The 144,179-nt window shown below is 52.8% G+C and overlaps 4 protein-coding genes across 5 annotated transcripts; 2 read left to right on the top strand and 2 right to left on the bottom strand.

Moving 5' to 3' along the window:
- The first annotated feature begins 39,326 nt into the window (after positions 1-39,326).
- On the top strand, positions 39,327-40,256 carry LOC143774587 (olfactory receptor 5AP2-like). Its single transcript, XM_077262337.1, has one exon. The coding sequence runs from the start codon at positions 39,327-39,329 to the stop codon at positions 40,254-40,256; it is 930 nt and encodes a 309-aa protein (XP_077118452.1).
- Positions 40,257-43,285: 3,029 nt separating this feature from the next.
- On the bottom strand, positions 43,286-53,345 carry ZNHIT1 (zinc finger HIT-type containing 1). The gene is made up of 5 exons (XM_077260733.1): positions 53,255-53,345; positions 44,408-44,575; positions 44,131-44,210; positions 43,470-43,639; positions 43,286-43,392 (listed from the first exon to the last, which is right to left on the bottom strand). The coding sequence occupies exons 1-5, from the start codon at positions 53,274-53,276 to the stop codon at positions 43,371-43,373; spliced, it is 462 nt and encodes a 153-aa protein (XP_077116848.1). The 5' UTR covers positions 53,277-53,345; the 3' UTR covers positions 43,286-43,370.
- Positions 53,346-68,472: 15,127 nt separating this feature from the next.
- Positions 68,473-98,046, top strand: PLOD3 (procollagen-lysine,2-oxoglutarate 5-dioxygenase 3). Its single transcript, XM_077261571.1, has 19 exons — positions 68,473-68,997; positions 80,719-80,810; positions 80,880-81,016; positions 81,096-81,259; positions 81,337-81,449; positions 81,526-81,589; positions 82,261-82,358; positions 82,445-82,546; positions 85,326-85,457; positions 87,524-87,645; positions 87,718-87,822; positions 88,212-88,337; positions 88,431-88,572; positions 88,646-88,759; positions 90,418-90,483; positions 90,559-90,663; positions 96,818-96,964; positions 97,036-97,161; positions 97,489-98,046. The coding sequence occupies exons 1-19, from the start codon at positions 68,775-68,777 to the stop codon at positions 97,642-97,644; spliced, it is 2,334 nt and encodes a 777-aa protein (XP_077117686.1). The 5' UTR covers positions 68,473-68,774; the 3' UTR covers positions 97,645-98,046.
- A 15,489-nt stretch (positions 98,047-113,535) lies between these two features.
- LOC143774196 (ephexin-1-like) lies at positions 113,536-135,413 on the bottom strand. Of its 2 annotated transcripts, XM_077261569.1 has the most exons (16): positions 135,276-135,413; positions 128,652-129,075; positions 124,835-125,875; positions 119,367-119,403; positions 119,228-119,283; positions 118,915-119,159; positions 117,996-118,156; positions 117,252-117,404; positions 116,802-116,931; positions 116,657-116,731; positions 116,487-116,579; positions 115,188-115,342; positions 114,889-115,035; positions 114,706-114,791; positions 114,526-114,630; positions 113,536-114,445 (listed from the first exon to the last, which is right to left on the bottom strand). In XM_077261569.1, exons 2-16 carry the CDS (start codon positions 129,028-129,030, stop codon positions 114,297-114,299), a joined length of 3,012 nt encoding a protein of 1,003 aa, XP_077117684.1. In that variant the 5' UTR covers positions 129,031-129,075; positions 135,276-135,413; the 3' UTR covers positions 113,536-114,296. The 2 variants fall into 2 exon arrangements, with proteins under 2 accessions (XP_077117684.1, XP_077117685.1); XM_077261570.1 differs by lacking the exons at positions 128,652-129,075; positions 135,276-135,413 and adding an exon at positions 126,464-126,572.
- Between the last annotated feature and the right edge of the window lie 8,766 nt (positions 135,414-144,179).

Here is a 144,179-nt window from a genome sequence, read left to right as displayed (position 1 = left end):
TTGCTTTATGATGAACTGAATTCTGTGGATCAGGCAGAGAAAATTTTGCTGGCTTTGTGTCAGGGTCAGGATGAAGCGGAGGTATATTGCCAGAAGTTCAGAAAGTGGTCTGTGCTTACTCAGTGGAATGAGTGTGCCCTAGCAGCAATTTTCAGAAAGGGTCTTTCTGAAGCCCTTAAGGATGTTATGGTGGGGTTCCCCACGTCTGCTGGTCTGAATGAATCAATGTCCTTGGCCATACAGATCGATCGGCGCTTACGTGAGCGCAAAACTGTGCACCATTTGGTGGTATCCTCTGAGCAGAGGCCTGAGCCTATGCAATGTGATAGGACTTTGACCAGAGCTGAACGGCAAGAACACAGACGTCAGAATGGGCTGTGTTTTTACTGTGGTGACTCCACTCATGCTATCTCTGATTGTCCTAAGCGCAGTAAGCGGTTCGCTAGGTCCGTCACCATTGGTACTGTACAGCCTAAATTTCTTTTGTCCGTTACTCTGATTTGCTCTTTGTCATCCTATTCTGTTATGGCATTTGTGGATTCAGGCGCTGCCCTGAATTTGATGGACTTGGAGTTTGCCAGGCGCTGTGGATTTTCCTTGGAGCCTTTGCAGTATCCTATTCCTTTGAAGGGAATTGATGCTACGCCTTTGGCCAAGAATAAGCCTCAGTACTGGACCCAGTTGACCATGTGCATGGCTCCTGCGCATCAGGAGGATATTCACTTTTTGGTGTTGCATAATTTGCATGATGTGGTCGTGTTGGGTGTTGTGAACAATAGTTCTTGGTTCCCTCTTGTGGTCATTAGCGGTATGGCACTTGGAGTGTCTTTCCCCAGGTTGGCACTCACCTGCTTCGTTTGGCCTGGGTGTGCCTATATAAACTTCCTGGATACTCTGTATTGTGCCTGGATTCGTTGTTATCAGACCTTGTCTGTTTTCTCCTGTCTCCTGGTCTCCTGATTTTGCAAGATAAGCTAAGTCCTGCTTTCTTATTTTTGTGCATTTGAATTTCCCTTATTTTGTTCCAGCTTTGTTTAAAATGTGATTCCTGTTTTTGCTGGAAGCTCAAGGGGGGCTGTTATCCTCCCCCCACACCGTTAGTCGGTGCGGGGGTTCTTGGATATTCAGCGTGGATATTTTGTAGGGTTTTTTGCTGACCGTATAAGTCATCTTTCTATTTTCTGCTATTAGTCAGTGGGCCTCTCTTTGCTAAATCTAGTTCATTCTTACGTTTGTCATTTCTTCTTACCTCACCGTTATTATTTGTTGGGGGCTTGTATTTTACTTTGGGGTCCTTTCTCTTGAGGCAAGAGAGGTCTTATTTTTCCTGAAAGGGTTAGTTAGTTCTCTGGCTGGCGCGAGACGTCTAGAACCAACGTAGGTACGTTCCCCGGCTGCTGCTAGTTGTTTGTGCTAGGATCAGGTATACGGTCAGTCAAGTTACCACTTCCCTATGAGCTGGTTTTTTGTGTTTGCAGACTTAGCTGGTACTCCTGAGATCCTCTGCCATTAGGATCATAACAGTTGGGTTTGCCATGGCTGCAGGTCCATAATCCAGTATTGGATTGGAAATCAATGTCTGTGTCCAGTTGGGGTTGTCAAGGGGTACATGGGGATGTTCCATTGTTGTCAATTTCTTCCTCCACTCCTTCTGAAGTCCCTGAGTTTTTGTCGGATTACCGGGATGTATTTGATGAGCCCAAATCTAGTGCCCTACCTCCTCATAGGGATTGTGATTGTGCTATTAATTTGATTCCTGGTAGCAAATTCCCTAAGGGACGACTTTTCAATTTGTCTGTGCCAGAACACGCCGCTATGCGGAGTTATATAAAGGAGTCCTTGGAGAAAGGGTATATTCGCCCGTCGTCGTCACCATTGGGAGCAGGGTTCTTTTTTGTGGCCAAGAAGGATGGTTCTCTGAGGCCTTGTATAGATTACCGCCTTCTTAATAAAATCACGGTCAAATTTCAGTACCCTTTGCCTCTACTGTCTGATTTATTTGCTCGGATTAAGGGGGCTAGTTGGTTCACCAAGATAGATCTTCGAGGGGCGTATAATCTCGTGCGTATTAAACAGGGCGATGAATGGAAAACAGCATTTAATACGCCCGAGGGCCATTTTGAGTACCTGGTGATGCCATTCAGCCTTTCTAATGCTTCCTCTGTGTTTCAGTCCTTTATGCATGACATCTTCCGAAAGTATCTGGATAGATTCATGATCGTATATTTGGATGATATTTTGGTCTTTTCGGATGATTGGGAGTCCCATGTGAAGCAGGTCAGAATGGTGTTCCAGGTCCTTCGTGCTAATTCCTTGTTTGTGAAGGGATCTAAATGTCTCTTTGGAGTTCAGAAGGTTTCCTTTTTGGGCTTCATTTTTTCCCCTTCTACTATTGAGATGGATCCAGAAAGGGCTCTGTTGCGCTTTGTTTTGTTTTCTCTTAAAACCAGGAAGGCTCTGCTTTGGTTTTCCTGAACCCTGCCTTGGGCTATGCTGACTTTAATAAACTAGCAGGTGGTTTACTATCTAAGTGTTCCTGTGCCTACCTGAAGAAGCAGCTAATGTTGTCAACCCGTCACATGTGGTGTTTTGAGTGCAGGCAGCGTTTTAGGAACACACATAGAGGCTGAAGACAACTGCATGTCCTGGGTGAAATCCACGATTCAGAGCAAGATGTCCGGCAGAATGAAGGAGCTTGTGAAATATCTCATCCACGTACAGCAGCAACATCAGCTCGCCACCGCCAGTCTACAACAGAATTTGGCGCAACAGGAGACGAATAAGCAGTTAGCATAGCAGCTTCAACAACAGCTGCAGCAGCGACAGCAGCAAGAGGCGCTAACATGGCAAATGGAGCTCCTCGCAGAGGCAGTTCGCGTAAGGCCAGCGGTCTCCTCTCTGTCTCCAGGTGACGACCCCGGGGGATGATGTTGAAGACTTTTTGACTGTGTTCAAGCGGGGCATGACAGGCTATCACCAGAGCAGTGGGCAGAGGTTCTGGCCCCTATTTGACTGGTTAACCCCAAAAGGCATATTACACCTTAGCACTACAGGATGCCAAAGAGTATGGTAAATTAAAAACTGAAATTCTGACACGTCTGGGAGTGACAATGTCTGTTAGGGCTCAGCGAGCTCACCCCTGGGCGTATGCTGGCAACAAACCCCCATGCTCCCAAATGTTTGATGAATTGCACCTGGTTCAGAAGTGGCTGCAGCCAGAGACTTCCACTACAGCTGAAATAGCTGAGCATGTGGTGATGGACAGGTTCGTCCACTCCCTCCCCAGGCTAATACAGACCTGGGTTGTACAGGGCAACCCCCAGAATGCAGACGACTTGGTTGGCCTAGTTGAGAGATACCAGGCTGTGGAAAAATCCCTCGGGAAACCAGACCTCGCTACTTCCTCATACTGGGATACCCAAAAGGGGCGGACTCACCACAGGAGGTGGCTAGACCCACAACTGGGGGCATCCCAAACCTGGAAAGGGGTCCCCTAAGGCTGTTCAGAAGGATGTGGTTTGTTGAGAGTGTCACAATCCTGGACACATAGCTGCCCGGTGTCATATGTCCCCTGTACTCATGGACTACAGCCTAGGCTGGCGCTGCTCTTATTATGCCTATCCAGCCTGCAGTGTGGACTGTCAACCCGGTGTGGGTCCCCAGTCATGTGCCGTGTCCGCCAATAGGGTAATGGTTCTGGGACTGTTGGACTCTGGAAGTCTGGTGACCTTAGTCAGCGCTGCTTCGCCCCACCAGTTAATCCCTCGCAAGTTTGTGGTGTCCGCTGCATACACGAAGATGCCAACCCTGTAGCCCGAGTAACCATGGGAACAAACTGGTGTTAGAGACCATGAGGTTGGGGTAGTAAAAGACTTAATCCATCCGGTCATGCTGGGGCGGGATTTTGCTCTGTTTTGGAACTTGTGGCAAAAGGGCTGTACAGTATCCCGTTCAAAAGCCAGGCCCCTCTGAAGGTGACTCTGTCAAAATCAGAGGTGAAGGAGTTTCCCCTATGCGTCCTCATTGGAGAAGAGGACGAGACAGTAACAGAGGAGCCCAACTTCCTTAACTTAGAGGAGCCATGAATAGAACTTTGGAATTGCTCAACTTTGGGACCTTACACTGAAGGAGGCATTTGAAAAGGTGACTGTATGTAATGGAGTTACTCAAGAGCCGAGGGCTGACACCAGGTTCCCTCATTTTGAAGTACATGGCAAATTGTTGTATCGGTGACCAAACTGAGGGGGTGAGAGATAGTAGAGCATTTGTTAGTTCCAGGACCCTACCGGCAGAGGGTTTTAGACATGGCCCATTCGCATGTTTTGAGTGGGCATCTGGGGTTGGAGAAAAAGTGCAGGAGAGAGTGTTACAGAGGTTCTATTGGCCAGGGTGTTACCGAGAGATCCTGAATTATTGTAGGTCCTGCCCCACCTCTCAGAAAACTGCTCCTATTTCTCACTTCCGAAGCCCCTTAGTTCTCTTACCTGTGATAGAAATCCCCTTTGAGAGGATTGCTATGGACCTGGTAGGTCCCCTCTTTAAATCCGCATGTGGCCATCAGTACATCTTAGTTGTCATGGACTAGGCGACCTGGTACCCTGAAGCAGTGCCACTGAGGAACGCTTCAGCTAAGATTATGGCCCAGGAGCTTGTCCATATTTTTGCCAGGTCCAGTTTGCCCAAGGAGATTTTGACGGACCAGGGGACTCCGTTTATGAGCAAAGTGATGTGGGAGCTGTGAAGATTCCTCCAGATCGCCCATCTATGAACCTCTGTTTACCATCCACAAACCGATGGGCTGGTGGAGCGCTTCAACAAGACCTTGAAGGCCATGTTCAAGATAGTCGTTGAGAAGGATGGATGAGACTGGGACTACCTGCTCCCGTTCCTGCTCGTTCATATAAGTCCCACACTGGCTTCTCGCTGTACGGCCGACATCCACGAAGGTTACTAGACATCACCAGGGAAACCTGGGAAGCCGAGGTCACGCTGCACTGGAGTGTCATTGAGCATGCTGCCAAGCTGCAAGAAAGGATGGCACATGTAATGCCTATAGTACAGGAACATCTTCTCCAGGCACAGGAGGCCCAAGCGAGGGTATACAACCGATCAGCGAGGCTGAGGCAATTCCAACCCGGGGACCACGTGATAGTACTTATCCTTATAGTGGAGAGCAAATTCTTGGCAAAGTGGTAAGCCCCGTATGAGATCGTGGAAAAATTTGGGGATGTGAATTACAAGGTACACCAGCACGGTCGCAGGAAGCCGCACCGGGTATACCATGTGAACCTACACAAACCTTGGGGGGACCGTGAACCGCTGGAAGCTCCTTGCCTTGGGGCCCATCCCAAAGCCAAGATCGAGGAGGTCATGATTGCTGAGATGCTAACGCCAGACCAGAAGCAACAATGTCGAGAACTGCTGCAGCAGAACCGTGACCTGTTCTCAGAGTTGCAAGGGCGCACACAGGTTGTGGAACATGACATGATAACAGAGCCGCATGTAAGGGTAAACCGCAAACCCTACAGAATCCCTGAACCATGCCGGGAGATAATCTCCAAGGAGGTGAAGAGAATGCTGGACCTTGGGTGATAGAGGAATCAAGAAGTGTCTGGTCAAGTCCCATCATCCTTGTAACAACTACCGCAAGCTCAATGAGGTGTCCCGTTTTGACGTGCACCCAATGCCCCACGTGGATGAACTCATTGAGCGACCACAAGGTACATCACAACCCTCGACCTGACAAAGGGATACTGGTAGATCCCCATGTCCCAGAGCACCAAGGAGAAGACTGCTTTCTCTATACAGGATGAGTGTTTTCAGTACACCAGGCACACCATTGGACTGCAGGGGGCCCCAGCTACCTTCCAGATAGTGATGCATCGAATCTTGACTCCACATAAGAAATATGCCACAGCCTACTTGAATGACATTGTCATCTTTAGCCCTGACTGGAGTTCACACCTGTCAAAGGTGCAGGCGATCCTCAATGGATTAAGGAAAGCGAGATTTACCATAAATCCCAAGACGTGTGCCATAGGGAAGGAGGAGGCCAGGTACTTACGCTACATCGTCGGGAGAAGTAAAACAAAGCCCCAGTTGAATAAAAAAAGATGCAATCCAGGAGTGGCCGCAACTGCTCTCCAAGTGAGGGCGTTTCTTGGGATTGTGAGGTATTATCGGCGTTTTATCCCAAACTTTGCCATAATTGCCGCACCGTTATCAGATCTCCTTGTGGGCACCAAGTCGACGATAATGAAATGGACTCCTGACACAGAGATGGCATTTCAAGAACTCAAACGGGCTCTTTGCAAGCATTTGGTTCTGGTCACACCAGACTTTAGCAAAGAATTTGTGATCCAGACCGTTGCTTCAGAAGTTGGGTTGGGAGTCCTGCTGTCACAGGAAATAAATGGAGAAGAGCATCCCATCCTATACCTGAGCCGGAAACTCTTTTCTTGCAAGAAGAGTTACTCCATAGTTAAGAAGGAGTGTTTAGCTATAAAATGGGCCATAGACACCCTGAAGTACTACCTGCTAGGCCGTAGGTTTAAGTTGGTGTTCGACCATACCCCTCTGAGGTGGTTGAGAGAAAAGAAGGGTAAGAACCCCACTAGGTGGTTCTTAGTCCTTCAAGGCTTCATATTCCACGTAGAGCATAGGCCAAGGAAGTTACATGGCAAAGCGGATATTCTCTCCCAAATTCCCTGCTTAGGGTATGAAGGTGCCAAAACCCCCAACTTTGGGTGGGGGGATATTTGAAAGAGTCACTGGCACAGTGGATGAAGGGAGATACCTGTCACTGCGCATACTGCGCATACTGTGCATACAGTGATGTAGAACCAGATTGTTTTTGCCTCCAGCACGCTAAGTCCTGAGAGGGTTATTGTTAAAGTTTCAATGTGCTGGTATAATGTGAGCACCCATAGAGTGGGTGGAAGGGTGCTCACCATATCCCCTCTTGTAGTGTTGACACCGGCATGTGTACTAGCAGGACCTGCGATGAAGTCACGATCATGTGATCATCACATGGTCCTGGTTAAATAACTGGACATGAGAGACAGTCTGTGTGGTGTGTTGGGAGAGGGATCATTCCAACATGGCTCCAAGACATTACCAGGTGGAACCTGCAGAGAAAGGACTCTGTTGCACTTTGTTTTGTTTTCTCTTAAAACCAGGAAGGCTCTGCTTTTGTTTCTCCTGAACCCTGCCTTGGTCTATGCTGACTTGAATAAGCCAGCAGGTGTTTCACTATCACAGTGTTCCTATGTCTACCTGAGGAAGCAGCTAAGTGTGTCAACCCATCACAATATATATATGAATAAGTGCATCTCAATAAATTAGAATATCATCAAAAAGTTAATTTATTTCAGTTCCTCAATACAAAAAGTGAACCTCCTGAAACTCATGTTATATAGATTCATTACAAACAGAGTGATCTGTTTCACGTGTTTCTTTCTGTTAATGTTGATGATTATGGCTAACAGACAATGAAAACCCAAAAGTCATTATCTCAGTAAATTAGAATACGTTATAACACCAGCTTGAAAATGATTTTAAAATCCAAAATGTGGGCCTACTGAAATGTATGTTCAGTAATTGCACTCAATACTTAGTCGGGGCTCCTTTTGCATCAATTACTGCATCTGTGGCGAACCAGGGTCCTGGTCGTCACAGGGGCATTGCTTTGGGAGAGTGATGTTACGTTTGGAAGCGATGAAGGAGATCTTTTATCAGGTAATCACAATGCATACAACATGTTCACACTCCAGACCAGAAGGGGGAGCTCTAAACCTGTTTATGGTGAACTCCCCTAAAAAAGACATTCTGTTCTGGAGGGAAAAAGAGAGTTCAGATTGTGAGACAGAAGAGAGCAGACCGACACAGAGTGTCAGAAGGTCTGAAGGGGCCGTGTAGTCTGAAGTACTACAGCTCCTGGAAAGAGACATACAGAAAGCCGAACATTGTTCAGTGAGCGTGCAGGAGAGCGAAGCACAGGAGAGTAATGTCAGGAGAGTCCAGCTGCAAATGAACTATGTCCCTCTGAAGCTCAGATCACCAGTAGCCAGAACACCAAGGCTTTTGTGGGACTCTAAGACACATAGCAGAGACCGGCATGACAGCTGAACTGCAAGTTACCTGTCCACCACACACCTGAAGACACAGTAACACATAGAGGCCGGGGCATGATAGAGTCTGTTACGGAACCCCTCAGCATCCAGATTATGTTGTGCAGTTATATGTATGTAAAATAGTTTCCATGTGAGAGGCATGTCCCTAATGCATCAGCCCACAGGCTGCACCCCTGGGCAGAGGGGACAAGATATCCCCCTTATGACCTCTCCCACCTTTGTAATTCCCACAGTAAATATCGGCAGGCTCCGGCCCCCTGCGGCTATTGTAATGTATGTCTGGCCTGCCGCTTTTCAATAGGCCTGCCCTCTGTACCTGTGTGATATATATTCTGTGTCCTGTGAGTAAAGTGTGGTCATACTGGAAATAAGTGGAGAAGCAGTGATATTTTATATGCGCCCATGTAATCAAAGAATTCCAGCCAGCGTCCTTCATTCAGACTCCAGCTAAAGGAGAGTGGACCTCCTGAAACACGGGGTGGTACTAAAGAGGTACTCCAGCATGGAAGACCCCGTTACACTGGTGGCAAACAGCGGGATGTCATACCCCGTCTACAGGAGGAAAGGAATGAATGGAAAACAACTACCAGAAGTTAAAGAGGACTACATTAAAAGATCTGGTGGAAGCCCGAGGGTTAATCGCCAGCAACAAAACAAAAGCGGATTTGATAGCAGCCATCATGGAACACGACAGTGCCGCGCCCTCCAATGTGAACGTGGAGGAGACTGAATTCCAAAGGGAGGTAAAGAACAGACTGGCGTTCTATGGCCCAAACCCTGCAGTAGAGCTCATACGAGAGGTGATGGCTGATGTGCGTACTGATCTGAAGGAAAAGATGGCTGAGCGGACCAGGATAGAGCTAACCAAGATGGAAATGGCAGAGCGGACCAAAGTGGAGCTGGCCAAGATGGAAATGGCAGAGTGGAGAGAAAAAAGATCCAGTATAATGCCCTCCGACAGTTGGGGGAGGCAGAGGAAGACATTGATGGCTTTCTGCAGGACTTTGAGTGGCAGTGTGCCCTTCATCAAGTGAAGCCGGAGGAACGAGTTCAGATTCTGGCCAGCAAGCTGACCGGCCCGGGCAGCGGATGCCTATCGCACGGTACCTGATGAGGACTGTATGGACTATGAGCGGATCAAAGAAGTGATCTTGGCCCGGTATGCGCTGACACCAGAGGCATACCGCCAAAAGTTCCGCGGACTTATAAAACGCGTAACCGATACCCACGCTGAATGGGCCTGTAAATTACGGGGGTCACTGCTACAGTTGGTACAAGGGAGCCAAGCAACCACTAAGGAGGACGTCCTCCAGCACTTCTTGTTAGAACGATTCTTTAAATGTAACCCCCTCGAGACACAGGGATGGCTTTGGGACAGGCGGCCAACGACTCTTGAGGAGGCCGCTCGTCTGGCCGATGAACATCATGATGCCAGGAGGCCTCAGTTGTCCGGATCAAAGATGGTCGCTAGGGGTCCGCCCATGAACCTGGAGGCCTCCAAACCACCGAAGATTGTAGGGGGACCAGCTAAAAACGCGGCCTACTACAGTCCCCCTGGGGCACAATGTTACACCTGCCATCAGCTGGGCCACCTGCAAAGACAATGTCCCAACCGGACTCAGCATACCCAGTGGCCAAAGGCGGGAACAGCTACCTTCAGCCGGGCCTGTTGTGAATTTGGATTCTGGGCTCCCCCGGTGGCCGCTTGTGGAATTGGACTTGTCATCCTCTTTCCTGTTTCACCTGGTTCCATCAGTAGTGGGTGTCGCTATTTAAGCTCATTTCTCTGGTGGTTTCTTGCCGGTCAACAATGTTATCTGATGCCTCTCAGTGCTTGTTCCTGCTTCTAGACAACTACTAGTTAAGTTGGACTTTTGTCCATGTTTTGTTTTGCCTATTTGTTCCAGTTCACAGCTGAAGTTTTGTTACTGTGTCTGGAAAGCTCTCGTTGATCAGGGATTGCTACTCTGGCGTTATGAGTTAATGCCAGAGTTTAAGGTAATCTCTGGATGGTGTTTTGTTAGTGTTTTTCTGCTGACCATGAAAGTATACTATCTGTCTTCTGCTATCTAGTAAGCGGACCTCAAATTTGCTAAGACTATTTTCCTGCTGCGTTTGTAGTTTCATCTGAACTCACCGTCATTATATGTGGGGGGCTACTGTCTTCTTTGGAATATTTCTCTAGAGGTGAGCCAGGTCTTATATTTCCCTCTGCTAGCTATTTAGGTCTTAGGCCAGAGCTGGGCATCTAGCGATAAATAGGAAATGCTACCTGGCTATTTCTAGTTGCGCGGCAGGCTTAGTTCATGGTCAGTATAGTTCCATCTTCCGAGAGCTTGTCCCTCTATAGGCTTGCTATGATCTCTGCCTGCAGAGATCATGACAGTTTGACCGGCCCATAAAGTGTTAAAGACCCAGGTTGAGAAAGGAGAGTTATAAGAAGTCTGCTGGAATTTTTTTTTTTTTTTTTTTCCTCCAGTCTGCCTTGCTGCAGTCTTTTTTCTCTCTCTCCTCCTAATCTCTGTATGCTCTGTGTGCACCTGACAATAATGGATCTCCAGAGTGTAACTGCGGGTTTGAATAATCTCATCACGAAAGTACAAAATTTACAAGATTTTGTGGTACATGCTCCGGTATCTGAGCCGAGAATTCCTTTGCCGGAGTTCTTCACAGGGAATAGAGCTAGCTTCCAGAATTTCCGAAATAATTGTAAGCTTTATTTGTCCCTGAAGTCTCGTTCAGCTGGAGACCCTGCTCAGCAGGTTAGGATTGTGATTTCCTTGCTCAGGGGTGACCCTCAAGATTGGGCCTTCTCATTGCCAGCAGGGGATCCTGCGTTACGCGATGTGGATGCGTTTTTTCTGGCCTTGGGCTTGCTTTATGAGGAACCTCATTTGGAACTTCAGGCAGAAAAAACTTTGATGGCACTATCTCAGGGGCAAGACGAAGCTGAAGTTTTCTGCCAAAAATTCCGTAAATGGTCTGTGCTTACTCAGTGGAATGAGTGCGCTTTGGCGGCAACTTTCAGAGAAGGTCTCTCTGATGCCATTAAGGATGTTATGGTGGGGTTCCCTTTGCCTGCAGGTCTGAATGAGTCCATGACAATGGCTATTCAGATTGATAGGCGTCTGCGGGAGCGCAAACCGGTGCACCATCTGGCGGTGTCTATGGAAAAGACGCCAGAAAGTATGCAGTGTGATAGAATTCTGTCCAGGAGCGAGCGACAGAATTTTAGACGGAAGAATGGATTGTGTTTCTATTGTGGGGATTCTACTCATGTTATATCAGCATGCTCTAGGCGTACAAAGAAGCTTGATAAGTCTGTTTCCATTGGCACCATTCAGTCTAAGTTTATTTTGTCTGTAACCCTGATTTGCTCTTTGTCATCCATTGCCACGGACGCCTATGTTGACTCTGGCGCCGCTCTGAGTCTTATGGATTGGTCCTTTGCCAATCGTTGTGGTTTTAATTTAGAGCCTTTGGAGACTCTTATTCCTCTGAAGGGGATTGACTCCACCCCATTGGCTAATAATAAACCACAATACTGGACACAAGTAACCATGCTTATCAATCCGGATCACCAGGAGATTATTCGTTTCCTGGTGCTGTATAATTTACATGACGATTTGGTACTGGGATTGCCATGGTTGCAGTCTCACAACCCAGTCTTGGACTGGAGAGCAATGTCTGTGTTGAGCTGGGGATGTAAGGGTATTCATGGGGACGTACCTTTGGTTTCTATTTCGTCGTCCATTCCCTCTGAAGTCCCTGAGTTCCTCTCTGATTATCAAGACGTCTTTGACGAACCCAAGCTTGGGTCGTTACCTCCGCACCGTGAGTGCGATTGTGCCATAGATTTGATACCGGGTTGTAAATATCCAAAGGGTCGTTTGTTTAATTTGTCTGTGCCGGAACATGCTGCTATGCGGGAATATATAAAGGAGTCTTTGGAAAAGGGACATATTCGTCCATCTTCTTCTCCCTTGGGAGCTGGGTTTTTCTTTGTCTCAAAAAAAGACGGCTCTTTGAGACCATGTATTGATTATCGGCTTCTGAATAAGATCACTGTTAAGTATCAATACCCATTGCCATTGCTTACTGATTTGTTTGCTCGTATAGAGGGTGCTAAGTGGTTCTCTAAAATTGATCTTCGTGGGGCGTATAATTTGGTGCGGATCAGGCAGGGGGATGAGTGGAAGACCGCATTTAATACGCCCGAGGGCCACTTTGAGTATTTGGTCATGCCTTTTGGTCTTTCTAATGCCCCTTCAGTTTTTCAGTCTTTTATGCATGATATTTTCCGCGATTTTCTGGATAAATTTATGATAATATATCTGGATGATATTCTGATTTTTTCTGATGACTGGGACTCTCATGTCCAGCAGGTCAGGAGAGTTTTTCAGGTTCTGCGGTCTAATTCTTTATGTGTGAAGGGGTCTAAGTGCGTTTTTGGGGTCCAGAAAATTTCCTTTTTGGGGTATATTTTTTCTCCCTCTTCCATTGAGATGGATCCCGTCAAGGTGCAAGCTATTTGTGACTGGACTCAGCCCTCCTCTCTTAAGGGTCTTCAGAGATTTTTGGGCTTTGCCAACTTTTACCGCCGATTTATTGCTGGTTTTTCGGATGTCGTTAAACCACTGACTGATTTGACCAGACAAGGCGCTGATGTTGCTAATTGGTCCCCTCATGCTGTAGAGGCCTTTCAGGAGCTTAAGCGCCGTTTTGCCTCTGCCCCTGTGTTGCGTCAGCCTGATGTGAATCTGCCTTTTCAGGTTGAGGTTGACGCTTCGGAGATCGGAGCTGGGGCAGTGTTGTCGCAGAAAGGTTCCGACTGCTCCGTCATTAGGCCTTGTGCCTTCTTTTCTCGCAAATTTTCGCCCGCAGAGCGGAATTATGATGTTGGGAATCGGGAGCTTTTGGCCATGAAGTGGGCGTTTGAGGAGTGGCGCCATTGGCTCGAGGGGGCTAGGCATCAGGTGGTGGTATTGACTGACCACAAAAATTTGATTTATCTTGAGACTGCCAGACGCCTGAATCCTAGACAGGCGCGCTGGTCTTTATTTTTTTCTCGCTTTAATTTTGTGGTGTCATACCTACCGGGTTCTAAGAATGTTAAGGCAGATGCCCTTTCTAGGAGTTTTGACCCGGACTCTCCTGGTAATTCTGAACCCACAGGTATCCTTAGGGAGGGAGTAATTTTGTCGGCTGTTTCTCCTGATCTGCGGCGGTCCTTGCAAGAGTTTCAGGCGGATAGACCGGATCGTTGTCCGCCTGATAGACTGTTTGTTCCGGATGATTGGACCAGCAGAGTCATCTCTGAGGTACATTCTTCTGCATTGGCAGGTCATCCCGGAATTTTTGGTACCAGGGATTTGGTGGCAAGATCCTTCTGGTGGCCTTCTCTGTCACGAGATGTGCGAGTCTTTGTGCAGTCATGTGACGTTTGTGCTCGGGCCAAGTCTTGTAGTTCTCGGGCTAGCGGACTGCTGTTGCCCTTGCCTATTCCTAAGAGGCCTTGGACACACATCTCGATGGATTTTATTTCAGATCTGCCTGTTTCCCAGAAGATGTCTGTCATCTGGGTGGTCTGTGACCGTTTCTCTAAAATGGTCCATTTGGTTCCTCTGCCCAAGTTGCCTTCTTCTTCTGAGTTGGTTCCTCTGTTTTTTCAGAATGTTGTCCGATTGCACGGTATTCCTGAGAATATTGTTTCTGACAGAGGTACCCAATTTGTGTCTAGATTTTGGCGGGCATTCTGTGCTAGGATGGGCATAGATTTGTCTTTTTCATCTGCTTTTCACCCTCAGACTAATGGCCAGACCGAGCGGACTAATCAGACCCTTGAGACATATCTGAGGTGTTTTGTCTCTGCTGACCAGGATGATTGGGTTGCTTTTTTGCCATTGGCAGAGTTCGCCCTCAATAATCGGGCCAGTTCTTCCACCTTGGTGTCCCCGTTTTTCTGTAATTCGGGGTTTCACCCTCGATTTTCCTCCGGTCAGGTGGAATCCTCGGATTGTCCTGGAGTGGATGCGGTGGTGGAGAGATTGCATCACATCTGGGGGCAGGTTATGGACAATTTGAAGTTGTCCCAGGAGAAGACTCAGCGTTTTGCCAACCGTCATCGTCGTGCTGGTTCTCGGCTTTGTGTTGGAGATTTAGTGTGGTTGTCTTCTCGTTTTGTCCCTATGAGGGTCTCTTCTCCTAAGTTTAAACCTCGGTTCATCGGCCCTTATAGAATATTGGAGATTCTTAATCCTGTTTCTTTCCGTTTGGACCTCCCTGCGTCCTTTTCCATTCATAACGTTTTTCATCGGTCGTTATTGCGCAGGTATGAGGTACCTGTTGTACCTTCAGTTGAGCCTCCTGCTCCGGTGTTGGTTGAGGGTGAGTTGGAGTACGTTGTGGAGAAAATTTTGGACTCTCGTGTTTCCAGACGGAAACTCCAGTATCTGGTCAACTGGAAGGGTTACGGCCAGGAGGATAATTCTTGGGTCAATGCATCTGATGTTCATGCTTCTGATCTTGTTCGTGCCTTCCATAGGGCTCATCCTGGTCGCCCTGGTGGATCTGGTGAGGGTTCGGTGCCCCCTCCTTGAGGGGGGGGTACTGTTGTGAATTTGGATTCTGGGCTCCCCCGGTGGCCGCTTGTGGAATTGGACTTGTCATCCTCTTTCCTGTTTCACCTGGTTCCATCAGTAGTGGGTGTCGCTATTTAAGCTCATTTCTCTGGTGGTTTCTTGCCGGTCAACAATGTTATCTGATGCCTCTCAGTGCTTGTTCCTGCTTCTAGACAACTACTAGTTAAGTTGGACTTTTGTCCATGTTTTGTTTTGCCTATTTGTTCCAGTTCACAGCTGAAGTTTTGTTACTGTGTCTGGAAAGCTCTCGTTGATCAGGGATTGCTACTCTGGCGTTATGAGTTAATGCCAGAGTTTAAGGTAATCTCTGGATGGTGTTTTGTTAGTGTTTTTCTGCTGACCATGAAAGTATACTATCTGTCTTCTGCTATCTAGTAAGCGGACCTCAAATTTGCTAAGACTATTTTCCTGCTGCGTTTGTAGTTTCATCTGAACTCACCGTCATTATATGTGGGGGGCTACTGTCTTCTTTGGAATATTTCTCTAGAGGTGAGCCAGGTCTTATATTTCCCTCTGCTAGCTATTTAGGTCTTAGGCCAGAGCTGGGCATCTAGCGATAAATAGGAAATGCTACCTGGCTATTTCTAGTTGCGCGGCAGGCTTAGTTCATGGTCAGTATAGTTCCATCTTCCGAGAGCTTGTCCCTCTATAGGCTTGCTATGATCTCTGCCTGCAGAGATCATGACACGGGCCACTGTACACTGCTACCAAGGTGAAGCTGACCCGGCATTGGGGGCTACGACTAACCAGGGGGTGGAAGTGATGGAGGAAGTGCTGCAAGAAATAGACCCCATGCAGGCAACCCAGGCAGATAACCGACAACAGCATCGACAGGTCGTGTGGGTTAATGGAAAACGTATGCAGGGACTAAAGGATTCCGGGGCAACTTTGACCCTTGTGAGGCCTCATCTCGTCCGGGACCAAGAGAAGACGGACCGGACAGTGGCAGTCCGTGTGGCAGGGGGAGCCATACATCGACTGCCCACTGCCAGGATTCACCTGAACTGGGGAGTCAGGGATAGCCTTGTTGAGGTCGGCTTGATGGAGGATTTGCCTGCAGACGTCTTGCTGGGAAATGACTTGGGGCCCATGTTGTCTGCCTTCTCGGTTGCCCCTCTGGCTGAGACATATCCTGTGACCACCCAGAGACAAGCTCGAGCTGCGGAGGTGGAATCACACTCAGAGGAGGCCCAGGTAAGACATCCCAGCCCTACACGTATTCCCATAGCCAGACATATTTCTTGGGCCACCTCAGCTGAATTTAAGAGGGAGTTACTTGAGGATCCTTCATTGGAGGGATATTGTGGGAAGGCACTGGAGGGGAGAGGGGTACTGGAAGGGGAACAGTTTGTATGGAAGCAGGGACTCCTCTACCGGATCACAGAGCAGCACCACACAGGGACGAGCCCCACTATAAAACGACAGCTGGTAGTTCCCAAGAAGTATAGGCAGGAGTTACTGTGAGTCTCTCATGACATACCCTTGGCCGGGCACTTCGGCGTCAGTCACACCAAGCATTGTCTGACACAAAACTTCTTTTGGCCGGGGGTAACCTATGATGTTCGTCAGTACTGCCAGACCTGTGACAGTTGCCAGCGCATTGGCAAGAGGGGAGATCGATGCAAGGCCAAATTACACCCCCTCCCCATTGTGGAGGAACCATTTAGCCGAGTAGCATTCGATCTGATAGGGCTGTTAGCCAAACCCAGTCCGTCAGGGAAAAGGTATATATTGACAGTGGTAGATTATGCCACACGGTATCCAGAGGCGGTTGCGTTACCTAACATACTGGCAGAGACGGTGGTGGCTGCCCTGCTCCAGGTTTTCTCACGGGTTGGATTTCCCCGGGAGATTATCTCAGACCAGGGTACCCACTTTACAGCAGAGGTGACCAACCAACTGTGGAAGCTGTGCGGCGTAAAGTCCATTAGAAGCGCCCCGTACCACCCGCAAACCAATGGGTTGTGTGAACGCTTTAACGGGACGTTAAAACAACTCATTGGGACTTTTACCAGGACCTACAGGGACTGGGAGAAATTCTTGCCACACCTCCTGTTTGCCTATTGGGAGGTGCCCCAAGAATCCATGGGGTTCTCCCCGTTTGAACTGGTATATGGGAGGCGGGTAAGGGGACCCCTAGACTTAGTGCTAGAACACTGGGAAGGGGAGGGCATCATAGAAGGGGTACCTACTATTGTACCCTATATGCTGGAATTCTGGGACCGCCTACAGGAGCTGACCCAGGCTGTACGTGGGAACATGCAGGTGGCCCTGCGGCGCCAGCGCGTATGGTACGATCGGAGGGCCAGAGAACGCACCTTGGAAATAGGACAGAAGGTCCTGGTGTTAGGGCCCACTAGGCAGAACAAGTTCCAAGCTGCATGGCAGGGGCCCTACCAAGTAGTGGGGAAAATAGCCGACACCACCTATAATGTCGTTGATTGTGACGACCCCAGGGTTATCCACATGTTCCACGTGAATATGCTGAAGCACTACCGGGAGCGCCCTGAAGAGGTAGTGGACATCTGTGCACCTGAAGTAGAGGATTTAGCCGGACTTCCCTTGCCGGATGTCTTAGGGGAAAGGACTCAGTCTAAAACATGGGACCAGGTACACTGGGGTGAAGACCTAGGTCCCCGGGAGAGACAGCAGGCGGAGGCGTTGTTGAGGCAGCGACAGAGGATGTTTTCGGGGAGACCAGGTACACTCACCTGGCACAACACAAGGCTGAGACCCAGGATCAGACCCCCCTACGACAACCCCGCTTCCGCGTCCCTGAGTCTGTACGAGAAGGGATGCGACAAGAGATACAAGAGATGTTGCGTTTAGGGGTCATTGAAGAGTCAGATAGTCCCTGGGCATCCCCCGTAGTGTTAGTGCCCAAGAAGGATGGGACTACATGGTTTTGTGTAGACTATCGTAAGCTCAATGAGAAACGGTGACGGATGCGTATCCCATGCCGCGTGTGGATGAGTTGTTAGACCGGTTGGCGGGGGCAAAGTATTTGACCACCATCGATCTATGCAAAGGCTACTGGCAGATTCCCCTTAGTCCTGACGCTATTCCCAAGTAGGCATTTGTCACCCCGTTCGACTTATTCCAGTTTCGAGTTATGCCATTCGGGATGAAGAATGCCCCGGCGACCTTCCAGAGGCTGGCTGACCGACTTCTGGATGGTCTCCAGGACTATGCTTGTGCCTACCTGGATGGCATCTCCATCTACAGTGCGACATGGGAAGAGCATCTAAATCACCTAGAGACAGTATTGGACAGGATCCACAAGGCCGGAATCACCCTGAACCCAAACAAGTGTCACATGGGCAAAGCAGAGGTTCAGTATTTTGGGCATTGGGTGGGAAGTGCGAAACAGCGACCAGAACCAGCCAAGATTGAGGCCATAGCCAAATGGCCCACCCCACGCACTAAAACACAGGTCATGGAGTTTCTAGGGACAGCGGGGTATTACAGGAAATTCGTTCCCAATTACAGCAGCGTAGCCAAGCCCCTCACTGATCTGACTAGTAAGCACCAACCCCGCCAGGTAACCTGGACCCCAGAGTGTGAGGAAGCCTTCCGCCAGCTAAAGGACGCCCTCACCAATACCCCTGTAGTGGCCGCACCCGATCCAACTAAACGTTTCCTTGTTCACACAGACGCTTCTATGTTTGGATTGGGGGCAGTACTGAGCCAAGTCGGGCCGGACGGCCAAGAACACCCGGTAGCTTACCTGAGTCGGAAACTACTGCCCCGTGAAGTAAGCTATGCGGCCATCGAGAAGGAGTGCCTGGCGGTAGTATGGGCACTGAAAAAGTTGCAACCATATTTGTATGGACGACAGTTTTCCCTCCTAATGGACCATAATCCCCTAGTCTGGCTTAATCGGGTCTCCGGAGACAACGCCAGATTACTGCGGTGGAGTTTAGCCCTATAACCTCTGGACTTCACCATCCACTACAGACCAGGCAAACAACACGGTAACGCCGATGGACTAAGTCAACAAACGGAACTTGTACCAACCCCATAAACTTCGGTCATCCCCAAACCGATCCGTTAAGGATCAGACTGTGTATGCCGATCGCGTCGCTGAAAAGGGGGAGCCGTGTTACAGAACCCCTCAGCATCCAGATTATGTTGTGCAGTTATATGTATGTATAATAGTTTCCATGTGAGAAGCATGTCCCTAATGCATCAGCCCACAGACTGCACCCCTGGGCAGAGGGGAAAAGATATCCCCCTTCTGTCCTCCCCCACCTTTGTAATTCCCACAGTAAATATCGGCAGGCTCCGGCCCCCTGCGGCTATTGTAATGAATGTCTGGCCTGCTGCTTATCAATAAGCCTGCCCTCTGTACCTGTGTGATATATATTCTGTGTCCTGTGAGTAAAGTGTGGTCATACTGGAAATACGTGGAGAAGCAGTGATATTTTATATGCGCCCATATAATCAAGGAATTCCAGCCAGCGTCCTTCATTCAGACTCCAGCTAAAGCAGAGTGGACCTCTTGAAACACGGGGTGGTACTAAAGAGGTACTCCAGCACGGAAGACCCCGTTACAGAGTCCCTGTAAAAAGGCTCAAGTTACCTGTCATGCAGGTATTGTCCTATCGTATAAGGGGGACAGAGAGAAGAACTGTGAGGACATTATCTGAAGCCATAGGCAGTAAGGGACTACAACACCACCGCGCTAGAGGAAGGCTTTTAACTCCACCTGGTAAAGGGGACTCTGGATTCGCTTCCAAGCTGGCCGGACCCTGCCTGTCCTGTGATCTGGTGCCCTGGACTGTGGCTGCCTGAAGTCTTCAGTAAACCAGGTAAAGAGACTGCAAACCTGTGTCCTCGTTCTTTACTGCGCCATTCACCATCTTCCATCTACACACCGGGAGCCCTGGGGATACATTTCACCTGTGGGAAGTTATACCATCTAGTTGCCATACCATCACCCCAGAGGACCCCTTAAAGCAGCGTCGGTCCATACTGACCGAATACCACAGGTAAACTTTATTCAATTTCCAGTTTTACATGGGCGCCCAGGGCCATGGACCGGGTCGCCACCGTGACATCTCCCTGTGGACACCGGACCCAGTACCGGGTACCCCACGGCCCTGGCGGGTGGCTCAGCTTGGCGTCACGAACAGGATGGACTGACCCAGTAAATCAGGTCATGTGCGCCTAAGAGACTGTGCCTGTGATTTATTAAGAGACTGTGCATTGTGAATTGCCACCAAAACTGCTGCCTTTGCCGCGCCACGTGGAGCGTGAGGAGGAGGCATACCTTCGTGGGTGGAGCCAGCCATAAAGAGCGTGAAGAAGGAAACGAGTGCCGCACTGCAAGAGGAATGCCAGAAGTGAAGATACTGTACAGCGGAGCCAGAAGTGAGGACGCTGCAAAGTGCCGAGCGACACACCAGAGGAACCGCTACAAACTCTGGAGGAGAGACGCCGGCCCCTATAAGGTTAGCAAGGGGGAGAAGCTATGTCATACCAGGGGGAGAAATGGCGGCGGATGCAGCCGCAGCCCCTGTGATGCCCCAAGACCTCGGGGTGGACGCAGCTGCAGCCCCGGTGATACCCAAAGACCCTGTGGGGGACGCAGCCGCTGGACTCCTGGCGCCCCCCAAGTCCCGCCGCAGACGCACCTGCAGGCCCCATATTGCCACCAGGCCCCGCAGGCCCCGCAGCTTCTACCAGCAGGCCTGGCCTCGCTGCAGCTACAGTGCCCATCATACCGCTGTCCATGCCCTATATTCCTGGAGCGGCCTGGCTTCCACAATATTCCGGGGAGTCCCATACATTAAGTGACTTTAAGGAATGACTCTGCAGCCTATTTGAGGTATATCCCCTGACCGAGCATCAAAAGGTCAGCACCTTAATTGGCAATTGATAGGCGCAGCCCTAAGAGAAGTGAAATCCTGACCAAATATGGAAAAAGGAACTGTGCAGCAGATATTTGCTAAACTTAAGACCCCCTTTGACACCCGCACCGCTGCAGAAATCAAAATGAAGTTCTTTGGGTGCAAGCAGAGAGCACAGGATAGCATACAGGACTATGCCCTTAATCTCCAGGAGGCACTGCGGGCCGTCAGACAGGTTGACCCTAACAGCATGCAGGATGGAGATAAACTCTTAAAGGAACAGTTCATTGAGGGTCTCCTGTCCAGCAACCACAGGACACAGCTGCGCATCCTGGCCTAGCAAAACACTGACCTGGACTTTGTGCAATTTAAGGACAGAGCCATCCGGATGCTGCACGAACCTCAGTCCAGCCGCACAGTGCCCCATAGGCATCCAGCTCTCACGTACCACCAGGAGATGGAATCATATCATCAGGTCCCAGTTGAGGCCGATGCACAGATCCTGGATGACGACTCTTCCACAGGACTACGCCTCCAGGTCCAGGAACTGACTAAAAGCGTAGCTGCACTAGCTAAAACCGTGCAGTCCCTGCAGGAGTCACCGAAAGAAAAGATCAAGCTGGCTTCCAGACCGGAGGACGTCCCCTGGCGACAACAGAAGAGGATCCCGCCAACCAGAGGCAGAGACGAAGACCGCTATCATCAGGACGGACAACCCATCTGCCGCTGCTGCGACCAGGCAAGACACATCGCAAGGTACTGTCATTTAAATGAGCTACCCCTGGGGCAGAGGGCCAACCCCCAGGAATAGGATGACCAGGCCCACAAAACTGGCGAGCCAAGTACGTCGGAGGACGACCTGTCCACCTCATTGTGATCGATGGCATCCCGATGAACGCTTTATTGGACACCGGTTCTCAGGTGACAACTATGCCTTACATTCTATATAAATGGTACTGGGGTGACAGACATCAATCGTGGCCCAGATGATGATTTGACAATAGTAGCCAGTAACGGTCAGCCGTTGCCAAAGGTGGGATACAAAGAGGTCACCAATAAGGTGGGGCGGGTAGAATTGAAGGCCCAAGGAATGGTGATTGTTGATATTGAGTGACGTGAACATAACCCCATCATGACCATTGGTACTAATGTCATAGAAAATTGTCTTGCAGAGGTTATTGTCTTATTGCAACAGATGGCCGAAAGTGCTGGTTCCAGTGAACAACGTGTCCTGCAGAAAGAAATCAGAGCTCCGGTGCAAAGACAGCAGGTAGAACTATCTGGTGGAGAAATTGGTTGTGCCACAATGAGTGATTCAGTCCCCATCGCAATACCCCCCAGGAGTGAAATGTTAATATGGTGTCGGGCAGCAATAGGCCTCAGAGGTAAAGACTACCAGGCCCTGGTAGAACCTGTGTATACAGATAGTAGGCCCACCCTCCTGACAGCCAGAGGGGTGGTTGAAGTCCGCAAGGGGAGGGTGCCAGTACGTGTCCTTAACTGTGGAGAGGAGGTCCACCTAACCAAGTATGCCACACTTGCCAAACTGTTTACTGTTGATAATAATGTGATATAGGCAACAGAACCCTTGGTCCCGTCCAACCAGGCAGAGGACAATGGCTCTGCAGGACAAATGGAGGATTGGTGTCAGAAATTACATGTGGGCACTGACTCTACACCATCACACCAAAAACAAGAGGCTTACCGGGTGGTCCATGAGTATGAGCGAGTATTCAGCAAACACCCACTAGATTTTGGGCAGGTAAAAGGGATTCAACATCATATCCCCACGGGAGATCACCTGCCCATTAAGGAGAGATACTGGCCTGTACCCCCAGCTCATTATCAGTGTGCCAAACACATGTAAGGAGAGATGAAGGAGGCTGGAGTAATCAGAGATAGTTGTAGCCCCTGGGCAGCTCCATTAGTCCTCTTCAGGAAAAAGGACGTCACCATGAGAATGTGTGTAGATTATAGGCAGATAAACTGCATTACACAAAAGGATGCATACCCATTGCCTAGGATAGAAGAGTCATTAGCTGCTTTAAAATCAGCTGACTACTTCTCTACCTTGGATCTCCCCAGTGGGTACTGGCAGGTTCCCGTGGCAGAGGCGGATAAGGAAAAGACGGCCTTCACCACACCGATGGGTCTCTGTGAATTCAACTACATGCCGTTCGGACTGTGTAATGCCCCAGGAACGTTTCATAGAATGATGGAGTGCTGTCTCGGGCACAAGAACTTCGAGATCGTCTTGCTGTACCTGGACGATGTCATCGTCTTCTCCAAGACTTACGAGGACCACCTGAAGCACCTAGCCGAGGTGTTCGAAGCTCTGTCCAACTTTGGCTTAAAGGTAAAACCATCTAAGTGTCACCTGTTGAAACCCAAAGTGCAGTACCTGGGCCATGTAGTGAGTGCCAAAGGATTGGCACCAGACCCTGACAAGGTCACTGTGATCAGAGACTGGTCAAAGACCAGCAACCTGCATGAAGTCTGGCAGTTCCTCGGGTTGGTAGGCTACTACAGAAGGTTTATTAAAGACTTCACCAAGATAGCTGCACCTCTACAAGACCTGTTAGTGGGCCAATCTAAGAAAACCAAGGGTAGAATACCCCATTTGACTGGGACGACAGGCTGGAGAGATCCTTCACTCTATTGAAGTTGGCTCTCACAGGAGATGAAGTACTGGCTTACCCTGAATATGACCAACCATTTGTGCTGTACATGGACGCCAGCAACATGGGACTGGGAGCTGTGTTGTCCCAGGTACAGAAAGGCAAAGAAAGGGTAATCGCCTACGCCAGCAGGAAACTTCGCCTCACCGAAAGGAACCCCGAGAACTACAGTTCCTTTAAGTTGGAGTTCTTCGCTATCGTCTGGGCGGTGACAGAGAGGTTCAAGCACTACCTGGCCTCGGCAAAGTTCACCGTCTTCACTTACAACAATCCGCTGACACACCTGGAGACAGCAAAACTAGGTGCTTTGGAGCAGCGATGGATGGCCCGGTTGTCCAATTACGAGTTCACCATTAAGTACCGTGCGGGGCACAAGAATGCAAATGCTGATGCCTTGTCCAGGATGCCCAACTTGCCAGAGATGGGAGAAGATTCAGAAACACTCGAAGAAATAGAGTTGATCAGCTTTCCATCCCCCTAAGGCGACTCAGTTTTCCCATCATGTGAGGAAGAGGCACAGAAACAAGCAAGACGCCACGCTGAACCCATTGCCCCACCATAGACACAGGACAGTGACCCCGTAGTCCATCTGGTCAAAGAGCTGCTGACACAAGCCAATTCGCACCCTGGTCCAGATGCTCCACAAGAGACTCAACAGCTCTGGAAAGAGAAAGGCAAACTGTTTATGTACGATGGTAAGCTGTGTTGGAGGAGTATTGACCCGCGCTCATGAGCTGGTCTGGCAGATAGTGGTCCCAAGACAAGATGCGTCAATGGTTCCAGAATCGTATCACGATGGAGCAGGACACTTCGGATGGAAGAAGTTAGAGATCCTACTTCGTGGAAGGTTCTATTGGATTGGCATGAGAAAAGCCATCGAAAAGTGATGCCGAGAGTATGGCCCATGTAGCTTGCGCAGAAAGGACCATGACAGCCAGACGGTTCCCCTATAGCCCATAGTCACCAAACAGCCACTTGAACTAGTGGCCTTAGACCACGTGAAGCTAACTCCAAGCCGGTCAGGCTATGTCTACGCTTTGACTATTGTGGATCACTACTCCAGATTCCTGGTAGTCGTATCTGTCAAGGATCAGACAGCAAAGACGGCAGCCAGAGCCTTCCAACAGCACTTCTGTAGACCACATGGATATCCTGAGAAGGTACTTACTGATCAAGGACCAGCCTTCGAAGCGGAAGTGTTTCAAGAATTCTGCAACCTATACGGATGTAAAAAGATCAGAACCACACCGTACCACCCACAAACCAACGGAATGTGTGAAAAGATGAACCAAGTAGTGATTGACTTACTGAAGACCTTGCCTTTACATGAAATAAAGGTATGGCCAGAAAAGTTACCAGATTTAGTGGTCTTGTACAACCACATTCCAGTGAACTTCACTAACTGTACTCCAGCATACCTGATGAGAGGAAGATCCATCAAACTACCTGTTGATCTAGACATGGGAGTCCTAACCCCAGAAAATACCTCACCAGATGTAGATTGGGATACCGAGAGACAACAAAAGTACCGCCAAGTACAAGAGTTCGTCGAAAGAAGTCTATCGCAAGTGAGACAAAAACAAGAAAGAGACTATAACCAACGTGCCCCTGCAATTCCCTTGTCACCAGGGGAACAAGTGCTCGAACGTAAAAGGTGATTGCACAAACTTGACGACCAGAGGGAAGCAGAACCGTATACTATCCTACCTTCAAACTTCGACAATACAAAAGTATGCCTTATAAGTAAAGATGGAGGAGAAACTTAAACTGCAGTATCCAGAGATCACCTTAAAGTCTACCCTGACAAACTCAGAAACCAAGAAAAAGACCTAAGTACATCTCAACCAATGGAGGACGAAGAAAAGAAAATCCACACCATCTTTGGAGATTTTCCCCAATCTTGGACTCAAATACATCAGACCATAGTGGTACCTGTTTTGACTTTTCCCCAGTTGGAGATGCCAGAAGCAGAAGTAACTCAGAACCATCCTGAACCAGAAGAGACTCTACAACAGCGGGCTCAAGCACCAGCAGTGGAACCAGAAAATCCACCATCTGCTATCGGTGAAACTGCCATGACTACAGTGAGTAAAAGTAGTCCCCGAAGTCCAGTATACCAGTACTACGTAGACTCACCAGAAGTGTAGCCATAAGAGAGAGCACTACACCAGTAGTAGCGAGGACAGTAAACCCCGCAAGGTCACTAGCAACCCCTGTACTGCGTAGGTCTACCTGTAGCACCAAGGGCCAATTCCAGCTCATTACAGGGACTAAAAATGTCAATAATTACTGTTAATTGTTTGAATTGCTTTCTTATCTTTGTTACAGGTTTAAAATGGACAGTAGGGTAATGGACAGTGAATTACTCAAAAACTGTATTTGTACATAGTTGGCACCCTCAAGATGCACCCTGGTTCTACCCACATTGCCAATGTGGGTAGGGCCTTGTTTGTTTCTTCACAGACCCGAAGCAAAACCATCTGGCATGGCGAACCCTGGGTCTGGATACACCTTGTAGCCCGCCCAACCCTATGTTGGGGGTTTATGACGGGTCCCTCGCATCAGTACTTTCATTTATAAACAAGGACACCCTGGTATAAGACCAGATGTACATTTATAAACTTAGTCGGGACTCCTTTTGCATCAATTACTGCATCTGTGGCGCCCCATGGTCCTGGTCGTCACAGTGGCATTGCTTTTCTCACAGGGAGAGTGATGTTACGTTTGGAAGTGATGAAGGAGATCTTTTATCAGGTAATCACAATGCATACAACATGTTCACACTCCAGGCCAGAAGGGGGAGCTCTAAACCTGTTTAAGGTGAACTCCCCTAAAAAAGACATTCTGTTCTGGAGGGAAAAAGAAAGTTCAGATTGTGAGAGAGACAGAAGAGAGAAGACCAACACAGAGTGTCAGAAGGTCTGAAGGGGCCGTGTAGTCTGAAGTACTACAGGTCCTGGAAAGAGACATACAGAAAGCCGTACATTGTTCAGTGAGTGTGCAGGAGAGCGAAGCACAGGAGAGTAATGTCAGGAGAGTCCAGCTGCGAATGAACTATCTCCCTCTTAAGTTCAGATCACCGGTAGCCGGAACACCGAGGCTTTTTTGGGACTCTAAGACACATAACAGAGACCAGCAGGACAGCTGAATTGCAAGTTACCTGTCCACCACACACCTGAAGACAAAGTAACACATAGAGCCCGGGGTGTGATAGAGTCCTTGTAAAAAGGCTTGAGTTACCTGTCATGCAGGTATTGTCCTATCGTATAAGGGGGACAGAGAGAAGAACTGTGAACTTATCTGAAGCCATAGTCAGTAAGGGACTACAACACCACCGCGCTAGAGGAAGGTTTTTAACTCCACCTGGTAAAGGAGACTCTGGATTCGCTTCCATGCCGGCCGGACCCTGCCTGCCCTGTGATCTTGTACCCTGGACTGTGGCTGCCTGAAGCCTTCAGTAAAAGGTAAAGAGACTGCAATCCTGTGTCCTCGTTCTTTACTGCGCCATTCACCATCTTCCATCTACACTCCGGGAGCCCTTGGGATACACTTCACCTGTGGGAAGTTATACCATCTAGCTGCCATAACATCACCCCAGCGGACCCCTTACAGCAGCGTCGGTCCCCACTGACCGAATACCACAGGTGGCATCAAGAACATAAACTTTATTCAATTTCCCCTTTTACATGGACACCCAGGGCCACGGACTGGGTCGCCACCGTGACATCCCCCTGTGAACACCGGACCCGGTATCGGGTACCCCACGGCCCTGGTGGGCGACTCACATCAATGCGGTGTGGCATGAAGGCGATCAGCCTGTGGCACTAATGAGCTGTTATGGAAGCCCAGGTCGCTTTGATAGCAGTCTTCAGCTCATCTGCATTGTTGGGTCTGGTGTCTCATCTTCCTCTTGACAATACCCCATAGATTCTCTATGGGGTTAAGGTCAGGTGAGTTTGCTGCCAATCAAGCACAGTGATACTGCTGTTTGAAAACCAGGTATTGGTACTTTTGGCAGTGTGGACAGGTGCCAAGTCCTGCTGGAGAATGACATTTCCATCTCCAAAAAGCTTGTTGGCCGAGGGAAGCATGAAGTGCTCTAAAATGTCCTGGTAGACGGCTGCGCTGACTTTGGTCTTGATAAAACCCAGTGGACCTACACCAGCAGATGACATGGCTCCCAAAACCATCACTGATTGTGGACACTTCACACTAGACCTCCAGCAGCTTGGATTGTGCCCTCTCCACTCTTCCTCCAGACTCTGGGACCTTGATTTCCAAGGGGTAAGAAATTTGAAAATGAGTCTAATGTCTTATGTAATCCATCTAAGATAAGTTGGATGAATCTTTGGCTGTCACCTCTCTGGAAAACAAAGCTAATAAATCCTCAACCATTCTCTTCTCCAGAGCCAATAGATCCCAAAACAACAGGATAGATCTAGAAATCGAGATTACATTCCCCAGAGGAATATTTTTGACAAAAAGCTTGAAGAAAATGTTCTATTCAAATTACAAAATTAGGGAATTTTGAAGAAAAATCTCGGCAACAGCCTGTAGCCAAGTCAGGGTGGCTCCAATGAAGAATAGACATTAAATTCCACTATAGAGCTGGCAGATATTACAGTCAGGAAGAAAGGAACTTTTACGTAAAAGTATTTATGCAGGACCGAAATACCTTAGGACTGAGCCCTAATCTAGGTGAGATGACAATAAATAAGCCTCTTTTTAGTAGACCATTTCAAGACCCATTTAATCAATACCTCATATGAGGATGGATGGAAGACCCATTCCAACAGACGACTCACAGAGGTTCAGGGGAGAACATATATTTTTAGGACTCAGTCCAAGTATCAAATTACCACAGGTCTGAGGACGGAAGGTCTTCTTCTACCAGGCAGCATCAGGCCACCTCCACCAAGGACCGTAGACAGGTGTCAATACAAAAGCGAACAGCTGGAGTTTGGACTTCTAAGGTCAACGAATTAAGGCTTCTTAAAATACTCCTTGTATAAAATCATAGACTTAGAGTTGGAAGGGACCTCCGGGGTCATATGGTCCAAGCCCATATTCTATAAAGGAGTCACTAAACCATCTCAGACAGATGTGTATCCAACCTCTGTTTGAAGACTTCCATTGAAGGAGGACTCACCACCTCTGGTGGCCGCCTGTTCCACTCATTGATCAACCTCACTGTCAAAAAGATTGTTCTAATACCTAATCTTTATCTTTCCCCTTTCTACAAGATTATGATCTTGTTATTCTGTGTTCTTCACTCTCCTAGAGGAATATGTACAGTATATGAATAGACCACTACATCCTGCTGGAAGCCTTCAGGTTTTAGACCTGAACTATGGTAAGGACCTTCTTACCTTGTCCGAGAGATCATTAGACGATTATAAGGACTAGACAACCTTTAGTATGTCAGTTCGATTCTCCTTATGTCCTTGCAGAGAGTTTGAAAGCAAATTCTACAGTGGCGGAGTCCCCAAGAAGCTGCTGTGACTTGAGACCAAGAACCGTTTGCCATCATGATTTCTATCTGTGGTACAGGAGTAAGGGAAGAAAATCATCTCAGAAAGAGAAGAGCTGTGAATTGCAGGTGCCTCATATCAGCAGAGTTGTAGAGTGGACACTACATTAGCCAAAGTGTTAGAAACCAAAGAGGTCCCGGACAGAAAAGTTGCATATCGCAGATGCTTGGTGCTGCTGCCTCTTATCTGCACAGCCTTTCTAAGAACAACCATCTTGGCCAAAAAGATCAAAAACAAGATCATTGAGGTCACTGCTTGCTGTGGAGGTTACTTGCACCAGAACCATTAGCTGTGCCATTTCCTTCTGCTCTGTGGTCGTTAGTTGTGGTGTGCAGCGTAACGAGAGGCGCTACCAGTTGTCAGCATTGCCCTAGTGCTGACATCTTAGCAGTTATAAGGCCACAACTGCAGATGTGTGTTTAACTAAGGTATGAAGACCGAAAGGATCCACCTTCTTACAGCCTTGGAGAGCCAAGATCTGGTAATTCTATGCTGCTTAGGGTACATCATCAGAGGTGCACACACTTGGTGGCAGGTTGGAGGAACCTGTCATAAAAGGTACATGTCTAGTTTTTGGAGATCTATACTTTCTGCTCTCTCTCAGAACGTTTAATTTTACCAAAAGTTTGAAGACCTATTGCTCCCAAGAAGTGGGCACTGAAGCATCCGAGAGGTCAACATCTGAAATGGGCAGATTGGATGGACTACCATCATTTATGTATTCTTTTAAAGTCACTTATCAGAATATTCTGTGACTGGAGAGAGCGCTTGGGATCCTTGGCTAGAGGAGACTCCGTATTTCTGCAAAGATAATCGGCAAGTTTACACCGGTAACAGTTGTACAAATCCATAGCTGTCAGGTAGGGGTATAATATTATCCCTGCTGCTAATTGAGGCTGTTTTTTTTTCCTTGTGAGACACGGTCAATGAAAACTGCTGAAATCATATTAAAATAAAATTTTGATGAGAAATTTATGGCAAACAAATAGTATAAAAAGAAGCAAGAGTAACGCGCGAAGAGGCAGCGTGATCCCAGTCTATACAACTGCAGAAAAAAATAAAAGACCTACCCCTGATGCACGTGACATCCAGAAAAGTGTCCATGCCAGAGGAGACAAAGTGTCCAGCAAAAGCAAGAAGAGGAACTTTCATAGGGTTAACGACACCTTTCTGCACGTCACAGAGTAATCTAGGAAGTTCAACATAAAAAGTGAGACAAAAGCATAAAAAAGTCAACAGGTCAAGCACACCATCCGTCCACCGAGTCCACAGAGGACAGAAAAAGGTGCGGGGTCTCAGGGGCTAAGTGGGGTCTCAGAGGGCCAGGGGACACAAGCTCTTTAGGTTTCAGATGGCATCTGTCCCCATTAGGCCTCACGGGCAGAATAACCGCCATTGTTAGGACCCTAGAGGAATGCCACAGTTGCTAATGGTCTGGAACTTGGAATAGTTTGGGGGCAATCTGTGAGGTGCCCAAGAGCAGGATAGGCTCCATGCTGGATTGCTAGTCATTCTGGACGCTCGGAGTCCAGATTAGTGGAATGACAGCATATTTAATAAGCGTGCAAGTCCACGATAAACCTAACACGAAGCATCGTCTGTTTTACTATTCAGACATGATTACTGATTTAGACAGTATCACAATATGTCCACTAATGGTAAAACGTAATAAACTTTTACATGGGCGTACTTACTTTTTCATATGACTATACAAATCATGAAAAAAATAAGAAGAAAACAACAGCGTCTGGAGAATGTTCAGGGAATTTGCTTCTTTCTCATTTATATTAATTAATAACAAGTAACAAGAGACAGAAAAATAATGTCACCGGGGGCAGCAGGTCCTATAAAGGCACCGAGGACTCCTGGTAATAAAGAACACGGCTGTGACGACTTCACTCCACACAGGTAAGAATCACCGAACACCCACACAGGAGGAATCACACTGCCAGATACCCACACAGGAGGAATCACACTGCCAGACACCCACACAGGAGGAATCACACTGCCCGACACCCACACAGGAGGAATCACACTGCCCGACACCCACACAGGAGGAAAAACACTGCCCGACACACACACAGGAGGAAACACACTGCCCGACACCCACACAGGAGGAATCACACTGCCAGATACCCACACAGGAGGAATAACACTGCCCGACACCCACACAGGAGGAAACACACTGCCCGACACCCACACAGGAGGAATCACACTGCCAGATACCCACACAGGAGGAATAACACTGCCCGACACCCACACAGGAGGAAACACACTGTCCAACACCCACACAGGAGGAATCACACTGCCCGACACCCACACAGGAGGAAACACACTGCCCGACACCCACACAGGAGGAAACACACTGCCCGACACCCACACAGGAGGAATCACACTGCCCGACACCCACACAGGAGGAAACACACTGTCCAACACCCACACAGGAGGAATCACACTGCCCGACACCCACACAGGAGGAATCACACTGCCAGATACCCACACAGGAGGAATAACACTGCCCGACACCCACACAGGAGGAAACACACTGTCCAACACCCACACAGGAGGAATCACACTGCCCGACACCCACACAGGAGGAATCACACTGCCCGACACCCACACAGGAGGAATCACACTGCCCGACACCCACACAGGAGGAAAAACACTGCCCGACACCCACACAGGAGGAATCCCACTGCCAGACACCCACACAGGAGGAATCACACTGCCCGACACCCACAAAGGAGGAATCACACTGCCAGATACCCACAAAGGAGGAAACACACTGCCAGATACCCACACAGGAGGAATCACACTGCCAGACACCCACACAGGAGGAAACACACTGTCCAACACCCACAAAGGAGGAAACACACTGCCAGATACCCACAAAGGAGGAAACACACTGCCAGATACCCACACAGGAGGAATCACACTGCCAGACACCCACAAAGGAGGAAACACACTGTCCAACACCCACACAGGAGGAATCACACTGCCAGATACCCACACAGGAGGAATCACACTGCCCAACACCCACACAGGAGGAAACACACTGCCCGACACCCACACAGGAGGAATCACACTGCCAGACACCCACACAGGAGGAATCCCACTGCCAGACACCCACACAGGAGGAATCACACTGCCCGACACCCACAAAGGAGGAATCACACTGCCAGATACCCACAAAGGAGGAAACACACTGCCAGATACCCACACAGGAGGAATCACACTGCCAGACACCCACACAGGAGGAAACACACTGTCCAACACCCACAAAGGAGGAAACACACTGCCAGATACCCACAAAGGAGGAAACACACTGCCAGATACCCACACAGGAGGAATCACACTGCCAGACACCCACAAAGGAGGAAACACACTGTCCAACACCCACACAGGAGGAATCACACTGCCAGATACCCACACAGGAGGAATCACACTGCCCAACACCCACACAGGAGGAAACACACTGCCCGACACCCACACAGGAGGAAACACACTGCCCGACACCCACACAGGAGGAAAACACACTGCCCAACACCCACACAGGAGGAATCACACTGCCAGATACCCACACAGGAGGAATCACACTGCCAGACACCTACACAGGAGGAATCACACTGCCAGACACCCACACAGGAGGAATCACACTGCCAGACACCCACACAGGAGGAATCACACTGCCCGACACCCACAAAGGAGGAATCACACTGCCCGACACCCACACAGGAGGAATCACACTGCCCAACACCCACACAGGAGGAATCACACTGCCCAATACCCACAAAGGAGGAAACACACTGCCAGATACCTACACAGGAGGAAACACACTGCCAGATACCTACACAGGAGGAATCACACTGCCCGACACCCACACAGGAGGAATCACACTGCCCAATACCCACAAAGGAGGAAACACACTGCCAGATGCCCACACAGGAGGAATCACACTGCCAGACACCTACACAGGAGGAATCACACTGCCAGACACCCACACAGGAGGAATCACACTGCCCGACACCCACAAAGGAGGAATCACACTGCCCAACACCCACACAGGAGGAAAACACACTGCCCAACACCCACACAGGAGGAATCACACTGCCCAACACCCACACAGGAGGAATCACACTGCCCAACACCCACACAGGAGGAATCACACTGCCCAATACCCACAAAGGAGGAAACACACTGCCAGATACCTACACAGGAGGAATCACACTGCCCGACACCCACACAGGAGGAATCACACTGCCAGACACCTACACAGGAGGAATCACACTGCTCAACACCCACACAGGAGGAATCACACTGCCCAACACCCACACAGGAGGAATCACACTGCTCAACACCCACACAGGAGGAATCACACTGCTCAACACCCACACAGGAGGAAACACACTTCCCAACACCCACACAGGAGGAATCACACTGCCCGACACCCACACAGGAGGAATCACACTGCCCGACATCCACACAGGAGGAATCACACTGCCAGACACCCACACAGAAGGAAACACACTGCCGAACACCCACACAGGAGGAAACACACTGCCCGACACCCACACAGGAGGAATCACACTGTCCAACATCCACACAGGAGGAATCACACTACCCGACACCCACACAGGAGGAATCACACTGCCCGACACCCACACAGGAGGAATCACACTGCCCAACACCCACACAGGAGGAATCACACTACCCGACACCCACACAGGAGGAAACACACTGCCCGACACCCACACAGGAGGAATCACACTGCCCAACACCCACACAGGAGGAATCACACTGCCAGACACCCACACAGGAGGAATCACACTGCCCAGCATCCACACAGGAGGAATCACACTGCACAACACCCACAGGAGGAATCACACTGCCCAACACCCACACAGGAGGAATCACACTGCCCAACTCCCACACAGGAGGAAACACACTGCCCAACACCCACACAGGAGGAATCACACTGCCCGACACCCACACAGGAGGAATCACACTGCCCGACAACCACACAGGAGGAATCACACTGCCCAACATCCACACAGGAGGAATCACACTACCCGACACCCACACAGGAGGAATCACACTGCCAGACATCCACACAGGAGCAAACACACTGCCGAACACCCACACAGGAGGAATCACACTGCCCGACAACCACACAGGAGGAATCACACTGCCCAACATCCACACAGGAGGAAACACACTGCTGAACACCCACACAGGAGGAATCACACTGCCTGATACCAACACAGGAGGAATCACACTGCCAGACACCCACACAGGAGGAATCACACTGCCCAATACCCACACAGGAGGAATCACACTGCCCGATACCAACAGAGGAGGAATCACACTGCCAGACACCCACACAGGAGGAATCACACTACCAGACACCCACACAGGAGGAATCACACTGCCAGACACCCACACAGGAGGAATCACACTGCCCGACACCCACACAGGAGGAATCACACTACCAGACACCCACACAGGAGGAATCACACTGCCCGACACCCACACAGGAGGAATCACACTGCCAGACACCCACACAGGAGGAATCACACTGCCAGACACCCACACAGGAGGAATCACACTGCCAGACACCCACACAGGAGGAATCACACTGCCAGACACCCACACAGGAGGAATCACACTGCCAGACACCCACACAGGAGGAATCACACTGCCCAACACCCACACAGGAGGAATCACACTGCCAGACACCCACACAGGAGGAAACACACTGCCCAACACCCACACAGGAGGAAACACACTGTCCAACACCCACACAGGAGGAAACACACTGCCTGACACCCACACAGGAGGAATCACACTACCCGACACCCACACAGGAGGAATCACACTGCCAGACATCCACACAGGAGCAAACACACTGCCGAACACCCACACAGGAGGAATCACACTGCCCGACACCCACACAGGAGGAATCACACTGCCCAACATCCACACAGGAGGAAACACACTGCTGAACACCCACACAGGAGGAATCACACTGCCCGATACCAGCACAGGAGGAATCACACTGCCAGACACCCACACAGGAGGAATCACACTGCCCGATACCCACACAGGAGGAATCACACTGCCCGATACCAACAGAGGAGGAATCACACTGCCAGACACCCACACAGGAGGAATCACACTGCCGAACACCCAAACAGGAGGAAACACACTGCCCGACACCCACACAGGAGGAATCACACTGCACAACACCCACACTGGAGGAATCACACTGCCCAACACCCACACAGGAGGAATCACACTGCCAGACACCCACACAGGAGGAATCACACTGCCCAGCATCCACACAGGAGGAATCACACTGCACAACACCCACAGGAGGAATCACACTGCCCAACACCCACACAGGAGGAATCACACTGCCCAACTCCCACACAGGAGGAAACACACTGCCCAACACCCACACAGGAGGAATCACACTGCCCGACACCCACACAGGAGGAATCACACTGCCCAATACCCACACAGGAGGAATCACACTGCCGAACACCCACACAGGAGGAATCACACTGCCCAATACCCACACAGGAGGAATCACACTGCCCAGCATCCACATAGGAGGAATCACACTGCTCCTCAACCACACAGAAGGAATCACACTGCACAACACCCACACAGGAGGAATCACACTGCCCAACACCCACACAGGAGGAATCACACTGCGCAACACACACACAGGAGGAATTAGACAGTCAAACACCCATACACTAGGAATCACACTGCCTGACACCCACACAGGAGAAATCGCCCAGCCACACAGGAAGAATCACACAGCCCATCAACCACACAGTAGTAATCACATGGCCTGTCACCCACACAGGAGGAATCATACAGCTCGACACTCACACAGGACAAATCACCCAGCCTGTCACTCACACAGTATAATAATAATAATCTTTATTTATATAGCGCCAACATATTCCGCAGTGCTTCACAGTTTAACAGCTTCAAACACAAGTCATAAGTAACAATGTTAACAATACAATAATTAAAGCAACATAAGACGACCCTGCTCGTGAGAGCTCACAATCTACAAAGTATGAAACACATAGCTCGTCACCCACATAGGAGGGATCAAACAGTCGCACAGAATCACTTAGTCCAACAGCCACACAGGATAAATCACACGGTCCGTCACCGACACAGAAGAAATTCCCTAGCCAGGTAGAAAGAATCACACATCCTGAAAGCCACATAGGAGGAATCAAACAGCCCATCACCCACACAGAAATAATCATACAGCCTGTCACCTACACAGGAGGAATAACACGGCCTGTCACCCTAAGAGAAGACACTCAGAAAAATCTAACTCTTTACGGCTACGTGTAAGAGTCATACATCCCATAACCCATCAACTACACAGCTGCGTATGGTGACGGAGCCTGTGACTCTTAGCGGCATTGATGATGGGTCCTGTGTCTCTTAACGGCGTTGATGATGAGCCCTGTGACTCTTAGCGGCATTGATGACGAGCCCTGAGACTTTTAGCGGCGTTGATGTCCAGCCCTGTGACTCTTAGCGCCGTTGATAACGAGCCCGGAGACTCTTAGCGGCATTGATGATGAGCACTGTGACTCTTAGCGGTGTTGATGACGAGCTCTGTGACTCATAGCGGCGTTGATGACGAGCCCTGTGACTCTTGGCGACATTGATGATGAGCCCTGTGCCACAGCGGCGTTAATGATGAGCTCTGTGACTCTTAGCGGCATTGATGACGAGCCCTGTGACTCTTAGCGGTGTTGATGACAAACCCTGAGACTCTTAGTGGCATGGATAGCGAACCTATGACTCTTAGTTGTGTGCGTGACAGCCCTGTGACTCTTAGTGGTGTTGATGACGAACCCTGAGACTCTTAGCGGCATTGATGATGAGCCCTGAGACTCTTAGCGGCATTGATGATGAGCCCTGAGACTCTTAGCGGCATTGATGATGAGCCCTGTGACTCTTAGCGGCATTGATGACGAACCCTGTGACTCTTAGCGGCATTGATGACGAGCCCTGAGACTTTTAGCGGCATTGATGATGAGCCCTGAGACTCTTAGCGGCATTGATGATGAGCCCTGTGACTCTTAGCGGCATTGATGATGAACCCTGTGACTCTTAGCGGCATTGATGACGAGCCCTGTGACTCTTAGCGGCATTGATGACGAGCCCTGAGACTCTTAGCGGCATTGATGACCAGCCCTGTGACTCTTAGCGGCATTGATGACGAACCCTGAGACTCTTAGCGGCATTGATGATGAGCCCTGTGACTCTTAGCGGCATTGATGACGAACCCTGAGACTCTTAGCGGCATTGATGACGAACCCTGAGACTCTTAGCGGCATTGATGAGCCCTGTGACTCTTAGCGGCATTGATGATGAGCCCTGAGACTCTTAGCGGCATTGATGATGAGCCCTGTGACTCTTAGCGGCATTGATGATGAGCCCTGAGACTCTTAGCGGCATTGATGACGAGCCCTGAGACTCTTAGCGGCATTGATGATGAGCCCTGAGACTCTTAGCGGCATTGATGATGAGCCCTGAGACTCTTAGTGGCATTGATGAGCCCTGTGACTCTTAGCGGCATTGATGATGAGCCCTGAGACTCTTAGCGGCATTGATGATGAGCCCTGAGACTCTTAGCAGCATTGATGACGAACCATGAGACTCTTAGCGGCATTGATGAGCCCTGTGACTCTTAGCGGCATTGATGATGAGCCCTGAGACTCTTAGCGGCATTGATGACGAGCCCTGAGACTCTTAGCGGCATTGATGACGAGCCCTGAGACTCTTAGCGGCATTGATGATGAGCCCTGAGACTCTTAGCGGCATTGATGATGAGCCCTGAGACTCTTAGCGGCATTGATGATGAGCCCTGTGACTCTTAGCGGCATTGATGATGAGCTCTGTGACTCTTAGCGGCATTGATGATGAGCTCTGTGACTCTTAGCGGCATTGATGATGAGCCCTGTGACTCTTAGCGGCATTGATGATGAGCCCTGTGACTCTTAGCGGCATTGATGACGAACCCTGAGACTCTTAGCGGCATTGATGATGAGCCCTGAGACTCTTAGCGGCATTGATGACGAACCCTGTGACTCTTAGCGGCATTGATGATGAGCCCGGAGACTCTTAGCGGCATTGATGATGAGCCCTGAGACTCTTAGCGGCATTGATGATGAGCCCTGAGACTCTTAGCGGCATTGATGATGAGCCCTGTGACTCTTAGCGGCATTGATGACGAACCCTGAGACTCTTAGCGGCATTGATGATGAGCCCTGTGACTCTTAGCGGCATTGATGACGAACCCTGAGACTCTTAGCGGCATTGATGATGAGCCCTGAGACTCTTAGCGGCATTAATGACGAACCCTGTGACTCTTAGCGGCATTGATGATGAGCCCTGAGACTCTTAGCGGCATTGATGATGAGCCCTGAGACTCTTAGCGGCATTGATGATGAGCCCTGTGACTCTTAGCGGCGTTGATGACGAACCCTGAGACTCTTAGCGGCATTGATGATGAGCCCTGTGACTCTTAGCGGCATTGATGACGACCTGAGACTCTTAGCGGCATTGATGATGAGCCCTGAGACTCTTAGCGGCATTGATGACGAACCCTGTGACTCTTAGCGGCATTGATGATGAGCCCGGAGACTCTTAGCGGCATTGATGATGAGCCCTGAGACTCTTAGCGGCATTGATGATGAGCCCTGAGACTCTTAGCGGCATTGATGATGAGCCCTGTGACTCTTAGCGGCATTGATGACGAACCCTGAGACTCTTAGCGGCATTGATGATGAGCCCTGTGACTCTTAGCGGCATTGATGACGAACCCTGAGACTCTTAGCGGCATTGATGATGAGCCCTGAGACTCTTAGCGGCATTAATGACGAACCCTGTGACTCTTAGCGGCATTGATGATGAGCCCTGAGACTCTTAGCGGCATTGATGATGAGCCCTGAGACTCTTAGCGGCATTGATGATGAGCCCTGTGACTCTTAGCGGCGTTGATGACGAACCCTGAGACTCTTAGCGGCATTGATGATGAGCCCTGTGACTCTTAGCGGCATTGATGACGACCTGAGACTCTTAGCGGCATTGATGAGGAGCCCTGTGACTCTTAGCGGCGTTGATGATGAGCTCTGTGACTCTTAGTAGCGTTGATGACGAGCCTTGTGACTCATAGCGGCATGGATAGCGAACCTGACTCTAAGCTGTGTGGGTGACAGCCCTATTGCTATTAGCAGTGGGTGAAGGGAACTGTGACTCTTAGCGGGGTGGGTAATAGGCCCCATGACTCTTAGCTAAGAGTCACAGGGTTTTTAACCCACACCGTTAAGACTTACATGACCTGTCATCCACGCAAGGGAAGATCTTCGAGCTCATCACCCACACATAGAAAGGTCCGTCCTTCATATATTTGTTTAATGTCTTATTTTCATAATTACAGAGGACAATGGACGCCATCAACAAGACACAAGTTGCTATGTTCCTTTTTTCTGGACTGACAGACAACGAGAGGCTCGTCCCGTTCCTCTTCACGCTTTTCTTGGTGGTCTACACAGTGACCGTAGTGGGTAACATTGGCATGATGGCTCTTGTCCATATCTCCACCACACTCCATGGCCCCATGTACTTCTTCCTGTCTTATCTATCCATGGTTGACCTCTGCTACTCCTCAGTGGTGACGCCCAAGATGCTTTTCGACCTGCTTTCCTCAGTGAAGTCTATATCATTCACCGGCTGTGCCCTGCAGCTCTTCTTCTTTGCCTCCCTGGCGGTCACTGAAGCTCTCCTGCTCTCGAGTATGTCGTATGACCGGTATGTGGCCATCTGTCACCCTCTCCATTATGTGTCCATAATGACCAGAAGCAGATGTCTGGGCCTGATTCTCCTTGCCTCCTCCATTGGCTTCTTGCAGTCAACTGTGCAAACAGGCTGCATCTTCCATCTCCAATTCCACGGGCCAAACCTACTGGACCATTTCTACTGTGACATCCCTCCACTTCTCGCATTGTCGAGCTCCAGCACCCTACTATGTGACATGGTAACCGTCTTCTTCACATGTTCCTGTGGGATCGGTTCTATGGTGACTGTCTTAGTCTCATACACTCTGATTATCTCCTCCATCCTGAGGATGAAGTCAACTGAGGGCAGGAAAAAGGCCTTCAGTACATGCTCTTCCCATCTCACTTGCGTCTCCATCTTCTATGGGACGGTCTTCTCCATCTATCTTCGTCCTCCAGCCACAGGCTTCGGGAAGCGGGACAAGGTGGTCTCCGTGTTCTATTCGGTCATGATACCGATGCTGAATCCTATTATATACAGCTTAAGGAACCAAGAAGTGAAACGGGTGATCGTAGAGGTCATGCGGAAATCTACATGAGGCACCAGGGTGCGCAATGGTCCTAGAGGATTCTCCAAAAAACTAATGGAACCCAATGAGGCAGCGGGAGGCCAATGAAAAAGGGAATATACGTCCAGAACACAACCTCATGGTTTGCCAGACAGCAAGAAAATCTAACTGCAAGTAAATCAAACTTCTGTGAAATCAAACTGTCCACTTAGGAAGCGACACTGATTGACAATCAATGTCACATGCTGTTGTGCAAATGGAATAGACAACAGATGGAAATTATTGGCAATTATCAAGACCCCCTCAATAAAGGAGAGGTTCTGCAGGTGGGGACCACAGACCACATCTCAGTACCAATGCTTTCTGGCTGATGTTTTGGTCACTTTTGAATGTTGGTTGTGCTTTCACACTCGTGGTAGCATGAGACGGACTCTACAACCCACACAAGTGGCTCAGGTAGTGCAGCTCATCCAGGATGGCACATCAATGGGAGCTGTGGCAAGAAGGTTTGCTGTGTGTGTCAGCGTAGTGTCCAGACGCTGGAGGCGCTGCCAGGAGACAGACCTGTACACCAGGAGACATGGAGGGGGCCGTAGGAGGGAAACAACCCAGCAGCAGGACCACTACCTTCACCTTTGTACAAGGCGGAACAGGAGGAGCACTGCCAGAGCCCTGCAAAATGACCTCCAGCAGGCCACAAATGTGCATGTCTGCACAAATGGTTAGAAAGCGACTCCATGTGGATGGTCTGAGTGCCCGATGTCCACAGATGGGGGTTGTGCTCACAGCTCAACACCGTGCAGGACGCTTGGCATTTGCCACAGAAAATCAGGATTGGCAAATTCGCCACTGGCACCCTGTGCTCTTCACAGATGAAAACAGTTCACACTGAGCACATGTGATAGATGTGACAGAGTCTGGAGACGCTGTGGAGAGTGATCTGCTGCCTGCAACATCCTTCAGCATGACCGGTTTGGCAGTGGGTCAGTAATGGTGTGGGGTGGCATCTCTTTGGAGGGCTGCACAGCCCTCCATGTGCTCGCCAGAGGTAGCCTGACAGCCATTAGGTACCGAGATGAGATCCTCAGACCCCTTGTGAGACCATATGCTGGTGTGGTTGGCCCTGGGTTCCTCCTAATGCAGGACAATGCCAGACCTCATGTGGCTGGAGTGTGTCAGCAGTTCCTGCAAGATGAAGGCATTGAAGCTATGGACTGGCCCGCCCGTTCCCCAGACCTGAATCCGATTGAGCACATCTGGGACATCATGTCTCGCACCATCCACCAACATCACATTGCGCCACAGACTGTCCAGGAGTTGGCGGATGCTTTAGTCCAGGTCTGGGAGGAGATCCCTCAGGAGACCATCCGTCGCCTCATCAGGAGCATGCCCAGGTGTTGTAGGGAGGTCATACAGACACGTGGAGGCCACACACACTACTGAGCATCATTTCCTTGTCTTGAGGCATTTCCACTGAAGTTGGATCAGTCTGTAACTTCATTTTCCACTTTGATTTTGAGCATCATTCCAACTCCAGACCTCCGTGGGATATTAGTTGTGATTTACATTGATCATTTTTAGGTTTTATTGTTCTCAGCACATTCCACTATGTAATGAATAAAAAATTACACCTGGAATATTCCATTCAGTGAAATCTAGGAGGTGGGATTTTAGTGTTCCCCTTATTTTTCTGAGCAGTGTATATGGTATATATCTCTATGGTCGTAGAGCAGGAGCCCCGCCGCTCGCCGCACACATGGCGGTGGAGGCCGCATTACTGGCACACAGATAATTCTACCGTTACGCTGCAGTCCTCGCACAGCCGTCAGATCCGCGGCGCCGGAGAAACTTCACAAGTAACAAAGCATCGAGGTTTATTGAGAAATAAAAGCTCCAATCACAAATCAACATAGAGATATGGACAAGATACGGACGAGACACAGAGAGGGACGAGATACAGGGAGGGATGAGATACAGGGAGGGATGAGATACAGCGAGGGATGAGATACAGCGAGGGATGAGATACAGCGAGGGATGAGATACAGGGAGGGATGAGATACAGCGAGGGACGAGATACAGGGAGGGATGAGATACAGCGAGGGATGAGATACAGCGAGGGATGAGATACAGCGAGGGATGAGATACAGCGAGGGATGAGATACAGCGAGGGATGAGATACAGCGAGGGATGAGATACAGCGAGGGATGAGATACAGGGAGGGATGAGATACAGCGAGGGATGAGATACAGCGAGGGATGAGATACAGCGAGGGATGAGATACAGCGAGGGATGAGATACAGCGAGGGATGAGATACAGCGAGGGATGAGATACAGGGAGGGATGAGATACAGCGAGGGATGAGATACAGGGAGGGATGAGATACAGCGAGGGATGAGATATGGATGAGACACAGAGAGGAGAAGACGAGACACGGAGGGGGACGAGATACGGAGGGGGACGAGATACGGCGAGGGACGAGATACGGCGAGGGACGAGATACAGGGAGGGACGAGATACAGCGAGGGACGAGATACAGCGAGGGACGAGATACAGGGAAGGACGAGATACAGGGAGGGACGAGATACAGCGAGGGACGAGATACAGGGAGGGACGAGATACAGCGAGGGACGAGATACAGGGAGGGACGAGATACAGGGAGGGACGAGATACAGCGAGGGACGAGATACAGCGAGGGACGAGATACAGCGAGGGACGAGATACAGGGAGGGACGAGATACAGCGAGGGACGAGATACAGCGAGGGACGAGATACAGGGAGGGACGAGATACAGCGAGGGACGAGATACAGCGAGGGACGAGATACAGCGAGGGACGAGATACAGCGAGGGACGAGAAATCTAGGAGGTGGGATTTTAGTGTTCCCCTTATTTCTCTGAGCAGTGTATATGGTATATATCTCTATGGTGGTAGAGCAGGAGCCCCGCCGCTTGCCGCACACATGGCGGTGGAGGCCGCATTACTGGCACACAGATAATTCTACCGTTACGCTGCAGTCCTCGCACAGCCGTCAGATCCGCGGCGCCGGAGAAACTTCACAAGTAACAAAACATCGAGGTTTATTGAGAAATAAAAGCTCCAATCACAAATCAACATATTTACAGGAAAGGCTCGGCCACCGCTGCCGTCACACCGTCCACTTCAGGCACCTGCGACACAGACAAGGAAGGGTTAAAGGGGACATCAGTGGCAAGGGGGAGGAGCAAGGAGGGCGGAGCTTCCTCACCTGGTCTCCTGGTGAGTCCCCAGACACTTCACACAGCAGTAGCGCGCCCCACAGGACACACAGCAGTAGTGCGAGGGGAAGCCGCACACCGAGCAGAAGTGACGCTGCGGGAAGCCGGAGGCCGGGGAGCAGGCGGTCAGGTAGTTAGGACCCTCCGAGACACTCAGGTTCTGCAAGAGAGCAAATGTCAGCAGAGTGTGGCCCCGCCCCCTGCAGGGTGAGAGTAGAGGGCTGTGAGCCCGCCTCCATCAGGGTGATACCGTGGAGGCAGTGAGCCCGCCCCCTGCAGGGTGAGAGAAGGGGGCTGTGAGCCCTCCCACTGCAGGGTGAGAGAAGGGGGATGAGACCCTGCCCCTAGCTGGGTGAGAGTAGCGGGGGCTGTGAGCCCGTCTCCATTAGGGTGACCCAGGGGGCTGTGAGCCCACCTCCATCAGGGAGACACCAGGGGGCTGTGAGCCCGTCCCCTGCAGGGTGAGAGTAGGGGGATGAGACCCCGCCCCTAGCAGGGTGAGAGTAGAGGGCTGTGAGTCCGCCTCCATCAGGGTGACACTGGGGGCTGTGAGCCAACCTGCATCAGGGAGACACCAGGGGGCTGTGAGCCGTCCTCCATCAGGGTGACACCAGGGAGCTGTGAGCCCACCCCCAGCAGGATGACACCCACCTGCTCCTCCAGAAGCGCCTGGAAGTTCTTGCGGAATCGCAGCTTGAAGTGATCTCCGCGCGTTTTCTTCTTCTTCTTCCCTGTGAATGTAATGACGGCCGTTATTCCGCTTTTCCACCACCGGGTGGCAGCAGCGCTCTCGCTGCTTCTGAGATTACACTACAGCATCACCCATCATGTGCGGAGGATGGGAGTTCTCCTCTCATCCAGCACCGCTGCTCAGGAAGACATCCCACCCAGCCCAATGGGAGCTAGTGTCCTCTGGTATCAGCCTCACCCGTCTCGTGGTCGTCGTCGAACTGCGGCAGCCTCTTCAGCTGGGGGAGGTTGGCGTGAGGGTCGTCCTGGAAGTTGTCCTTCTCCAGCGCCTCCAGCTGCCGGGTCAGACGCCGCTGCCGCGTGGCCGAGTCCAGCACCCGCCGCTGAGAGGGGTCATTGGAGCGCACTGTGGGGATGAGATACAGCGACAGATGAGATACGGGGAGGGACGAGATACAGCGAGGGACGAGATACAGGGAGGGACGAGATACAGGGAGGGACGAGATACAGCGACAGATGAGATACGGGGAGGGACGAGATACAGCGAGGGACGAGATACAGGGAGGGATGAGATACAGGGAGGGATGAGATACAGGGAGGGATGAGATACAGCGAGGGATGAGATACGGGGAGGGATGAGATACGGGGAGGGATGAGATACGGGGAGGGACGAGATACAGCTAGGGACGAGATACAGCGAGGGACGAGATACAGCGAGGGACGAGATACAGCGAGAGATGAGATACGGGGAGGGATGAGATACAGCGAGGGACGAGATACAGCGAGGGACGAGATACAGCGAGGGACGAGATACAGCGAGGGACGAGATACAGCGAGGGACGAGATACAGGGAGGGACGAGATACAGGGAGGGACGAGATACAGCGAGGGACGAGATACAGGGAGGGACGAGATACAGCGAGGGACGAGATACAGCGAGGGACGAGATACAGCGAGGGACGAGATACAGCGAGGGACGAGATACAGCGAGGGACGAGATACGGCAAGGGACGAGATACGGCAAGGGACGAGATACAGCGAGGGATGAGATACAGCGAGAGATGAGATACAGGGAGGGACGAGATACAGCGAGGGACGAGATACAGGGAGGGACGAGATACAGCGAGGGACGAGATACAGCGAGGGATGAGATACAGCGAGAGATGAGATACGGGGAGGGATGAGATACAGCGAGGGATGAGATACAGCGAGGGATGAGATACGGGGAGGGATGAGATACGGGGAGGGATGAGATACGGGGAGGGACGAGATACAGCTAGGGACGAGATACAGCGAGGGACGAGATACAGCGAGGGACGAGATACAGCGAGAGATGAGATACGGGGAGGGATGAGATACAGCGAGGGACGAGATACAGCGAGGGACGAGATACAGCGAGGGATGAGATACAGCGAGGGACGAGATACAGCGAGGGACGAGATACAGCGAGGGACGAGATACAGCGAGGGACGAGATACAGGGAGGGACGAGATACAGGGAGGGACGAGATACAGCGAGGGACGAGATACAGGGAGGGACGAGATACAGCGAGGGATGAGATACAGCGAGGGACGAGATACAGCGAGGGACGAGATACAGCGAGGGACGAGATACGGCAAGGGACGAGATACGGCAAGGGACGAGATACAGCGAGGGATGAGATACAGCGAGAGATGAGATACGGGGAGGGATGAGATACAGCGAGGGATGAGATACAGCGAGGGACGAGATACAGCGAGGGACGAGATACGGCAAGGGACGAGATACAGCGAGGGATGAGATACAGCGAGAGATGAGATACGGGGAGGGATGAGATACAGCGAGGGTTGAGATACAGCGAGGGATGAGATACAGCGAGGGATGAGATACAGCGAGAGATGAGATACGGGGAGGGATGAGATACAGCGAGGGATGAGATACAGGGAGGGACGAGATACAGGGAGGGACGAGATACAGCGAGGGACGAGATACAGCGAGGGACGAGATACAGGGAGGGATGAGATACAGCGAGGGATGAGATACAGCGAGGGATGAGATACAGCGAGGGATGAGATACGGCAAGGGACGAGATACGGCAAGGGACGAGATACAGCGAGGGATGAGATACAGCGAGAGATGAGATACGGGGAGGGATGAGATACGGCGAGGGATGAGATACGGGGAGGGATGAGATACAGCGAGGGATGAGATACGGGGAGGGATGAGATACAGCGAGGGACGAGATACAGCGAGGGACGAGATACGGCAAGGGACGAGATACAGCGAGGGATGAGATACAGCGAGAGATGAGATACGGGGAGGGATGAGATACAGCGAGGGATGAGATACAGGGAGGGACGAGATACAGGGAGGGACGAGATACAGAGGGGGACAGGATACGGAGGGGGACAGGATACGGAGGGGGACAGGATACGGAGGGGGACAGGATACGGAGGGGGGGACGAGATACGGAGGGGGGGACGAGATACGGAGGGGGAGGACGAGATACGGAGGGGGAGGACGAGATACGGAGGGGGGGACGAGATACGGAGGGGGACAGGATACGGAGGGAGGACGAGATACGGAGGGGGGGACGAGATACGGAGGGGGGGGACGAGATACGGAGGGGGGGACGAGATACGGAGGGGGGGGACGAGATACGGAGGGGGGGACGAGATACGGAGGGGGGGACGAGATACGGAGGGGGGGGGACGAGATACGGAGGGGGGGACGAGATACGGAGGGGGGGGACGAGATACGGAGGGGGAGGACGAGATACGGAGGGGGAGGACGAGATACGGAGGGGGAGGACGAGATACGGAGGGGGAGGACGAGATACGGAGAGGGACGAGATACGGAGGGGGACAGGATACGGAGGGGGGACGAGATACGGAGGGGGGTACGAGATACGGAGGGGGGACGAGATACGGGAGGGGGGGACGAGATACGGAGGGGGGACGAGATACGGAGGGGGGGACGAGATACGGAGGGGGACGAGATACGGAGGGGGACGAGATACGGAGGGAGGACGAGATACGGAGGGGGGGACGAGATACGGAGGGGGACAGGATACGGAGGGGGGACGAGATACGGAGGGGGGGACGAGATACGGAGGGGGATGACGAGATACGGAGAGGGACGAGATACGGAGGGGGACGAGATACGGAGGGGGAGGACGAGATACGGAGGGGGACGAGATACGGAGGGGGACGAGATACGGAGGGGGACGAGATACGGAGGGGGACGAGATACGGAGGGGGACGAGATACGGAGGGGGACGAGATACGGAGGGGGAAAACGAGATACGGAGGGGGGGACGAGATACGGAGGGGGGGGCGAGATACGGAGGGGGAGGACGAGATACGGAGGGGGAGGACGAGATACGGAGGGGGAGGAGATACGGAGGGGGAGGAGATACGGAGGGGGAGGACGAGATACGGAGGGGGACGAGATACGGAGGGGGACGAGATACGGAGGGGGACGAGATACGGAGGGGGACGAGATACGGAGGGGGACGAGATACGGAGGGGGACGAGATACGGAGGGGGACGAGATACGGAGGGGGACGAGATACGGAGGGTGAGGACGAGATACGGAGGGGGAGGACGAGATACGGAGGGGGGGACGAGATACGGAGGGGGACAGGATACGGAGGGAGGACGAGATACGGAGGGGGAGGACGAGATACGGAGGGGGGGACGAGATACGGAGGGGGGGACGAGATACGGAGGGGGACAGGATACGGAGGGAGGACGAGATACGGAGGGGGGACAGGATACGGAGGGGGACAGGATACGGAGGGGGACAGGATACGGAGGGGGACAGGATACGGAGGGGGGGACAGGATACGGAGGGGGGGACAGGATACGGAGGGGGACGAGATACGGAGGGGGAGGACGAGATACGGAGGGGGGGACGAGATACGGAGGGGGAGGACGAGATAGGGAGGGGGGGACGAGATACGGAGGGGGGCACGAGATACGGAGGGGGAGGACGAGATACGGAGGGGGAGGACGAGATACGGAGAGGGACGAGATACGGAGAGGGACGAGATACGGAGAGGGACGAGATACGGAGAGGGACGAGATACGGAGAGGGACGAGATACGGAGAGGGACGAGATACGGAGAGGGACGAGATACGGAGAGGGACGAGATACGGAGAGGGACGAGATACGGAGAGGGACGAGATACGGAGAGGGACGAGATACGGAGAGGGACGAGATACGGAGAGGGACGAGATACGGAGAGGGACGAGATACGGAGAGGGACGAGATACGGAGAGGGACGAGATACGGAGGGGGAGGACGAGATACGGAGGGGGACGAGATACGGAGGGGGACGAGATACGGAGAGGGACGAGATACGGAGGGGGACGAGATACGGAGGGGGACGAGATACGGAGGGGGAGGACGAGATACGGAGGGGGAGGAGATACGGAGGGGGAGGACGAGATACGGAGGGGGGACGAGATACGGAGGGGGGACGAGATACGGAGGGGGGGACGAGATACGGAGGGGGGGACGAGATACGGAGGGGGGGGACGAGATACGGAGGGGGGGACGAGATACGGAGGGGGACGAGATACGGAGGGGGACAGGATACGGAGGGGGACAGGATACGGAGGGGGACAGGATACGGAGGAAGACAGGATACGGAGGGGGACAGGATACGGAGGGGGACAGGATACGGAGGGGGACAGGATACGGAGGGGGACAGGATACGGAGGGGGACAGGATACGGAGGGGGACAGGATACGGAGGGGGACAGGATACGGAGGGGGGGACAGGATACGGAGGGGGGGACGAGATACGGAGGGGGGATGAGATACGGAGGGGGGACGAGATACGGAGGGGGAGGACGAGATACGGAGGGGGAGGACGAGATACGGAGGGGGAGGACGAGATACGGAGGGGGGGGACGAGATACGGAGGGGGAGGACGAGATACGGAGGGGGGACGAGATACGGAGGGGGGACGAGATACGGAGGGGGACGAGATACGGAGGGGGACGAGATACGGAGGGGGACGAGATACAGAGGGGGAGGACGAGATACGGAGGGGGGGACGAGATACGGAGGGGGAGGACGAGATACGGAGGGGGACGAGATACGGAGGGGGACAGGATACACAGGGGGACAGGATACGGAGGGGGGGACAGGACACGGAGGGGGGGACGAGATACGGAGGGGGGACGAGATACGGAGGGGGACGAGATACGGAGGGGGACGAGATACGGAGGGGGGGACGAGATACGGAGGGGGAGGACGAGATACGGAGGGGGACGAGATACGGAGGGGGACGAGATACGGAGGGGGACGAGATACGGAGGGGGACGAGATACGGAGGGGGACGAGATACGGAGGGGGACGAGATACGGAGGGGGACGAGATACGGAGGGGGACGAGATACGGAGGGGGACGAGATACGGAGGGGGACGAGATACGGAGGGGGACGAGATACGGAGGGTGAGGACGAGATACGGAGGGGGAGGACGAGATACGGAGGGGGGGACGAGATACGGAGGGGGACAGGATACGGAGGGAGGACGAGATACGGAGGGGGAGGACGAGATACGGAGGGGGAGACGAGATACGGAGGGGGGGACGAGATACGGAGGGGGGGACGAGATACGGAGGGGGACAGGATACGGAGGGAGGACGAGATACGGAGGGGGACAGGATACGGAGGGGGACAGGATACGGAGGGGGACAGGATACGGAGGGGGGGACAGGATACGGAGGGGGGGACAGGATACGGAGGGGGGACAGGATACGGAGGGGGGGACAGGATACGGAGGGGGGGACAGGATACGGAGGGGGGGACAGGATACGGAGGGGGGGACAGGATACGGAGGGGGGGACAGGATACGGAGGGGGGGACGAGATACGGAGGGGGGGACGAGATACGGAGGGGGAGGACGAGATACGGAGGGGGGGACGAGATACGGAGGGGGGGACGAGATACGGAGGGGGGGACGAGATACGGAGGGGGAGGACGAGATACGGAGGGGGGGACGAGATACGGAGGGGGAGGACGAGATAGGGAGGGGGGGACGAGATACGGAGGGGGAGGACGAGATAGGGGGAGGACGAGATAGGGGGAGGACGAGATACGGAGAGGGACGAGATACGGAGAGGGACGAGATACGGAGAGGGACGAGATACGGAGAGGGACGAGATACGGAGAGGGACGAGATACGGAGAGGGACGAGATACGGAGAGGGACGAGATACGGAGGGGGAGGACGAGATACGGAGGGGGACGAGATACGGAGGGGGAGGACGAGATACGGAGGGGGACGAGATACGGAGGGGGAGGACGAGATACGGAGGGGGGGACGAGATACGGAGGGGGAGGACGAGATACGGAGGGGGGGACGAGATACGGAGGGGGAGGACGAGATACGGAGGGGGGGACGAGATACGGAGGGGGAGGACGAGATAGGGAGGGGGGGACGAGATACGGAGGGGGAGGACGAGATACGGAGGGGGACGAGATACGGAGGGGGACGAGATACGGAGAGGGACGAGATACGGAGGGGGACGAGATACGGAGGGGCTCGAGATACGGAGGGGGAGGACGAGATACGGAGGGGGAGGACGAGATACGGAGGGGGAGGACGAGATACGGAGGGGGAGGACGAGATACGGAGGGGGGGACGAGATACGGAGGGGGGGACGAGATACGGAGGGGGGGGACGAGATACGGAGGGGGGGACGAGATACGGAGGGGGACGAGATACGGAGGGGGACAGGATACGGAGGGGGACAGGATACGGAGGGGGACAGGATACGGAGGGGGACAGGATACGGAGGGGGACAGGATACGGAGGGGGACAGGATACGGAGGGGGACAGGATACGGAGGGGGACAGGATACGGAGGGGGACAGGATACGGAGGGGGGGACAGGATACGGAGGGGGGATGAGATACGGAGGGGGGACGAGATACGGAGGGGGACGAGATACGGAGGGGGAGGACGAGATACGGAGGGGGACGAGATACGGAGGGGGACGAGATACGGAGGGGGACGAGATACGGAGGGTGAGGACGAGATACGGAGGGTGAGGACGAGATACGGAGGGTGAGGACGAGATACGGAGGGTGAGGACGAGATACGGAGGGTGAGGACGAGATACGGAGGGGGGACGAGATACGGAGGGGGACGAGATACGGAGGGGGAGGACGAGATACGGAGGGGGACGAGATACGGAGGGGGACGAGATACGGAGGGGGACGAGATACGGAGGGTGAGGACGAGATACGGAGGGGGAGGACGAGATACGGAGGGGGAGGACGAGATACGGAGGGGGGGACGAGATACGGAGGGGGACGAGATACGGAGGGGGGGACGAGATACGGAGGGGGACAGGATACGGAGGGAGGACGAGATACGGAGGGGGACAGGATACGGAGGGGGACAGGATACGGAGGGGGACAGGATACGGAGGGGGGACAGGATACGGAGGGGGGACAGGATACGGAGGGGGGGACAGGATACGGAGGGGGGGACAGGATACGGAGGGGGGGACAGGATACGGAGGGGGGGACAGGATACGGAGGGGGGACAGGATACGGAGGGGGACAGGATACGGAGGGGGACAGGATACGGAGGGGGACAGGATACGGAGGGGGACAGGATACGGAGGGGGGACAGGATACGGAGGGGGACAGGATACGGAGGGGGACAGGATACGGAGGGGGACAGGATACGGAGGGGGACAGGATACGGAGGGGGGACAGGATACGGAGGGGGGGACAGGATACGGAGGGGGGGACAGGATACGGAGGGGGACAGGATACGGAGGGGGACAGGATACGGAGGGGGGGACGAGATACGGAGGGGGGATGAGATACGGAGGGGGGGACGAGATACGGAGGGGGACGAGATACGGAGGGGGACGAGATACGGAGGGGGACAGGATACGGAGGGGGACGAGATACGGAGGGGGACAGGATACGGAGGGGGACAGGATACGGAGGGGGACGAGATACGGAGGGGGACGAGATACGGAGGGGGACAGGATACGGAGGGGGACAGGATACGGAGGGGGGACGAGATACGGAGGGGGGGACGAGATACGGAGGGGGAGGACGAGATACGGAGGGGGACGAGATACGGAGGGGGACAGGATACACAGGGGGACAGGATACGGAGGGGGGGACAGGATACGGAGGGGGGACGAGATACGGAGGGGGGACGAGATACGGAGGGGGGACGAGATACGGAGGGGGGACGAGATACGGAGGGGGGACGAGATACGGAGGGGGAGGACGAGATACGGAGGGGGAGGACGAGATACGGAGGGGGGACGAGATACGGAGGGGGAGGACGAGATACGGAGGGGGGGACGAGATACGGAGGGGGAGGACGAGATACGGAGGGGGACGAGATACGGAGGGGGACGAGATACGGAGGGGGACGAGATACGGAGGGGGACGAGATACGGAGGGGGACGAGATACGGAGGGGGACGAGATACGGAGGGGGACGAGATACGGAGGGTGAGGACGAGATACGGAGGGGGACGAGATACGGAGGGTGAGGACGAGATACGGAGGGGGAGGACGAGATACGGAGGGGGAGGACGAGATACGGAGGGGGAGGACGAGATACGGAGGGGGGGACGAGATACGGAGGGGGACGAGATACGGAGGGGGGGGACGAGATACGGAGGGGGGGACGAGATACGGAGGGGGACGAGATACGGAGGGGGGGACGAGATACGGAGGGGGACAGGATACGGAGGGAGGACGAAATACGGAGGGGGAGGACGAGATACGGAGGGGGGGGACGAGATACGGAGGGGGACGAGATACGGAGGGGGGGGACGAGATACGGAGGGGGGGACGAGATACGGAGGAGGACGGGATACGTGGCTCTGCGGTCAGTATCACACATGATGGGATTAGATACACAGCTCAGCAGAACATGAGGCCCGTAGTCCGCTGTGCAGAGTATCACACATCACCTGCTTAGATACACAGAAATCACGTGACCGGACTTTGACCTCTGACCCCGGCCGCTCCCCGTAAGATACAAGCCCTGTCCCCGGTGCTGTACACGGAGCTGCAGTCAGTGCTCCCCCCGCTGCCGGCACCGGCCTCACCTGACAGTTTTTTCTCCAGCATGCCGTGTCTTCTCTTCACTCCCCAGATTCCCGGTCAAAACTGAACGGCGCATGCGCGAAGACGGTAACAATCAGAACGTAATGGTAGCTAAAGAGCATACTACGCATGCGTCACATAGAGACGAACTAAAAGCGCTGATTGTGCGCCACTTCACCACTAGAGGGCAGCAGACACCGCGCACAACACAACGTGCGGCTGATCTTCATGGTTCTGCCTCTGCCAGCGAGACCCGGAGAACCTGTGCTGGAGGCTGCCGGCTAGGAGGGATTGGTCTGGGGGCTGCTGGGGACATTGGGCTGGGGGCTGCTGGGGACATTGGGCTGGGGGCTGCTGGGGACATTGGGCTGGGGGCTGCTGGGGACATTGGGCTGCTGGGGACATTGGGCTGGGGGCTGCTGGGGACATTGGGCTGCTGGGGACATTGGGCTGGGGGCTGCTGGGGACATTGGGCTGGGGGCATTGGGTTGGAGGCTGCTGGGGACATTGGGCTGGGGGCTGCTGGGGACATTGGGCTGGGGGCTGCTGGGGACATTGGGCTGGGGGCTGCTGGGACATTGGGCTGGGGGCTGCTGGGGACATTGGGCTGGGGGCATTGGGATGGGGGAATTGGGCTGGGGGCTGCTGGGGACATTGGGCTGGGGGCTGCTGGGGACATTGGGCTGGGGGCTGCTGGGACATTGGGCTGCTGGGGACATTGGGCTGGGGGCTGCTGGGGACATTGGGCTGGGGGCATTGGGATGGGGGAATTGGGCTGGGGGCTGCTGGGGACATTGGGCTGGGGGCTGCTGGGGACATTGGGCTGGGGGCTGCTGGGGACATTGGGCTGCTGGGGACATTGGGCTGGGGGCTGCTGGGGACATTGGGCTGGGGGCTGCTGGGGACTGGGGCCCCCCATCAGTCAGGAAGAAGGGGCCAATCACAAATCCTGATACCTGACCACTCAGAAGGCAGCGTTTATATGAACAATCATATGTTGTCATCCAAAGCAACCAATCATTTTTTCTTGGAATATTTGCCTTGGAAGCCAGTCAGATCTCAGCTATAGCAACCAATTAGATTGTATGGCTTTATTTTTTCCATAATTTCCTGTATGAGAGCCGTGATGTGATTGGTCCTTACATATATAAGGAAGATGGGGAATGAGCTTCTCGGAGCGTGTGGGGTTGAAACATGTCTGTGACCCCCGACCTCAAACCCTGAGGTCACCAGTGTGGGCAATGCTCAGTCCTTGGTCCCCTCCTCTTACTGTCGGGGTTCCTCAGGGTTCAGTCCCAGGTCTCCTCTTACTGTCGGGGTTCCTTAGGGCTCAGTCCTAGGTCTCCTCTTACTGTCGGGGTTTCTCTGGATTCAGTCCTAGGTTTCCTCCTCTTATTGTTGGGGGTTCTTCAGGATTCAGTCCTTGGGTCTCTCTTCTTACTGTCAGGGTTCCTCAGGGTTCAGTCCTTGGGTCTCTCTTCTTACTGTCGGGGTTCCTCAGGGATCAGTCCTAGGTCTCCACTTACTGTCGGGGTTCCTCAGGGTTCAGTCCCAGGTCTCCTTTTACTGTCGGGGTTCCTCAGGGTTCGGTCCTAGGTCCCCTCTTACTGTCGGGGTTCCTCAGGGCTTAGTCCTAGGTCTCCTTCTCTTACTGTCAGGGTTCAGTCCTAGGTCTCCTTCTCTTACTGTCAGGGTTCAGTCCTAGGTCTCCTTCTCTTACTGTCGGGGTTCCTCAGGGTTCAGTCCCAGGTCTCCTTCTCTTACTGTCGGGGTTCCTCAGGGTTCAGTCCCAGGTCTCCTTCTCTTACTGTTGGGGTTCCTCAGGGTTCAGTCCTAGGTCTCCTCTTACTGTTGGGGTTCCTCAGGGTTCAGTCCCAGGTCTCCTCTTACTGTCGGGGTTCCTTAGGGCTCAGTCCTAGGTCTCCTCTTACTGTCGGGGTTTCTCTGGATTCAGTCCTAGGTCTCCTCCTCTTATTGTTGGGGGTTCTTCAGGATTCAATCCTTGGGTCTCTCTTCTTACTGTCGGGGTTCCTCAGGGATCAGTCCTAGGTCTCCACTTACTGTCAGGGTTCCTCAGGGTTAAGTCCTAGGTCTCCTCCTCTTACTGTCGGGGTTCCTCAGGGCTTAGTCCTAGGTCTCCTCTTACTGTCGGGGTTCCTCAGGGTTCAGTCCTAGGTCTCCTCCTCTTACTGTTGGGGTTCCTCAGGGTTCAGTCCCAGGTCTCCTTTTACTGTCGGGGTTCCTCAGGGTTCGGTCCTAGGTCCCCTCTTACTGTCGGGGTTCCTCAGGGCTTAGTCCTAGGTCTCCTTCTCTTACTGTCAGGGTTCAGTCCTAGGTCTCCTTCTCTTACTGTCGGGGTTCCTCAGGGTTCAGTCCCAGGTCTCCTTCTCTTACTGTCGGGGTTCCTCAGGGTTCAGTCCCAGGTCTCCTTCTCTTACTGTTGGGGTTCCTCAGGGTTCAGTCCTAGGTCTCCTCTTACTGTTGGGGTTCCTCAGGGTTCAGTCCTAGGTCTCCTCTTACTGTTGGGGTTCCTCAGGGTTCAGTCCCAGTTCTCCTCCTCTTACTGTTGGGGTTCCTCAGGGTTCAGTCCCAGGTCTCCTCTTACTGTTGGGGTTCCTCAGGGTTCAGTCCTAGGTCTCCTCTTACTGTTAGGGTTCCTCAGGGTTCAGTCCTAGGTCTCCTCTTACTGTTGGGGTTCCTCAGGGTTCAGTCCCAGGTCTCCTCCTCTTACTGTTGGGGTTCCTCAGGGTTCAGTCCCAGGTCTCCTTCTCTTACTGTTGGGGTTCCCCAGGGTTCAGTCCCAGGTCTCCTTCTCTTACTGTTGGGGTTCCCCAGGGTTCAGTCCCAGGCCTCCTTCTCTTACTGTTGGGGTTCCTCAGGGTTCAGTCCCAGGTCTCCTTCTCTTACTGTTGGGGTCCCTCAGGGTTCAGTCCCAGGTCTCCTCCTCTTACTGTCGGGGTTCCTCAGGGTTCAGTCCCAGGTCTCCTCCTCTTACTGTTGGGGTTCCTCAGGGTTCAGTCCCAGGTCTCCTCCTCTTACTGTCGGGGTTCCTCAGGGTTCAGTCCCAGGTCTCCTCCTCTTACTGTCGGGGTTCCTCAGGGTTCAGTCCCAGGTCTCCTCCTCTTACTGTCGGGGTTCCTCAGGGTTCAGTCCCAGGTCTCCTCCTCTTTCTGTCGGGGTTCCTCAGGGTTCAGTCCCAGGTCTCCTTCTCTTACTGTCGGGGTTTCTCTGGGTTCAGTCCCAGGTCTCCTCTTACTGTTGGGGTTCCTCAGGGTTCAGTCCCAGGTCTCCTCCTCTTACTGTTGGGGTTCCTCAGGGTTCAGTCCCAGGTCTCCTCTTACTGTCGGGGTTCCTCAGGGTTCAGTCCCAGGTCTCCTCTTACTGTTGGGGGTTCCTCAGGGTTCAGTTCTAGGTCTCCTCCTCTTACTGTTGGGGTTCCTCAGGGTTCAGTTCTAGGTCTCCTCCTTACTGTTGGGGTTCCTCAGGGTTCAGTCCCAGGTCTCCTCTTACTGTCGGGGTTCCTCAGGGTTCAGTCCCAGGTCTCCTTCTCTTACTGTTGGGGTTCCCCAGGGTTCAGTCCCAGGTCTCCTCTTACTGTCGGGGTTCCTCAGGGTTCAGTCCCAGGTCTCCTCTTACTGTTGGGGTTCCTCAGGGTTCAGTTCTAGGTCTCCTCCTCTTACTGTTGGGGTTCCTCAGGGTTCAGTTCTAGGTCTCCTCCTTACTGTTGGGGTTCCTCAGGGTTCAGTCCCAGGTCTCCTTCTCTTACTGTCGGGGTTTCTCTGGGTTCAGTCCTAGGTCTCCTCCTCTTACTGTCGGGGGATTCAGTCCTTGGGCCTCTCTTCTTACTCAACCACTAGTGGGGCCCTTATACAGTTTGGGGGTCCTCATACTGTGTAAGTCACTATATCTGTACTTTCCTATACTGTATGCTCTGCAGCACTATATGGTCACTACATGGTGGTAATATCGGTGTTGGTCTTCTTGTAGAGATGTATTTTCAGTAGCTGCGCGGTCATCTGCGGAGGCGCCATTATACCCACGATCAGTTGTAATCACAGTTACCTGGTTAGTAGAGCACTCGGATGTTCGGCTCCTTCCCTGAGCCAGACCCCTCCACGCCTCTGCTCCCCCGACATTGCCATCTCCATGTGTGGCTCTTCAATATCTGGGGGCTTGTGCAGACAATACAGAGTAACACACGTGGGGAGCAACTGCCATATGTTTGAAAAAAATATGCAAATCTTTATTTAAACAAATGTCACATACAAATTAAAAATTTCATGGGAACATAAACTACAAAACAGATCTGCCAACCCCCCAAGGAAGAAGCTAACAAAACGCGCGTCGGGGCGCTACTCTGCAAAACCAGGTCATGCATTCTTTATTCTATTAGAACTTTCCATCTTCATTTCTTACTAACCTAAACTATTGGCACTACCCTAGGCACTATTTACTTTAGCATCGTATATGCCTTTGTGCCTTATTTTCAGTGAAGAGTGGATAGCTCTATACATTGAACTCTATGGGCACGGACTGTGAGGCTAAAGCACTTTTTATCGACGTACCCATGACATATGTTTTCTTGACGTTGGTTGTCCTTAGTGATCTTTCCTAGAGCTAATGTGCGCTATTTTGTCCATTTGGGCTGATATATAATTGATGTTATATAACATTTTTGGACCTTTTGTGATTGCTGTCAGGTTGGATAAATTACAGGGCATTGCTTTCATTAAAATCTGCCCTTTAAGGAGATAAACTGAATATTAAGGTTTACTTACCCCTGGTTGGGCAGATCCGTTTTGTATGTTGTGTTCCCATGAAATTTTTAATTTGTATGTGACATTTTGTTTAAATATTTGCATAATTTATCCTCTCCCATCATTCCCTCTCTGCGTCTGAGCTCTGTGACGAGCAGTGGGGAGGGTCAAAAGACGCTGAGGAGACCGGAGCAGACAGGGAGAGGCAGGTACTTATTTTTCATGTATGGAGGACTATATGGTGCCCGTAATACTGTATGGAGGACTATATGGTGCCCATAATACTGTATGGAGGACTATATGGGGCGCATTATACTGTATGGAGGACTATATGGTGCCCATAATACTGTATGGAGGACTATATGGGGCCCATTATACTGTATGGAGGACTATATGTGGCCCATAATACTGTATGGAGGACTATATGGTGCCCATAATACTGTATGGAGGACTATATGGTGCCCATAATACTGTATGGAGGACTATATGGGGCCCATTATACTGTATGGAGGACTATATGTGGCCCATAATACTGTATGGAGGACTATATGGTGCCCATAATACTGTATGGAGGACTATATGGTGCCCATAATACTGTATGGAGGACTATATGGGGCCCATTATACTGTATGCAGGACTATATGGGGCCCATTATACTGTATGGAGGACTATATGTGGCCCATAATACTGTATAGAGGACTATATGGTGCCCATAATACTGTATGGAGGACTATATGGTGCCCATAATACTGTATGGAGTACTATATGGGGCCCATAATACCGTTTGGAGGAATATGTGGGGCCCATAATACTGTATGGAGGACTATATGGGGCCCCGTATACTGTATGGAGGACTATATGGCGCCCATAATACTGTATGGAGGACTATATGGGGCCCATAATACCGTTTGGAGGAATATGTGGGGCCCATAATACTGTATGGAGGACTATATGGGGCCCCGTATACTGTATGGAGGACTATATGGTGCCCATAATACTGTATGGAGGACTATGTGGTGCCCATAATACTGTATGGAGGACTATATGGGGCCCATAATACCGTTTGGAGGAATATGTGGGGCCCATAATACTGTATGGAGGACTATATGGGGCCCCGTATACTGTATGGAGAGCTATGTGGGGCCCAAAATACTTTATGGAGGACTATGTGGTGCCCATAATACTGTTTGGAGGACTATATGGGGCCCAAAATACCGTTTGGAGGACTATGTGGTGCCCATAATACCGTTTGGAGGACTATATGGGGCCCATAATACTGTATGGAGGACTATATGGGGCCCCGTATACTGTATGGAGAGCTATGTGGGGCCCAAAATACTGTATGGAGGACTATGTGGTGCCCATAATACCGTTTGGAGGACTATATGGGGCCCATAATACTGTATAGAGGACTATATGGGGCCCCGTATACTGTATGGAGAGCTATGTGGGGCCCAAAATACTGTATGGAGGACTATGTGGTGCCCATAATACTGTTTGGAGGACTATATGGGGCCCATAATACTGTTTGGAGGACTATGTGGGGCCCAAAATACTGTATGGAAGACTATATGGGGCCCATAATACTGTATGGAGGACTATATGGTGCCCATAATACTGTATGGAGGACTATATGGTGCCCATAATACTGTATGGAGGAGTATATGGGGCGTATAATACAGAAACAAGCAACAATGAATGTTACTGAGTGAAAATTGCAAACTGCCATTGTAGTACCCAGTACGTTGTAGAACCCATACATTGTAGTTTCCATTACATTATAGTGCCCAGTACATTATAGTGCCCAGTACATTATAGTGCCCATATATTATAGTGCCCAGTACATTATAGTGCCCAGTACGTTATAGTGCCCAGTACATTGTAGTTTCCAGTACATTATAGTGCCCAGTACATTGTAGTACCCGGTACGTTATAGTGCCCAGTACATTATAGTGCCCAGTACATTATAGTGCCCAGTACATTGTAGTACCCGGTACGTTGTAGAACCCATACGTTGTAGTGCCCAGTACGCTATAGTGCCCAGTACATTGTAGTTTCCATTACATTATAGTGCCCAGTACGTTGTAGTACCCGGTACGCTATAGTGCCCAGTACATTATAGTGCCCAGTACGTTGTAGTGCCCAGTACGTTGTAGTGCCCATATATTATAGTGCCTAGAACATTGTAGTGCCCAGCTCATTCTTCTGAAAACACAAACCCGTAAATTAGGCGTGCTCTCATCGCTTCAAAAATGCCATACCAGTGGGCGCTATATGTGGTTTAGGCACACTGGGGCTCAGAAGGGCGGGGGGCATTTGGATTTGGGAGCGCAGAATTTGCTGAATTTCTTTTGGCGGGTGAGGAGCCATTTTGCTTTTCCCGAGCCTTTGTGCTACCAGTAACGTTGATGCCCCCTATATTTCCATTACCAGAGGACAGACCTGAGTGAGGACTTGCTTATTTTGTGGACTGAGTGGAAGCTTTTATTGGGAACATTTTACATAACGTTTGGGATCACATTTATCCTGCGCTCTACGCTGAGCACTAACATTGGCGTTTCCTTCCAAATCTCTGAGTGATGTGATAGATGAAACCCCCGAGGGATCCATTCACTATATATTCTCTGGACTCCGTCTGGCCTCTGTTCACTTTCCTCCTTATTTCCTCTCTGGGTCATTATGTCTGATTAGTGATCGCTGGTGTCAGTAACGCTCCAGCGCTGCGGGGCACGAGACCTGTGTGAGTAGGAGTGAGCAGGATCCATGTGCTGCACCGCGCTGTCAGCCACATAAAGGGGCTGTGATATCACTATAGTCTCCCCCTTATATACAGCCAGCTCCGCTGAGGAGCCCCCACTACAGGGTGATGAGACGCGTAAACAAGGACGGTCTTAGAGGGACAGGTCACACTTGGGCACGGTCCTGGGCAGGACGTGAGACATGGCACCGTGCAGGACGGGAGAAGCGGCACCATGCAGAACGGGAGACTTTATGACACTGTAGTGAGCGTGCTCAGTGACTTATGACGCTGTAGTGAGCGTGCTCAGTGACTTATGACGCTGTAGTGAGCGTGCTCAGTGACTTATGACGCTGTAGTGAGCGTGCTCAGTGACTTATGACGCTGTAGTGAGCGTGCTCAGTGACTTATGACGCTGTAGTGAATGTGCTCAGTGACTTATGACGCTGTAGTGAGCATGCTCAGTGACTTATGACGCTGTAGTGAGCGTGCTCAGTGACTTATGACGCTGTAGTGAGCGTGCTCAGTGACTTATGACGCTGTAGTGAATGTGCTCAGTGACTTATGACGCTGTAGTGAGCATGCTCAGTGACTTATGACGCTGTAGTGAGCGTGCTCAGTGACTTATGACGCTGTAGTGAGCGTGCTCAGTGACTTATGACGCTGTAGTGAGCATGCTCAGTGACTTATGACGCTGTAGTGAGCATGCTCAGTGACTTATGACGCTGTAGTGAGCATGCTCAGTGACTTATGACGCTGTAGTGAGCATGCTCAGTGACTTATGACGCTGTAGTGAGCATGCTCATTGACTTATGAAGCTGCAGTGAGAGTGCTCAGTGACGTGTGACGCTGTAGTGAGCGTGCTCAGTGACTTATGACGCTGTAGTGAGCGTGCTCAGTGACTTATGACGCTGTAGTGAGCGTGCTCAGTGACTTATGACGCTGTAGTGAGCGTGCTCAGTGACTTATGACGCTGTAGTGAGCGTGCTCAGTGACTTATGACGCTGTAGTGAGCGTGCTCAGTGACTTATGACGCTGTAGTGAGCGTGCTCAGTGACTTATGACGCTGTAGTGAGCATGCTCATTGACTTATGACGCTGTAGTAAGCGTGCTCAGTGACTTATGACGCTGTAGTGAGCATGCTCATTGACTTATGACGCTGTAGTAAGCGTGCTCAGTGACTTATGACGCTGTAGTGAGCGTGCTCAGTGACTTATGACGCTGTAGTGAGCGTGCTCAGTGACTTATGACACCTATTGAGCATGCTCAGTGACTTATGACGCTGCAGTGAGCGTGCTCAGTGACTTATGACGCTGTAGTGAGCGTGCTCAGTGACTTATGACGCTGTAGTGAGCGTGCTCAGTGACTCATGACGCTGTAGTGAGCGTGCTCAGTGACTTATGACGCTGCAGTGAGCGTGCTCAGTGACGTGTGACGCTGTGGTGAGCGTGCTCAGTGACGCTGTAGTGAGCGTGTTCAGGGACTTATGACGCTGTAGTGAGCGTGCTCAGTGACTTATGATGCTGTAGTGAGCATGCTCAGTGACTTAAAACACTGTAGTAAGCATGCTCAGTGACTTATGATGCTGTAGTGAGCATGCTCAGTGACTTATGACGCTGTAGTAAGCATGCTCGGTGACTTATGATGCTGTAGTAAGCGTGCTCAGTGACTTATGACGTAGTAGTGAGCGTGCTCAGTGACTTATGACGTAGTAGTGAGCGTGCTCAGTGACTTATGACGCTGTAGTGAGCGTGCTCAGTGACTTATGACCCTGTAGTGAGCGTGCTCAGTGACTTATGACGTAGTAGTGAGCGTGCTCAGTGACTTGTGACGCTGTAGTGAGCATGCTCATTGACTTATGACGCTGTAGTGAGCGTGCTCAGTGACTTATGACGCTGTAGTGAGCGTGGTCAGTGACTTATGACGCTGTAGTGAGCATGCTCATTGACTTATGACGCTGTAGTGAGCATGCTCAGTGACTTATGACGCTGTAGTGAGTGTGCTCAGTGACTTATGATGCTGTAGTGAGCGTGCTCAGTGACTTATGACGCTGTAGTGAGCGTGCTCAGTGACTTATGACGCTGTAGTGAGCGTGCTCAGTGACTTATGACGCTGTAGTGAGCGTGCTCAGTGACTTATGACGCTGTAGTGAGCGTGCTCAGTGACTTATGACGCTGTAGTGAGCGTGCTCAGTGACTTATGACGCTGTAGTGAGCGTGCTCAGTGACTTACGACGCTGTTGTGAGCATGCTCAGTGACTTATGACGCTGTAGTAAGCATGCTCGGTGACTTATGATGCTGTAGTGAGCGTGCTCAGTGACTTATGACGCTGTAGTGAGCGTGCTCTGTGACTTAAAACACTGTAGTAAGCATGCTCAGTGACTTATGACGCTGTAGTAAGCATGCTCAGTGACTTATGACGCTGTAGTAAGAGTGCTCAGTGACTTATGACGCTGTAGTGAGCGTGCTCAGTGACTTAAAACACTGTAGTAAGCATGCTCAGTGACTTATGACGCTGTAGTAAGCATGCTCAGTGACTTATGACGCTGTAGTGAGTGTGCTCAGTGACTTATGATGCTGTAGTGAGCATGCTCAGTGACTTATGACGCTGTAGTGAGCGTGCTCAGTGACTTATGATGCCGTAGTGAGCGTGCTCAGTGACTTATGAAGCTGTAGTAAGCGTGCTCAGTGACTTATAATGCTGTAGTGAGCGTGCTCTGTGACTTATGATGCTGTAGTAAGCATGCTCAGTGACTTATGACGCTGTAGTGAGCGTGCTCAGTGACTTATGACGCTGTAGTGAGCATGCTCAGTGACTTATGACGCTGCAGTGAGCATGCTCAGTGAAGGGTGAAGCTGTAGGGAGCATGCTCAGTGACGGATGACGCTGTGGTGAGCGTGCTTGGTGACGTGTGACGCTGTAGTGAGTGTGCTCTGTGACATGTGACGCTGTAGTGAGCGTGCTCGTTGACGGATGACGCTGTTGTGAGCGTGCTCTGTGACGGATAACGCTGTGGGGAGCATGCTCAGTGACGGATGACGCTGTGGTGAGCGTGCTCGGTGACCTATGACGCTGTAGTGAGCGTGCTCAGTGACTTATGACGCTGTAGTGAGCGTGCTCAGTGATGGGTGATGCTGTAGGGAGCATGCTCAGTGACGGATGACGCTGTGGTGAGCGTGCTTGGTGACGTGTGACGCTATAGTGAGCGTGCTCGGTGATGGATAACGCTGTGGGGAGCATGCTCAGAGACGTGTGACGATGTGGTGCGCATGCTCGGTGACTTATGACGCTGTAGTGAGCATGCTCAATGACGGATGACACCGTGGTGAGCGTGCTCGGTGACTTATGACGCTGTAGTAAGCATGCTCAGTGACTTATGTCGCTGCAGTGAGCATGCTCAGTGATTTATGACGCTGTAGTAAGCATGCTCAGTGACTTATGACGCTGTAGTGAGCATGCTCAGTGACTTATGACGCTGTAGTGAGCGTGCTCAGTAACTTATGACGCTGTAGTGAGCGTGCTCAGTGACTTATGACGCTGTAGTGAGCGTGCTCAGTGACTTATGACGCTGTAGTAAGCATGCTCAGTGATGGGTGATGCTGTAGTGAGCATGCTCAGTGACTTATGACGCTGTAGTGAGCGTGCTCAGTGATGGGTGATGCTGTAGGGAGCATACTCAGTGACGGATGACGCTGTGGTGAGCGTGCTTGGTGACGTGTGACGCTGTAGTGAGCGTGCTCTGTGACATGTGATGCTGTAGTGCGCGTGCTTAGTGACGGATAACGCTGTGGGGAGCATGCTCAGAGACGTGTGACGATGTGGTGCGCACGCTCGGTGACTTATGAGGCTGTAGTGAGCGTGCTCAGTGACGGTTGACGCTGTGGTGAGCATGATTGATGACGGATGACACCGTGGTGAGCGTGCTCGGTGACTTATGATGCTGTAGTGAGCGTGCTCGGTGACTTATGACGCTGTAGTGAGCGTGCTCAGTGACTTATGATGCCGTAGTGAGCGTGCTCAGTGACTTATGACGCCGTAGTGAGCGTGCTCAGTAACTTATGACGCTGTATTAAGCGTGCTCAGTGACTTATGACACTGTAGTGAATGTGCTCAGTGACATGACGCTGTAGTGAGCATGCTCAGTGACTTATGACGCTGTAGTGAGCGTGCTCAGTGACTTATGACGCTGTAGTGAGCGTGCTCAGTGACTTATGACTCTGTAATGAGCGTGCTCAGTGACTTATTACGCTGTAGTAAGCATGCTCAGTGACTTATGACGCTGCAGTGAGCGTGCTCAGTGACTTATGATGCTGCAGTGAATGTGCTCGGTGACTTATGAGGCTGTAGTGAGCGTGCTCAGTGATGGGTGATGCTGTAGGGAGCATGCTCAGTGACTTATGACGCTGTAGTGAGCGTGCTCAGTGACTTATGACGCTGTAGTGAGCGTGCTCAGTGACTTATGACGCTGTAGTGAGGGTGCTCAGTGACTTATGACGCTGTAGTGAGCATGCTCAGTGACTTATGACACTGTAGTGAGCGTGCTCAGTGACATGACGCTGTAGTGAGCGTGCTCAGTGATGGGTGATGCTGTAGGGAGCATGCTCAGTGACTTATGACGCTGTAGTAAGCGTGCTCAGTGACTTATGACGCTGTAGTGAACGTGCTCAGTGATGGGTGATGCTGTAGGGAGCATGCTGAGTGACTTATGACGCTGCAGTGAGCGTGCTCACTGATTTATGACGCTGTAGTGAGCATGCTCAGTGACTTATGAAGCTGTAGTAAGCATGCTCAGTGACTTATGACGCTGCAGTGAGCGTGCTCAGTGACTTATGACGCTGCAGTGAGCGTGCTCAGTGACTTATGACGCTGTAGTGAGCGTGCTCAGTGACTTATGAAGCTGTAGTAAGCATGCTCAGGGACTTATGATGCTGTAGTGAGCGTGCTCAGTGACATGATGCTGTAGTAAGCATGCTCAGTGACTTATGACGCTGCAGTGAGCATGCTCAGTGAAGGGTGATGCTGTAGGGAGCATGCTCAGTGACGGATGACGCTGTGGTGAGCGTGCTTGGTGATGTGTGACGCTGTAGTGAGCGTGCTCTGTGACATGTGACGCTGTTGTGAGCGTGCTCGGTGACGGATAACGCTGTGGGGAGCATGCTCAGTGACGGATGACGCTGTGGTGAGCGTGCTTGGTGACTTATGATGCTGTAGTGAGCATGCTCAGTGACTTATGACGCTGTAGTGAGCATGCTCAGTGACTTATGACGCTGTAGTGAGCGTGCTCAGTGACTTATGACGCTGTAGTGAGCGTGCTCAGTGACTTATGACGCTGTAGTGAGCGTGCTCAGTGATGGGTGATGCTGTAGGGAGCATGCTCAGTGATGTGTGACGCTGTAGTGAGCGTGCTCGGTGACGGATAACGCTGTGGGGAGCATGCTCAGAGACGTGTGATGTGGTGCGCATGCTCAGTGACGGTTGACGCTGTGGTGAGCATGCTCAATGACGGATGACACCGTGGTGAGCGTGCTCGGTGACTTATGACGCTGTAGTGAGCGTGCTCAGTGACTTATGACGCTGTAGTGAGCGTGCTCAGTGACTTATGACGCTGTAGTGAGCGTGCTCAGTGGGTGATGCTGTAGGGAGCATGCTCAGTGACAGATGAAGCTGTGGTGAGCGTGCTTGGTGACGTGTGACGCTGTAGTGAGCGTGCTCTGTGACATGTGACGCTGTAGTGCACGTGCTTAGTGACGGATAACGCTGTGGGGAGCATGCTCAGAGACGTGTGACGATGTGGTGCGCAACTGCGCATACTCGGTGACTTATGAGGCTGTAGTGAGCGTGCTCAGTGACGGTTGACGCTGTGGTGAGCATGATCGATGACGGATGACACCGTGGTGAGCGTGCCCGGTGACTTATGATGCTGTAGTGAGCGTGCTCAGTGACTTATGATGCCGTAGTGAGCGTTGTCAGTGACTTATGACGCTGTAGTGAGCGTGCTCAGTGACTTATGACGCCGTAGTGAGCGTGCTCAGTAACTTATGACGCTGTATTAAGCGTGCTCAGTGACTTATGACGCTGTAGTGAGCGTGCTCAGTGATTTACGATGCTGCAGTGAACGTGCTCGGTGACTTATGACGCTGTAGTGAGCGTGCTCAGTGACGGGTGATGCTGTAGTGAGAGTGCTCAGTGACTTATGACACTGTAGTGAGCGTGCTCAGTGACTTATGACGCTGTAGTGAGCGTGCTCAGTGACTTATGACGCTGTAGTAAGCATGCTCAGTGACTTATGACACTGTAGTGAGCGTGCTCAGTGACTTATGACGCTGTAGTAAGCATGCTCAGTGACTTATGACGCTGTAATAAGCATGCTCAGTGACTTTTGACGCTGTAGTGAGCATGCTCAGTGACTTATGACGCTGTAGTAAGCATGCTCAGTGACTTATGACACTGTAGTGAGCGTGCTCAGTGACTTATGACGCTGTAGTGAGCGTGCTCAGTGACTAATGACCCTGTAGTGAGCATGCTCAGTGACTTATGACGCTGTAGTGAGCGTGCTCAGTGATGGGCGATGCTGTAGGGAGCATGCTCAGTGACTTATGACGCTGCAGTGAGCGTGCTCAGTGACTTATGACGCTGTAGTGAGCATGCTCAGTGACTTATGAAGCTGTAGTAAGCATGCTCAGTGACTTATGACGCTGTAGTGAGCGTGCTCAGTGACTTATGACGCTGTAGTAAGCGTGCTCAGTGACTTATGACGCTGTAGTGAGCGTGCTCAGGGACTTATGAAGCTGTAGTAAGCGTGCTCAGTGACTTATGAAGCTGTAGTAAGCGTGCTCAGTGACTTATGAAGCTGTAGTGAGCGTGCTCAGGGACTTATGAAGCTGTAGTAAGCATGCTCAGTGACTTATGAAGCTGTAGTAAGCATGCTCAGTGACTTATGAAGCTGTAGTGAGCATGCTCAGTGACTTATGAAGCTGTAGTAAGCATGCTCAGTGACTTATGAAGCTGTAGTGAGCATGCTCAGTGACTTATGACGCTGCAGTGAGCGTGCTCAGTGACTTATGACTCTGTAGTGAGCGTGCTCAGTGACTTATGACGCTGTAGTGAGCGTGCTCGGTGACGTGTGACGCTGTAGTGAGCGTGCTCGGTGACGTGTGACGCTGTGGTGAGTGTGCTCGGTGACGTGTGACGCTGTGGTGAGCGTGCTCAGTGATGCTGTAGTGAGCAGTGATAGGCTATGTGCACACGATGCGGATGCAGAAACGCTGCAGACCCGCACTGTGATGTATAGTACAATGTTAGTGAATGGGGGGAAAAAAAAAAAAAAGCTGTGCAGATGGTGCGGAAATATCAGTGCGGAATTGCTGCGGATTTCAAAGAAGTGCATGTCACTTCTTTTGTGCGGATCTGCAGCGTTTCTGCACCCTTCCATGTTAAAAATCCGCAGTGGCTAAATCCGCAGAAAATTCCGCACGAAAACTGCAGTAAATCCGCGGCTGTGAGTTCTGCCAGGAGATGCGGATATGTGTGCACACAGCCTTACACACTAGCGCCCCCTCAGTACAGGTGACGCACTGCACTGTGCGCAGGGTCCTCGTGGAGACAAGCCTCTTCCGCAGGACGGTCACACCTCTGCTTGCTGTCAGTGACTATGAGACGTTCTGCGCATGTGTGTTAGTCTCTGCTGTTCACTTCACACAAGGAGGACTATAAGTCCCAGAATTCATCGGGAAATGTGACGTCTTCTGGGACGGGTGGGCACAGGTTTTCCCCGCATCCCTCCCTCCCTCCCGGTGTACGGGGGCCGCACAGGGTCACACAGGCGGCGGCAGTGACGTGGCACAGACCCCACACTGGACCCGCAGCGAGGACCCTCCGAACACTGAGCAGCCGCAGCTCCTCCCGCTGATTGGACGCCTGCCAGGCCGGCCCTACCGCATTGGCTGAATGTGACAAGCGCCGCGTCTTCATTGGCTACTCAAAGTTTCCTCCGCTGGTTATAAAACCTAAGGAATTCTCTTAGCGCTATGATTGGCTGCCAAAAACTGGGCGCGACTTCTCATTGGATAGAAGGACCTTCTATGGGCGGAGCTGGAGCGCCGGTCTCTCCTACTGCTGGAGGCCGTGAGCTAGAGGAAGAGTCCGGCCCGAGATCGATGGATCGTGCGGTGCTGCGAGCGCTGCTGCTGGTGGCCCTCTGCGGAGCGGCCGGGGCCGCCGAGAGCCGGAACAGAGAGGCCGTGAGGCCTGGTGAGTAGTCAGGGGAGGGGGAAACCGGGGAGAGGGGGAAAGGTAACGGGCTCCGGCTATAGAGACCGGGGAAAGGTAATGGGCTCCGGCTATAGAGACCGGGGAGAGGGGAAAGGTAACGGGCTCCGGCTATAGAGACCGGGGAGAGGGGGAAGGTAATGGGCTCCGGCTATAGAGACCGGGGAGAGGGGAAAGGTAACGGGCTCCGGCTATAGAGACCGGGGAGAGGGGGAAGGTAACGGGCTCCGACTATAGAGACCGGGGAGAGGGGGAAAGGTAACGGGCTCCGGCTATAGAGACCGGGGAGAGGGGAAAGGTAACGGGCTCCGACTATAGAGACCGGGGAAAGGTAACGGGCTCCGGCTATAGAGACCGGGGAAAGGTAACGGGATCCGGCTATAGATACCGGGGAGAGGGGGAAAGGTAACGGGCTCCTGCTATAGAGACCGGGGAGAGGGGGAAGGTAACGGGCTCCGGCTATAGAGACCGGGGAGAGGGGGAAGGTAACGGGCTCCGACTATAGAGACCGGGGAGAGGGGGAAAGGTAACGGGCTCCGGCTATAGAGACCGGGGAGAGGGGAAAGGTAACGGGCTCCGACTATAGAGACCGGGGAAAGGTAACGGGCTCCGGCTATAGAGACCGGGGAAAGGTAACGGGATCCGGCTATAGATACCGGGGAGAGGGGGAAAGGTAACGGGCTCCTGCTATAGAGACCGGGGAGAGGGGGAAGGTAACGGGCTCCGACTATAGAGACCGGGGAGAGGGGAAAGGTAACGGGCTCCGACTATAGAGACCGGGGAGAGGGGAAAGGTAACGGGCTCCGACTATAGAGACCGGGGAAAGGTAATGGGCTCCGGCTATAGAGACCGGGGAGAGGGGGAAGGTAACGGGCTCCGGCTATAGAGACCGGGGAAAGGTAATGGGCTCCAGCTATAGAGAGAGGGGAAAGGTAACAGGCTCCGGCTATAGAGACCGGGGAAAGGTAACGGGCTCCGGCTATAGAGACCGGGGAGAGGGGAAAGGTAACGGGCTCCGACTATAGAGACCGGGGAGAGGGGAAAGGTAACAGGCTCCGGCTATAGAGACCGGGGAAAGGTAATGGGCTCCGGCTATAGAGACCGGGGAGAGGGGAAAGGTAACGGGCTCCGGCTATAGAGACCGGGGAAAGGTAACGGGCTCCGGCTGTAGAGACCGGGGACAGGGGGAAAGGTAACGGGCTCCGGCTATAGAGACCGGGGAGAGGGGGAAAGGTAACGGGCTCCGGCTATAGAGACCGGGGAAAGGTAATGGGCTCCGGCTATAGAGACCGGGGAGAGGGGAAAGGTAACGGGCTCCGGCTATAGAGACCGGGGAAAGGTAATGGGCTCCGGCTATAGAGACCGGGGAGAGGGGAAAGGTAACGGGCTCCGGCTATAGAGACCGGGAAGATGGGGAAAGGTAACGGGCTCCGGCTGTAGAGACCGGGGAGAGGGGGAAGGTAATGGGCTCCGGCTGTAGAGACCGGGGAGAGGGGAAAGGTAACGGGCTCCGACTATAGAGACCGGGGAAAGGTAACGGGCTCCGGCTACAGAGACCGGGGAAAGGTAACGGGCTCCGGCTGTAGATACCGGGGAGAGGGGAAAGGTAACGGGCTCCGACTATAGAGACCGGGGAGAGGGGAAAGGTAACGGGCTCCGACTATAGAGACCGGGGAAAGGTAACGGGCTCCGGCTATAGAGACCGGGGAAAGGTAACTGGATCCGGCTATAGATACCGGGGAGAGGGGGAAAGGTAACGGGCTCCTGCTATAGACCCCGGGAAGAGGGGGAAAGGTAACGGGCTCCGGCTATAGAGACCGGGGAGAGGGGGAAAGGTAACGGGCTCCGGCTATAGAGACCGGGGAGAGGGGGAAAGGTAACGGGCTCCGGCTATAGAGACCGGGGAGAGGGGGAAGGTAACGGGCTCCGGCTATAGAGACCGGGGAGAGGGGGAAGGTAACGGGCTCCGGCTATAGAGACCGGGGAGAGGGGAAAGGTAACGGGCTCCGGCTATAGAGACCGGGGAGAGGGGAAAGGTAACGGGCTCCGGCTATAGAGACCGGGGAAAGGTAACGGGCTCCGGCTATAGAGACCGGGGAAAGGTAACGGGATCCGGCTATAGATACCGGGGAGAGGGGGAAAGGTAACGGGCTCCTGCTATAGACCCCGGGAAGAGGGGGAAAGGAAACGGGCTCCGACTATAGAGACCGGGGAGAGGGGGAAAGGTAACGGGCTCCGGCTATAGAGACCGGGGAGAGGGGGAAAGGTAACGGGCTCCGGCTGTAGAGACCGGGGAGAGGGGGAAGGTAACGGGCTCCGGCTATAGAGACCAGGGAGAGGGGAAAGGTAACGGGCTCCGACTATAGAGACCGGGGAGAGGGGAAAGGTAACGGGCTCCGACTATAGAGACCGGGGAGAGGGGAAAGGTAACGGGCTCCGACTATAGAGACCGGGGAGAGGGGAAAGGTAACGGGCTCCGACTATAGAGACCGGGGAGAGGGGAAAGGTAACGGGCTCCGACTATAGAGACCGGGGAAAGGTAACGGGCTCCGGCTATAGATACCGGGGAGAGGGGGAAAGGTAACGGGCTCCGGCTGTAGAGACCGGGGAAAGGTAACGGGCTCCGGCTATAGAGACCGGGGAGAGGGGAAAGGTAACGGGCTCCGGCTATAGAGACCGGGGAGAGGGGGAAAGGTAACGGGCTCCGACTATAGAGACCGGGGAGAGGGGGAAAGGTAACGGGCTCCGGCTATAGAGACCGGGGAAAGGTAACGGGCTCCGGCTATAGATACCGGGGAGAGGGGGAAAGGTAACGGGCTCCGGCTATAGAGACCGGGGAGAGGGGGAAAGGTAACGGGCTCCGGCTATAGAGACCGGGGAGAGGGGGAAAGGTAACGGGCTCCGGCTATAGAGACCGGGGAGAGGGGGAAAGGTAACGGGCTCCGGCTATAGAGACCGGGGAGAGGGGGAAAGGTAACGGGCTCCGGTTATAGAGACCGGGGAGAGGGGGAAAGGTAACGGGCTCCGACTATAGAGACCGGGGAGAGGGGGAAAGGTAACGGGCTCCGGCTATAGAGACCGGGGAGAGGGGAAAGGTAACGGGCTCCGACTATAGAGACCGGGAAGAGGGGAAAGGTAACGGGCTCCGGCTGTAGAGACCGGGGAAAGGTAACGGGCTCCAGCTATAGAGACCGGGGAGAGGGGATAGGTAACGGGCTCCGGCTATAGAGACCGGGGAGAGGGGGAAAGGTAACGGGCTCCGGCTATAGAGACCGGGGAGAGGGGGAAAGGTAACGGGCTCCGGCTATAGAGACCGGGGAGAGGGGGAAAGGTAACGGGCTCCGGCTATAGAGACCGGGGAGAGGGGGAAAGGTAACGGGCTCCGGCTATAGAGACCGGGGAGAGGGGGAAAGGTAACGGGCTCCGGCTATAGAGACCGGGGAGAGGGGGAAAGGTAACGGGCTCCGGCTATAGAGACCGGGGAGAGGGGGAAAGGTAACGGGCTCCGGCTATAGAGACCGGGGAGAGGGGGAAAGGTAACGGGCTCCGGCTATAGAGACCGGGGAGAGGGGGAAAGGTAACGGGCTCCGGCTATAGAGACCGGGGAGAGGGGGAAAGGTAACGGGCTCCGGCTATAGAGACCGGGGAGAGGGGGAAAGGTAACGGGCTCCGGCTATAGAGACCGGGGAGAGGGGGAAAGGTAACGGGCTCCGGCTATAGAGACCGGGGAGAGGGGGAAAGGTAACGGGCTCCGGCTATAGAGACCGGGGAGAGGGGGAAAGGTAACGGGCTCCGGCTATAGAGACCGGGGAGAGGGGGAAAGGTAACGGGCTCCGGCTATAGAGACCGGGGAGAGGGGGAAAGGTAACGGGCTCCGGCTATAGAGACCGGGGAGAGGGGGAAAGGTAACGGGCTCCGGCTATAGAGACCGGGGAGAGGGGGAAAGGTAACGGGCTCCGGCTATAGAGACCGGGGAGAGGGGGAAAGGTAACGGGCTCCGGCTATAGAGACCGGGGAGAGGGGGAAAGGTAACGGGCTCCGGCTATAGAGACCGGGGAGAGGGGGAAAGGTAACGGGCTCCGGCTATAGAGACCGGGGAGAGGGGGAAATGTAACGGGCTCCGGCTATAGAGACCGGGGAGAGGGGAAAGGTAACGGGCTCCGGCTATAGAGACCGGGGAAAGGTAACGGGCTCCGGCTATAGATACCGGGGAGAGGGGGAAAGGTAACGGGCTCCGGCTATAGATACCGGGGAAAGGTAACGGGCTCCGGCTATAGAGACCGGGGAGAGGGGAAAGGTAACGGGCTCCGGCTATAGAGACCGGGGAGAGGGGAAAGGTAACGGGCTCCGACTATAGAGACCGGGGAAAGGTAACGGGCTCCGGCTATAGATACCGGGGAGAGAGGGAAAGGTAACGGGCTCCGGCTATAGAGACCGGGGAGAGGGGAAAGGTAACTGGCTCCGACTATAGAGACCGGGGAGAGGGGAAAGGTAACGGGCTCCGGCTATAGAGACCGGGGAGAGGGGAAAGGTAACGGGCTCCGGCTATAGAGACCGGGGAGAGGGGAAAGGTAACGGGCTCCGGCTATAGAGACCGGGGAGAGGGGAAAGGTAACGGGCTCCGGCTATAGAGACCGGGGAGAGGGGGAAAGTTAACGGGCTCCGGCTATAGAGACCGGGGAGAGGGGGAAAGGTAACGGGCTCCGACTATAGAGACCGGGGAGAGGGGGAAAGGTAACGGGCTCCGGCTATAGAGACCGGGGAAAGGTAACGGGCTCCGGCTATAGATACCGGGGAGAGGGGGAAAGGTAACGGGCTCTGGCTGTAGAGACCGGGGAGAGGGGGAAAGGTAACGGGCTCCGGCTATAGAGACCGGGGAGAGGGGGAAAGGTAACGGGCTCCGACTATAGAGACCGGGGAGAGGGGGAAAGGTAACGGGCTCCGGCTATAGAGACCGGGGAGAGGGGGAAAGGTAACGGGCTCCGGCTATAGAGACCGGGGAGAGGGGGAAATGTAACGGGCTCCGGCTATAGAGACCGGGGAGAGGGGAAAGGTAACGGGCTCCGGCTATAGAGACCGGGGAAAGGTAACGGGCTCCGGCTATAGATACCGGGGAGAGGGGGAAAGGTAACGGGCTCCGGCTATAGATACCGGGGAAAGGTAACGGGCTCCGGCTATAGAGACCGGGGAGAGGGGAAAGGTAACGGGCTCCGGCTATAGAGACCGGGGAGAGGGGAAAGGTAACGGGCTCCGACTATAGAGACCGGGGAAAGGTAACGGGCTCCGGCTATAGATACCGGGGAGAGAGGGAAAGGTAACGGGCTCCGGCTATAGAGACCGGGGAGAGGGGAAAGGTAACTGGCTCCGACTATAGAGACCGGGGAGAGGGGAAAGGTAACGGGCTCCGGCTATAGAGACCGGGGAGAGGGGAAAGGTAACGGGCTCCGGCTATAGAGACCGGGGAGAGGGGAAAGGTAACGGGCTCCGGCTATAGAGACCGGGGAGAGGGGAAAGGTAACGGGCTCCGGCTATAGAGACCGGGGAGAGGGGGAAAGTTAACGGGCTCCGGCTATAGAGACCGGGGAGAGGGGGAAAGGTAACGGGCTCCGACTATAGAGACCGGGGAGAGGGGGAAAGGTAACGGGCTCCGGCTATAGAGACCGGGGAAAGGTAACGGGCTCCGGCTATAGATACCGGGGAGAGGGGGAAAGGTAACGGGCTCTGGCTGTAGAGACCGGGGAGAGGGGGAAAGGTAACGGGCTCCGGCTATAGAGACCGGGGAGAGGGGGAAAGGTAACGGGCTCCGACTATAGAGACCGGGGAGAGGGGGAAAGGTAACGGGCTCCGGCTATAGAGACCGGGGAAAGGTAACGGGCTCCGGCTATAGATACCGGGGAGAGGGGGAAAGGTAACGGGCTCTGGCTGTAGAGACCGGGGAGAGGGGAAAAGGTAACGGGCTCCGGCTGTAGAGACCGGGGAGAGGGGGAAAGGTAACGGGCTCCGGCTGTAGAGACCGGGGAGAGGGGGAAAGGTAACGGGCTCCGGCTGTAGAGACCGGGGAGAGGGGGAAAGGTAACGGGCTCCGGCTGTAGAGACCGGGGAAAGGTAACGGGCTCCAGCTATAGAGACTGGGGAGAGGGGGAAAGGTAACGGGCTCCGGCTATAGAGACCGGGGAGAGGGGGAAAGGTAACGGGCTCCGGCTACAGAGACCGGGGAAAGGTAACGGGCTCCGGCTATAGAGACCGGGGAGAGGGGGAAAGGTAACGGGCTCCGGCTATAGAGACCGGGGAGAGGGGGAAAGGTAACGGGCTCCGGCTGTAGAGACCGGGGAGAGGGGGAAAGGTAACGGGCTCCGGCTGTAGAGACCGGGGAGAGGGGGAAAGGTAACGGGCTCCGGCTGTAGAGACCGGGGAAAGGTAACGGGCTCCGGCTATAGAGACCGGGGAGAGGGGAAAGGTAACGGGCTCCGGCTATAGAGACCGGGGAAAGGTAACGGGCTCCGGCTATAGATACCGGGGAGAGGGGAAAGGTAACGGGCTCCGGCTATAGAGACCGGGGAGAGGGGAAAGGTAACGGGCTCCGGCTATAGAGACCGGGGAGAGGGGAAAGGTAACGGGCTCCGGCTATAGAGACCGGGGAGAAGGGAAAGGTAACGGGCTCCGGCTATAGAGACCGGGGAGAGGGGGAAAGGTAACGGGCTCCGGCTATAGAGACCGGGGAGAAGGGAAAGGTAACGGGCTCCGGCTATAGAGACCGGGGAGAGGGGGAAAGGTAACGGGCTCCGGCTATAGAGACCGGGGAGAGGGGGAAAGGTAACGGGCTCCGGCTATAGAGACCGGGGAAAGGTAACGGGCTCCGGCTATAGAGACCGGGGAGAGGGGGAAAGGTAACGGGCTCCGACTATAGAGACCGGGGAGAGGGGAAAGGTAACGGGCTCCGGCTGTAGAGACCGGGGAAAGGTAACGGGCTCCGGCTATAGAGACCGGGGAGAGGGGGAAAGGTAACGGGCTCCGGCTGTAGAGACCGGGGAAAGGTAACGGGCTCCGGCTATAGATACCGGGGAGAGGGGGAAAGGTAACGGGCTCCGGCTGTAGAGACCAGGGAGAGGGGGAAAGGTAACGGGCTCCGGCTATAGAGACCGGGGAGAGGGGAAAGGTAACGGGCGCCGGCTGTAGAGAGAGGGGAGGAGGAGAACACAGTTGGGGAGAGACTGGAGGAAAAACTATCAAGGGGGTGGAATGAGAGGGGAGGGACCAGAGTGACCGGAGAGAGATGAGATCGGGGAGGAAATAGGCCAGGGGTCAGGGGGTAGCGCCACTGCATGGATTGCGCAGGGACAGAGCAGGGTTTGGGGAGCGCTGGATCTATGCCCCAGTGACTGGTTTGGGCCTTGACGAATGCCCTCCTCCCCGGCGCGCCGTGTGTGCCCTCCTCCCCGGCGCGCCGTGTGTGTGCCCTCCTCCCCGGCGCGCCGTGTGTGTGCCCTCCTCCCCGGCGCGCCGTGTGTGTGCCCTCCTCCCCGGCGCGCCGTGTGTGTGCCCTCCTCCCCGGCGCGCCGTGTGTGTGCCCTCCTCCCCGGCGCGCCGTGTGTGTGCCCTCCTCCCCGGCGCGCCGTGTGTGTGCCCTCCTCCCCGGCGCGCCGTGTGTGTGCCCTCCTCCCCGGCGCGCCGTGTGTGTGCCCTCCTCCCCGGCGCGCCGTGTGTGTGCCCTCCTCCCCGGCGCGCCGTGTGTGTGCCCTCCTCCCCGGCGCGCCGTGTGTGTGCCCTCCTCCCCGGCGCGCCGTGTGTGTGCCCTCCTCCCCGGCGCGCCGTGTGTGTGCCCTCCTCATACTGCGCTCCACGTGTGAGCTGCTTTCCAGCATTTTCCGCGCCTTGAGGGGTGGAATACTTTAGAAATACCAGAGCTGCGCACACCCGGCCGCTCTGCTCGCCCCGGGCCAGACGTGCTGTGACTCATGGCATCACCGGCCGGCAGAGCGTCACTCCCTGCACAGGAGATTCACACTTTCCATCAGGGGGTGCGTCTGTGGTTGTCATAGTGATACATCCTCAACTTTCCATAGGACACATGGTTTTCATAGCAACCAATCACAACGGAGCTGGAAATCTGTGTGCTGGAACCTGATTGGTTGTCACAAGTCGGGCATGGAGAGATGTGTGTCATGTGACCCCCAGAGCTCTATTGATTGGCCATGATCCATCTTGTTTCTTGTCATGTGACTTCCTGGAGTTGTTCTGATTGGCTCAGTGTCAGCTTTTGCCCGTGGCGCTCAGTTCTGTCTCCGGGGAGGTGGCGTTCGGCGGTGTCCTGTGACGGGCGCTGGTTATGGAGGGTGGTGATATACAGCAGTGTGGCCGGGTATATACAGGGAGCACGGCTGGAGGTATTCGGCTGGAGGTATTCGGAGGGTCTCGGCCCCCTCCCCCGCTCTGCGTCATCGTCTCCATTTCTCATGGAATGTTTTTATTTCCCTGGAAAGTTCCTTGCAGATTCCAGAGGTTTCTTCCATCCGGCAGCTGCTCCCCTCCCCCGTCACTACTGACTCCCGGCCCCCCGACTCCTGACATCCACAGCGAGGGATGAAACGGCGTCTTTGTGCGCTGCTGCGCCACGTGCATTAGTATTAATACCCTGGAGAGCAGAGGATTGTGGGACGGCAGATAATGAGAATTCCTGCACAGCAGCGTCTGGCTCCAGAGGGAGGCTCTGCAGGGGCTTGCGAATGTATTCACCCCCTTGGCTTTTTACCTATTTTGCTACATTACAACCTGTGTGTAATGTGATGCGTCCGCACTAAATAGCGAGTTAGTGAAGTGAGAAAAATATCAGCAGATCCTAAAATTATGGTATCACTAAAAATTGTCATGTGCACATGTATTCACCCCTTTTTATTTGAAGCCCCTATAAATTTGTGTTCAAGCAATTCCCTTCATAAGACCCATGCTTAGTGACAGGACGTCCTCCTGTGTGCAATCTAAGTGTCACATGTCTGTCAGCATGTACTCTTTACCCTCTCTATAAGGCCACAGGGGCTGCAACACCATTAACGAGAGGAACCACTAACCAAACACCACCATGAAGACTCAGGAGATCTCCACACAACACCATGAAGACCCAGGAGATCTCCACACAACACCATGAAGACCCAGGAGATCTCCACACAACGCCATGAAGACCCAGGAGATCTCCACACAACATCATGAAGACCCAGGAGATCTCCACACAACGCCATGAAGATCCAGGAGATCTCCACACAACGCCATGAAGACCCAGGAGATCTCCACACAACTCCATGAAGACCCAGGAGATCTCCACACAACATCATGAAGACCCAGGAGATCTCCACACAACACCATGAAGACCCAGGAGATCTCCACACAACACCATGAAGATCCAGGAGATCTCCACACAACTCCATGAAGACCCAGGAGATCTCCACACAACGCCATGAAGACCCAGGAGATCTCCACACAACGCCATGAAGACCCAGGAGATCACCACACAACGCCATGAAGACCCAGGAGATCTCCACACAACGCCATGAAGACCCAGGAGATCTCCACACAACGCCATGAAGACCCAGGAGATCACCACACAACGCCATGAAGACCCAGGAGATCTCCACACAACGCCATGAAGACCCAGGAGATCTCCACACAACGCCATGAAGACCCAGGAGATCTCCACACAACGCCATGAAGACCCAGGAGATCTCCACACAACGCCATGAAGACCCAGGAGATCTCCACACAACGCCATGAAGACCCAGGAGATCTCCACACAACGCCATGAAGACCCAGGAGATCTCCACACAACGCCATGAAGACCCAGGAGATCTCCACACAACGCCATGAAGACCCAGGAGATCTCCACACAACGCCATGAAGACCCAGGAGATCTCCACACAACGCCATGAAGACCCAGGAGATCTCCACACAACGCCATGAAGACCCAGGAGATCTCCACACAACGCCATGAAGACCCAGGAGATCTCCACACAACGCCATGAAGACCCAGGAGATCTCCACACAACGCCATGAAGACCCAGGAGATCTCCACACAACGCCATGAAGACCCAGGAGATCTCCACACAACGCCATGAAGACCCAGGAGATCTCCACACAACGCCATGAAGACCCAGGAGATCACCACACAACGCCATGAAGACCCAGGAGATCACCACACAACGCCATGAAGACCCAGGAGATCACCACACAACGCCATGAAGACCCAGGAGATCTCCACACAACGCCATGAAGACCCAGGAGATCTCCACACAACGCCATGAAGACCCAGGAGATCTCCACACAACGCCATGAAGACCCAGGAGATCTCCACACAACGCCATGAAGACCCAGGAGATCTCCACACAACGCCATGAAGACCCAGGAGATCTCCACACAACGCCATGAAGACCCAGGAGATCTCCACACAACGCCATGAAGACCCAGGAGATCTCCACACAACGCCATGAAGACCCAGGAGATCTCCACACAACGCCATGAAGACCCAGGAGATCTCCACACAACATTATCATGATGTGAGGATGTTTTTAAGCAGCAGAGAAAATGGTCTAAGTCGAAGGAAAGATGGTGCGAAATACAGGGATATTATCAAGCAAACCCTGTTTGTCTATCAGTGATTTGAGCCTGGGACGGAGGTTCACCTTACAGACTGACCCAAAGCATACTGCTAAAGCAACACTCGAGTGGTTTAAGGAGAAACATGTAAATGTTCTGGAGTGGTTGAGTCACAGTGCAGACTTTGGGAGGCTCTGTATGGCGCTCGGTCGGGGCTCCTCCGTGGGAGGCTCTGTATGGCGCTCGGTCGGGGCTCCTCCGTCGGAAGCTCTGTATGGCGCTCAGTCGGGGCTCCTCCGTGGGAGGTTCTCTATGGTGTTCGGTCGGGGCTCCTCCGTCGGAAGCTCTGTATGGCGGTCAGTCGGAGCTCTTTTAATCAGTCGAGGCTCGTCCGGTGTGAGGCTCTGTATGGCGTTCGGTCGGGGCTCCTCCGTCGGAAGCTCTGTATGGCGGTCAGGCACAGCTCCTCTCGATGGGCGGCCTCCTCCCATGTAAGGATCTATATGGCGGCTCTGTACAGCGGTCGGTCAGGGCTTCTCTGCTCTATATGGCGGTCGGTCACAGCTCCTCTAGTCTGTCGGGGCTCCTCCATGTACGGATCTATATAGTGGTTCTGTACGGTGGTCTGCCAGGGCTCATTTCTTTATGGCGGTCGATCACAGCTCCTCTCATTGGTCGGGCCTCCTCCATGTAAGGATTTACATGGCGGCTCTGTCAGTGGTCAATAAGGGCTCCTCCGCTCTGCACGGTGGTCGGTCACTGCTCCTCTCGTTGGTTGTGGCTCCTCCATGTAAGGATCTGTATGGCGGCTCTGTACCACCGTATGGAGGAGCCCTGACTGACCGCCATGTGCTCCTCTCTTTATGGCGGTCATGCACAGCTCCTCTTGTTGGTCGGGCTCCTCCAGTGTGAGGCTTTGTATGGCAGTCGGTCAAGGTTCCTCTGCTCTATATGGCAGTCAGTCAGGGCTCTCGTTGGTTGGGGCTCCTCCGGTGTGAGGCTCTGTATGGCAGTCGATCAGGGCTCCTCTTGTCGGTCGGGGCTCCTCCGGTGTGAGGCTCTATGGCGGTCGGTCAGGGCTCCTCCATTTTCCCATTGCTCATTGCTCTTCTTGTCTTGCAGAGAAGCTTCTGGTCATCACTGTGGCCACGGACACCACAGAGGGCTACCAGCGCTTCCTCCGAACGGCCCGCCATTTTAACTACACAGTGAAGGTAAGGCGGTCCACCTGGACATGCCACATATGGGGTCTCCTTTTCTAACTTCATCCCCTGTTCTCTCAGACGCTTGGCCTGGGGCAGGAGTGGAAGGGTGGTGACGTAGCCCGCACTGTCGGAGGCGGTCAGAAGGTGCGCTGGCTGAAGGAGGCGCTGGAGGATTATCGGGAGGAGGAGGACAGGATCATCCTGTTTGTGGACAGGTAAGTGTCCCCTGACTGCTGGGTGAGGATCCGGGCTGTATCTGATCTCCTAACCCCCGTCTGCCATCTTTCCTCGCAGTTATGACGTCATCCTGGCCGGGAGCCCCATCGAGCTGCTCTGGAAGTTCCAGCAGTTTGATCAGAAGGTAGTCTTCTCTGCGGAGGGCTTCTGCTGGCCGGACTGGTCCCTGGCGGAGAAATACCCGCCGGTCAGCAACGGCAAACGTTTCCTGAACTCCGGAGGTGAGTGTGCAATGGCAACCATGTTTACGCGAGGTGCAGTGTGACACCTCGCTTCTCTTACACCCGTCTCTCTGCAGGTTTCATCGGTTACGCTCCTCAGCTTTACCGCATCGCCCAACTGTGGAAGTTCAAGGACGACGACGACGACCAACTATTCTACACCAAGGTCTACCTGGATGAGGAGTTCAGGGTGAGGGGCCACAAATTTATCAGCCATGCCCCTGTGCCCAGGTAGTCCGCTAACTGACCTGTCCTCTCTCTCTTAGGAGAAGTTTAACATCGGCCTCGACCACAAGTCTAAGATCTTCCAGAATCTTAATGGAGCCATCGGTAGGTGGATGTGCTGCCGTCAGCTGGGTAACAGGACTCATGGCTGCCGTATGCCAGACTGCCATTGGGTAATGGGGCACGGGGCTGCTGTTTGGTAATGGGGCTGCTGCTTGGTAACAGGTTGCCGTCTGTGGGGCAGCTGTTGGGTGAAGTGGCTGCTGCTGAGTAATGGAGTGCCAGGCTGCTGTCAGTGGAGCAGCTGTTGAGTAATGAGGGGCCAGGCTGCCGTCTGCGGGGCTGCTGCTGGGTAACGGGTTGCCTTTTGCAAGGTTTCTGCTGGGAAACGGCACAAGGCTGCTTAATGTGGAGCAACTGTTGAGTAACGGGGCGTCGGGCTGCCGTCTATAGGTAGAAGGTAACGGGGCGTCGGGCTGCCGTCTATAGCTAGAAGGTAACGGGGCGTCGGGCTGCCGTCTTTAGCTAGAAGGTAACAGGGCGTCAGGCTGCCGTCTTTAGCTAGAAGGTAACGGGGCGTCGGGCTGCCGTCTATAGCTAGAAGGTAACAGGGTGTCGGGCTGCCGTCTATAGCTAGAAGGTAACGGGGCGTCGGGCTGCCGTCTATAGCTAGAAGGTAACGGGGCGTCGGGCTGCCGTCTATAGCTAGAAGGTAACGGGGCGTCGGGCTGCCGTCTATAGCTAGAAGGTAATGGGGCGTCCGTCTCTTCTCACAGATGAGGTCGTCATGAAGTTCGACAAGAACAAGGTGCGAGCGCGGAACGTGGCCTACGATACCATCCCAGTCATCATCCACGGAAACGGACCCACAAAGGTACTGCCCGTCCTGCTGCTCGCCCTGCCCCCGTCCTGCCGCTCACTCTGCAGCCCCCGCACCCACTGATCCCGGTTTCTCTTTAGCTGCAGTTGAACTATCTGGGGAATTATGTGCCGAACGCCTGGACCCACGAGGGCGGCTGTGAGGTCTGCGACGACGACCTGCTGGACCTCTCTGAGGTGGAGGTGAGTGCAGCGCCCTCGTTGTCCTGCTGGGTACATCTTAGATCCGTATGATGGGGTGTTGTATCATGTCTTATCATCCAGTCACCTCCGGAGCTGCACTCGCTATTCTGCTGTTACATCATGTCTTATCCTCCAGTGACCTCCAGAGCTGCAGTCAATATTCTGCTGTTATTATACATTTTTATAGCGCCATTTATTCCATGGCGCTTTACATGTGAAAAGGGGCAAATATAGACAAATACAATAAACATGAGCAAAAAACAAGGCACACAGGTACATAAGGAGGGAGGACCCTGCCCGCGAGGGCTCACAGTCTGCAGGGGATGGGTGAGGATACACTAGGAGAGGGTAGAGCTGGTTGTGCGGCGGTTCAGTAGGTTGAGGATCACTGCAGGCTGTAGGCTTGTCGGAAGAGGTGAGTCTTCAGGTTCTTTTTGAAGGTTTCCATGGTAGTCGAGAGTCTGATGTGTTGGGATAGAGGGTTCCAGAGTATGAGGGAAGCACGGGAGAAGTCTTGGATGCGGTTGTGGGAAGAAGAAGAGATGAGGGGAGTAGAGAAGGAGATCTTGTGAGGATCGGAGGTTGCGTGTAGGTAAGTACCAGGAGATCATGTCACAGATGTATGGAGGAGATAGGTTGTGGATGGCTTTGTATGTCATTGTGAGGGTTTTGAACTGTAGCCTTCGGGCGATAGGAAGCCAGTGAAGGGCTTGGCATAATGTAGAGGCTGGGGAATAGCGGGGAGACAGGTAGATTAGTCGAGCAGCAGAGTGTAGGATGGATTGGAGTGGTGCTAGAGGGGAGTCCAGAGAGTAGGAGGTTGCAGTGGTTGAGGCGGGAGATGATTAGGGCATGCACTAGTGTTTTTGTGGTTTCATGGTCAAGCAATGCACAGATCTGGGAAATATTTTTGAGTTGGAGTCGGCAGGAGGAGGCAAGGGCTTGGATATATGGCTTGAAAGAGAGGGCAGAGTTCAGGATCACCCCGAGGCACCGGGCATATGGGACTGGGGAAAGTGAGCAGCCATTGACATTGATGGATAGGTCTGGTGGAGGGGCAGAGTGAGAAGGGGGAAAGATGATGAATTCTGTTTTGTCCATGTTCAGTTTTAGAAAGCGAGCAGAAAAGAAGGCCAAGATGACAGTGTGGGATTTTGGTGAGTAAGGAGGTGAGGTCAGGTCCGGATAGGTAGATCTGCGTGTCATCAGCATAGAGATGGTACTGCATACCGTGGGATTCTATGAGCTGTCCCAGGCCGAAGGGGTAGATGGAGAAGAGTAGGGGCCCTAGAACAGAGTGTTGAGGAACACCGACAGACAAGGGGCGAGGTGAGGAGGTGGTGTGGGGGAGGGAGACACTGAATGTTCGGTCTGTCAGATATGACGAGATCCAGGATAGGGCCAAGTCTGTGATGCCAAGAGATGAGAGAATCTGTAGCAGGAGGGAATGGTCCACAGTGTCGAAGGCAGAAGACAGGTCCAGGAGGAGGAGGACAGTAGTGTTGCTTGCTCCTGGCAGTTACTAGGTCATTGGTCACTTTAGGCTACTTTCACACTAGCATTGTACGACGCATGACGAATTGCGTCGTTGGACGTACCGACGCTAGCAGTGAAAGCGCCGCACAACGGGGGCAGCGGATGCTGTTTTTCAACGCATCCGCTGCCCCATTGTGAGGTGCGGGGAGGAGCTGGTGGAGTTCCGGCAACGCATGCGCGGTCGGAAATGGCGGACACGACGCACCGAAAAACGTTACATGCAACGTTTTTTGGCGGCGATGGTCCGACGCAACCGTCGCACGAGGTTGCTACGTGTGGCAATGCGTCGCACTGCATCGCTAATGCAAGTCTATGGAGAAAAAACGCATCCTGCAAGCACTCTTGCAGGATGCGTCTTTTCTACAAAACGACGCATAGCGACGTGCAGTGCACAACGCTAGTGTGAAAGTAGCCTTAGTTAGGGCAGTTTCAGTTGAGTGATGGGAACGGAAGCCAGATTGTAACCGATCAAAGAGGGAGCAGGAGGAGAGGTGGGAGGACAGTTCAAGATGGACGTATTGCTCCAGTAGTTTTGAGTCGTAGGGGAGAAGAGATATCGGGTGATGGCTGGACACAGAGGATGAGTCGAAGGAGGGCATTTTGAGGATGAGTGTGATCTTGGCATGTTTGAAGGCTGAGGGGAAGACACGAGTTGTGAGTGAGAGGTTGGAGAGGTGCGTTAGGGTTGGGATGAAGACCGTGGTGAGGTTAGGGATGAGGTGGGACGGGCGCGGGTCAAGCGTGCAAGTGGTGAGGTGTGATGGTGACAGGAGGGTGGAGAGCTGATCTTCTGCCATGGTGGAGAAGTTAGTTATGGAGGAACAGGGTTGAGCAGCTAAGAGGGGCAGTGGGCGCTGCGGACCAAAGCTTTCTCTGATCGTATCGAACTTCTGTTTAAAGAAGGAGGCAAAGTCTTCAGCAGAAGTGACGAGACGGAGGAGGTGCAGGGGACGGAGTAGAGAATTAAGTGTTGAAAAGCTGTTCAGGGTTGTGAGACTATTCTGCTGCTACATTGTGTCTTATCCTCCAGTCACCTCCAGAGCTGCAGTCACTATTCTGCTGCTACATCATGTCTTATCCTCCAGTCACCTCCAGAGCTGCACTCACTATTCTGCTGCTACATCACGTCTTGCTCTGTAGAGCATTGCATTGTGGGATATAACCCTACCCCTGCAGTCCTCTCCCACAATGCACTGCAGCAGAGCACGCCGCTTCGGGGAGTGACTGGTGATGTCTCCCGCAGGACGAGGATCTGCCCCGGGTTCTCCTGGCTGTGTTCATCGAGCAGCCGACGCCGTTCCTGCCGCAGTTCCTGGAGCGACTGATGATGATAAACTACCCGCGGGACCGGCTGTCCCTCTACATCCACAACAGTGTGAGTGTCTGCGGGACAGCGCCCCCTAGAGATGCCACGCCGAGTGCCCAGATACCCGCCTCCTCCCCCATTGTTACTCAGTGCCCCCCAGCAGGGCATTCCCCGAGGCACCCTCAGTTAGTGGGATACTACCCAGAGTCCTCCCGAATTAGTGGGGTACTACCCAGTTCCTCTCCCATTAGCGGGGTATTACTCTGTTCCCTCCCCCATTAGCGGGGTATTACTCTGTTCCCTCCCCCATTAGCGGGGTATTACTCTGTTCCCTCCCCCCATTAGCGGGGTATTACTCTGTTCCCTCCCCCCATTAGCGGGGTATTACTCTGTTCCCTCCCCCATTAGCGGGGTATTACTCTGTTCCCTCCCCCATTAGCGGGGTATTACTCTGTTCCCTCCCCCATTAGCGGGGTATTACTCTGTTCCCTCCCCCATTAGCGGGGTATTACTCTGTTCCCTCCCCCCATTAGCAGGGTATTACTCTGTTCCCTCCCCCATTAGCGGGGTATTACTGTTCCCTCCCCCATTAGCGGGGTATTACTCTGTTCCCTCCCCCATTAGCGGGGTATTACTCTGTTCCCTCCCCCATTAGCGGGGTATTACTCAGTTCCCTCCCCCATTAGCGGGGTATTACTCTGTTCCCTCCCCCATTAGCGGGGTATTACTGTTCCCTCCCCCATTAGCGGGGTATTACTCTGTTCCCTCCCCCATTAGCGGGGTATTACTCTGTTCCCGACCCCCATTAGCGGGGTATTACTCAGTTCCCTCCCCCATTAGCGGGGTATTACTCAGTTCCCTCCCCCATTAGCGGGGTATTACTGTTCCCTCCCCCATTAGCGGGGTATTACTCTGTTCCCTCCCCCATTAGCGGGGTATTACTCTGTTCCCTCCCCCATTAGCGGGGTATTACTCTGTTCCCTCCCCCATTAGCGGGGTATTACTCTGTTCCCTCCCCCATTAGCGGGGGATTACTCTGTTCCCTCCCCCATTAGCGGGGGATTACTCTGTTCCCTCCCCCCATTAGCGGGGGATTACTCTGTTCCCTCCCCCCATTAGCGGGGTATTACTCTGTTCCCTCCCCCATTAGCGGGGTATTACTCTGTTCCCTCCCCCATTAGCGGGGTATTACTCTGTTCCCTCCCCCCATTAACGGGGTATTACTCTGTTCCCTCCCCCCATTAGCGGGGTATTACTCTGTTCCCTCCCCCCATTAGCGGGGTATTACTCTGTTCCCTCCCCCCATTAGCGGGGTATTACTCTGTTCCCTCCCCCATTAGCGGGGTATTACTCTGTTCCCTCCCCCATTAGCGGGGTATAACTCTGTTCCCTCCCCCCATTAGCGGGGTATTACTCTGTTCCCTCCCCCATTAGCGGGGTATTACTCTGTTCCCTCCCCCCATTAGTGGGGGATTACTCTGTTCCCTCCCCCGTTAGTGGGGTATTACTCTGTTCCCTCCCCCATTAGCGGGGTATTACTCTGTTCCCTCCCCCATTAGCGGGGTATTACTCTGTTCCCTCCCCCATTAGCGGGGTATTACTCTGTTCCCTCCCCCATTAGCGGGGTATTACTCTGTTCCCTCCCCCATTAGCGGGGTATAACTCTGTTCCCTCCCCCCATTAGCGGGGTATTACTCTGTTCCCTCCCCCATTAGCGGGGTATTACTCTGTTCCCTCCCCCATTAGCGGGGTATTACTCTGTTCCCTCCCCCCATTAGCGGGGTATTACTCTGTTCCCTCCCCCATTAGCGGGGGATTACTCTGTTCCCTCCCCCATTAGCGGGGTATTACTCTGTTCCCTCCCCCATTAGCGGGGTATTACTCTGTTCCCTCCCCCATTAGCGGGGTATAACTCTGTTCCCTCCCCCCATTAGCGGGGTATTACTCTGTTCCCTCCCCCATTAGCGGGGTATTACTCTGTTCCCTCCCCCATTAGCGGGGTATTACTCTGTTCCCTCCCCCCATTAGCGGGGTATTACTCTGTTCCCTCCCCCATTAGCGGGGGATTGCACAGTGCGCCCCCCGTTGGTGCCATGACGGTACAGTGACACCTCCGCTTCGTTTCTCGCCCGCAGGAAGTTTACCACGAGCAGCACATCCAGGACTTCTTTGAGAACCACAAGGAGGAGTTTCCGGCTGTGAAAGTGGTGGGTCCTGAGGAAGGGCTGAGCCAGGGGGAGGCCCGGGACATGGGCATGTAAGTACGGCGGCGGAGCCTGGGCTGGGGGGCGCAGTGCGCTGACCCCGTCTCACTCACTGTGTGTGGCAGGGACCTGTGCCGCCAGGACGACACCTGCGACTACTACTTCAGCCTGGACGCCGACGTGGTGCTGACCAACCCCGACACCCTGTACATCCTGATCCAGGAGAAGCGGTCAGTGCTGCCGCCATACAGTCAGTGGGGAGGGGCTCATTCTACAGTCAGTGGGGAGGGGCTCATTCTACAGTCAGTGGGGAGGGGCTCATTCTACAGTCAGTGGGGACGGGCTCATTCTACAGTCAGTGGGGAGGGGCTCATTCTACAGCCAGTGGGGAGGGGCTCATTCTACAGTCAGTGGGGAGGGGCTCATTCTGCAGTCAGTGGGGAGGGGCTCATTCTGCAGTCAGTGGGGAGGGGCTCATTCTGCAGTCAGTGGGGAGGGGCTCATTCTGCAGTCAGTGGGGAGGGGCTCATTCTACAGTCAGTGGGGAGGGGCTCATTCTGCAGTCAGTGGGGAGGGGCTCTGTGGACAGGTGACCTGACACCCAATCCTATATCTGCAGGAAAGTCATCGCCCCTATGGTGTCTCGCAGTGGCAAACTGTGGTCCAACTTCTGGGGGGCGCTCAGCCCGGAGGGGTACTACGCCCGGTCTGAGGACTACGTGGATATCGTGCAGGGAAAGCGGATGTGAGTGGCGCCCTGCAGTGGGCGGGGACAATGTGCATGATTATCCCATCACCCTCCGGGGGGCGGGGCTGCTCACACCTGTCTGCCTTGCAGTGGGGTGTGGAACGTCCCATACATCGCCCACTCTTACCTCATTTCGGGGGAGACTATTCGGCAGGAGCTGTCGCGCAGGAACGTCTTCACGTTGTCAGGAGTCGACTCGGACATGTCTTTCTGTAAGAGCGTGAGGGATAAGGTAGGTGACGGCGTGAGGGGGATGATGAGGGTGATGGTTCCCCCGGGTGACTCCTCTTCTGTCTTCTCTGCAGAGCGTCTTCCTGCACATCAGTAATCGCGATGACTTTGGTCGTCTGATCTCCACGTCCAAGTACAACACCTCCCGACTGCACAGCGACCTGTGGCAAATCTTTGAAAACCCCGTGGTAAGAAGCCCGTCCCCATTCTCACTGCTCCTCCCCCAGATCTAGCCTCACTATGCTCCTCCCCCAGATCTAGCCTCACTCTGTGCTCCTCCCCCAGATCTGGCCTCACTCTATGCTCCTCCCGCAGATCTGGCCTCACTCTATGCTCCTCCCCCAGATCTGGCCTCACTCTATGCTCCTCCCCCAGATCTGGCCTCACTCTGTGCTTCTCCCCCAGATCTGGCCTCACTCTGTGCTTCTCCTCCAGATCTGGCCTCTCTATGCTCCTCCCCCAGATCTGGCCTCTCTATGCTCCTCCCCCAGATCTAGCCTCTCTATGCTCCTCCTACAGATCTGGCCTCTCTATGCTCCTACAGATCTGGCCTCTCTATGCTCCTCCCCCAGATCTGGCCTCACTCTATGCTCCTCCCCCAGATCTGGCCTCACTCTGTGCTTCTCCCCCAGATCTGGCCTCACTCTATGCTTCTCCCCCAGATCTGGCCTCACTCTATGCTCCTCCCCCAGATCTGGCCTCTCTATGCTTCTCCCCCAGATCTGGCCTCACTCTATGCTCCTCCCCCAGATCTGGCCTCACTCTGTGCTTCTCCCCCAGATCTGGCCTCACTCTGTGCTTCTCCTCCAGATCTGGCCTCTCTATGCTCCTCCCCCAGATCTGGCCTCTCTATGCTCCTCCCCCAGATCTAGCCTCTCTATGCTCCTCCTACAGATCTGGCCTCTCTATGCTCCTCCTACAGATCTGGCCTCTCTATGCTCCTCCCCCAGATCTGGCCTCACTCTATGCTCCTCCCCCAGATCTGGCCTCACTCTGTGCTTCTCCCCCAGATCTGGCCTCACTCTGTGCTCCTCCCCCAGATCTGGCCTCTCTATGCTCCTCCCCCAGATCTGGCCTCTCTATGCTCCTCCCCCAGATCTAGCCTCTCTATGCTCCTCCTACAGATCTGGCCTCTCTATGCTCCTCCTACAGATCTGGCCTCTCTATGCTCCTCCCCCAGATCTGGCCTCACTCTATGCTCCTCCCCCAGATCTGGCCTCTCTATGCTCCTCCCCCAGATCTAGCCTCTCTATGCTCCTCCTACAGATCTGGCCTCTCTATGCTCCTCCTACAGATCTGGCCTCACTCTATGCTCCTCCCGCAGATCTGGCCTCACTCTATGCTCCTCCCCCAGATCTGGCCTCACTCTATGCTTCTCCTCCAGATCTGGCCTCTCTATGCTCCTCCCCCAGATCTAGCCTCTCTATGCTCCTCCTACAGATCTGGCCTCTCTATGCTCCTCCTACAGATCTGGCCTCTCTATGCTCCTCCCCCAGATCTGGCCTCACTATGCTCCTCCCCCAGATCTGGCCTCACTCTATGCTCCTCCCCCAGATCTAGCCACTCTATGCTCCGCCCTCAGATCTGGCCTCTCTATGCTCCTCCCCCAGATCTGGCCTCACTCTATGCTCCTCCCCCAGATCTGGCCTCACTCTATGCTCCTCCCTCAGATCTGGCCTCTCACTCTATGCTCCTCCCCCAGATCTAGCCACTCTATGCTCCGCCCTCAGATCTGGCCTCTCACTCTATGCTCCTCCCCCTGATGCAGCGCCTCTTCTAACTATGCTCCTCCTCCTTCATCTTGGCCCCTCCCCCAGCAGTTTCATTGGGGTTTTTTCCTTGCCAGGACTGGAAGGAGAAATACATCCATGAGAATTACTCCCGGATCTTTGAGGAGGATTATTATCAGCAGGTAACATTGTGGCGGCTGAGGGTGTGATGGCGCCATGTGTGGGGGTGGGGTGTGACGAGGTGTCGCTCTCCGCAGCCCTGTCCGGACGTCTACTGGTTCCCGATCTTCAAGGACGTCATGTGCGACGAGTTTGTGGAGGAAATGGAGAACTTCGGCCGCTGGTCCGGAGGCAAAAACGAGGTAACGGGACGCGGGAATAACAATAATAATGAGCCTGTAATATACCGCAGGGATAATAATAATAATAATGAGCCTGTAATATACCGCGGGGATAATAATAATAATGAGCCTGTAATATACCGCAGGGATAATAATAATAATAATAATGAGCCTGTAATATACCGCAGGGATAATAATAATAATAATGAGCCTGTAATATACCGCGGGGATAATAATAATAATGAGCCTGTAATATACCGCGGGGGTAATAATAATAATAATAATGAGCCTGTAATATACCGCGGGGATAATAATAATAATAATAATGAGCCTGTAATATACCGCAGGGATAATAATAATAATAATAATGAGCCTGTAATATACCGCGGGGATAATAATAATAATAATGAGCCTGTAATATACCGCAGGGATAATAATAATAATGAGCCTGTAATATACCGCAGGGATAATAATAATAATAATAATGAGCCTGTAATATACCGCGGGGATAATAATAATAATAATAATAATAATGAGCCTGTAATATACCGTGGGGATAATAATAATGAGCCTGTAATATACCGCGGGGATAATAATAATAATAATGAGCCTGTAATATACCGCAGGGATAATAATAATAATAATGAGCCTGTAATATACCGCGGGGATAATAATAATAATAATGAGCCTGTAATATACCGCAGGGATAATAATAATAATAATGAGCCTGTAATATACCGCAGGAATAATAATGAGCCTGTAATATACCGCGGGGATAATAATAATAATAATAATGAGCCTGTAATATACCGCAGGGATAATAATAATAATAATGAGCCTGTAATATACCGCAGGGATAATAATAATAATAATAATGAGCCTGTAATATACCGCGGGGATAATAATAATAATAATAATAATGAGCCTGTAATATACCGCAGGGATAATAATAATAATAATAATGAGCCTGTAATATACCGCGGGGATAATAATAATAATAATAATAATAATGAGCCTGTAATATACCGCGGGGATAATAATAATAATAATGAGCCTGTAATATACCGCAGGGATAATAATAATAATAATAATGAGCCTGTAATATACCGCAGGGATAATAATAATAATAATAATGAGCCTGTAATATACCGCAGGGATAATAATAATGAGCCTGTAATATACCGCAGGGATAATAATAATAATAATAATGAGCCTGTAATATACCGCAGGGATAATAATAATAATAATAATGAGCCTGTAATATACCGCGGGGATGATAATAATAATAATAATAATAATAATGAGCCTGTAATATACCGCAGGGATAATAATAATAATAATAATGAGCCTGTAATATACCGCGGGGATAATAATAATAATAATGAGCCTGTAATATACCGCGGGGATAATAATAATAATAATGAGCCTGTAATATACCGCAGGAATAATAATGAGCCTGTAATATACCGCGGGGATAATAATAATAATAATAATGAGCCTGTAATATACCGCGGGGATAATAATAATAATAATGAGCCTGTAATATACCGCGGGGATAATAATAATAATAATGAGCCTGTAATATACCGCAGGAATAATAATGAGCCTGTAATATACCGCGGGGATAATAATAATAATAATAATGAGCCTGTAATATACCGCAGGGATAATAATAATAATAATGAGCCTGTAATATACCGCAGGAATAATAATGAGCCTGTAATATACCGCGGGGATAATAATAATAATAATAATGAGCCTGTAATATACCGCGGGGATAATAATAATAATAATGAGCCTGTAATATACCGCGGGGATAATAATAATAATAATGAGCCTGTAATATACCGCGGGGATAATAATAATAATAATGAGCCTGTAATATACCGCGGGGATAATAATAATAATAATGAGCCTGTAATATACCGCAGGAATAATAATGAGCCTGTAATATACCGCGGGGATAATAATAATAATAATAATGAGCCTGTAATATACCGCGGGGATAATAATAATAATAATGAGCCTGTAATATACCGCAGGGATAATAATAATAATAATAATGAGCCTGTAATATACCGCGGGGATAATAATAATAATAATGAGCCTGTAATATACCGCGGGGATAATAATAATAATAATGAGCCTGTAATATACCGCGGGGATAATAATAATAATAATGAGCCTGTAATATACCGCAGGAATAATAATGAGCCTGTAATATACCGCGGGGATAATAATAATAATAATAATGAGCCTGTAATATACCGCGGGGATAATAATAATAATAATGAGCCTGTAATATACCGCAGGGATAATAATAATAATAATAATGAGCCTGTAATATACCGCGGGGATAATAATAATAATAATAATAATAATGAGCCTGTAATATACCGCAGGGATAATAATAATAATAATGAGCCTGTAATATACCGCGGGGATAATAATAATAATAATGAGCCTGTAATATACCGCGGGGATAATAATAATAATAATGAGCCTGTAATATACCGCAGGAATAATAATGAGCCTGTAATATACCGCGGGGATAATAATAATAATAATAATGAGCCTGTAATATACCGCGGGGATAATAATAATAATAATGAGCCTGTAATATACCGCAGGGATAATAATAATAATAATAATGAGCCTGTAATATACCGCGGGGATAATAATAATAATAATAATAATAATGAGCCTGTAATATACCGCAGGGATAATAATAATAATGAGCCTGTAATATACCGCAGGGATAATAATAATAATGAGCCTGTAATATACCGCAGGGATAATAATAATAATAATAATGAGCCTGTAATATACCGCAGGGATAATAATAATAATAATGAGCCTGTAATATACCGCGGGGATAATAATAATAATAATAATGAGCCTGTAATATACCGCAGGGATAATAATAATAATAATGAGCCTGTAATATACCGCGGGGATAATAATAATAATAATAATGAGCCTGTAATATACCGCAGGGATAATAATAATAATAATAATGAGCCTGTAATATACCGCAGGGATAATAATAATAATAATAATGATCCTGTAATATACCGCAGGGATAATAATAATAATAATAATGAGCCTGTAATATACCGCAGGGATAATAATAATAATAATAATGATCCTGTAATATACCGCAGGGATAATAATAATAATAATAATGAGCCTGTAATATACCGCGGGGATAATAATAATAATAATAATAATGAGCCTGTAATATACCGTGGGGATAATAATAATGAGCCTGTAATATACCGCGGGGATAATAATAATAATGAGCCTGTAATATACCGCGGGGATAATAATAATAATGAGCCTGTAATATACCGCGGGGATAATAATAATAATAATGAGCCTGTAATATACCGCAGGGATAATAATAATAATAATAATGAGCCTGTAATATACCGCGGGGATAATAATAATAATAATAATGAGCCTGTAATATACCGCGGGGATAATAATAATAATGAGCCTGTAATATACCGCAGGGATAATAATAATAATAATAATGAGCCTGTAATATACCGCGGGGATAATAATAATAATAATAATGAGCCTGTAATATACCGCGGGGATAATAATAATAATGAGCCTGTAATATACCGCAGGGATAATAATAATAATGAGCCTGTAATATACCGCGGGGATAATAATAATAATAATAATGAGCCTGTAATATACCGCGGGGATAATAATAATAATGAGCCTGTAATATACCGCAGGGATAATAATAATAATGAGCCTGTAATATATCGCAGGGATAATAATAATAATAATGAGCCTGTAATATACCGCAGGGATAATAATGAGCCTGTAATATACCGCGGGGATAATAATAATAATGAGCCTGTAATATACTGCGGGGATAATAATAATAATAATAATGAGCCTGTAATATACCGCAGGGATAATAATAATAATAATGAGCCTGTAATATACCGCAGGGATAATAATAATAATAATGAGCCTGTAATATACCGCGGGGATAATAATAATAATAATGAGCCTGTAATATACCGCAGGGATAATAATAATAATGAGCCTGTAATATACCGCAGGGAATAATAATAATAATGAGCCTGTAATATACCGCGGGGATAATAATAATAATGAGCCTGTAATATACCGCAGGGATAATAATAATAATAATGAGCCTGTAATATACCGCAGGGATAATAATAATAATGAGCCTGTAATATACCGCAGGGATAATAATAATAATGAGCCTGTAATATACCGCGGGGATAATAATAATAATGAGCCTGTAATATACCGTGGGGATAATAATAATGAGCCTGTAATATACCGCAGGGATAATAATAATAATAATGAGCCTGTAATATACCGCAGGGATAATAATAATAATGAGCCTGTAATATACCGCGGGGATAATAATAATAATGAGCCTGTAATATACCGCGGGGATAATAATAATAATAATGAGCCTGTAATATACCGCGGGGATAATAATAATAATGAGCCTGTAATATACCGCGGGGATAATAATAATAATAATAATGAGCCTGTAATATACCGCAGGGATAATAATAATAATGAGCCTGTAATATACCGCAGGGAATAATAATAATAATGAGCCTGTAATATACCGCGGGGATAATAATAATAATAATAATGAGCCTGTAATATACCGCAGGGATAATAATAATAATAATGAGCCTGTAATATACCGCGGGGATAATAATAATAATGAGCCTGTAATATACCGCAGGGAATAATAATAATAATAATAATGAGCCTGTAATATACCGCAGGGATAATAATAATAATAATAATGAGCCTGTAATATACCGCAGGGATAATAATAATAATGAGCCTGTAATATACCGCGGGGATAATAATAATAATAATGAGCCTGTAATATACCGCGGGGATAATAATAATAATAATAATGAGCCTGTAATATACCGCGGGGGTAATAATAATAATAATGAGCCTGTAATATACCGCAGGGATAATAATAATAATAATGAGCCTGTAATATACCGCGGGGGTAATAATAATAATGAGCCTGTAATATACCGCAGGGATAATAATAATAATAATGAGCCTGTAATATACCGCAGGGATAATAATAATAATAATGAGCCTGTAATATACCGCGGGGATAATAATAATAATAATGAGCCTGTAATATACCGCAGGGATAATAATAATAATGAGCCTGTAATATACCGCAGGGATAATAATAATAATAATGAGCCTGTAATATACCGCGGGGATAATAATAATAATAATGAGCCTGTAATATACCGCGGGGATAATAATAATAATAATGAGCCTGTAATATACCGCAGGGATAATAATAATAATAATGAGCCTGTAATATACCGCAGGGATAATAATAATAATAATGAGCCTGTAATATACCGCGGGGATAATAATAATAATAATGAGCCTGTAATATACCGCAGGGATAATAATAATAATAATGAGCCTGTAATATACCGCAGGGATAATAATAATAATAATAATGAGCCTGTAATATACCGCAGGGATAATAATAATAATAATGAGCCTGTAATATACCGCAGGGATAATAATAATAATAATAATGAGCCTGTAATATACCGCGGGGGTAATAATAATAATAATGAGCCTGTAATATACCGCAGGGATAATAATAATAATGAGCCTGTAATATACCGCGGGGATAATAATAATAATGATAATGAGCCTGTAATATACCGCAGGGATAATAATAATAAAGAGCCTGTAATATACCGCGGGGATAATAATAATAATGAGCCTGTAATATACCGCGGGGATAATAATAATAATAATGAGCCTGTAATATACCGCGGGGATAATAATAATAATAATGAGCCTGTAATATACCGCAGGGATAATAATAATAATAATGAGCCTGTAATATACCGCAGGGATAATAATAATAATAATGAGCCTGTAATATACCGCGGGGATAATAATAATGAGCCTGTAATATACCGCGGGGATAATAATAATAATAATGAGCCTGTAATATACCGCGGGGATAATAATAATAATAATGAGCCTGTAATATACCGCGGGGATAATAATAATGAGCCTGTAATATACCGCGGGGGTAATATTGGGCCTGTAATACTGCGTACATTATAACCCGTCCTCCCGTTCCCTCCGCCCGCAGGATAAGCGTCTGGCCGGCGGTTACGAGAGCGTTCCCACTGTGGACATCCACATGACGCAGGTCGGGTACCAGGACGAATGGTTGAAGTTCCTGAAGGATTACATCGCGCCCGTCACCGAAAAGCTGTTCCCTGGATACTACACCAAGGTATCGCCCTCCTCGCCCGTCCGCCGCCGGTCGTTACTTGTCGCCTGCGCTGACCACCATCTTCTCATCAGGCCAAGGCGTTCCTGAACTTCATAGTGCGGTATCGGCCGGACGAGCAGCCGTCCCTGCGCCCGCACCACGACTCCTCCACCTTCACCATCAACGTGGCCCTCAACAATAAAGACATCGACTATGAGGTGAGTGTCATGGCCAGCTGTGTGCCTGGAGGGTGCCATGGGGTCCTTCGTGTGCCTGGTGGGTAATGGGGGCGTCACAGGGTCTTTCGTGGGCCTGGTGGGTAACGAGGGGCATCTTGTGGGTAACGAGGGGCATCTTGTGGGTAACGAGGGGCATCTTGTGGGTAACGAGGGGCATCTTGTGGGTAACGAGGGGCATCTTGTGGGTAACGAGGGGCATCTTGGGCCTGATGAGTAACGAGGGGCGTCGTGTGCGGGGTCTCTTGGCCGCTGGTATTACCATCTGTGGGGGGCCGTGGCACTGATGTGGCGACTCTTCCTCCGCAGGGCGGTGGCTGCAGATTCATCCGCTACAACTGCCGCGTGGAGTCTCCTCGGAAGGGCTGGTCCTTCATCCACCCGGGGCGGCTGACGCATTACCACGAGGGGCTGCCCACCACCCGGGGGACGCGCTACATCATGGTGTCATTCGTGGATCCTTGACCCTAGGGCGACTCCCTCCCGTGTAGGACACTGAGCAGAGGGGGCCGTCTGGCACCAAACATGGCGGCCGCACCGTCTCTGTCACTAGGGGGCAGTCATCAGCAGATGGTTCTCGTCTTTCCCCCGCGCTCTCTCTCCACCATCATAGCGGAGTTGTGCGCTGCACCATCACTATGGCGTCGCCGCTGATCTTCATCCCCCGCCGCCTTCATGTTACCAGACCCTCGGAGCAAGAGACGGAGCCAGAGGTCGCCGCGCCGAGACGCTTTATAAAGAGCATTCGCCGCTTCTGTACAAAACGCTTTAAATTATTCGCTGCCAAAATTGTATTTTTTTTACTTTTTTTTTTTTTTATAAATATTTTAAATGAAAACTGAAATTGTGCAATAAATAATTCTGGTATCTAGTGTAATATCTGCTGTGACCCCTGGAGGGAGCCCCAGGCGCGTGATATATAGAGATTACATCCGTCTTCCACAACCTCACCGTTGTAGCAGAGTATAGCTGTCCCTTGCCCAGTTTTCATCCTCCCACAGCTATTTCTGTGTCAGTCAATGACTGTCTCCCTCTATACTCGTACACTCATACACGGTCCCGACTGTAGAAATGACCTAGCAGAAGGAGAAGCGTGGTTGCAGGATGCGACGATGCAGCCTGCCGTCCAGCAGAGACACACACACACACACACACACACACACACTCTCACACACACACACACTCTCACACACTCTCTCACACACACACACTCTCACACACTCTCTCACACACACACACTCTCACACACTCTCTCACACACACACACACACACACTCTCACACACACACACACACACACACACACCAAGGACAGGGGATAGATGAATATCACCCCCGGATCCAAGTCTCAGTTCTTCTGTGGTGTTGCTGAATGTCTTTATATTAATACACAGTTACTCACCTTTTTCCTGAGGAGACCAATAAATCCCTGTAAAATAATTGATAAGGCCTCTTTCACACTTCAGTTGTTTGCGTCAGTCTAAATCCGCCATTTTCCTCAAAAAACGGATCCGTTTTTTTTTTTGACGGATCCGGTTTTTTCCCCATAGACTTGCATTAGCGACGGATTGTGACGGATGGTCGTCCGTTCCATCTGTCATGCGACGGATCCGTCAAAATTTGGCGGACGTCATCTAGACATTGACGGTCATTGCAACGTTTTTTGTCTGCGTTGAAATGGCGGATCGCGACGGATCCGTCGCGTCCGTCATTTCATAGAATGGCCACCTATGGGCGACGGATCCGTCGCGACCGTCATTTCGGCGGATCTGTCGCCCCAATCCGTTTTTTCAATTGCGCATGCTCAAAAAAGTATATACAACCCCCGAGTAACGGATCCGTCAAAAAAAACGGATCCGTTACAATAGTTGAAAAAACGGATGTGACGGATCCGTCGATCCGTCATTTTGTCGGAAGTGACTGACGCCAAAAAACTGAAGTGTGAAAGAAGCCTTAGGCAGATGGTATGAAGATAGGTTTTCCGTAACCTTCCCTCCCTCAGAGGCGCAGTCTGCTTGTTAATGAAGCGTCTATGGAGATGAGAAGCGGCCGGAACTTCTTTACAAGCGCTGTCACTGGTATCAATGCACCCGCTTCCCACCTGAGGTAACTTTCACAAACAGCGTTGTGCCCTTATTTAATTTTGCTATTATAATGCGAAAAGCGTCGGGCCAAGCCTGTGAAAGCCGCAAATGAAAGAACCTGCACTTGCCTCCAAATTGTTATGTCAATATGTAGATCGAGAGACACAAAAATCAGGACTATTTTCCCTCAAATGCCGTAACCCCGCTCTTGTGGTCCCGATAATAGCCAGGTTTTAGAGCTTAAATATTCCTTGTGACCCGTTGTAAATACTAGATAATAGTAGAGAAAATGACTGAGGGTCCAGTATATAAGTTTTTGTTCAGATAAATAAGCGGTAAATATCCTGTCGCCAGCCTTTGTAAAGCCACGGTTTACCTCAGCTGAGGCAAATGAATAAAATGTCTTGAATTAGTCTTATACTTGCGTCCAATATGACCAGCCGTATTCAGGAGTGGGTCAAAACACTGGTTAATGATAAAATATCATGCTCTTGTATATTTAGGAGTCGCTTGTTGATGTCTTATTCAGGAGCTCTGAACTCTTGCCTCCTACATTGGCAGAGCTCACGCCACGCAATCTGATTTCTAATCTTATTCGTCAGATTTCATCGCTAGGGGGAGCGAGCCTAAACGGGAGCCGCCATGATCCTGTATTTATTCCACACCTGCCTAAAACTTTTGTGCAGCCCTGTAATATGTGTCTTTTTGCATTCGGTCATCTACCTGCCTGTGTGTATAATAGCGCACTATTGTCTCTGTTATCAGCTGCCCAGTTCTACTTTTACTGGCTGTTGCCACCTTGTGGCCATTTCTCTAACTGCAGCACAATTGTGTCACTGGTGACATTCGTGTGCCGGACAGCGGAGTCTCTACTACAGGATAATCCACTGCTCGGGCCATGAGACTGCAGACGTGGAGGGGGAACGTAAGCCCCCCGACATCCGTATGGAAGGGGAACGTAAGCCCCCCGAAATCAGTGGAAGGAGAACGTAAGCCCCCCCCGACATCAGTATGCAAGGGGAACGTAAGCCCCGACATCAGTATGGAAGAGGAACGTAAGCCCCCTGACATCAGTGTGGAAGGGGAACGTAAGCCCCCCGAAATCAGTATGGAAGAGGAACGTAAGCCCCCCGAAATCAGTATGGAAGAGGAACGTAAGCCCCCCGACATCCGTATGGAAGGGGAACGTAAGCCCCCCTACATCAGTGTGGAAGGGGAACGTAAGCCCCCCGACATCCGTATGGAAGGGGAACGTAAGCCCCCCGAAATCAGTATGGAAGAGGAACGTAAGCCCCCCGACATCCGTATGGAAGGGGAACGTAAGCCCCCCTACATCAGTGTGGAAGGGGAACGTAAGCCCCCCGACATCCGTATGGAAGGGGAACGTAAGCCCCCCGAAATCAGTATGGAAGAGGAACGTAAGCCCCCCGACATCCGTATGGAAGGGGAACGTAAGCCCCCCGAAATCAGTATGGAAGAGGAACGTAAGCCCCCCGACATCCGTATGGAAGGGGAACGTAAGCCCCCCCGACATCAGTGTGGAAGAGGAACGTAAGCCCCCCCGACATCAGTATGGAAGGGGAATGTAAGCCCCCCCGACATCCGTATGGAAGGGGAACGTAAGCCCCCCTGACATCTGTATGGAAGGGGAACATAAGCCCCCCCCCCGACATCAGTGTGGAAGGGGAACGTAAGCCCCCCGAGATCAGTGTGGAAGGGGAACGTAAGCCCCCCCCCGACATCAGTGTGGAAGGGGAACGTAAGCCCCCCGAGATCAGTGTGGAAGGGGAACGTAAGCCCCCCCCGACATCAGTGTGGAAGAGGAACGTAAGCCCCCCCGACATCAGTATGGAAGGGGAATGTAAGCCCCCCGACATCAGTATGCAAGGGGAACGTAAGCCCCCCGACATCAGTATGCAAGGGGAACGTAAGCCCCCCGACATCAGTATGGAAGAGGAACATAAGCCCCCCGACATCCGTATGGAAGGGGAACGTAAGCCCCCCCGACATCAGTGTGGAAGAGGAACGTAAGCCCCCCGACATCAGTATGGAAGGGGAACGTAAGCCCCCCCGACATCAGTATGGAAGGGGAACGTAAGCCCCCCCGACATCAGTGTGGAAGAGGAACGTAAGCCCCCCGACATCAGTGTGGAAGAGGAACGTAAGCCCCCCGACATCCGTATGGAAGGGGAACGTAAGCCCCCCGACATCAGTGTGGAGGGGGAACGTAAGCCCCCCCGACATCAGTGTGGAAGGGGAACGTAAGCCCCCCCCCGACATCAGTGTGGAAGGGGAACGTAAGCCCCCCGACATCAGTGTGGAAGGGGAACGTAAGCCCCCCCCCCCATCAGTGTGGAAGGAGAACGTAAGCCCCCCAACATCAGTGTGGAAGGGGAAAGTAAGCCCCCCGACATCAGTGTGGAAGGGGAACGTAAGCCTCCGACATCAGTGTGGAAGGGGAACGTAAGCCTCCCGACATCAGTGTGGAAGGGGAACGTAAGCCCCCCCGACATCAGTGTGGAAGAGGAACGTAAGCCCCCCCGACATCAGTTTGGAAGGGGAACGTAAGCCCCCCGACATCAGTGTGGAAGGGGAACGTAAGCCCCCCGACATCAGTGTGGAAGGGGAACGTAAGCCCCCCGACATCAGTATGGAAGGGGAACGTAAGCCCCCCGACATCCGTATGGAAGGGGAACGTAAGCCCCCCGACATCAGTATGGAAGGGGAACGTAAGCCCCCCGACATCAGTGTGGAAGGAGAACGTAAGCCCCCCGACATCAGTGTGGAAGGGGAACGTAAGCCCCCCGACATCAGTGTGGAAGGGGAACGTAAGCCCCCCGACATCAGTATGCAAGGGGAACGTAAGCCCCCCGACATCAGTATGCAAGGGGAACGTAAGCCCCCCGACATCAGTATGCAAGGGGAACGTAAGCCCCCCGACATCAGTATGCAAGGGGAACGTAAGCCCCCTGACATCAGCGGAGTCTCTACTACAGGATAATCCACTGCTTGGGCCATGAGACTGCAGACGTGGAGGGGGAACGTAAGCCCCCCGACATCGGTGTGGAAGGGGAACGTAAGCCCCCCGACATCAGTGTGGAAGGGGAACGTAAGACCCCCCAACATCAGTGTGGAAGGGGAACGCAAACCCCAGTAGGCTGATAAAGTTTGATGTATGAAACTTAATGTACACAGGCAATATATGGGATGAATCTAACTACTGCTGATTGAAGCTGTCAAGAGTCACTGATACATCGAAAGAATAACATCAAAAAGGAGGATGAAAGAAATGCCTAGTCTTAGTAAATAGTGTCTAAAGAGACTACATAGGTATTGGCTAAACACCCTATGCATAGGTTTACTGAGCGAACGCCTCAAGCATGAAGCATAGCAGCAGGTATAGGTATCAAAAGGGAGGATGAATGAAATGCCTAGTCTTAGTAAATAATGTCTAAAAAAGACTACAACAGCGTTGAGTTACACATCATATGTATATGTTTGCTGGAAAAACACCTCCGGCATAAAGCATGGCAGCAGGTATAAGTATGTTTAAAAGGCAAGTGCCTCTAACATGGCAGCAGGTAGAAGTAGCAGCAGACAAAAATAGCAAAAGAATTGGCATTTGTACATAAGGAGATAGAAGGTATACGACCTAGTTTAGGCAGTGCAGATCCCCGACGCGCGTTTTGCGTGTAGTTTCACAGAAACCCCCCAGGAAGAAGCTACAAGCGAAACGCGCGTCGGCGTCGGGGATCTGCACTGCCTAAACTAGGTCGTATACCTTCTATCTGGTTATGCACAAATGCCGTTTCTTTTGCTATTTTTGTCTGCTGCTACTTGTACCTGCTGCCATGTTAGAAGCACTTGCCTTTTAAACATACTTATTCCTGCTGCCATGAGTAGTGGAATATGTATATGTATGACCAGCAGTAACTTAGCATCTGTTCTAGGCTGCAGGTCTTCACAAAGGTCATGACCTATGTTATCCTGAGAAAAAGACAGTCTTCCTAGTCTCACCCCAGGGGGGTTGCCTAAACACACACAACTGGAAACATTTCACACCTTCTGACTCTTTTGAACAGACATGCCAATTGCAGCATGACACTATTTACAATGAGGACACACAAATAGTGTTCAAAAGAAAAATAACGTATTCATTGGTAAAATAGCTAGGATCCAGTCACAGACCAAGGATTAGAATATTAACCGGAGAGGCTGCTCTAGAAATTTGACCTCCAGGTTGACTATAAATTAGGCCTTTACACATAGAAACCTGTTCAGATTGAGGGGCTGCCAAGCTGCTGTGAGCCAGTCCATATTCCTCCCCCCCTCAGGGAGCAGAATGCCGGACTGCAAGGTTTAGATATTTCTGTAAGTTTTCTCCCTTTATTTTTATAACCATTTTGCATATTTGTATGTCACTTTTTGTTTCCATATTTTTATATATTTTATTGTAAGCACTGTACCTTTCCTATTAAAGCTTAAAACTTTAATAAGTTTGAACCTTGTATGCTCTAAAGAATCCATAGCCATAGGGTATGTGCACACGTAGAATGGTCCACTGCGGATTTTTCTGCAGCGGATTTGATAAATCTGCAGGGCAAAAACATTGCGTTTTTCCTGCCGATTTATCACGGGTTTTTTAGAGTGTGTGATCCTGGTGATTGGCAGACAGTAGTGGTAATATTTCCGGGACTCATCGCCCGTGTGTTCGGTGAGTGGTGGCAGCGTGTATAAGCGGGTGTGTGATTTATGCTCCCATTACAGCATAGGACAGCGGCTGAATGCTGGACTGAGTGAGGAGATAGATTAACCCTTGCAGGCACATCCCCCAGTCACGTGAAGCAGGTACATGACACCACGCTTTATGCCGGAGGTGTTTTTTCAGCAAACATGCATATTATGTGTAACTCAATGCTACTGTAGTCTTTTTTTTAGACACTATTTACTAAGATTATGCATATCATTCCTCCTCCTTTTTGATGTTATTCTTTCGATGTATCAGTGACTCTTGACAGCTTCAATCAGCAGTAGTTAGATTCATCCCATATATTGCCTGTATACAGTGTTAACTTTCATACATCAAACTTTATTAGCCTTCTGGGGATTTGCTCCTAGCTATTTATCAGTAAGATTTATGCTGTTCTTTTTGTATTCAGTTTATTATTGCTACCTGTTTTAAGGCATTATACACTGCTCAAAAAAATAAAGGGAACACTAAAATCACACATCCTAGATATCTCCGAATGAAATATTCCAGTTGTAAATTTTTATTTGTTGCATAGTGGAATGTGTTCAGAACAATAAAACATAATTTATTAAATAAAAATGAATATCCCATGGAGGTCTGGATTTGAAACGATGCTCAAAATCAAAGTGGAAAATCAAATTACAGGCTGATCCAACTTCAGTGGAAATGCCTCAAGACAAGGAAAAGATGCTCAGTATTGTGTGTGGCCTCCACGTGCCTGTATGACCTCCATACAACGCATGGGCATGCTCCTGATGAGGCGGCGGATGGTCTCCTGACGGATCTCCTCCCATACCTGGACTAAAGCATCCGCCAACTCCTGGACAGTCTGTGGTGCAATGTGACGTTGGTGTCACACTCACGCCCTGACTGAAGGGCGTGAGCCGGCGTTTGTGGCCCCACTGTGTCACAAACCAAACTACTCTGGAAGGGGCGTGACTAGGACAGCTGCCTTGGTTTTCACTGGAGCCTCTGATGGTGAGGTCAGGTTTGTGCGGCAGGCATCTGCCACTCCAGGGCGGTGTCTGGCTGTGGCTCCTGATCCCATTTGGGGAGACAGCACACTAGCACAGGTACAAGTAGCAGCGGGGCTGGTGAGAACGGCTAGTACTCTGGCAGGTGGTAGGCACAGCTGAGACACGGGGCAGGCAAGCACAACAGAGACACGAGGCAGGCAAGCACAACAGAGACGCGGGGCAGGCAGGCACGCCAGAGACGCGGGGCAGGCAGGCACGCCAGAGACGCGGGGCAGGCAGGCACGCCAGAGACGCGGGGCAGGCAGGCACGCCAGAGACGCGGGGCAGGCAGGCACGCCAGAGACGCGGGGCAGGCAGGCACGCCAGAGACGCGGGGCAGGCAGGCACGCCAGAGACGCGGGGCAGGCAGGCACGCCAGAGACGCGGGGCAGGCAGGCACGCCAGAGACGCGGGGCAGGCAGGCACGCCAGAGACGCGGGGCAGGCAGGCACGCCAGAGACGCTGGGCAGGCAGGCACGCCAGAGACGCTGGGCAGGCAGGCACCCCAGAGACGCGGGGCAGGCAGGCACCCCAGAGACGCGGGGCAGGCAGGCACGCCAGAGACGCGGGGCAGGCAGCAACGCCAGAGACGCGGGGCAGGCAGCAACGCCAGAGACGCGGGGCAGGCAGCAACGCCAGAGACGCGGGGCAGGCAGCAACGCCAGAGACGCGGGGCAGGCAGCAACGCCAGAGACGCGGGGCAGGCAGCAACGCCAGAGACGCGGGGCAGGCAGCAACGCCAGAGACGCGGGGCAGGCAGCAACGCCAGAGACGCGGGGCAGGCAGCAACGCCAGAGACGCGGGGCAGGCAGCAACGCCAGAGACGCGGGGCAGGCAGCAACGCCAGAGACGCGGGGCAGGCAGCAACGCCAGAGACGCGGGGCAGGCAGCAACGCCAGAGACGCGGGGCAGGCAGCAACGCCAGAGACGCGGGGCAGGCAGGCACGCCAGAGTGACGGGGCAGGCAGGCATGCCAGAGGCACGGGGCAGGCAGGTATGGTGTATGAAGGACAGGTAGAGACCTGTTCACACAGCGGATGCTAGTACTGGAACAAACAGGAGAGAGTGGAGTATGACGGAACAGGTTTGGACCTGTTCACACTGGAGAACCAGAAGGCTGCGGAGAAGGGCTGTAGAGCAGCAAGAGGTCCTGCAGCAGGAGCAAAGCGGAACCGCAAGGTATGCGGAGAGGTGCTGCAGCAACAAGAGCTAAGCAGAACGGAACCGCAAGGTATGCAGAGAGGAGCTGCACCAAGAGGTTTTGCAACAACAGGCGCTAAGCAGAGCAGAACCGCAAGGTTTTGCGGAGAGGAGCTGCAGCAAGAGGTTCTGCAGCAGAGCGTAACCGAAAGCAACAGGAGAGGAGCAGAGTGGAACGGAGCAGAACCGCAGGAGTGCGGAGCAGAGGCAGAAAAGTGGTTCAGAGAGAACACAAGGAAGGACAGCAGGGAAAGAAACCACAGACAAGGAGACCAGCAGACAGAGGTGGGACAAAGTTCAAGACAAGGTACAAGAACAAGGACACAGGGACCAGAGAATACACAGGTACAAAGCAAGGCTAGAACAAAGACACTGAGACCAGGATATACAGACTCCTGGAGGGCAGACAGAGAAGTACAAAGCAAGGCTAGAACAAAGACACTGAGACCCGGATATACAGCTTCCTGGAGGGCAGACAGAGAAGAACCCAGCAAAGCTAGGAGTAGAGCCTCCAGAGGAGGAACACAGAGCAAGACCTGGCAGCTCAGTAGCAAGCACTGAGTTAACACATTGCATAGGCAAGTTCTACAGGGCAGAGCTACCCTAAATACTAGAGGCCTCTTGGTAATTGGTCAGGAACACATTAGACAGGTGCACCCTGATTCCATAAGAACCAGAGAGTTCTGGCACCACCCCCCTATGCACACAGCCAGGAAGCATGCAGAGAGCAAGCAGAAAGCAAGAGGCACAGAATATGGAGCCGGCAGCAGACAGAAATCACATGACCTGGAGCAGTGAGTAAGATGGTGTGTGAGGGATGGGAGGCCATGCAGTGATGCCGGCAGAGTTGTTACAGTTGGTGAATGGAGCGAGACATGATGTCCCAGATGTGCTCAATCGGATTCAGGTCTGGGGAATGGGTGGACCAGTCCATAGCTTCAATGCTTTCATCTTGCAGGAACTGCTGACACACTCCAGCCACATGAGGTCTGGCATTGTCCTGCATTAGGAGGAACCCAGGGCCAACCGCACCAGCATATGGTCTCACAAGTGGTCTGAGGATCTCATCTCGGTACCTAATGGCAGTCAGGCTACCTCTGGCGAGCACATGGAGGGCTGTGCGGCCTGCCGAAGAAATGCCACCCCAAACCATTACTGACCTACTGCAAAACCAGTCATGCTGAAGGATGTTGCAGGCAGCAGATCGCTCTCCACGGCGTCTCCAGACTCTGTCACTTCTGTCACATGTGCTCAGTGTGAACCTGATTTCATCTGTGAAGAGCACAGGGCGCCAGTGGCGAATTTGCCAATCCTGGTGTTCTGTGGCAAATGCCAAGCATCCTGCACGGTGTTGGGCTGTGAGCACAACCCCCATCTGTGGACGTCGAGCACTCCCACCATCCTCACGGAGTCGGTTTCTAACCGTTTGTGCAGACACATGCACATTTGTGGCCTGATGGGGGTCATTTTGCAGGGCTCTGGCAGTGCTCCTCCTGTTCCTCCTTGCACAAAGGCAGAGGTAGAGGTCCTGCTGCTGGGTTGTTGCCCTCCTACGGCCCCTCCACGTCTCCTGGTGTACAGGCCTGTCACCTGGTAGCGCCTCCAGCCTCTGGACACTATGCTGACAGACACAGCAAACCTTCTTGCCACAGCTCGCATTGATGTGCCATCCTGGATGAGCTGCACTACATGAGCCACTTGTGTGGGTTGTAGAGTCCGTCTCATGCTACCACGAGTGTGAAAGCACAATCAACATTCAAAAGGGACCAAAACATCAGCCAGAAAGCATTGGTACTGAGATGTGGTCGGTGGTCCCTACCTGCAGAACCACTCCTTTATTGAGGGTGTCTTGATAATTGCCAATAATTTCCATCTGTTGTCTATTCCATTTGCACAACAGCATGTGACATTGATTGTCAAGCAGTGTTGCTTCCTTAGTGGACAGTTTGATTTCACAGAAGTTTGATTTACTTGGAGTTATATTCTGTTGTTTATGTGTTCCCTTTATTTTTTTGAGCAGTGTATTTGGGTTTACTTTACACACCATGGCAACTACAGCTCATAAATAGATTAGTGTCTTAATACAGAACCTGTCTATCCAAAGTTGGGTTTAACACCTTATTAGGCAGTACTTCTTTGTATTTATATCTCCAATTTTATTATTTTTATTCGGATGTTTTCAATAAAGGTGATTTAATTTTACATTATGGCTTACACTTCCTTGCTCTATTTGGATGTTTCAATTTAGGAAGTGCCATCAACCTAGGCCAATCATTTGTAGGTTTGTCTTGATGAGAATGTCATTGAGATACAGGATGAGCACTAGACCTCTGATCCGCAGAATGGCCATTACCGCTACCATGATTTTTGTGAAAACCCTGGGAGCTGTTGCGAGCCCGAACGGCAGGGCGGCAAACTGAAAATGGTCCTGTTGCACCGCAAAACGCAGAAATCTCTAATGTCCCGGGAAGATAGGGACATAGAGATAAGCGTCCTGGATGTCTATGGAGCACAGGAACTCCTGCGGCTCCATGGAAGCAATTACCGAATGAAGGGACTCTATCCTGAAATGTCACAGACGGACCCTTTTGTTCAGTAACTTTAGATCCAGGATGGGTCAAACCGCACCATTCTTCTTTGGTACAACAAATAGGTTTGAATAAAACCCTGTGAAACATTCCTGGTCTGGAACAGGAACAAGGACACCTGAACTGAGAAGGGAGGCGATGGACATGAAGAATCCCGGAACCAGAGAAGCATCTCTTGGAGGACGGGATTCGAAGAATCGATCTTGGGGCAGCAAAATGAAATCTATTTTGCATCCTGAACATACAACCTCCAGCCAGACATCTCTGAAAAACTTGAGACGGCCTCCCACCCTGGGAGATTCCCTGAGATTCCCTGGAATCTGGAGGCGAGTCATGCAGAGGAAGATCTGACAGGTCTAGACCTGGTGGACCTACCCTGCATGTTACCAGGAGGGTGTGTGTTTATAAGTCATTTTCCTATCCTGGCGAGCTTGTGGCCTCTCTTCGCTGGAGAAAACCTCCAAAGAGAAACAGCGAAAGAACCGAAACTTACACTTCAGAGGAGGCCAGTGGATCTGGGCTGAGGAAGGAGAGAGCTCATTCCTCCGGTGGCCTCCTTAATGATTGGTCCAACTTGGAGCCAAATAGACGGGAACCCTGGAAAGGCAAGTTGGATAAGTCCACTGCCATGCTTTAAGTGAAATAGTCCGTCAGATGGCCACTAAATTACTGGCCGCCTGAGAAGCACATGAAGCGGCATCCAGGCAGGAAGATACCATGTACTTCCCTGACTGAGAAATCTGTTCCGTGAAGTCGGCCAATTCCTCCAGTCTGACTCCAGAGAGAATGCCCTGACAGTTGTTTAGCCCATGCAACAATTGACTGACAACCAGGTGGCGGCAAACTCGGGGCACTATATAGAGGAGGCCGCTTCATAGGCAGACTTTTCGAAAGAATATGATCCTGTCATTGAAGTCCTTGAGGGATGCTCCATTCGTAAGCAGGAGGACCATGTTGGTGGACAGTCAGGAAACTGAGGGATCCACAGTCAGCCATCCACAGTTCGCCATGAGCTCAGGGGTGAAGGGATATAGGATGCCAAGGGGCTTCCCTCTTTGGAAGCATCTGGTCGGGTTTTCCAGTTCCCTGGAAAATACCTCCTCAAATTCTCTGTGTGAGGCAAAGACCTTGGGAGCTGGTCTTGACCATCTAAACAAAACCTCCTGTTCTGCAGGATCTGTAGCGGTATCCTTAATGTTCAAGGTCTGGTTGACCGCCACAATGAGGCTCTGGACCATGTCTCTCATATTAGATGCCTAGTCAGAATCCAGGTCCGAGTCATCCTCTGACAGTACATCCGAAATCACCTCACCTGACTCGGGGGAGGAAGACCGGGAAGAAGCTATCAGCCATGGGAGACCAAGGAAAGAGCGGGAACATTCGGAAGATCTAGAAAAACGCTTCTGCCTAGATCCCTACGGCCCATGTTGGTAGGCACAGCCGACAAGTCCTGCGATCCGCTAGCAACAGCTGAGGGCAGAATGGGCAATCTGTTCAGGACGGACACCAAGGTCCGCTGCGACACCTTGGTAAGGTCCGCTGCGACACCTTGGTAAGGTCCGCTGCGACACCTTGGTAAGGTCCGCTGCGACACCTTGGTAAGGTCCGCTGCGACACCTTGGTAAGGTCCGCTGCGACACCTTGGTAAGGTCCGCTGCGACACCTTGGTAAGGTCCGACGCGACACCTTGGTAAGGTCCGACGCGACACCTTGGTAAGGTCCGACGCGACACCTTGGTAAGGTCCGACACCAATTGTGATAGTGAGGCAGCCCACGCTGGGATAGGAGCACCACTCGCTCCTGGGGCAGTAGGGGACTCCTGCGTAGCAGGCACAGGAGGGGCAGCTGCAGTCCTGCCAGAAGGGAGACGACTGGCCTGAAGGGAGTTTACATTGACATGTGGTACAGACAGACAAAGTGCCTGACAAGAGCAAAGGAATAAGAAGAGGCAGGAGGGCAAGAGCGCTCTCCTTTAGGATTAGGCACGATGAGCAGACCCACTAAATAATGCCGGAAGGTTAGAGGACAGAAAGATTGCTGAGGAGAGTGTTTGTCTGCAGACCAGAACTCCTCACAGGAAGATGCAGGTCCTGAGCTCTGCTTCCGGACTGAAGATGGCTCCAGGAGACAACCAGGGCTGCAGGGTGATCGTGGGGGAGATGGAAGAGTTCCCTCCAGAGATGCCACCTTCTGGGACCAGATGCCGGCAAATGGCGACCACAGGGAGGAAGAGGAGGGCATGCAGGGAGAAAGCGCGTGCAGAAGGAGAGAAGAGGGGACATTACTTCAAAAGCCCGCTCGGTGAGGCCGGAAGTGGGTGGAGCTATACACTGTTAAATGGACGGAGCTAAGCACCCAAAGTAGGCGGAGCTAACCGTCACAACTAAGAGAAGGGAGAGTGACAGTGACGGCCGTTAGACAGGCACGTCCAAGATGAGGGTGCGGAGCTAACCGCCGGAAAGAGCAGGAGAGGGTGTGCCGTCGACGGGCGGGAGAAAAGTCCACCCGAAAATGACAAAAAAGGGGCGGAGCTAACTGCTGAAATTAGGCCGCGCTGAAGCCGGGGCCTAAATTAAATAGCAGAGGACCCAGGGACAGGGGAGGGCAGCAAGAGGCCTGGATTGAATGTCAGGTAACCCTGCGCCAATCATCAGAATGAAGGAGAAAACAGGCCCCATACAGAACAAAACGGTCTATACCTAAAAGGAAGGCCCCTCTAACTACAACCCCTGAATAAAGGTTAGGGGATAAAGGAGGGGGGCAGTAAAAACTCATCCATCTTCTTCTGTCATCTTCCTCCATCTTCATCCTTTTATTTTTCTTCTTCTATATCTTTTTTTTATCCGAATCTTCTTCCCCCCCAACACCTCTGGACCGGAACCTGATGGAGAGAGATACAGGGAGACTTACCTCTCCATCCTGACGTGACCATCATTGGATGTCCGGGCCTCCTAAATCCGACAGGCTCTGGTGGGCGAGTGGGTAGGAGCCGGGGGCCAGGACCGATGTTTGGATTACCTAAACACTCATGTGTTTGGGGTCCTGCCGGCTAGACACGAGGATACGGGGTGGCAGTACACGCTGTACTCAGTCTCTACGAGGGAGCAATTTGAGCAGTCACCATCCACCAATGAGAGACCCAAATTGAATAAACTCAGTTTGATAACAGAATACAACAACCAATGGGGTGATGTCCATCAAAAATTGGGGGATTCTGTTGAGCGAAGCGAAATTAAGGCCACTCATTTCGAATAGACCCACAATAGTAGCTAGAAAAGCTAAAAACTTAAGACACTAAGAGCGACTTTAAACGACCCATTTCCAAGATTCGTTCAGGTAACCCAAATGTTGGGTCTTACCCATGTGGTGGGTGTCCTATATGACCACTAATGATATCTGATGTTGGAATTTCATTACCATCTTTACCCGTTCAGGTTAAATCAAAATCTTTCTTCAACTGCCGTACACGCAACTTGGTTTACGCATTGGTTTGTGGTTGTAATAAGGTATATGTGGGACAAACCACCCAGGAATCACGTCGTAGGATCCAACAGCACGTATCGAATATTTCCATGGCCAAGAATGACAGGGATAAGGGTAAGCAGATTAGCTCAGTAGCGGCCCACTTCTTGGATGGTCATAATGGCAGCTCCAGGACCCTTCAGGTCATGGGGTTGGAGGCGGTTGCTTTGAATATTAGGGGTGGTAAACCGACAGATGAACTTTTGAGAAGGGAAGCCCGTTGGGATCTATGAACTAAAAAGTTTGACACCGTGCGGCCTAAATGAGGAATTCCTGTATACGGGCTTCTATAAAAGGTCTCAGTTATTTGGCTCGGTTTCCGTTTGTGGACTACCCCCTGCGCAGTCTAATAAGGTCATCACGTATTTGTTGTAGTCATATTTTTTAGGACATTTACTCATTTCTTTTTGCGGTTTCCTCTCTCTTTCTCCTACGTCTCAGGTGACAGATGGAAGACTGCACATACGGTACTTCTTTTGTGTAGACTCCCTTCGGATAGCAGAAGACAACAATATGAATTATGAAGACCCGTAACGGCCCATTCTGGACTTTTGTATTATTATTGAAGTAGTCCCACACGTGTCTCACATGACAGGAAGCGTAAAATTATAGGGAGAGTAACGCTAAAAATATACTAGACTGTTCCTCTTATTGTATGTGTTCTATGACGTATCAGCCTTATATATGCATGCTGCTATATACCTCCCTTAGGGGTGTATACCACACCTACCAGCAGTATCCACGATCTGCCACCGCCATTGATAATTTTTAATGTGTGTTTATATAAATATGGGTAACACCACCAGACTACTGCTGACCTTGAGGGAGACACTCTAGGTATCGATACGCGGGGGTCACAGCACTTGCGCCGTCCACAAGAAGATCCATCTGAAAAGGGAAAGAGGAAAAACAACGAGAACCGAGGAGACTATGGGTGTAGAAGAAGACTCGTGTCCACCACCTCCTGACACGAAGCTAAACTGATTAACCCAGTGGCGGTCGGTGGGGTGGACACTGCGGGAGAGGAGGTTACAATTTGTGCAGTGTCCCTCTCCTAGTGGCGGCAGCAGCGGTCACCCGTGGTTTCCTGTGTCCCCAATGTAGGATTTCTCTATCAGAGGGCGACTTTCCTGAGCTGTCAGCAGAGGAGACCGCCTCACGTCACGTCTGCGCCGAGCAGGAAACTCCACTGCACGATCACAATAGAAATGTTTTACTCCACATTACAGGCACAAGGCGGACACTACAACACAAATACTTCCCTGTGCCCCTGAAATGGGGCCAGACCACCCCAGAATCCTTCATGTGCTCGGAGGTTGGCCCTCCGTGATAAAACGAGACAAGTCCGGGAAGGCGGCGGTCACCGCAAAGTCTGTGCATCGTGCGGCCAAACACAAGACCAGGGTACTCAGACATGGAGGGTCTCCTACGTGTCATAGTCCACAGCCCCCCGGGGTCTTGGCAGTAGATCATGCAGACGTCCGGGCAGAAGAATGGCCAAACTTTCAGGGCTAGCCAGGTAGGCCATGACGCCGCACACACCCAGAGTCCCCTGCACTTCGCTCCATACAAGGACTGACAGCGGCGGCCACTAGGGGGCTCCTCAGTTCAGAACCTTGCTGGGGACATTTTAGCTTGGATTTGCTGGATGATGGGGACCACAACTCTCTTCATACATAAGGAGGCTGAAGAGCAGACACCTGCGCTCAATGCTCAGACATTAGTGATACCAGGATTTGGCAGTAGGAGGTGCAATCTAGTCGTCATATCCACGCACGACAGGATCCAAGCAGTGCTGGGACTTGTGGTGTACGCCCCATATTATATCCCTCAGTCCTGGTGTCGCTCCCAGCAAATATAAAATCTCAGAAGTCAGCAGAGACCCCGACCCCATCGCTGCCCCCGCGTGCCTTCTCCATTCACACCTGAATCCGCTCCTCCACCAATGGATGGCAGGGTCAGGTGACCAGCTGGCGGGCAGCCTGCAGGACGCGGTAACGCTCACGCAGGTTCCTCCTCCGCACATGCTCATTGGTGATCTCCTGGACGTAGCGGGAGGGGAACCAGCCCTTCTTCCCATCGCAGAGGCGGATGCCCTCGTACCAACCTGAGAACAGAGGAGAAGCCATCAGATACCAGACCACACTCCGCAGGCGAGACCCCCACACCAGGTCACAGCCCCCGCACCTTCACAAGTCTTGCGCAGGACGTTGATGATGTCGGCAGGCTCCAGCGTCAGCTCGTCAGCCTGCGTGGCGGTGTACTGCTCCACACAATGCACCTGGGGACAATCTGAGGGTGGAGAGGAACGGGGTCACCGCTGGAGCGTAATCACCACATACCCACCGAGCAGAGGGCACAACTCACCCCAGTCCTCGTAGATCGTGTCACTGCCCGAGGAGCAGTCACTGCTCTTACTGGGGAAGACGGCTGCCCACCGGTGCAAGTCCGACCTAGGAGGACACAGAGGGTGAGACCAACAACTTCACAGTAACACCCTACGGAGGCGGGGCTAGGAAGAAGCTCCCTTCAGGGGGAGGAGTCACTCACTGGCTGGGCGCCTTGAAGAGCCGGTCACACGTCTTCCTCTGGTGATTCTCCAGTAAGGTGAGGAAGAAGCTGTTCTCCATGGTGGGGCAGGACTGGAGCTGGACCAGGGAGCGGTGAGCGTAATCCAGGACAACGTGTCTGTCCGAGCTGGAGGGAAAGACAGACACATCAAGTACACAATGACAAGAGAGGAAGAACAAGGGAGCCACAGCCGAGGAGCCAGGGCATGAGGGTGCCAGAGCCGAGGAGCCAACGCATGAGGGCACCAAAGACAAGGAACCACAACAGCAGGACATCACCTTTTCTTCTGGGTAATGAGCAGGAAGTCATTGAACAGGAAGAAGTAGACGGGGACGAGTTTGGGTTTGATGCCAAAGAGGCTTCCCTTCTGCAGAACCTCGCTGAGCTCCCCCTGCTTCTCCAGGAAACGATTGTGAGAGATGATGGGGATGGCCTAAAACAACACAAACCCAAGAGATGACACCAGTGCCGCGTGAGGCCACACACCCAAGAGACGACATCACTGCAGTGTGAGGCCACACACCCAAGAGACGACATCACTGCAGTGTGAGGCCACTCACCCAAGAGATGACACCACTGCCGTGTGAGGCCACACCCAAGAGACGACATCACTGCCGTGTGAGGCCACACACCCAAGAGACGACATCACTGCCGTGTGAGGCCACACCCAAGAGATGACACCACTGCCGTGAGGCCACACACCCAAGAGACGACATCACTGCCGTGTGAGGCCACACACCCAAGAGACGACATCACTGCCGTGTGAGGTCACACCCAAGAGATGACACCAGTGCCGCGTGAGGCCACACCCAAGAGATGACACCAGTGCCGTGTGATTACACACCCAAGAGATGACACCAGTGCCGCGTGAGGCCACACCCAAGAGATGACACCTGTGCCGTGTGAGGCCACACCCAAGAGATGACACCACTGCCGTGTGATTACACACCCAAGAGATGACACCAGTGCCGCGTGAGGCCACACCCAAGAGATGACACCAGTGCCGCGTGAGGCCACACACCCAAGAGATGACACCACTGCCGTGTGATTACACACCCAAGAGATGACACCAGTGCCGCGTGAAGCCACACCCAAGAGATGACACCAGTGCCGTGTGAGGCCACACACCCAAGAGATGACACCAGTGCCGCGTGAGGCCACACACCCAAAAGATGACACCAGTGCCATGTGAGGCCACACACCCAAAAGATGACACCAGTGCCATGTGAGGCCACACACCCAAGAGATGACACCAGTGCCGTGTGAGGCCACACCCAAGAGATGACACCAGTGCCGTGTGAGGCCACACCCAAGAGATGACACCAGTGCCGTGTGAGGCCACACCCAAGAGATGACACCAGTGCCGTATGAGGCCACACCCCCAAGAGATGACACCTGTGCCGTGTGAGGCCACACCCAAGAGATGACACCAGTGCCGTGTGAGGCCACACCCAAGAGATGACACCAGTGCCGTATGAGGCCACACCCCCAAGAGATGACACCAGTGCCGCGTGAGGCCACGCCCAAGAGATGACATGACCACACTGCAAGGCCTAAGGCCAATCCCCCTCCCTCACCTTTATCTTATCAAACTCGATCTTGGAGGAGATGTAGATGAGCTCCTCCGTCTGCTTCATGCGGCCGACCTCGCGGTTACACTCCTGGATGATCTGCGGGATCAGGACACACGTGAGACGCGCCAGTCAGTAATGGCGCCATGCACTACCCAGCCAGCTGCGGTGGTTACCTGCGACACAGCCTCCAGGGCTTTGCTGGCGGTGCGCTCGCCTTCAGACCCCTCCTCCGTCCTCTTCAGGATATTCTGTGAAAGATGAAGCCAGGTCAGGTCATGTCACATGGGTGGGGACCGCCAGCATTCGAGGGCACCGTACCTCTATCAGCATCTTGATGCGGGTGATCCGCTGGAATGGCAGCAGCAGAAACGACATGAAGGGTAAGCGCTGGCACTGGGGCAGCTCCTGCAGGCGGCACAGCATGGCGTGGAAGTGCGGGTTCTTCTCCCTGAGGAGGAGGGGAGACATTCAAGAGAAAGCAGAGAACACCACCACAGAGGAGGAAGTGCGCGCCCCTAAATGTGGCCCTGCAGGAAGTGTGAGTGCACCCCCCAAATGTGGCCGTGCAGGAAGTGTGAGCGCGCCCCCCAAATGTGGCCGTGCAGGAAGTGTGAGCGCCCCCAAATGTGGCCGTGCAGGAAGTGTGAGCGCGCCCCCAAATGTGGCCGTGCACGCCACGCATAGCCGCCCCCCCCCCCTCGCCCTGTGCACATGAGCAGGCTGTGTGTCCCCACCCGTGTGCAGGCAGCATGTGCCGTGGATCCTCACATGAGCTCGCTGTACGTCTTCTCCTGGTACACCTGGTTCCGCACATAATCTATGTACACGGAGAAGTGATGCACGGCGTGCTGGTGAATAACGTCACAGACATCCGAGATAACGACGTCTTCATCCACCCGAGACTCCAGATCCACGAGGAAACTGCAGAGAAGAGCGGATACAGCGGCCGTCCACAGCCATGATCACACACACACACACACACACACACACACACACAGCCATCATCCCCCCCACACACCCCCACAGCCATCATCCCCCACACACAGCCAACATCTCGCCATCATCCCCCCCACACAGCCAACATCTCCCCCCCCACACACACACACACAGCCAACATCTCCCACACACACACACAGCCAACATCTCCCCCCCCCACACACAGAGCCAACATCTCCCCCCCCCACACACACACAGCCAACATCTCACACACACACACACACACACACACCTCACACACACACTCACACACACACCTCACACACACCTCACACACACACACCACACACACACACAGCCAACATCCCCCCCACACGTGGCCATCCTCAGCCATCATCCCCCACACACACGGCCATCACACACAACCATTATCTCCCACACACACCCCTCACCACCCATCAGTCCATGTCACACACGGCCATCCTCAGCCATCATCCCTCATATCACACACACTGCCAACATCCCTCATCGGTCCACGTCACCCATCAGTACGCGGCACACACGGCCATTACTCACTTCTCGCTGACTTCTTTCACCTTCAGGATATTGGAGAAGAGGATTTTCTTCTCCCTGATCACCAGCGTTTCCTGCAGATCCCGAGATCCCAGAAAGTGTTCTGTCAGCACATTCATGGAGCGGAGGTACGAGGCCTCGGAGGTCAGCACCTCAAACATGCTCTGCGGACAGACAACGTGAGATATGGGAGCTCCTCCCCTTAGCAGATCACCCTTCCCCCCACTACCCAGTAGCTCCTCCCCTCAGCGCATCACCCTTCCCCCACTACCCAGTAGCTCCTCCCCTCAGCGCATCACCCTTCCCCCCACTACCCAGTAGCTCCTCTCCTCAGCGCATCACCCCCTCCCCCCACTACCCAGGAGCTCCTCCCCTAAGCGCATCACCCCTCCCCCACTACCCAGGAGCTCCTCCCCTCAGCGCATCACCACTCCTCACTACCCAGCTCCTCCCCTCAGTGCATCACCACTCCCCCCACTACCCAGCAGCTCCTCCCCTCAGCACATTACCCCTCCCCCAGCACATTACCCCTCCCCCCACTATCCAGGAGCCCCTCCCCTCAGCGCATCACCCCTCCACCCACCGCCCAGGAGCCCCTCCCCTCAGCGCATAACCACTCCCCCCACTACCCAGCAGCTCCTCCCCTCAGCACATTAACCCCCCCACTACCCAGCAGCTCCTCCCCTCAGCGCATCACCCCTCCCCCACTACCAAGAAACTCCTCCCTCCAGTACATTGCCACATCCCCTCCCCATGAGATCCTCCCATCAGTTCATCACCCCACCCCTTTCCCTGGAGCTCCTCTCCCACACAAATCCCACCCAGGATGAAGCTCCTCCTCTACATTCCCGCAGACAAACTCCCACCCTCTCAGAGCTCCTCCCCCACCTGGGAGGTGACTCTGCACCATCCTGCTTCTCACCTCTTGCATTTTCTTCTCATCGTTGCTCATACTGTCCAGGACGCCGCTCTCCATCACAGATGGCAATTCCTGCCACAGGGTGTTGTGAGGGGCCGCTGACCTACGTCCTTGTTTCGGGGAACCCCCAGAAGACAGGGGGCTTTCCTGGGAGGAGTCGTAGCTGGTGAAGCTACTGTTCCGTGCGACTGTCTGTCTCCGGATCTCCTTGTTGATCACGCTCTGGCGGTAGGTCTGGTACAGCGGCTCTGCACACGAGACACAAGTCAGGAGACCACACGGCAATGCATGCTCCACTCACAGCACCGCTACGTACCGTCCCGCAGGTGCGACTCCCAGTCTATGGACTTCGGACTCTTCACAGTTGGAATCCTAAAAGCAATGAACAAGAATTTGAGTCTCCAAATACCAAGGAGAGGGATCAAATAGATCTAAAATCTACACCATGTACTGACCGAGTCATGAAACGGTCCGGAGACACATCCACCGAGGCTGCAGAACATAGAATATGGTCACATCAGTCATACTATAATACTGCCCTATGTACAAGAATATAACTACTATAATACTGCCCCTATGTACAAGAATATAACTACTATAATACTGCCCCTATGTACAAGAATATAACTACTATAATACTGCCCCCCTATGTACAAGAATATAACTACTATAATACTGCCCCTATGTACAAGAATATAACTACTATAATACTGCCCCCTATGTACAAGAATATAACTACTATAATACTGCCCCCTATGTACAAGAATATAACTACTATAATACTGCCCCCTATGTACAAGAATATAACTACTATAATACTGCCCCTATGTACAAGAATATAACTACTATAATACTGCCCCATGTACAAGAATATAACTACTATAATACTGCCCCATGTACAAGAATATAACTACTATAATACTACCCCCTATGTACAAGAATATAACTACTATAATTCTTGTGAAGAAAACTGGTTCCTCCCACGTCACCAATCCATGATGTAACCGCACAGGCACAGCTCTCCGGCGCCCCCTTCGTCTCACAGGTCAAAAAGGGAACTGCACCTAGAGCAAATGGCCGCCGGGGAGACTTCCCTGTTACCCACGCTGGTTATTATAAGATTCACCATCAGAATAAAAGGATCAGCCCAAAATTAATTTATGGTTTAATTGCCTTAAGGGCACACTAGATAATTACAAGAAATATACAGTAAAAATATACCAAGAGTTACAGTCAGAGTAAAATATAACAATAATAGTACAATGCTTAGAGGTATAAAGCTGGAGGTCAATTTATCAGGCTCAAGGTTGCTTTTGGAAGCCGGGGAGCTTTGCATTCCACAGGTACAAGACTTCTAGTTGCTGAGCAGCCCCCAAAAAGCATGTTCTTGCTCCCCTCTGGCTGGCATATGCCCTGTTCCTTATTTCATCATCTTGTTCTGTTGTGTCTGACTCTCCATGTGTCCTCAGCTCTTAATCCTTCTGTGTCCCTCCCCCCTGTACCTGGGTGGGCTAAATCTCCACCCTTCAGCTTCCCTGCAGAATCTATTCCCAATATCTAATAAACGGATTAACTCTCTCGGGATGATCGGATCAGTACACGGGCGGTACCAGCGCATGTGGTTTGTTCTGACGGTCGAACAGGGATCAAACCTGGACCCATTTGATCGCTGTGGGAGGCTAATCTCTATATCTCAGGTTCCAGAACTCTCGCTGACCTGGGAGTTGCACTGTCAGATGTGCAATTTCTTCAGGACTATAAGATTATTTTTTATGAGCCTGTACCTCGGACTATGTGTCCATAATTCATAATTTCATGTTGTAGACAGTCCGGCTGGGGAGACAATAGACGTGACCTCCTGTAGCCATCTGACATGTATGCTTTAATTGAGCCCCAGGCACCTCCCATGCCCCCTGCTGGCGTGGCTTCCTCATTCAAGCTTTGAAGTGCCATCTGCCTGTTACACTGGTCCCAGTCCATTACCATACTAAAGGGTCTTCATTCAAGTAGGGAAAATGTGGGGGCCAGGAGTGCTCATGTCCCTGCAGACGTGTGACCAGGTGAATTCTGATATGAGACAAAATGGAGTCAGGCCAATCTCTAATAGAAGGCCAGCGTTATACCCCATATCCAAGATGGCGGCTGCTCCCTCATCACACCTCCCTGCTTTAGAGGGCGCTAGGGGGTATCACATCCCTGTGTTTCCCCATGCGCCCTTCCGCACCTTCTCCTTGCTGGGACAACCCATCAGCATTACCATGGTCTCTGCCTCTTCGGTGGCGAATGGTGAAGTGATACTGCTGGAGAGCGAGGCTCCAGAGTAGCAACCTCCCATTCATCCCAGAGACCGTGTGTAACCAGCTGAGGGAGTTGTGGTCTGTTTCCACAGTGAATTGGTGTTTGTACAAGTATGGCTGCAGACGCTGCAAGGCCCATACAATTGCCAGACATTCCTTCTCCATTGTGGAATAGGCAACTTCCCTCGGCAGGAGCTTCCGGCTCAGGTACAAAACAGGGTGTTCATGACCCGTAGTGTCGACCTGGCTGAGCACAGCACCGAGGCCAAAGTCGCTGGCATCGGTCTGTACTACGAACGGCTGCATGAAGTCGGCTGCCTGTAGTACAGAAGAGCTAAAAAGGGCGGTTTTGAGCGCCTGGAAAGCTGTCTCGCAGGCGCCTGTCCAGTCAACTGCGACAGGCAGCTTCTTCTTGGTGAGGTCCGTCAGGGGCTTGGCCAGGGTACTATAGTGTGGAACAAACCTCCTATAGTACCCGGCAGTCCCCAGGAAGGACATCACCTGCTTCTTGGCCCAGGGGGGGGGGCGCAGGAGGTGATGGCATCCACCTTCCCAGGCTCTGGCTTCAGAGCTCCCCCACCTACCCGGTGTCCCAGGTAGTGGACCTCACTCATACCCAGCTGGCATTTTTCCGGCTTAATGGTCAAGCCTGCTTGCTGGATTCACCTGAGCACCTGCGCCAGGTGCTCTAGGTGATCCTCCCAGGTGGGACGGAAGATGGTAATGTCATCCAGGTATGCGGTCGCACACCCTTCCAATCCCTGAAGCAGGTGGTTGACCATCCGCTGAAAAGTGGCAGGGGCATTCTTCATGCCAAAGGGCATCACCGTGGACTCATACAGTCCAAATGGGGTGATAAAGGCAGAGCGTTCCCGTGCCTTAGGGGTCAGGGGAATCTGCCAATATCCCCTGCTCAGATCCATGATGGTCAGGTACTTAGCCCCGGCCAGCTGATCGAGCAGGTCTATGTGCTGCATTGGGTACGCATCGGTGACAGCGTTGAGCCCCCGGTAGTCCACGCAAAACCGCGTAGTTCGGTCCTTTTTAGGGACGAGGACTACAGTTGAAGCCCACGTGCTGTTGGATGCTTGGATCACCCCCAGCTTCAGCATCTCGTCTATCTCTTGATGCATGTGCTGCTGCACCTCGAGAGAAACCAGATATGCTAGACGCCTTATCGGTGGGTGATTGCCGGTGTCCACCTCATGGACGGCTGCCTCAGTCCTTCCAGGCAGGCTGCTTAACAGCCCCCGAAAGGGGTGTAGGGTGACCCCCAGCTGTGAACGTTGGTCCTCCGAGAGCGGGTGGCCAACCCCCACATCCTCGATGGATCCACCCGCCTTGGCTTGGGTGAGCAGATCCAGGAGGGTTTCTACTTCACCTTCTTCGGGAAGGTTGCACACTGCTCATTATGTGCCTTCATCATGTTCACGTGGAATGCCTTCCTCCTTCCACGGGCGTGGTCCAGGGTGACCAGATAGGTGACGGCGTTGATCTGCTGGTGCACGAGGTATGGACCCTCCCAGGCCGCCTGAAGCTCGTTTTGTGGGACGGGGACCAGTACCCACACTTTTAGACCCACCTGGTAGGTCCTCTCACAAGCATTCTGGTCGTACCACCACTTCTGGTCAGCTTGAGCCTGGGCCAAATTGTCATGCACCAGCCGTGTCAAGGCCGTCATTCTGTCCCGGAAGCGCACAACATACTCAATGACCGACACTCCAGGGGTGGCCAAATCTCCTTTCCATGCTTCCATCACCAGGGCAAGGGGCCCCCGTACACATCGCCCATGCAGGAGTTGAAAGGGGGAGAACCCCGTTGAGGCCTGTGGAACCTCCTGGTAGGCAAATAGAAGGTGTGGGAGATACCGTTCCCAGTCTCCCGTGGGAGTCAACCAACATCTTAAACATCTGCTTTAAGGTGCCACTGAACTGCTCACACAGGCCATTGGTCTGTGGGTGTTACGGGCTGGCTACCAGATGTTGCACCTGTATCTGCTTACAGAGACTCCATCAGCTGGGACATGAACTGGGTCCCTCGGTCGGTGAGCATTTCCTGGGGAAACCCCACTCTGGAGAAGATCTCCAGTAAGGCAGTGGCCACTTTGTCAGCCCGAATGGATGACAAAGCTACCGCGTCCGGGTACCGGGTGGCATAGTCCACTACCGTTAATATGAAGCATTTTCCGGAGCGGCTGGGAGTGGACAGAAGTCCAATGAGATCCACAGCTACCCTCGAGAAAGGCTCTTCAATGATGGTCAGAGTTACCCATGGGGCTTTGGGGCGCCGCCCCGCCTTCCCCATCCTCTGACAGGTGTCAAATGAACGGCAGTAGGCAATTACCTCGGTCCTCATTCCAAGCCAGTAGAAATGCTGCACTAGCCTGGCCCTGGTTTTAGCGATCCCTAGGTGTCCGGCCATGGGAATCTCATGTGCTATCCGCAACAATTCCGCCCTGAACGGATAGGGTACCACTAACTGTCGGTCCCTGGGCCTCGCCTCCGGTGAACCCTGCTGGACCGTTACCCGGTACAGCCGTCCCTGGTCCCAGACAACCCGCCTGCGGTCTGACTCCCTGGGAGGCTGTGCCGCCTGCTCCTTGAGAGCTTTCAGGCTAGCGTCAGCTTCCAACGCTGCCTGAAATCCCTGACTCGATGTGGCAAGAATGGATTACACTGCCACATCCGCTGTCAGCTCCCCGGGATCTGTCTCCTGGCTGCTGTCTGACTCGGCAGCCACTTGGTCAGAGAGGGGGAAGCCCTCTCCGACCTATGTACAAGAATATAACTACTATAATACTGCCCCTATGTACAAGAATATAACTACTATAATACTGCTCCTATGTACAAGAATATAACTACTATAATACTGCTCCTAAATTCAAGAATATAACTACTATAATACTGCTCCTAAATACAAGAATATAACTACTATAATACTGCTCCTATGTACAAGAATATAACTACTATAATACTGCTCCTAAATTCAAGAATATAACTACTATAATACTGCTCCTATGTACAAGAATATAACTACTATAATACTGCTCCTAAATACAAGAATATAACTACTATAATACTGCTCCTATGTACAAGAATATAACTACTATAATACTGCACCTATGTACAAGAATATAACTACTATAATAGTGATCCTATGTACAAGTATATAACTACTATAATACTGCTCCTATGTACAAGAATATAACTACTATAATACTGCTCCTATGTACAAGAATATAACTACTATAATACTGCCCCTATATACAAGAATATAACTACTATAATACTGCTCCTAAATACAAGAATATAACTACTATAATACTTCTCCTATATACAAGAATATAACTACTATAATACTTCTCCTATGTACAAGAATATAACTACTATAATACTGCTCCTATGTACAGGAATATAACTACTATAATACTGCTCCTATGTACAAGAATATAACTACTATAATACTGCCCCTATATACAAGAATATAACTACTATAATACTGCCCCTATGTACAAGAATATAACTACTATAATACTGTCCTCTATGTACAATGATATAACTAGGTGGCTATGAGCATTCAGTACATGATGGCAGTAGTACTTATGGCGGATATACCACCTCTCTCACCGTTCGCCTCGTCCAGTGATGTTGGGCGGTCTTTTTCTCTGTATCCGGCCTCTGCTGGGAGACTGTTTGAGGCCCCTCTCTTATCTCTGTCCACCATCTCCTCGGTGTTGCCCACCGAATACCTTTTTAATGACCCCTTTCTCAGAAACGGAGGTGGTGCAGGTGGCGGCGGGGGCGCTGCTCCTCTCGGGGGCTTGCTTGGCACTTTTGGAGGTAGAGTGGGTGGCTCTGGATCCTCCGCCATGGATAGAGGGGGCACCTTGCTCCTGCGGGCCGGCTTCCTGATCTTGGAGCGGGTCTCGTCCTCACCCCTCGGGGCTACAGGATCAGAATTTGGGTCCCCGTTGCTCTGCGCGGAGTCAGATTGATCGGCCGCCATGGTGGAGACCTCGTCGGAGAAGGAGATGCTCTTGGATTTGACATTTTTTGACAGGGGGGCTTCAGGGCCGTTGGCCATACTAGACCCTGTGGGCTCCACATCTACATTGCCAGCGGCCTTGGTCCTTCTGTGGGACGGCGGCCCATGCTTGGGAATTTCTGGGGCGTTGCTTGAACTCCCAGCTTTTTGGGTGTTTTCCGCCTCGCAGGCTGAGCTCGGTAAATCGCCATTAAAGCTGTCCTCAGCCGTGGATTTGTACGACGTGAGCACCACACTATCCCGCGCTTTATCGCCACCGTCGGCCGCGTGCTGCCGGGATCGCTCCGTGTGCTTCAGCGACCGTCGTCTCACCGGGTAGCAGGTCCCAACGTTCATCTTGTCCTTCAGGTGCCAGGAGCTCCACTTCCCACCGTCCTCATCCTCGTCCTCGTTCACAGACAAGACCCTCTGAAAGACGCCGCTGTCATCCGAGGAGTCCGATGCCTCATTCACAAGAAGGCCCGGAGACACCACCGACGACTCTGGCAGCCACACCAGCACCATGCCCGGCCTCTGCTGGTGGCAGGCGCAGCAGCATCGGGACGGGCAGGCCGGCCGCGGCGGACACAACGCCATCTTAGACAATCGCTCATCTGGGTCTTGGAAAAGTTTTGGAGGCAGAGCTGGAAGAAGTGAGAAGACGACACATTATGGACAGAAAAAACACAAAGTGCTGCCATATAGTGTCACCATAGGCTTATACTACGTCAAGTGGGGACTACAACTCCCAGGAGCTCCCACATGAGATGAACACCTACCAGACATGGGGGTCAAAAGCCCCTGCGGGAAATTCTCCGCAAAAAAAAAATTACACGGCAGAGCCGTGACACACAGAGCCGCCCCAACACACACAGCCCCGGCCACACACAGAGGCACGCCGTGTGTCACAGACCCCGCTAACCCCACTCATTGCCTCGTCTGTGGTTTCGGCCCAGGTCCGGCAGGAATCTTCGGTGTCTGGTAATCTCCTTATTGTTAATCCCCGGGTGCCAGGACTTTCTGGCTCAGCCCATGATCCATCTTGCGCTGTGCTCACAGCCCCCCGCAGTCCTTACTTCCCTCCGGCACAAGGGACGATCAGTTTTCAATAATCTCCCCCCCCCAAAAAAACTAGCAGAAGCGTGGAGGCCAGCACAGAGGATTTCAGGAGTAAGGGATATATTACTAGTGACAGCAGCGTGTTAGAGGGGGGGGGGGGGGCAGCTACTCACACTTCTAGGACCCTGCGCCTCCGCCGCGGCCCCCACTCCCGGCTGTACCTCTCCCCAGGCTGGGCCCGGCGGCTCACAGTCACTGGGCGTAGTGGTCCGACACCAGACAGTAGAGGGGGTGACGCAGCTGATCTGTGGGTGGGGTGGAGGGGATAAGGTTTCAACTCCCCAAATACAACACAGGGGGTTAACTCCTCGCTGCCCGGCCCTGTGGACAATACATAGATATGTCCATGGAAAATTCCATAGATAGAAGAGAGAACAGCTGTGGAGGCTCCGGAGAGGAGCGGAGGGTCCGAATATTCACCGCAACGTCACACATACAATGGGGGGGGGGAGACGCAGCACCCTCGGCCGAACAGCTGGCGATCAACAGCAAGAGCTGGCATTCCGAGCTCCACACCAAAACCGGAGTCCTGGAGCCGGACCCCAGACGCCTCCTCACCCCCATCCTCATCTCGGGGCCCGGACCCCAGACGCTTCCTCCTCATCATGTCAGGCCCCGGACGCCTCCTCCCCCTCAACGTCTCGGGGCCCGGACCCCAGACCCATCATCATCATCTCAGGCCCCGGACCCCTGACGCCTCCCCACCCCTCTCCACGTCTCGGGGCCCGGACCCCAGACCCATCATCATCATCTCGGGCCCCGGACCCCAGATGCCTCCTCCATGTCTCGGGGCCCGGACCCCAGATGCCTTATCATCTCGGGCCCCAGACGCCGCCTCCTTATCATCATCATCATCATCATCATCTTGGGCCCCGGACTCCAGACACTTCCTCCCCCTCCATGTCTCAGGGTCTTTATCAGGCTGCCGTCACACTAGCAGTATTTGGTCAGTATTTTACATCAATATTTGTAGCCAAAACCAGGAGTGGGTGATAAATGCAGAAGTGGAGCAGATGTTTCTATTACACTTTTCCTCTATTTGTTCCACTCCTGGTTTTGGCTACAAATCCTGATGTAAAATACTGACCACATACTGACCGTGTGACGGCAGCCTTACTCAATTTTCGGCCCCTCACTTCCTCCTCAGCTCTCGCCCCATTCCTGATGTGTACACATCGCGGTCACACGTGCGCCGCTCTCCAGCAAAACCGGTTCTACCACCCGAACAATCAGATGTTCCTGCTCCGTCACCTTCACTCAACCTGTCACAGAGGAAGTCACTGCAGACAGGAGACATGTTTACCAAGTACGGTGGCTGATAACAGAGGACACTAGCACTCAGCGGGCCACACATCAGTAAAGGACAACGGCAGATCTAAGAACAACTCCCATCAGACGGACTGCACGACGTATAAGTAGCTGCTGATAACAGAGGACAATAGCTCGTGTGTCATCACATGAGGGCTGATAACAGAGAACGCTAGCTGTTAAGGTACCGTCACACTCAGCGACGCTGCAGCGATATAGACAACGAGCCGATCGCTGCAGCGTCGCTGTTTAGGTCGCTGTAGAGACGTCAAACACAGCAGCTCCAGAACGATGCAGGAGCGATCCTGTGACGTAACGGTGTCTCACTTATCGTTCTCACAGGTCGTTAGCTCCATGTAAAACATTGCTGACATCGCTGCTTTTGCTGTCAAACATGACGATACACGCCGACCTGACGACCAAATAAAGTTCTGGACTTCTAGCTCCGACCAGCGATATCACAGCGGGATCCAGATCGCTGCTGCGTGTCAAACACAACGAGATCGCTATCCAGGACGCTGCAACGTCACGGATCGTCGTCGTTCTCGTTGTAAAGTTGCTGAGTGTGACGGTACCTTTAGTGAGGGGTTAAACTCCATCCGGGCACAGCGACAGCCGGGTGACCCTCCCGCCCTGTGACGGCGCCTTCATCACTGACTGCCAGGCGCGAGGTCAGGCGGCGCTCGCCCCAACAGCTGCAGCTGAGCCGCGGGAGCCAATATGGAGTCCACGAGATGAGGGCCGGCACAACGGGGACCTCCGCGCCTACATACGGGTGCAGGGCACCGCGCTCTCCATGGAGACCCCTGTAGACAGCAGTGTCGGATTGTCTCGCCTGGCCCCCAGGTGACGGCTCCGCACATGCTCAGACCAGAGATTACAGGATGAGCCCGGGGCCCTCGCTGGATTGTGGGAGGAATGCCGGGCATGTGACATCCCGGACGTGGCTCCCTAGGACTATGCTCTCGCACACTCCTCACAGGACGCACTCACGGGGGGCACAGCTCTGCTCCTCCTCCTCAGGCTCCACGTCTGGCGTTACGTTGGCCCCCGGTGAATCCTCCTTGTCCTCCCTCGGCAGCAGAGCTGACGGTTTTGGCGGTAGCCTCGGCTGTGGGTCGTCGCCTGCACCGGGATCCTTCTGGAAGAGGCCCGCGATCTTCTTCACACACACCCCAGACGTGGTGGGCTCGGCAGCGGGTTCTGGCTGTGCAGCGGGCGGCACCGGGGCGTGCTGAGGGCATGGCGGGGGCTTCTGAGGAGGCTTAGGGGGCAGATGAGGTGGAGGCCGATTCGGAGGTCGGGCTTTTATAATACGCACAGGCTTCTGGGAAAGGGGAATGAGGGGCGGCAGAGCGTCGGTGGCAGACATGGCGGCAGTGTGGTCAGAGGATAGACGAGGGCATCACGGGGCAGCCTGGAAGAAAAGAAAAGGCCATTATAAAGCACAGAACGGTGGGCACACGACACGCAAGAGCCCCTCGGTGATAACCAGTGCTGGGGGGACATGCCAGAGGAGATGAAACACGCCAGAGACGGAGGACGACAAGCCACAGGAGAGGAGAGACGGGGTGGGGGGGAGAGGAGAGACGAGGGGGCGGGGGGACGACACACCAGAGGAGAGGAGAGATGGGGTGGGGGGAGAGGAGAGATGGGGGGGGGGACGACACGCCAGAGGAGAGAAGAGACGGGGGAGGGACGACACGCCAGAGGAGAGAAGAGACGGGGGAGGGACGACACGCCAGAGGAGAGGAGAGACGGGGGGGGACGACACGCCAGAGGAGAGGAGAGACGGGGGGGGACGACACGCCAGAGGAGAGGAGAGACGGGGGGGGACGACACGCCAGAGGAGAGGAGAGACGGGGGGGGACGACACGCCAGAGGAGAGGAGAGACGGGGGGCGACGACACGCCAGAGGAGAGGAGAGACGGGGGGGGACGACACGCCAGAGGAGAGGAGAGACGGGGGGGACGACACGCCAGAGGAGAGGAGAGACGGGGGGGGGGGGGGGGGGACATGCAGGAGGAGAGACGGGGGAGACGACATGCCAGTGGAGAGGAGACACGCCACAGGAGCAGGATGTTGCCGTTTCCTGACTTGTGGGAAGTGAGGAGTTTCCTCCAGATAAGAAGAGACCGACAGGACAGTATACAGAGACAGGGCGCAACAGCCAGACAGACGGGGGGCCGGGGTGCGGAGGATGGGGGTTACACAAGGTTTCTGCAGTGGGGGCAGCATGGACGTCCTCTACACCTGATAAAACACAAGGACTTCTGGGAGAGCCGAGTCCTGACGCTGCAATACCGTTATTACGCTACAGCAATGCCACAGGGGCGGATTATAAACTTGTGCCCTGTGAAGAGAGGGGTCTGTGCACGTGGTGAGGGTCTGTGAAGAGGGGTCTGTGCACACGCTGAGGGTCTGTGAGGAGAGGGGTCTGTGCACGGGGTGAGGGTCTGTGAAGAGAGGGGTCTGTGCACGGGGTGAGGGTCTGTGAAGAGAGGGGTCTGTGCACGGGGTGAGGGTCTGTGAAGAGAGGGGTCTGTGCACGGGGTGAGGGTCTGTGAAGAGAGGGGTCTGTGCACGGGGTGAGGGTCTGTGAAGAGAGGGGTCTGTGCACGGGGTGAGGGTCTGTGAAGAGAGGGGTCTGTGCACGGGGTGAGGGTCTGTGAAGAGAGGGGTCTGTGCACGGGGTGAGGGTCTGTGAAGAGAGGGGTCTGTGCACGGGGTGAGGGTCTGTGAAGAGAGGGGTCTGTGCACGGGATGAGGGTCTGTGAAGAGAGGGGTCTGTGCACGGGATGAGGGTCTGTGAAGAGAGGGGTCTGTGCACACGTTGAGGGTCAGTGAAGAGAGGGGTCTGTGCACACGTTGAGGGTCAGTGAAGAGAGGGGTCTGTGCACATGCTGAGGGTCTGAAGAGAGGGGTCTGTGCACACGCTGAGGATTTGGTGCAGTAACTTCTGCATCTCTCGGTGGTAAGAACACTTGGGGCACCTCTCCACCTCTTTTTCATTGCAGATTTACATCTGCAGGACACAAATAGGCAACACAACCCTCAGTGATCAATAGTCCAGGTGCAATCTCCTGTGAGGGGGGGAGGGGTGTAATAGTCCAGGTGTAGCCTCCAGTGACGGGGGGGGGGGTAATAGTCCAGGTGTAGCCTCCAGTGACAGGGGGGGTAATAGTCCAGGTGTAGCCTCCAGTGACAGGGGGGGTAATAGTCCAGGTGTAATCTCCAGTGGGGGGGTTTAATAGTTCGGGTGTAATCTCCAGTGACAGGGAGGACGGGGGTAATAGTCCAGGTGTAATCTCCAGTGACGGGGGGAGGGGGGTGTAATAGTCCGGGTGTAATCTCCAGTGACGGGGGGAGGGGGGTGTAATAGTCCGGGTGTAATCTCCAGTGACAGGGGGTGTAATAGTCCAGGTGTAGCCTCCAGTGACAGGGGGTAATAGTCCAGGTGTAGCCTCCAGTGACAGGGGGTAATAGTCCAGGTGTAGCCTCCAGTGACAGGGGGTAATAGTCCAGGTGTAGCCTCCAGTGACAGGGGGTAATAGTCCAGGTGTAGCCTCCAGTGACAGGGGGTAATAGTCCAGGTGTAGCCTCCAGTGACAGGGGGTAATAGTCCAGGTGTAGCCTCCAGTGACAGGGGGTAATAGTCCAGGTGTAGCCTCCAGTGACAGGGGGTAATAGTCCAGGTGTAGCCTCCAGTGACAGGGGGTAATAGTCCAGGTGTAGCCTCCTGTGAGAGGGGGGTGTAATAGTCCAGGTGTAATCTCCTGTGAGGGGGGGGGTGTAATAGTCCAGGTGTAATCTCCTGTGAGGGGGGGTGTAATAGTCCAGGTGTAATCTCCTGTGAGGGGGGGGGTGTAATAGTCCAGGTGTAATCTCCTGTGAGGGGGGGGTGTAATAGTCCAGGTGTAATCTCCAATGACAGGGGGGAGGGGGTAATAGTCCAGGTGTAATCTTCAGTGACAGGGAGGAGGGGGGGGGGGGGGGGGAGTAATAGTCCAGGTGTAGCCTCCAGTGACAGGGGGCAATAGTCCAGGTGTAGCCTCCAGTGACAGGGGTGTAATACTCCGGGTGTAATCTCCAGTGGGGGGGGGTTTTTTTTGTAATAGTCCGGGTGTAATCTCCAGTGACAGGGAGGAGGGGGGGCTGTAATAGTCCAGGTGTAATCTCCAATGACAGGGGGGAGGGGGGGTAATAGTCCAGGTGTAATCTCCAGTGACAGGGGGTAATAGTCCGGGTGTAGCCTCCAGTGACAGGGGGGTAATAGTCCAGGTGTAATCTCCAGTGAGGAGAGGGGGTGTAATATTCCGAGCGTAAACTCCAGTGACAGGGGGGAGGGGGGTAATAGTCCAGGTGTAGCCTCCAGTGACAGGGGGTAGTAGTCCAAGTGTAGCCTCCAGTGACAGGGGGTAATAGTCCAAGTGTAGCCTCCAGTGACAGGGGGCAATAGTCCAAGTGTAGCCTCCAGTGACAGGGGGTAATAGTCCAAGTGTAGCCTCCAGTGACAGGGGGTAATAGTCCAAGTGTAGCCTCCAGTGACAGGGGGTAATAGTCCAAGTGTAGCCTCCAGTGACAGGGGGTAATAGTCCAAGTGTAGCCTCCAGTGACAGGGGGTAATAGTCCAAGTGTAGCCTCCAGTGACAGGGGGTAATAGTCCAAGTGTAGCCTCCAGTGACAGGGGGGTAATAGTCTAAGTGTAGACTCCAGTGACAGGGGGGTAATAGTCTAAGTGTAGACTCCAGTGACAGGGGGGTAATAGTCTAAGTGTAGACTCCAGTGACAGGGGGGTAATAGTCCAGGTGTAGCCTCCAGTGACAGGGGGGTAATAGTCCAGGTGTAGCCTCCAGTGACAGGGGGGTAATAGTCCAGGTGTAGCCTCCAGTGACAGGGGGTAATAGTCCAGGTGTAGCCTCCAGTGACAGGGGGTAATAGTCCAGGTGTAGCCTCCAGTGACAGGGGGTAATAGTCCAGGTGTAGCCTCCAGTGACAGGGGGTAATAGTCCAGGTGTAGCCTCCAGTGACAGGGAGGAGGGGGGTAATAGTCTGGGTGTAATCTTCAGTGATGGGGGGGAGGGGGGTGTAATAGGTAATAGTCTGGGTGTAATCTCCTGTGAGGGGGGGGGGGGGTGTAATAGTCCGGGTGTAATCTCCTGTGAGGGGGGGGGTGTAATAGTCCAGGTGTAATTTCCAATGACAGGGGGGGAGGGGGTAATAGTCAAGATGTAATCTCCTGGGGGGGGGGTGTAATAGTCCGGGTATAATCTCCAGTGACAGGGGGGTAATAGTCCGGGTGTAATCTCCAGTGACAGGGGGGTAATAGTCCGGGTGTAATCTCCAGTGACAGTGGGGGGGAGGGGGTAATAATCCGGGTGTAATCCCAGTGTGGAGGGGGTAATAATCCGGATGTAATCCCAGTGTGGAGGGGGTAATAATCCGGGTGTAATCCCAGTGTGGAGGGGGTAATAATCCGGATGTAATCCCAGTGTGGAGGGGGTAATAATCCGGATGTAATCCCAGTGTGGAGGGGGTAATAATCCGGGTGTAATCCCAGTGTGGAGGGGGTAATAATCCGGGTGTAATCCCAGTGTGGAGGGGGTAATAATCCGGGTGTAATCCCAGTGTGGAGGGGGTAATAATCCGGGTGTAATCCCAGTGTGGAGGGGGTAATAATCCGGATGTAATCCCAGTGTGGAGGGGGTAATAATCCGGGTGTAATCCCAGTGTGGAGGGGGTAATAATCCGGGTGTAATCCCAGTGTGGAGGGGGTAATAATCCGGGTGTAATCCCAGTGTGGAGGGGGTAATAATCCGGATGTAATCCCAGTGTGGAGGGGGTAATAATCCGGGTGTAATCCCAGTGTGGAGGGGGTAATAATCCGGGTGTAATCCCAGTGTGGAGGGGGTAATAATCCGGGTGTAATCCCAGTGTGGAGGGGGTAATAATCCGGGTGTAATCCCAGTGTGGAGGGGGTAATAATCCGGATGTAATCCCAGTGTGGAGGGGGTAATAATCCGGGTGTAATCCCAGTGTGGAGGGGGTAATAATCCGGGTGTAATCCCAGTGTGGAGGGGGTAATAATCCGGGTGTAATCCCAGTGTGGAGGGGGTAATAATCCGGATGTAATCCCAGTGTGGAGGGGGTAATAATCCGGATGTAATCCCAGTGTGGAGGGGGTAATAATCCGGGTGTAATCCCAGTGTGGAGGGGGTAATAATCCGGGTGTAATCCCAGTGTGGAGGGGGTAATAATCCGGGTGTAATCCCAGTGTGGAGGGGGTGATAATCCGGGTGTAATCCCAGTGTGGAGGGGGTAATAATCCGGGTGTAATCCCAGTGTGGAGGGGGTAATAATCCGGGTGTAATCCCAGTGTGGAGGGGGTAATAATCCGGGTGTAATCCCAGTGTGGAGGGGGTAATAATCCGGGTGTAATCCCAGTGTGGAGGGGGTAATAATCCGGGTGTAATCCCAGTGTGGAGGGGGTAATAATCCGGGTGTAATCCCAGTGTGGAGGGGGTAATAATCCGGGTGTAATCCCAGTGTGGAGGGGGTAATAATCCGGGTGTAATCCCAGTGTGGAGGGGGTAATAATCCGGGTGTAATCCCAGTGTGGAGGGGGTAATAATCCGGGTGTAATCCCAGTGTGGAGGGGGTAATAATCCGGGTGTAATCCCAGTGTGGAGGGGGTAATAATCCGGGTGTAATCCCAGTGTGGAGGGGGTAATAATCCGGGTGTAATCCCAGTGTGGAGGGGGTAATAATCCGGGTGTAATCCCAGTGTGGAGGGGGTAATAATCCGGGTGTAATCCCAGTGTGGAGGGGGTAATAATCCGGGTGTAATCCCAGTGTGGAGGGGGTAATAATCCGGGTGTAATCCCAGTGTGGAGGGGGTAGTAATCCGGGTGTAATCCCAGTGTGGAGGGGGTAATAATCCGGGTGTAATCCCAGTGTGGAGGGGGTAATAATCCGGGTGTAATCCCAGTGTGGAGGGGGTAATAATCCGGGTGTAATCCCAGTGTGGAGGGGGTAATAATCCGGGTGTAATCCCAGTGTGGAGGGGGTAATAATCCGGGTGTAATCCCAGTGTGGAGGGGGTAATAATCCGGGTGTAATCCCAGTGTGGAGGGGGTAATAATCCGGGTGTAATCCCAGTGTGGAGGGGGTAATAATCCGGGTGTAATCCCAGTGTGGAGGGGGTAGTAATCCGGGTGTAATCCCAGTGTGGAGGGGGTAGTAATCCGGGTGTAATCCCAGTGTGGAGGGGGTAATAATCCGGGTGTAATCCCAGTGTGGAGGGGGTAATAATCCGGGTGTAATCTGCAGTGACAGTCCTTAGAGGGTGAATAGATCCGGTGTGTTTTCTGGTGGATGGGGTGTACACATCTATGGGCCACGGCTCATGCACATTGCAGTAATTACACACCTATCAGACATCACACATATTACATTACATACATTACACATATACTATACATACAGTATATTACACACATACATATTACATACCGTCCATACACACACCACCATTATACACATATTACAGTACATACCGTACATACACTATATTACACACACACTGTACAGTTATTACACACACTATTCGCCCCTCACCGATGAGCAGGACGCCTGTGACCGCCATGGACGCTCCGGTAATCTGCCGCCGCTCCTCCCGGTCCCCTCAGTCCATCTCCCGGCGCCGCCGCCGTCTCCTCCCGCACAGGAAGCCGCACACCCGGGACCTGAGCGCAGCGGCGCCTGTGAGGGGCGGGGAGGCGGGGCCTGGCGGGGAGGGGGCGGGGCTGCGCTATTGTTCTCCCATCTCCGCTTCTCGTTATCACTGAGCTGATAATCCGGCACTGAGGGGGGAGGGGAGGGCGCGGTCCATCAGGCGCCAGAACCTGTGCATGTACGACCACTCACCGGGCCTGGATGTGTTACCCATAGCAACCAATCACATTCCGTCTTTCATTCCTCCAACACAGGTGTGCTGCAGAGTAACCAATCAGATTCCGGCTTTTAATTTTGTAATGAAGGCTATGCGATGACTACAGACATTTGACTGGTCGGGATGAGGTTCACCTGCACGTAGGAAAATGAAAGCAATGACCTGATTGGTTGCTATGGGTCCATTGATCCCTGTAGTCACCTCTTAGTTCAGGTCCCGATGGTGACGTTTCTGCTGTGTGGAAACTACGATTCCCAGCATGCCAGTCATATGCTGAGGGTTGTTGTTCCGCAGTCACAGCTGACATATACACGTCCCCGGACCTGTTTAATATTTTTGGGGTTCATTGTCTGATATTGAAATCATTATCTAGTCCAGGCACAATGGTTCGAACTTCCCCTGCCGCTGCTCGCGTAGTCCAATGATCCCGCAGTCCTGTGCTCGCGTGGTCCGGTGCTCCCGTAGTTCACTGCTCGCGTAGTCCGGTGTTCCCGTAGTCCGGTGCTCCCGTAGTCTGGTGCTCCCGTAGTCCGGTGTTCCCGTAGTCCGGTGCTCCCGTAGTCTGGTGCTCCCGTAGTCCGGCGGTCCCGTAGTCCGGTGCTCCCGTAGTCTGGTGCTCCCGTAGTCCGGCGGTCCCGTAGTCCGGTGCTCCCGTAGTCCGGTGCTCCCGTAGTCCGGTGCTCCCGTAGTCCGGCGGTCCCGTAGTCCGGCGCTCCCGTAGTCCGGCGGTCCCGTAGTCCGGCGGTCCCGTAGTCCGGTGCTCCCGTAGTCCGGTGCTCCCGTAGTCTGGTGCTCCCGTAGTCCGGCGGTCCCGTAGTCCGGCGCTCCCGTAGTCCGGTGCTCCCGTAGTCCGGTGCTCCCGTAGTCCGGTGCTCCCGTAGTCCGGCGGTCCCGTAGTCCGGTGCTCCCGTAGTCCGGTGCTCCCGTAGTCTGGTGCTCCCGTAGTCCGGCGGTCCCGTAGTCCGGTGCTCCCGTAGTCTGGTGCTCCCGTAGTCCGGCGGTCCCGTAGTCCGGTGCTCCCGTAGTCCGGCGGTCCCGTAGTCCGGTGCTCCCGTAGTCCGGCGGTCCCGTAGTCCGGTGCTCCTGTAGTCCGGTGCTCCTGTAGTCCGGTGCTCCTGTAGTCCGGCGCTCCCGTAGTCCGGCGCTCCCATAGTCCGGAGGTCCCGTAGTCCGGTGCTCCTGTTGTCCGGTGCTCCCGTAGTCCGGCGGTCCCGTAGTCCGGTGCTCCTGTTGTCCGGTGCTCCCGTAGTCCGGTGCTCCCGTAGTCCGGCGGTCCCGTAGTCCGGTGCTCCCGTAGTCCGGCGGTCCCGTAGTCCGGTGCTCCTGTAGTCCGGTGCTCCTGTAGTCCGGCGCTCCCGTAGTCCGGCGCTCCTGTAGTCCGGTGCTCCCATAGTCCGGAGGTCCCGTAGTCCGGTGCTCCTGTTGTCCGGTGCTCCCGTAGTCCGGCGGTCCCGTAGTCCGGTGCTCCCGTAGTCTGGTGCTCCCGCAGTCCTCTAGTTCAGAGCAGGATGCTGCCGGAGTCTGCACGGCTGCAACAGTGATGACCACTGCGCTGAGAAGTCGCCAGACCGCTGCATCCTGTCATTAGGTCACGTGACCAGAAGAGGGCGCCACCCGACGCTTCTCGGATGACATACTCTACTAAGGCCCCTTTCACACATCAGTTTTTTGCCGTCAGTCACAATCCGTTGGCTCGACAGATCGACGGATCCATCGCAGATTGTGAAAAACTGATGCAACGGATTCATTTTTTCGCCGGATCTGACTAGATGATCCGGCTAATTGGATCTTAAAAAAATGGGAGCATGCTCAGTTTAAAAAAACGGAATCCGTCGCCGGATTCCGTCATTTGAGGGATCCGGTGCCATAAGCTTCCATTCTAGCAAACGACGGACGGTGACAGATCAGTCGCTGTCCGATTTTTTGACGAACACCAAAAACATTACTTTGTGCGTTGTATCCGGCCACCGGACAAACAATTTTCGACAGATCCGGCGAACGACGGATGAAACATGAGGCCATCCATCGCTAATACAAGTCTACGAGAGAAAAAAACGGATCTGGCGGCATCAGTTTTTCACAATCTGCGACGGATCCATTGATCCGTCGAGCCAACAGATTGTGAATGACATCAAAAAACTGATGTGTGAAAGGGGACTAATAGTCACCGGACTGCTGCAGACAATCACACAGACTGCAGTGGTCCTGAGCACGCAGACCTCTCTGTCCAATCCTGATGCGGGGGCTGAGCTGTGAAGGACAGACCCCGGCCGCCTCAGATCTGACCCAAGTCCAGGGTGGGGCACACAGCCCCCATGACATTGGGCCCGGGCGGACACGGTGCTGCTCCGTGTTGTGACAGCTGGGAGCGGCTGAGCTCACACTTGGAGCTCGGTCTCTGCCCTTCCCGAGTTATAAATATCCACACCCTGAGGCCCACGTCACGGGAGACGGCAGCGTCCATGGCAGATGTGGACTCACAGATCGATGGCGATCAATAACAGGCTGACGAATAATGAAACATCCACCATTAGTGACTCCTGACTCTGCCCCCCCAACAGCAGGAGGCACAATCCCACCTCAACAGCAGGGGGTACAATCTCACACCAACAGCAGGAGGACAATCCCACCCCAACAGCAGGGGCGCAATCCCACCCCAACAGCAGGGGCACAATCCCACCCCAACAGCAGGGGCACAATCCCACCCCAACAGCAGGGGCGCAATCCCACCCCAACAGCAGGGGCACAATCCCACCCCAACAGCGGGGGCGCAATCCCACCCCAACAGCAGGGGCGCAATCCCACCCCAACAGCAGGGGCGCAATCCCACCCCAACAGCAGGGGCACAATCCCACCCCAACAGCAGGGGCACAATCCCACCCCAACAGCAGGAGGCACAATCCCACCCCAACAGCAGGAGGCACAATCCCACCCCAACAGTAGGAGGCACAATCCCACCCCAACAGTAGGGGCACAATCCCATCCCAACAGCAGGGGCATAATCCCACCCCAACAGCAGGAGCACAATCCCACCCCAACAGCAGGAGGCACAATCCCACCCCAACAGTAGGGGCACAATCCCATCCCAACAGCAGGGGCATAATCCCACCCCAACAGCAGGAGCACAATCCCACATCAACAACAGGAGGCACAATCCCACCCCAACAGCAGGGGCACAATCCCACCCCAACAGCAGCAGCACAATCCCACCCCAACAGCAGGGGCACAATCCCACCCCAACAGCAGGGGCACAATCCCACCCCAACAGCAGGAGCACAATCCCACATCAACAACAGGAGGCACAATCCCACCCCAACAGCAGGAGCACAATCCCACCCCAACAGCAGGGGCACAATCCCACCCCAACAGCAGGGGCACAATCCCACACCAACAGCAGGGGCACAATCCCACCTCAACAGCAGGGGCACAATCCCATCTCAACAGCAGGGGCACAATCCCACACCAACAGCAGGAGGACAATCCCACCCCAACAGCAGGGGGAGCACAATCCCATCCAACAGCAGGAGGCACAATCCCACCCCAACAGCAGGGGCACAATCCCACCCCAACAGCACAGGCACAATCCCACCCCAACAGCAGGGGGACAATCCCACCCCAACAGTAGGGGCACAATCCCACCCCAACAGCACAGGCACAATCCCACCCCAACAGGAGGGTCACAAAACCACCTCAACAGCAGGGGGCACAATCCCACCCCAACAGCAGGGGCACAATCCCATCCCAACATCAGGGGCACAATCCCACCCCAACAACAGGAGCACAATCCCACATCAACAACAGGAGGCACAATCCCACCCCAACAGTAGGAGGCACAGTCCCACCGCAACAGCAGGGGCACAATCCCACCCCAACAGCAAGGGCACAATCCCACCCCAACAGCAGGGGGACAATCCCACCCCAACAGCAGGAGGCACAATCCCACCCCAACAGCAGGGGGACAATCCCACCCCAACAGCAGGGGCACAATCCCACCCCAACAGCAGGGGCACAATCCCACCCTAATAGCAGGGGCACAATCCCACCCCAACAGCAGGGGCACAATCCCACCCCAACAGCAGGAGGCACAATCCCAGCCCAACAGTAGGGGCACAATCCCACCCCAACAGCAAGGGCACAATCCCACACCAACAGCAGGGGGACAATCCCACTCCAACAGCAGGAGGCACAATCACACCCAACAGCAGGGGCACAATCCCACCTCAACAGCAGGGGTACAATCCCACACCAACAGCAGGAGGACAATCCCACCCCAACAGCAGGGGCACAATCCCACCCCAACAGCAGTAGGCACAATCCCACCCCAACAGCAGGGGGACAATCCCACCCCAACAGCAGGAGGCACAATCCCACCCAACAGCAGGGGCACAATCCCACCTCAACAGCAGGGGCACAATCCCACACCAACAGCAGGAGGACAATCCCACCCCAACAGCAGGGGCACAATCCCACCCCAACAGCTGGGGCGCAATCCCACCCCAACAGCAGGAGGCACAATCCCACCCCAACAGTAGGGGCACAATCCCACCCCAACAGCAAGGGCACAATCCCACCTCAACAGCAGGGGGAAAATCCCACCCCAACAGCAGGAGGCACAATCCCACCCCAACAGCAGGAGGACAATCCCACCCCAACAGCAGGGGCACAATCCCACCCCAACAGCAGGAGGCGCAATCCCACCCCAACAGCAGGGGGACAATCCCACCCCAACAGCAGGAGGCACAATCCCACCCAACAGCAGGGGCACAATCCCACCTCAACAGCAGGGGCACAATCCCACACCAACAGCAGGAGGACAATCCCACCCCAACAGCAGGGGCACAATCCCACCCCAACAGCTGGGGCGCAATCCCACCCCAACAGCAGGAGGCACAATCCCACCCCAACAGTAGGGGCACAATCCCACCCCAACAGCAAGGGCACAATCCCACCCCAACAGCAGGGGGACAATCCCACCCCAACAGCAGGAGGCACAATCCCACCCCAACAGCAGGGGGACAATCCCACCCCAACAGCAGGGGCACAATCCCACCCCAACAGCAGGAGCACAATCCCACCCTAATAGCAGGGGCAAAATCCCACCCCAACAGCAGGGGCACAATCCCACCCCAACAGCAGGAGGCACAATCCCACCCAACAGCAGGGGGACAATCCCACCCAAATGAAGGGGGCGCAATCCCACCCCAACAGCAGGGGGGGGGGAATAACTCCCCAACAGCAGGGGCAGAATCCCACCACAACAGCAAGGGGACAATCCCTCCCCAACAGCAGGGGCACAATCCCTCGCCAACAGCAGGTGACAATCCCTCCCCTAACAGCAAGGGGACAATCCCACCCCAACAGCAGGGGCACAATCCCACCTCAACAGCAGGAGGCACAATCCAACCCAACAGCAGGGGCACAATCCCACCTCAACAGCAGGGGCACAATCCCACCCAACAGCAAAGGCACAATCCCACCCCAACAGCAGGGGCACAATCCCACCCTAATAGCAGGGGCACAATCCCACCCCAACAGCAGGGGCACAATCCCACCCCAACAGCAGGGGGACAATCCCACCCAACAGCAGGGGGACAATCCCACCCAAATGAAGGGGGCGCAATCCCACCCCAACAGCAGGGGGGGGAATAACTCCCCAACAGCAGGAGCAGAATCCCACCACAACAGCAAGGGGACAATCCCTCCCCAACAGCAGGGGCACAATCCCTCGCCAACAGCAGGTGACAATCCCTCCCCTAACAGCAAGGGGACAATCCCACCCCAACAGCAGGGGCACAATCCCACCTCAACAGCAGGGGCACAATCCCACCCAACAGCAAAGGCACAATCCCACCCCAACAGCAGGGGCACAATCCCACCCCAACAGCAGGGGCACAATCCCACCCCAACAGCAGGAGCAGATTCCCTCCCCAACAGCAGGGGCACAATCCCACCCAACAGCAAAGGCACAATCCCACCCCAACAGCAGGGGCACAATCCCACCCCAACAGCAGGGGCACAATCCCACCCCAACAGCAGGAGCAGATTCCCTCCCCAACAGGAGGGGCACAATCCCACCCCAACAGCAGGGGCACAATCCCACCTCAACAGCAGGGGCACAATCCGACCCAACAGCAGGGGCACAATCTCACCCAACAGCAAAGGCACAATCCCACCCCAACAGCAGGGGCACAATCCCACCCAACAGCAGGGGCACAATCCCACCCAACAGCAAAGGCACAATCCCACCTCAACAGCAGGGGCACAATCCCACCCCAACAGCAGGAGCAGATTCCCTCCCCAACAGCAGGGGCACAATCCCACCCCAACAGCAGGGGCACAATCCCACCTCAACAGCAGGGGCACAATCCCACCCAACAGCAGGGGCACAATCCCACCCAATAGCAAAGGCACAATCCCACCCCAACAGCAGGGGCACAATCCCACCCCAACAGCAGGGGCACAATCCCACCCCAACATCAGGGGCAGAATCCCACCCAACAGCAGGGGCACAATCCCACACCAACAGCAGGGACACAATCCCACCCAACAGCAGGGACACAATCCCTCCCCAACAGCAGAGGCACAATCCCACCCCAACAGCAGGGGCACAATCCCACCCCAACAGCAGGAGCAGATTCCCTCCCCAACAGCAGGGGCACAATCCCACCCCAACAGCAGGGGCACAATCCCACCTCAACAGCAGGGGTACAATCCCACCCAACAGCAGGGGCACAATTCCACCCAACAGCAGGGACACAATCCCACACCAACAGCAGGGGCATAATCCCACCCAACAGAAGGGGCACAATCCCACCCCAACAACAGGGGGCACATTCCCACCCCAACAGCAGGGGCACAATCCCACCTCAACAGCAGAGGCACAATCCCACCCCAACAGCAGGGGCACAATTCCACTCAACAGCAAGGGCACAATCCCACCCAACAGCAGAGGCACAATCCCACCCCAACAGCAGGGACACAATGCCACCCCAACAGCAGGGGCATAATCCCACCCAACAGAAGGGGCACAATCTCACCCCAACAACAGGGGGCACATTCCCACCCCAACAGCAGGGGCACAATCCCACCTCAACAGCAGAGGCACAATCCCACCCCAACAGCAGGGGCACAATTCCACTCAACAGCAAGGGCACAATCCCACCCAACAGCAGGGGCACAATCCCACCCCAACAGCAGGGGGACAATCCCTCCCCAACAGCAGGGGCACAATCCCACCCCAACAGCAGGGGATAATCCCACCCCAACAGCAGGGAGCACAATCCCACCCCAACAGCACGGGCACAATGCCACCCCAACAGCAGGCGCACAATCCCACCCCAACATCAGGGACACAATCCCACCCCAACAGCAGGGGCACAATCCCACCCATCATCATCATCATCATCACTACAGTAATAAGAGAGACCCAATAAGTAGCAGACCCTACGTGGATGTTGAGAGTTGTCTTCTACTGGACTTTTCAGGTCATTCACCTCATGAGATCCCCGGGGAAAACTGCCAGACATGTTATGACCCCAATGGCGAGGGTCTCAGAGGAACGTGGAAGTCTGCAGAATACAAAATCCAGCTCATAGGGCAGTGGTAACTGGGTTGACCATATATCTACTCCTAACGCCAACACTAGAAGTAGCCGGGGATCATTCCTACGTTGATTCTAGATGACACGCGCCAGCCGGAGAATCTAGCTACCCCTAGTAGAGGAAAACAAAGACCTTTCTTGCCTCCAGAGAAGGGGACCCCAAAGCTGGATAGAAGCCCCCCACAAATAATGACGGTGAGGTAAGAGGAAATGACAAACACAGAAATGAATCAGGTTTAGCACAGAGAGGCCCGCTTACTGATAGCAGAATAAAGAAAGGTAACTTATATGGTCAACAAAAACCCTATCAAAATCCACACTGGAAATTCAAGAACCCCCGAACCGTCTAACGGTCCGGGGGGAGAACACCAGCCCCCTAGAGCTTCCAGCAAAGGTCAGGATATAGATTTGGAACAAGCTGGACAAAAATACAAAACCAAAACAAATAGCAAAAAGCAAAAGGCAGACTTAGCTGATATAACTGGAACCAGGATCAGTAGACAAGAGCACAGCAGACTAGCTCTGATAACTACGTTGCCAGGCATTGAACTGAAGGTCCAGGGAGCTTATATAGCAACACCCCTAACTAACGACCCAGGTGCGGATAAAAGGAATGACAGAAAAACCAGAGTCAAAAAACTAGTAACCACTAGAGGGAGCAAAAAGCAAATTCACAACAGTACCCCCCCCTTAGTGAGGGGTCACCGAACCCTCACCACGACCACCAGGGCGATCAGGACGAGCGGCATGAAAGGCACGAACTAAATCGGCCGCATGAACATCAGAGGCGACCACCCAGGAATTATCCTCCTGACCATAGCCCTTCCACTTGACCAGGTACTGAAGCCTCCGCCTGGAGAGGCGAGAATCCAAGATCTTCTCCACCACGTACTCCAACTCGCCCTCAACCAACACCGGAGCAGGAGGCTCAGCAGAAGGAACTACAGGCACAATGTACCGCCGCAACAAG

This window comes from Ranitomeya variabilis, chromosome 5, assembly GCF_051348905.1.
Source record: "Ranitomeya variabilis isolate aRanVar5 chromosome 5, aRanVar5.hap1, whole genome shotgun sequence".
NCBI lineage: Eukaryota > Metazoa > Chordata > Amphibia > Anura > Dendrobatidae > Ranitomeya > Ranitomeya variabilis.
Note: the sequence above shows the minus strand (reverse complement) of the source record. Positions and strands in the feature narration are given on the sequence as shown.

Bases quoted from the DNA above. Each gene is read 5' to 3' on its own strand.
- LOC143774196 (XM_077261569.1), bottom strand. From the start codon at position 129,030: ATGTCTGCCACCGACGCTCTGCCGCCCCTCATTCCCCTTTCCCAGAAG. The intron at 119,284-119,366 runs GTCAGTACATGG...CATTGCTTTTAG, and splicing joins CCGGACCGTTTCATGACTCG to GATTCCAACTGTGAAGAGTC. The intron at 116,580-116,656 runs GTAACCACCGCA...CTGATCCCGCAG, and splicing joins CCCTGGAGGCTGTGTCGCAG to ATCATCCAGGAGTGTAACCG.
- ZNHIT1 (XM_077260733.1), bottom strand. From the start codon at position 53,276: ATGCTGGAGAAAAAACTGTCAG. The intron at 44,576-53,254 runs GTGAGGCCGGTG...TCATCCCCACAG, and splicing joins GCTGGAGAAAAAACTGTCAG to TGCGCTCCAATGACCCCTCT. The intron at 44,211-44,407 runs GTGAGGCTGATA...TTACATTCACAG, and splicing joins CGACGACGACCACGAGACGG to GGAAGAAGAAGAAGAAAACG.
- PLOD3 (XM_077261571.1), top strand. From the start codon at position 68,775: ATGATTGGCTGCCAAAAACTGGGCGCGACTTCTCATTGGATAGAAGGA. The intron at 87,823-88,211 runs GTCAGTGCTGCC...CTATATCTGCAG, and splicing joins ATCCTGATCCAGGAGAAGCG to GAAAGTCATCGCCCCTATGG. The intron at 97,162-97,488 runs GTGAGTGTCATG...CTTCCTCCGCAG, and splicing joins ATAAAGACATCGACTATGAG to GGCGGTGGCTGCAGATTCAT.
- LOC143774587 (XM_077262337.1), top strand. From the start codon at position 39,327: ATGGACGCCATCAACAAGACACAAGTTGCTATGTTCCTTTTTTCTGGA.